Source organism: Rattus norvegicus, chromosome 9 (genome assembly GCF_021556685.1).
Source record: "Rattus norvegicus strain SHRSP/BbbUtx chromosome 9, alternate assembly SHRSP_T2T, whole genome shotgun sequence".
Lineage (NCBI taxonomy): Eukaryota > Metazoa > Chordata > Mammalia > Rodentia > Muridae > Rattus > Rattus norvegicus.
The window spans coordinates 19,119,911-19,244,597 of NC_141542.1; the positions used below are offsets into that span (position 1 = coordinate 19,119,911).

The window sequence follows — 124,687 nt, forward strand, 5'->3', positions numbered from 1 at the left end:
TTATTTGGGACTATTGTGAAGGGTGTCATTTCCCTAATTTCTTTCTCAGCCTGTTTACCCTTTGAGTAGAGGAAGACTACTGAATTGTTTGGGTTAATTTGATACTCGGACAGTTTGCTGAAGTTGTTAATCAGGTTAAGTAGTTCTCTGGTAGAATTTTGGTGTTGTTTAAGTAGACTATCATATCATCTTCAAATATTAGTGTTTTGACTTCATCCCTTCTAATTTTTCCCCTTTGACCTACTTTCATTGTTTGATTGCTATGGCTAGGACGTTAAGTACCATATTGTACTTAAGTAGGGAAAGAGTGGGCAGCCTTGTCTAGTCCCTGATTTTAGTGGGATTCCTTCAATACTCTAAGTTTAGTTTGATGTTAGGTACAGGTTTGATGTATTTTGCATTTTCCTATATTTAGATTCAGGCCTTCAATTCCTGATCTTTCCAGGACTTTATTAATGAAAGAGTAATGAATTTTGTCAAATGATTTCTCAGCATCTAATGAAATGATCATGTGGTTTTGACTTTGTTTATATGATGAATTTCGTTGATGGACTTCCGTATATTAAACCATGCCTGCATCCTTGCCATGAGGCCTACTTGACCATGATGGATGATTGTTTGGATGTGTTCTTGGATTCAGTTTGCAAGAATTTTATTGAGCATTTTGATCAATATTCATAAATAAAATAGGTCTGAATTTCTCTATCTTTGTTGTATCTTTGTGTGGTTTAGGTATAAGAGTAATTGTGGCTTCATAGAAGGAGTTTGGTAGTGCTCTGTCTGTTTCTATTTTGCGGAATAGTTTGGACAGTATTGGTATGAAGTCTTCTATGAAGGTCTGATAGAATTCTGCACTAAATCCATCTGGTCCTGGGCTCTTTTTGGATGGGAGATGTTTAATAACAGTTTCTATCTCTTTATGAGTATGGGGTTGTTTCGATGGTTTATTTGTTCCTGATTTAACTGTGGTACCTGGTATCTATATAGAAAATTGTCCATTTCCTCCACATTTTCCAGTTTTGTTGAATATATGTTTTTGTAGTAGGATCGGATGATCTTTTTAATTTCTTCAGATTTTGTTGTTATGTCTCCCTTTTATTTCTGATTTTATTAATTTGGATATACTCTCTGTGACCTCTGGTTAATATGGCTAAGCGTTTATGTATCTTGTTGATTTTCTCAAAGAACCAGCTCGTGGGTTTGCTGATTCTTTTGATGCTCGGTTTTGTTTCTTCTTGTTTGATTTCAGCCCTGAATTTGATTATTTCCTGCCTTCTACACATCTAGGGCTTATTTAATTTTTTCTAGAGCTTTTAGGTGTGCTGTCAAGCTGCTGACATTTGCTCTCTCTTGTTTCTTTTTGCAGGCATACAGAGCTAGGCGTTTTCCTCTTAGCGCTTCTTTTATTGTGTCCCATAAGTTTGGGTATGTTGTATCTTAATTTTCATTAAATTCTAAGAAGTCTTTAATTTCTTTCTTATGTCTCCAATGACCAAGTTGTCATTGACTTCAACTTCCATGTATATGTGGGCTTTCTGTCCTATTTGTTGTTATTGATCAGCAGCCTTAGTCCGTGGTTTTTTGATACGAGGCATGGGATTATTTCTATCTTCCTGTACCTGTTGAGGCTTGTTTTGTGACCGATTATATGGTCAATTTTGGAGAAGGTACCATGAGATGCTGATAAGAAGGTATATCCTTTGGTTTTAGGGTGGTGGGTTCTATAAATATATGTTAAATCCATTTGTTTCATAACCTGTTAGTCTTTCTGTGTCTCTGTTTAATTTCTGTTTCCCTGATCTGTCCATTGATGAAAGTGGCGTGTTTAAATCTACTACTATTATTGTTCGTGGTGCAATGTATGATTTTTTTGAGCTTTAGAAAGGTTTCTTATTGTTTAGGGACACAACTGCTATATACTTGACAAATATAGCAATCAACCAGAATATCCGTAGAAAGCATGTGACTGTTGGCCACATGAGGATGAGTTTCTTTCAAAGATCATCATGATTTTTGGTAAGATCTTCCCTGTAATTGGTGGCATGGCTTCCCACAAACATGGTCCAGTTGTCTACAATCTCCTCCTTGGTCAGCATCTCATCCTTGTTCTTATCTGACTCATACACCAGATGCTGGGCCTCAGCCTGTGCATGGTCATAGTCCTGAGGGAGGATCCAGTGGTGAATCTCATCCTAATCCAGTTTCCCATCCTTGTTCAGATCTGGGAAATCATTGAACTGCTCCCCAGACAAAACCCAGTCTGTCTTAGGGCAATTGTCCTCGTGAGAAAAAGATGTCCACAATGTACTCATCCTGGTCCACAAAACCATCCCTGTTCTTGTTGATATTCTCCAGTGTTTCCAGAACTACAAACTCCTTCATATGTTCTAAATCCTCTTAGTGCACAAAAGCAATGAACCAGTCCTGAGTAGCTGTCAGGTGACCGTCAAGGCCTTAAACCTCCTCTCATCTCGTGGAGGCAACTTTTTAAACTTGTGATGATCAGAGCTATCTTAGAATTCAGCAAGGTTTCCCAGGTAGTAGCCATAGGTAGCCTGCTTGTATTCTTCCCAGGAGATTTTTCATCTATGTCCCTATCATAATCCTTCCAGAGTTTAGCCACATTTTAGTTGATGTATCTTTTCTGTACCTGTTTGATCCAAACTTTCAGGTCCTCAGTAGTAACAAGGCTGCCTTCATCACTGTCGATTGGATCAACAATTTTCCCCAGCCTCTCCTGCTCTCGTTCAGGATTAGCTATCAAAGGTCTTGGAGTCCTCCTTGCCCAGGAAGACCTCAGGATCGTACAGGAAGCTGTGCTTATTCTCTGGTGGCCATTCGCCCTGCTCTGAATCAGGACAAACCATGTGCTCCTTGCTCATCATGCTCTTGGCCATGAACGCCAGGACCAGTGCCAGCAGCAGCCCATGGAGAGTCCCAGGCTGACACCATGTACCACAGTCTCGATCAAAGGGAGGCAGCAGGGAAGTAGGGGCTCAGAGCAGCTTATCCGCTGTCCCTTCCCCAGAGAGGGCTTTTGTTATATTTCAAATGTTATCCGTTTTCCTGGTTTCCACAAAACCCCTTATAAAACCCCCTCCCCCTTCTACTGTGAGGGTGTTACCACACCCACCCAAACACCCAGGCCTATCTGCCTCCCTGTTCTGGTTTCCCCTACACTGGGGCATCAAGCCTTGACAAGACCAAGGGCTTCTCCTCCCATTTGTGCCCAAGAAGGCCATCCTCTTCTACATATGCAGCTGTAGCCATGGGTCCATCCATGTGTACTCTTTGGATGGTGCTTTAAGTCCTGGGAGCTCTGGGTGTTTCTTAGTGTTGTTCTTATGGGGCTGTAAACCCCTTCAGCTCCCTCAATCCTTTCTCTTACTCCTCCATTGTGGACCCTGCTCTCAGCTGAATGGTTGGCTGCAAGTATCTGCCTCTGTATTTGTCATGCTCTTTACCCCACTCTTTTGAGCAGATCACCACAGAGCAACGAAGATGTATTGTCTTGGCGTGATGATGTACAGACAAATAGATGATTTCTTAATTCTTATGATGATTCTATAAGAGTTCCTAAAATTAGATTAGTAATTTTAAGCTCCTTTATAATGGGACAGCTATTATGTTTTCTCTGGTAATCAAAATTGCATTGAGAACTCTTCCTTCTTAAAGTTTCATGAGTGAATTGCTTCTGCAATACCAAGCAGGCATCTACAAATTAGAACCCATGCTAAGAGGGTATAAACCAATTAACCAAAGTTCATAAATAGAGAACTAATGATTTACTATAGGTGCAAGGACTTTACATTAATAATTGACTGGATTTGCCTATAGGCAATTTCACTTATTCTTTTCTCATAAAAATTACAGCTTTTAACTCTCCATGAACATGCAGAGCCAGTGACAGATGGTGACGGTTTATCCTGATGATTACTCTTGATGGATATGAATGTAAACATTCTCTGTCGTAAACTCATTATCCAACTTATGATTTGAATTCCTGTGCAAACTTGTGGTGAACTTTTCACCATGTGATGCTGTGTTCAGAAAGATATACAAATATTGAGGACAAAGAGAGAGAAAGCTTTTTAGACAGAACTGAACTGAAGAGAACAGAACTCAAGAAGAACTTAGAAGTAAAGGCCTAGCGTTGAGAGTAAGGCATTGAGAGTAAGGAAATTATTGTGTCATAAGAGCAAGAGGAAAGGAGATAAGAAGAGAGCAAGGAGAACCTTATAAGTCAACCTTTATGGAGGCAAACCTTTGTAGAAATTTTAGGAAAACGGAAGAACTTATAAATAAAGGTTAAAATCACTGCTCTTCAGTCTTCAGCCTGGCTCACTGGCTAGCCTGTGCTCTTCAGTCAGGCTCACTGGCTAGCCTCTGCTCTTCAGCCTGGCTCACTGGCTAGCCTCTGCTCTTTAGTCAGGCTCACTGGCTAGCCTGTGCTCTTCAGCCTGGCTCACTGGCTAGCCTGTGCTCTTCAGTCAGGCTCACTGGCTAGCCTCTGCTCTTCAGTCAGGCTCACTGTCTACCATGTGCTCTTCAGTCAGGTTCCCTGGCTAGCCTCTGCTCTTCAGTCAGGCTCACTGGCTAGCCTCTGCTCTTCAGTCAGGCTCACTGGCTAGCCTCTGCTCTTCAGTTAGGCTCACTGACTAGCTCTGCTCTTCAGTCAGGCTCACTGGTTAGCCTCTGCTCTTCAGCCTGGCTCACTGGCTAGCCTCTGCTCTTCAGTCAGACTCACTGGCTAGCCTGTGCTCTTCAGCCTGGCTCACTGACTAGACTCTGCTTTTCAGCTGGGCTCACTGGCTAGCATCTGCTCTTCAGTCAGGCTCACTGGCTAGCCTCTGCTCTTCAGTCAGACTCACTGGCTAGCCTCTGCTCTTCAGCTAGGCTCACTGGCTAGCCTCTGCTCTTCAGCTAGGCTCACTGGCTGGCCTCTCCTCTTCAGCTAGGCTCACTGGCTAGCCTCTGCTCTTCAGCTAGGCTCACTGGCTAGCCTCTGCTCTTCAGCTAGGCTCACTGGCCAGACTCTGCTTCTCAGCTGGGCTCACTGGCCTATGGGGCCCTAGCACATCGCTTAACCATCTGCTCATGACTGCCTGACCACACTGACCACCTGACCGGTCGCCCTGACTTCTTAAAGTCATTCCCTAGAAAGAGCACAAGAAACCAAAGAGAAACACCACAGCAAACTTTTCCCATGGGCTCTTCTTTAACCTTCAGTGCTTTCATTACTTTCTTTAAAAGAGTGAAATATAATTTCGGCTATTCATATGGCCAAGAGAGCTGTGCAGTAGTCATTGCTTTAGGGAATTTGGTGCTAAATCAAAAGATTCCTTTATTCTATCACGATGTTATCTGAATGCTGTAAGATGTATGTTTAGAAAACACAACACCAAATTCCTAAAATCTAGATGTTTTAAGACATCAGCTCATGGAGAAACATAACTGCTTCCTATCTAGACTGGGCTTTTTTGCTATACTGCAGGTACAATCAATTTTCCACACTACTTCCATGATTTTCAAGAATGATTAAGAGAAAAATAAGTTGAACATAATGGCCAGAAAGGGGGTTCTGTCAAGTTGTCTTATGTGGGACAAGATACCAAAGTATGATGGTAAACCTAAAACCACCTGTTCCCAAAACTAACAGAACTTACAGAAAATACATACTTTCTTATCATTTCTCCTCCCCAATGATCAGTGATTTAATGAGCACCTACTACGATCCTAGCACTGTGCATCTAAGTGTGTAATGGTGAATAAAAAACTTAATAAAAAGCCTCATTAAGGAATAAAGAAAAATGAAACATAACTTTGAAACTCAGAATTCAATATAAGCAAAACCACCATTTCTTCAACTGGTGATTTCTGAAAACTTCATCATTTTTTCCATGGGCTTCTATAGTAATGATACTGAGTCTTGATTTGGTAAATCACAAAAAGCAAGTCACACTTCTTTCTTGGCTCCCACAACTGTCAAAGGGAACAACACTGTTGCTGTCCATTGTGCTTCCCTATCAATCCTGCTATGGATGGTAATGAATTCCAGTCTTTTCAATGTGAAAACAGGCCACCACTTGAGGGCAAAGGTTATTAAAATTACCCAAACCGGTATATTCTCTAAAATTTTCACATAGCATTTTACTGATATCACAATGTAAATTCACCACAAATGTTTAACCAATGAAAATATTGAATAGCTCTGCAAATAGGAGCGATAATCATATATACTTGAAAACAACTATCATGGAAACAAACGACGTAATAGGAGAAAAGATACATCACGAAAAGCTACACAAGCAGCAAAAAAGACACTACATTTCTTGGTTTAAAAGTTAGGAGATACACTTGATCTTTAAAGACAGACAATGTACTTGATCTTTAATCCCTTTAACTGTGCCCTGTCCACATAGAAACTGCAGTAGATGACAATCTTTTGTAAGATTTATTTATTTATATGTGAGACAATGCATCTGTCTTCAGACACACCAGAAGAGGGCATCAGTACTCCTTACAGACGGTTGTGAGCCACCATGTGGTTGCTGGCATTTGAATTCAGGACCTCTGGAAGAACACTTGGTGCTCTTACCCACTGAGCCATCTCTCCAGCCCTCACAACGGCCTCTTACACAGCATCACAGTGGTCTATTTCACTAGATGGCTCCAGGGTGATAACAGAGAAACTTTCACAGTTCCTGAGCACTGCTGAGTTCAAACACCACCAGTGCCCACTCTGTGCTGTTGGCACATTCTGACCTTCTCCTAAGGGTTGTCAGCCACAAAAGGGACGGGTTAGCCCCAGACAGCATTCACTGCCCAATCCTAAAAACCCCCTCGATTCTGAAAAAGCCACATTCCATGCTTGCTCCATATTTGAGGAAGCCAAATGGTTGATCTGGCTCAAGGCTCTACTTTTCTTAGCTCATCAACTTTCTTTTTCCACTTCTTGTCACAAGAAGTACGTTTTTATGCTGCAACTACACTGCAATGTGTGAAGGAAACCACCATAAACTCTGGGTGCCACCTCTTGAAATTTAAAATTCACAAAACAATTCATGGCTTTCTAATCAGCACCATGGACAATAAACAAAAACAAGCAAAACCATTCCAAAGGAACTTGCTGATCTGGGGGCCTGCTCATAGCAGGCAGGAAAGAATTAAATTAGGCAGAACTGTAATCTGCATAAATTGCCTGAGGTTTCAAGAAAATATATTCCCATGATCCCCATCCTTTAACATACAATAGAAACATTACAGGGAGTGTGCCACCAGGATAAGCTGCCTCTGAAAAGCCTGTCCTGCCCTGGCAGGTACAGGTCATTTAATTCTAAGTCAATCTGGAGAGAGGTGACAGCCCCAAGTTGCTCTGGGGATGTCAGAGCACAGCTCTCATGCACACTCCAGAGCACCTCTACACTCTTTCCCAATGCCATAGGCTTTCCAATCCCTGCTTCAGCTCTCCATACATCCCTGAACCCTCCCTCCCCCTACCCAATGGGCTCACTTTGCATTGCCTCCTTCTGCCACTGCTTTCCCAGGACAGGGGGACCAGGTGGGGGGGGGGGGGGGAGGCAGAACCAGTCCAAAGAGGGACGCGGGTCTCCTACCTACCTTGATTCTGCTGCTCTGGGGCTGCAGCCCGCCCTGCTTGCTGCTTGCTGCTTGCTGTTCCTGGGGACCAGACCGGAGGTTGGGCTAGGGGTCCCCGCGAGCTCCATGCCTCAAGGTCCCCTGGCAGGGCTGGCCTGGGCTTCTTCCTTGGACACTGCGAGGCTGTAGTCTCTGTTGGAAACCCCGCCGCTGTCATAGGGCGCCCTCCCGTGGCCGAGATGATGCCCAACGCCGCTAAGGCCCCCTTCCTTGGCCGCTTCTTCTGCTTTTTCTTTTCTTTTTTTCTTTCTCTTTTTGCTGGCGATGTGGCGCCTGCGAAGAGCTCGTCTCCAGGAAGGAGGACATCGTGCAGGCAGAATCACCTCTGGGGCCTGCCGGGGTCGGAGAGGGAGAGAGAGGAGTCAGCTTGGGCGGAGGCGCCCTGGCTGCCGGCGCCTGCGGAGGGAAAACCTGTCCAGGCACACGCGCTGCTGCGGGCGCCAAATATAACGCTAGCGCCCCGCCCCCTCAGGCCCTGCGCTCACCCACGAGCTCCGCGTGCCCTGAGGCCCGGCTGGGGCGAGGTCGAAGGGCGGGGTGGGAAGGACACGTGTGCCCACTGCAAGGTGCAGGCAACACCGGGAGGCGCGACACCCAGAAGGGCAGGGTGCTGAAATCAGGGATCCAACCAGGCGCGTCAGTCCCCTCTCAAGGCTCTGTGGATGCGAGGGCGGCTTCTTCAGGCCTCCAGGTCCACCACGAAAAACCCGCGGGCATCACAGCTGGAGCTTCCAGGTGCCCCAGGCTGGAGGCTTGGACATGGCGATTGTGGTTGCCACTCTCCTAGGCTGGCTCAGCAGGGCCCAAGCCACCACCTGCTGTCCTCACCTGAAGGCATCCTGATGGGGCTGAGAGCCCACATCCAGCAGGCGAGCCTCAGTGCTCAGGGCCATGGTCTTGGGTCTGCACCTTGTTGCCAGCCCCTCACACATATGGCAGCATCACACATATGGCTCCTTCTACCAACCGCCACTAATTACCATTTGGACATTCCATTACAGTGTTCTCAAGAAGAAAGATTGCAAACAAACACGAAAAGAATGAAATTTACAATCTTTTTTATCAGGCTGGACAGATGGCTTGGTGGTTAAGAGCGCTGCTTCTCCATTGCTCCCAAGTTCAATTCCCAGCAACCACATGGTGACCCACAACTATCTGTAGTGGGATCCAATGCCCTCTTCTGTCTGAAGCTCTCTTCAGACATGCAGGCACACTCGCAAACAGAGTGCTCATGTACATAAATAAATAAATCTTTAAAAATAAAACCTTCTAATCAGTTAATGTATCTACATCTAGAAGCTAGAAAAGGGTCACAGCACTATTAAAAATAACTCAGAAATAGTAAAGGGATGTATGAGAGTCACAAAATTCACTGGGCAAGATGGTGTATACCTGCAATCCCAACACTCACAAGGCTGAGGTAGGTGGATTGCCTTGAGTTCAAGGCTAGACTAAAGTGTGTGACCTTGTATTAGAAAACAAAACAATTGGGGAGGGGATGGAGAGAGAGACAGAGAGACAGAGAGACAGAAGAGACAGAGAGACAGAGAGACAGAGAAACATGGAGAGGGAGACAGAGACAGAGAGCCAGCGCCAGAGAGAGACAGAGACAGAGAGAGACAGAGAGAGAGAGAGACAGAGAGAGAGCTTGATGTCATTTCCTGCACTGATGACAAGCTACTGAAGAATGTGAATGTCTCCTATCAAGCACAGAGAGTGCTAATGACAGAATGGGTTTCTTATTAAGATATCATAAAATGTAGATGGAAAAGTAAAGGAATGTATAATAAATAAAAGAGAAATCCTAAATTTGGAAAGCCTAAATTTAGAAGACTGTATAAGTTTAAGTCATAGGGGAGGGGATGAGACGATGTGGGGGGAGAGAATAATCACAATAAATTATATATGTGTATGAAAATGTTAACTAAGAGCAACCAATGAAAAGAGAAAAGCAGGTTTGTTTACGATGAAATTGAGTTCCCATATGACACTATATAACATATTGTGAATGGATTATATGGATTATCTGCAATAAAAAAATCAATTGTTATTAAAGATGTGGTTGTGTTCATATTAATTTCAAGTGTTTTAAATTCTTTTTTTATTTGCTTATTTATTGATTGATTTTTTTTAAGATAGGGTTTTCTTAAGTAGACCAGGTTGACTCAAAAAAGAGATCAACCTGCCTAAGCCTCCAAAGAGTTAGGATCAAAAGTGTATACACACACATGAAATTTACATTCTTAAAGTCATAAAAAATAACAGCTATCAACTTGGTACAATTTTTGAACAGTGATCAAGTGAATAGAAATATCAGAAACACATGTAAGGCATTAGGTTACTGTTGTTAAAAGGATCTTGAGCAGCATATATAATTCAAATCATCCAGGAGATACATTGTGAAAAAAAACATGAAACTGGGTAAAGATGATTTAAATTTTTTAATCTATTAAAAATTTTAAAGTGCATTCGATATGAAAGCTCTAAGTGATATACTTCACACTTTTGCTTATATACCATCTTCAATTTTATGTGCATTCTGCAAATATTGTCCATGTTTATTCAGGCTCTTAATATTTCCCCATGACTGATAACATTCACAGAACTCATATTGAGTACACTGTATATGTTGAGGTATAATAGAATTGTATTCTACACAGTATAGCATAGAAATATGTATACATAACTTCCCATATGTGTGTATATACATATGTAAATGGCTCAAGAAAATGAGTATCCCTTTATCATTGTGGTATTATTGTCATCAAAATCCTGAGAACATTGAAATGGCATCAAATAGTGACCAGATCGGCAAAAAAATCCACAAAATAAAACTCATATTAAGAATCTAACAATATTAGCAAAAGATGCAAAAATATTAAAGTATCAATGAAATAAAAAGCCCAGATGAAATATTGTAAAATATTTTCTCAACTCTAGGATAATGTATTTTTGTAAAACTATCAATAAAAGGCCTGAATTTTGAAGAAATCAAAAGTAGTACAGTATAATTATGCAGTGGTCAATATTGATGCATACCATTTTTACATAACTGCATAAACTGTCTTTCTTTTATTCCGTGGTCTACCATCGAACTCGGATAATTTATGGGGAACCATTATATTGTAGACTTAAACTGGATTAATTTCGGAGTGAGTAAGTCATATTTTGGTAAAGTTGCTTTAAAAATAAACCATTTGATATTAGTACGGCAAATAATTCTCCCTGAAGGAAAAACCAGACACCAAGAACCTAGACCACTGCTGTCCAGGAGAAATTTCTAGATGATAGAAATATTCTATATCTGCGGTGTTTCTGGCTATGGATTCTGGCTGGCTGTTTGCCTCCTGGTTTGCCTGCTGTGACTAAAGAGGCAGATTTTAGTTCTAAGTTTAGTTCATCTCAAATAGCCATGTGTGACCAGTGGGTGCCATTTGGACAGTGTAGCCACAGAAAACTGAAGCAGTGTAACCAAAGACTCACCTAGGAGTCAGTTGACCTCCTAGAAGTGACTTGGGAAAACGCTGGCAGTGATAGCCTCTTGGGGAGCTCAGCTTCACCAAAAGCAAACTGTGAATCCTTTACTCTTCTACAATACTCATAATGCAACTGGTCTCACACCCACCCCAACTCTCACCAAAGACACTTGAGAGGGAGCTGAACCCACTGTGTGCTTTAGATTTCAGTTTAGAAAGTACTTCCTTCAAAGTGGAGCAGACTGAGATTGCCAAGTCCTTTGTGTGGCTCCAGGGAATTGGGCCTGACCAGGGATGAGGAGGAAATGAAGAATGACATTGGACACACATACATGGGGAAGGCTGGGTCCGTGGGCTGGAGAAAATGCAGCATCCCAGAAGCTCAGCATGTTTATTGTATAGAGCTGGCCAGGAAGCAGGGCTGTTGCACAGGGCAGCAAGGAGGTGGGCATTACATGCAGATAAACAAGTAGGGGAGGACTATGCATATGCAACTGACAAGGGGCAGATTTAGCTAATCTCAGTAGGAGCAGTCTGTGCAGGGAGCAGTCTTCAGGCTGTAAATATCCAGATGGGGCCAGGGAGGAAGGTAGAGTAGACTTTTTCTGCACACACTATCAACACCATCCTGAGAAGGCTTTGTCATGTCCCTGAGCCTCAAGGGGCATGGGGGCCTTTGCATTTTCCCCATGGATAAATGGCTTTGGGTCCAAGGCATGGTCATATCATGTTTACAGCACACATCCACTTAGGGCTGTACTTCCTCAGGGCTTCCTCTGCTCCCACAGTGAGATCTCAAAAGAAAAACAGAAACCAAACAAAGAAAAAATGTGCTCAGTGAACTGGTTAATTCCCTTAACTGTACAGATCCAGTGTCCTAAGTCTAGGACTTCCTCCAAGGCTACAGAAAATCCTGTGGACCTAAAATAAGCAAAAAACAAAAAAACAAACAAAAAGAAAACCAAAAAACAAAACAAAAACAAAAAACGAACAAAGACCCTTGCGCCCCCCCCCAAAAAAAAATGAATGGGAGAAAAAATTATTAAAGGTTTTCATAGAAAAATGTTTAAGAAAAACAAACGGGAATTTACTTAATATAGTTAGTGTGCTGAGATGTGAGGCCCACTCACATCATGCAGCATTTGGAAGTCTCAGACAACTTAACAGAAGAGGACTTCTAATTATTCTTTGTGACCACTCTCCACATACTACTCACAGCTTAATACTAACCTTCATAATTGAGTTGGGGACAATATTCACCATAGCAGATAATTGAAGCATTAGTGCACACAGACACAGACACAGACACACACACACACTCATACATACACTCACACACGCACACACACACAAAACACACACACTCACACGCATACACACACACTCACACCTGCATACACACTCACACACATACACACACAGACACACAGACACTCACACACACAAGTACACACACATACACACACACTCACACATACACATAATACACACACAAAACACATACAAAACACACACACTCAGGAGCACACACAAGAGAAATGTATATTCTATGAAGTTTCTTGGCATATTTTTATTTGTAATCCTCAATGCTTTAGTATTCTTGGTTTTGCTTAAAGGGGGGGAAAGTCAGGCTTCATTTTCCCCCTTTTGAAATGACAGATATCTGTGTGTTAAACATACTCTCATGGCTGTCCAGGCTGCCTCGGCCTATTTGACAGCATCCAGGTCACTGTGGTCAGGACCACAGTGCTCTTCTTATTGGCAACTGGTTTGCATCACAAGAGTTTTCCACATCCTTACCAATATTAGAAGTTTTGTGACACAAGCAGCTTGAGAAACAGTAAAATTATTGTGGTTTTGCCTTTCTGGAGGACATTAAAATTTACATGTTTTGCATATTGCTTTTTTTCTTAGCATTTAGTCCTGCTTTAGTGCTGTTCAAATGTGGCCATGCAGCCAGCATCCCTTTGCTCCAGGCTCTCAGCACCCCATTCCCATCACTGATCTGATGCATACTTGGTCCCAGAGATGGGCAGCAGAGGGACTTGACACACAGCATCCACTCTGCTCCACTGCTTTGCTTTTTGTAAATTCTTTACAATGGCTATTTCTTGATTTATTATTAAATAATAATAAATCTTGACTTTTCTTGACATTTTGACATAGGATCTTATTAGGCAGCCCAGGCTGGCCTTGATTTCCCAATTCTCTGGCCTTAGTCTTCCATCATTCCCTGATTCTCAGTTTGTTACTAGAGGTAGTTATACAGCCCCATTTCCAAATCAAATGTTCTTCTGGCTTTATTACTTTGCCCTTTCCACAGACTTTTATTAATTATGCAAAGTAGATGATGTTTAATGTTTAAATACTAGATATATTAACTCGTCAGTCCCCAAGACAACTCTGTGAATTAACACTCGTTATCATCCTCACTGTGCAGATAAGGGAATTGAGTCACACAAAGGTAAAATAACTTCTCCAGGTTGAACATCCAATGGATGTGAGAGCCAAGCTTTGAGTCCAACTACAAAGTAGATCGGCCTATAATGTGTCTGCTGCTGCTGTATATTCAAATGGTAAATTCTGTACCCTATGGTCTGGTTGCTCCAAGACAAGGAGATCCTCATGTATACCAGATTTTCTTTTTTTTTTTTTTTTGCCTCCTAAGTTACCCCTGATTGGTTAATAAAATCCCTACAACATGGGCTGGGCAGAAGAGAGGGGACAGAGCAAAGTTTCCCTGGGCCTGGGGGCTCAGGCAGGGTCCACGAGGAGAAGGAAAGGACATGGAGGAGAAAGAAGGAGACACCACCCCATACGGTAGGTGGATCGTGAGTGTATTGCCATGAGGGGCAGCCTGTCAGAACAGGAGTGGCCCAGGTAGAGCATGGCAAGCAATACCTCAGGGTTATTGAGAGGGAAGCAGAAAAAATAGCACAGAGGGTTGATGTCTGCCCAGTTCTAGTATTTTAAAGCTTATTATAAATCTAAAAGTTTTGTGTCTTTTATTTGGGAACTAAATGATCTACGGTGGGGTAGAAACCCCCTTATAATATTTACTGTAGCAACGGCCACTCAATTATTGTGGTATTTTAAATATAACACACATTGAATTTTACAATTCAGATGCGAGGCTTTGTATATTTCCAATGTGACTGTACACCTGAGGTCATGTCTAGGTATAGAGACATAACATGGCAGAAATACCTAGAACATTTTAAGGTCACCACACCGAACAAATGAAAGCCACAGGCTATACAGAATAGGATGGATGAGGAGAAGGCTTAGTGCTCTCTGGAGTCCCCTTCCCTAGTCTTGGGATAAGACTTCCAGTAAGCCAAGACCATATTCCTCTTTCATTTCTCAAGGATCCAGGGGAAGACCCAGATATATGATTTATTGCCTGCAGGGTTTTTTTTTTCTGCAAGCGCTGCCCTGTTTGAGGACTTGTCAAGGGTAAGCACTGTCAGAGGAAGGCCAGCATATGAATTCTGTATAACTCTGCTCTGACAGCATGTAGCACAATCCTATCAAGTACTGGAAGCCTTGCTGGAAAGATTAATCAAACTCTAGGATCAAAAGGAAGCAACCCGAGGGCCACATGGCTGTAAATCAAGTCTGAAACCATAGCCCATTATGGAAGTTCATCCTTGGATTTTATGTCAAACAGCGTTAGCATCCAAAAGAAACACAAAATTGAAATTGCAAGGTGACGGGTAATGACCCCATGGCAAGAATATCTAAGTCATGTGGAAAGATCCCAGTGCAAAGACATGTAGCAAAGATACTGAAAGAGTGTACCCCAAAACGGGGAGCCCCGTCTCTTGCTCTGATCGCGGGCTGTGGTGCCCCCAGGAATCACGAGTAGCCATTCTTGATGTAACAGCAAGAGGTAGCTTTTATTAAGGAGATCCCGGGTCTTAGCGGGATCCCGGGTCGATACTTATCTCACACAGGAGACAGAGGAATCGACCCCGAGCCTCCAACCTGGGGGGTTTATATAGGGAGGTTAGGGACATTTGCCCGGTTACACATGATTGGTCAATTCAAGTGGTGCACAGTTACTTTCGGCGCGAAATTACATCAGCAAGGAGTACGTGCTCCCTAGCAGCTCGGCAGGCAGGTAGGGTGGCTCATCTCACTCAGGGGGGTGAAGGAAGGGGAGGGAGTGGCTACTGATGGTCAATGTCCTTGGGGCTGGTAGCGGGTCCGGCAAGTTCTATCTCTGGCTCTCCCTCAGGCACGTCCGGCCCTGCACATCCGGACTCTGACAATGAGTAACCTTTTAAAAACTCTAGTTCTACATTCCCCACTTCTTTTTTTTGTTAATAGTTCTAATCTTAGAACTTCATGGAGAACTCAGCTTCATCTAGCATAACAGCTTGGTATTGTTGTCTTAACATGAGGATTCTAATCTGGACACTATCTAAGCCTATACACCAAGGTCATGACTAGCTTTTAGAACTTCTAAGCTTATACAGACTGTGATCCCTGAGGCACGGTCCCAAGAAGTATTAAGAGTAGTAACATATGCAATGTTACATCATTTGTAATGGAAATCAAGCCTATCCCACACCTATCTTGATAGAACCCGGGACAAACATGACTGAATTTCCCTCTAGGTCCCAGCTCTCAGCCCCAACAGCTAGTACACGACTGGTGAGGGCTGAGAATTGACAGCTGTCAGGGTGGTCAGCAGCACCAGGTATGGTCCTTTCCAGCGAGGCTCGAGTGTCTGGGCTCAGTGTAGCTGCAGTCTCCGACCTGGAACTGATGGGATGTCTCAGGGGTCTCCGGGGCATAGGCTGCTGTCAGCTGTGAGCAGATTTCTTTCTGTATCACCTGTAGGTCTTTTAGCCTGGCACACAAATCATTATTACTATGGCACTATGACGTGTTGGTTCAGTAACATCATCTAATACAGTCAGGGGGGCTGAGGCCCCATATAAGATCTCAAAGGGGGTAAGGCTGAATCTGGAAGGGGTATTTCTTGCTCTGAAGAGAGCAAGAGGGAAGGAGTGTCACCCAGTCTGCGCCAGTCTCCATGGTTAATTTAATTTGGACAGGGTCTCTTTTAGAGTTTTATTTATTTACTCTACCTGTCCTGAACTTTGAGGTCTGTAGATACAATGTAATTTCCAATCGACCTCTAAATACTTGGCCACACCCTGTCTTACCTTGGCAATGAAAATAGGGCTGTTGTCTGACCAGATTACCTTGGGTACTCCAGACTGGGGGAAGATTTCTTCCAGTATCTTCTTGATGACTATCGAGGCCGTCTCTTGCAGTTGTTGGCTTCACCAGGGCATGCAAGAGATGGTAAAGGCATCTGAAGTGCTGATGTGCTGGGGGGTAGAAGTTCAGCCCTCCCAGATGACATCGTGTTGTCCACCATGGCAGCACCCACTTGTCTCTGACCTTCATTCATGAAGAGAACTGTTCCCGTCTGTGGACAAGGTCCTCGGCTTTCAGCAGGGGTCAATCAGCCAGTTGCAGAGGTCTTTCCTCCACCCATGGGCTTCTGTCAGTGCTTGACACTCGTTCTGTGGTGGCTCCAGGTCTGGATTGGGCAGCAAGGTGACCAGATTGTCCCCAACCGGTGGAGAATCTAGTCCATGGCAGCTGACCAGTGGTTCCATCTTTTGGGACACTCTATTTAAAGGCAAAACATCAGCCACTCTATCACAGTTTAAGTCCTGGATTGGGTGATATTTGCCAGTGCCCGGCTGGCAGGAACGGTGTGTTCCAAGCAGAACAGGACTAAGTCACACATCTCCCAGCATCAGGTACTGGTGCACTGAGACAGGTCTTAAGCTCCACATTCACAGTCTGTAGATATGCATACACATGGCCTCACCCAGCGATTTCAGCCCACGCAAGCCAATTTGGAGAGCAATTTTCTCATGAGCAAGGGATAGGGGCAGTCAGGGATGACCATGAATTAGTGGGTGGGTTACCCGGCCCACGCCAAGGTCCACTGTTCTTCGGGCAGTCCATAAGTATTGTTCGTTGCCAGTAGCCCCTTGTACTCAAGGTCTTTGGATATTGGCCCACTGTGGGGCACAGGAGCACAGAGCATTGGGTCCCTGTCCAGCACTCTAGGACCAAGAAGCTCTCCAGTGGCCCCTCTTGTTCTTTCTTGGGCAGTCCCTGCCCCAGTGTCCTTTTTCTTTGCATTAGGCACACTGATCTTTAGCCAGGAATTCTCTTCTGTTGCCAGGTACTATCTTCCTAGGTTCCCTAACTACTGTGGCCAGTATATGTTCCTCTCTCATCTTTTATCTCTCTTTAGCTCTCTAACTTCTTCTTCTTTTTGTCTCTTTTCTTCCCTAGCTTCCTGCTCTTTTTATACTCTTTCTTTCTTTCTTTCTTTTTTTCAATCTCTCTGTCTGCACCTTCTTCTACAGCTATTTTTCTCTGCAACTTACAATAACTCTCTCAGTGACTTAGCTTAACCCTTCAAGTTTCTGTAACTTTCTCTTCATATCCTTTCCTTATCTTAGCCAGATTGGTGGGGCATTTTCCAGCCCTTCAGAGACCACCCTTGGAGCCTGGCGGCAGACCTGGAGCACTCCCTACCTTCAGGCGTCTGAAGAGAGCAGGCAGAAGTGAGGGCCTTCTATCCGTGTCTGGAACATTTTTTCTGGCCTCTAGTAGGATCCCGTCTTTCCTCAGTGGTAAAGAAAACCTGTAACAGTTACTAACAAGCATGAAGAGGGCAAACAGCATTTAGTCACACAGCTAAACCAGGAGGCCTTCTTGGACAAAAAGCCATTGTACAAATAAGCACAAGCTTTGTCTATGAAACGGAAAGGTGAGCAGAGAGGTAGCAGATCTGTTATCGACTATCTCTCTAGACTTAGATTTTTCCCTCAAGGTGTATAACCAAAGGATGGAGAGATGGTTAGAACCTGGGTGCTAGATGCCAGGTTGCTGACAAAAGAATCGTAACCAATTCAACTGGGGCTATCAGGACCTCAGTAGCAGCCCTTTACCAAACTGTCTCACTGGGTTTAAAGGCCCATGGAAAAGAAAACATTAATCCTGACCTTGGCCACTGCCTGATAAGGCAGGCTCCCTTAAAGAACTTCTCTAAATGAGTGCTCTCCTACTGTGAGCAAATGTCAGAAATTCCTTTCTTGTTCTTGTTTTCCTTATAGTCCTCTCCCACCTCGCTCTCAGCCTTTTCAGATAGTTCCTCCTGTAGCATTTCTAACACAGCCTGTCTCTCTCTCTCTCTCTCTCTCTCTCTCTCTCTCTCTCTCTCTCTCTCTCTCTCTTTTTGATAGCCTGTTGACAGCATTTCTGATCTTTTAGGCAGCTACTCACTAAGTGTCAAAACGGCTGAAACTCTGCCTTTAAGATTCCTTACTCACAAGCAAAATTTAAATCTTTCTCTAGCTTATCTCAGCTGGCTGCGAGCACAAGCACAGATAAAACTGAAAAGCTCTCAGGGAGAACTTTCCCTCGGGATGGAGATCCTCTAACTCCAAAGACCAGACCGAGACACCACAGGATGCAATCAGCAAGAGGATTTGGTTTATTGTCAGGATACACAGGCACAGGCACCTGCGGGCGCTTCAGTCACTCGGGGGACTGGCGCGCCCCACGGAACCAAGGATGGGCTTTTTATAGGATTTTGGGGAGCAGAAGCAAGCATACAGAAGCAGATGCATGGTTACAGGGATATAATTGGTGGATTCTAATATGGCAAAGGTTTAGCCCGGGGGCAAGTTTCCTAGCTACCTTCCTGAAACATAACGGCTGACTCGGCCCCCCAAGGGTTCAGCCCGGGGACAAGTTTCTTAGCTACCTTCTTGGAACATAATGACTGACTCGGCCCCCCACCAGGGTGTGGGACCTCTCCCGGGGCTTTTTTTTTCATTGTCAGGTGCTCAACCGAAGTCGTCCTGTTGCCAGGCCTTCAACCAAACACATCCTGCTTGGCAGCCGCTTTGTACTCAGTGTTTTAACCTTTCTCTGAACCAGTCATCTTAAGTACAGCCTTGCAAAATGGTGTTACTGCTGCTAAGCTGGGGTCTTTCATTCCCCCCCCTTTTTTTTTTTTTGCTAACTTTGAGTGAAATCTTTCACTCGACTTGGTCAAGAAATTTCTGTCTGGTGGGGGCTTATTCCCCCACTGACTCTAGGCCACAAAAGGGCTAGGAGGAGCTACGTAGGAGTTTCAACTTTAAGGGGTTTGGAGTGCGCTGAACTCTCCATGTCTGGGGTGTAGTGTTGTGATTAGTCAATTCCTCAGACCGGACTGCCTTGACGTGTGGTGTGTGGATCTAAGCCGAGACTCCGTCTACCTTTAGGGCGGTCGGGGTAGTCAGGAGGACAGTGTAGGGTCCTTTCTACCGTGGCTCAAGATTCTTGGTCTGGTGTCTGTGCACCCACATGGTGTCTCCAATCTGGAACGGGTGTGGCACCACCGGATGCTCAAGCTTGTCCTGGTAAGCAGCGGCCAAAGGTCTCCAGATGTCTCTCTGCACAATCTGTAGGGCCTGTAAATGGGCCCTCAGAGAAGGGCTGTCAGCAAAATCAGCAATGTTTGAATAGACCATGGGGGCCCGGGGTATTCCGGGCCCGATATAGAACTAGGGGAAGGAGGGCCACCCAATCCTTTGAGCCAGTTGCAAGCGTAAGTTTGGATAAAGTCTCCTTAATTGTTCTATTCATGCGTTCTACCTGACCTGAACTCTGGGTCTATAGGCACAATGTAATTTCCAATCAATCCCCAGCAATTTGGCCACCAACTGACTTACTTGGGAGACGAAAGCGGGCCCATTGTCCGACCCCAACGCTTGAGGCATGTCATACCTGGGAAAGATTTCCTCGAGGAGCTTCTTGGTGACCATTTTTGTAGTCTCGTGCTTCGTGGGGAAGGCTTCGACCCATCCTGAGAAGGTGTCTACAAACACTAGGAGATACTTGTATCTATATATACCTGGTTTAATTTCAGTAAAATCAATTTCCCAATGGATGTCGGGACGGTGTCCCCTAGGACGAACTCCTTGTCCAATCATGGTCCTTCCCGGGTTAACCTGAGCGCACGCTTTGCAACTCTCAGTCACCTTTTGTATTGCTTTGTCCCGATTCAAAAAACACAGATTTATCTCTTCCTGATCTAGTAAGGTTTTCATCTTCTTAAACCCCAAATGGGTTAATTTATGTAAAAAGGAGATCAATTCAAAAGTCCTTTGTAGACCCACTGTTTTAGTTGAGGGTGGTAGATGGCCCCCATTTTTTTAGGAGCTCTATGTCCTCATGGGCATAAACCCAACTGGTTTGTCCCACTGGTGGGGGCGTGGGTTGGTCTGGGCTATTTAAGGGCAAGATTTGTTTGCTTATGGCCACTTCTCGCGCCGTGGCATCGGCCAGCCGGTTTCTTCATGCCTCTGGGTTGTGCCCTTTCTGGTGTCCTGGACAATGTATAATACTCAGTCTTTTGGGCAAGAATAGGGCTTCTAAGAGGGCCAGAATTTTAGCCTTATTTTTAATATCTTTACCCTCAGATGTGAGCAGCCCCCGCCTCCGATAGATCTCCCCGTGGATGTGTGCCATGGCAAAGGCATAACGGCTGTCTGTATATACATTTAGCCTCTTACCTTTTGCCATCTTGAGCGCCTGAGTCAAGGCGATGAGTTCAGCCCGTTGTGCGGAGGTACCAGCAGGCAGGGCTTTCGCCCAAATCACTTTGTCCTCCATAGTGACCGCAGCTCCAGCCTTTCGCTCTCCCTCTGCCAAGAAGCTGTTGTCATCCGTGTACCATGTGTGGTCAGCATTCTGAAGAGGCTGGTCCGATAGGTCCGGCCTGGTTCCATGTACTTCTGCGAGGATTTGTAGGCAGTCATGCTGTTCTGCCTCCTCTGGTAGAGGAAGCAAGGTGGCAGGATTGAGGGCGACTATGGGCCCAAACTGAACCCGTTCTGCATCCAGTAACAAGGCTTGGTAGTGGGTCATGCGAGAATTAGAGAGCCAGCAGTCTGGGGGCTGCTTTATCAAGGCCTCCACTGCGTGGGGTGCTAGGATGGTGAGTGGCTGTCCCAAAGTCAATTTTCCAGCGTCCTTGATCAGGACAGCAATAGCAGCCACCATCCTTAGGCACGGTGGCCAGCCGGAGGCCACAGGGTCCAATTTCTTAGACAGGTAGGCCACAGGGCGTTTCCAGGGTCCCAACCTTTGTGTTAGGACCCCTTTAGCATACCCCTGTTTCTCATCGATGAACAGTTACTGAGCAAATTGTAAGGGTTTGGAACAGTCGGATGAATATCTTCTATCCTCTTGTTGACCTTTTTCAAGTCTTGTACTGGCCTATAATCTCCAGTGCCGGGTTTCTTAACAGGCAGAAGAGGCGTATTCCAAGGCGACCGGCAGGGGATTAGGATGCCTTGATCTAGAAGCCTCGTAATGTGAGGCCTTATACCTTGATAAGCTTCATGTGACAGAGGGTATTTTTTTATGGAGACTGGAGTTGTAGTGGCCTTTAACTGTATAATTAAGGGGGGCTGTTGGAGCATCAACCCCAACCCACCAGTCTCTGCCCAAGCCAGTGGAAAATTCGTGACCCAAGTGTCTATTTCTAGGGATTGTGGCTTGTCCTGTCCCAGTTCATATAGTCTATATTCATAGAACTTGAAGGGGAGTTCCGTGGGGGCCAGTTATTCGGGCCCCTCTTTCCTCAAAATGAATTTGTGCTTTTAGTTTGGTGAGCAGGTCACGGCCCAGCAGAGGGTACCGGCAGTCCGGAACATGTAAGAAGGAATGGGTCACCTTACCGGTAGCCAGCTGAACCCGGCGGTCTGTAGTCCATCGGTATTGTTTCTCACCAGTAGCTCTTTGTACCCAGGCCGTCCGGTCGCTGAGTTGTCCTGAAGCTCGGGTGAGGACTGAATGCTGGGCTCCTGTGTCTACCAGGAAAGTAACCGGCTGCCCCCCAACTTTAAGCGTTACCCTGGGCTCGGGGGGGGGGTGCTCCTGGCCCTGACCTCCCTAATCTTTATCTAGAGCCAAGAGGGAGGTTCGTGGTCGAGGCTTTCGGGGTCCACCAGGCTTCTTGGGGCACTCTCTGGCCCAGTGTCCTTTCTCTTTGTAATAGGCACATTGATCTTTATCCAGCTTTAGCCCCTTTCGAGCTCCCCCCTATCTCCCTTCCTTTCTTGGCCCTGTACTACAGCGGCCAAGATTCGACTCAATTCTTTGTTTTTTTTGTTTTTTTTTTTTTATCTCTCTCTTATTAAAAATCCTTTCAGCTTCTTTAAGTAAATCCTGTAATGTATAGCCCTGCAAATTTTCTAACCTCTGTAACTTAGTCCTGATATCTGGAGCCGCCTGCCAGATGAAGGACATAGAGACACTTGTCATTTGTCCTGGGTCATCTGGGTCATAGGGAGTTTACATACGGTAGGCCTCCTTAAGTCTCTCTAGAAAGGCGGAGGGAGTTTCCCCTGCTTCCTGTAATACCTGTTTTACCTGAGCCAAATTAGTAGGGCGTCGTATAGCCCCTCAGAGACCCGCTAGAAGCAACTGGCGACAAAGGCGTAGGTGTCCCTTACCTTCAGCTGTATTAAAATCCCAGTTTGGTCTCTTAAGTGGGAATGCAGCATCAATTTTCTCAGGCAGCTGGGTGGGACGCCCATCATCTCCCAGAACATGCTTTCTGGCCTCTAGGAACACTCTTTGTTTTTTTTCTGAGGTTAAGAGGGCCTGTAAGAGCTGTTGGCAGTCATCCCAAGTAGGCTGGTGGGTAAGTAAAACAGATTCTATTAGGTCGGTGAGTGCCACCGGATCTTTGGAGAAAGAAGGGTTGTGTTGTTTCCAATTGTAAATGTCAGCTGCTGAAAACGGCCAGTATTGGGTCTGGCCACCGGTTCCCTGTCTAAGTGGGAAAGCCTGGGAGGTTGAATCTGGCATCACCTCGCGCTTATTGCGCAATCTCCCTGCGACAGGGGAGAAACCCTTATCAGACTGTGGCCCGGCAACTGATCTGGCCGGCGGCTCTGCCTCCTCCGTTTTAGCCGGGCCTGTCAGAGAGAAGATCTATGAGAGGGGAGTTTGGGTCTGCCGGGAGGACAGGTTTCTTAGAAGGCTCTGATTTCACAAAGGTAGAGAGAGGAAGACATGGCCGTCGGACCGGGCGGGGCCGAGGGGACAGGCTGGGGGTTGAGGGGAGGCCAATTCGGGTCCACGAAGGGTTCCGCCCAGGGGGGGCGTTTAAGTCGAGACTCTCTCAAGTGATAATATAAGGAACCTGGTCAGGATGTCCGTGGACGACCCGATCTTTAACCTGTAAAATAATGATCTTATTAAATGTGCCATTCACTGGCCATCCCGCTCCGAAAGTGGGCCACTCGGATGTGCAGAGAGTCTGCCATTTTCCTTTTTTAACCTCGACGGACTGGTTGTGTGCCCGGTCGTGGACGTCTTCCCAATGATCAAGAGTGAGACTTAGGGGCATTGTTAGGGACTGTCCCATGTTAGTTCTAAGGAAGATTAGAACACAGAGAAAACAAACAACACCAACAGTCAAACAAACAACAGACAGGCGTGCTGCACGGCTTTGGTACCAAACTGAAAGCAAAAAGTCAGATGGAGGTGGCAAAGGTCCGGGGCCCTCTGAAAGCCAAAAATACAGACAGAGGTGCCGTTAGTCCGGATCTTTCTCTTCTAACCAGAGTCCCAGATTGGGCCCCGAAAAGTCATCTTCCAGGGCTGCAGGGCGAGAAGTCCGCGCTCGTCAGCTCCTTCTTCGTCCCGCCCAAATTCCAAACAACCTGGCTGAGCGCTCACAGAACAGACCTGGCTGAGCGCTCACAGAACAGACCTGGCTGAGCGCTCACAGAACAGACCTGGCCGAGCGCTCACAGAACCTGGCTGAGCGCTCACAGAACAGACCTGGCTGAGCGCTCACAGAACCTGGCTGAGCGCTCACAGAACAGACCTGACTGAGCGCCACAGAACAGACCTGGCTGAGCGCTCACAGAACAGACAGAATAAGGCAGAACGAGACAGAATCAGACAGACGCCGGCCGGCTTACCTCCCAGTGGGTGGTCGGTGGTCCCTGGGTGGAGGATCTCCTTTCCCGGCCAATGCACCAAATGAAAAGCTCTCAGGGAGAACTTTCCCTCGGGATGGAGATCCTCTAACTCCAAAGACCAGACCGAGACACCACAGGATGCAATCAGCAAGAGGACTTGGTTTATTGTCAGGATACACAGGCACAGGCACCTGCGGGCGCTTCAGTTACTCGGGGGACTGGCGCGCCCCACGGAACCAAGGATGGGCTTTTTATAGGATTTTGGGGAGCAGAAGCAAGCATACAGAAGCAGATGCATGGTTACAGGGATATAATTGGTGGATTCTAATATGGCAAAGGTTTAGCCCGGGGGCAAGTTTCCTAGCTACCTTCCTGAAACATAACGGCTGACTCGGCCCCCCACCAGGGTGTGGGACCTCTCCCGGGGCTTTTTTTTTTTCATTGTCAGGTGCTCAACCGAAGTCGTCCTGTTGCCAGGCCTTCAACCAAACACATCCTGCTTGGCAGCCGCTTTGTACTCAGTGTTTTAACCTTTCTCTGAACCAGTCATCTTAAGTACAGCCTTGCAAAATGGCGTTACTGCTGCTAAGCTGGGGTCTTTCAAAACACTGTTTTAAAAATTAACTTTGGCTATCAACAAACACACCGCCACTAGAGCAGGGTCCATAAGATTAAGTTTCTTACTCACTAAGCATTAAGGGGACCAAGTAAAACTCTTCGACGAACAAAGCAAAACATGATTTCAAACACAGTCGTCGGTCCAAGATTTTAAACACAGTCAGATCTTTTTGACTGTCAGTTGCCGGGTCCTCCCTGCAAAATTCAGCTCGTGGAACGTTCTCATGCGTCTCAGATCCTGCCCAATTGGGGCGTCCCCCTGTGCGCTTTCTAAAGAGGAAAAAGAAAAAAAAAAGACTATTCAGAGTAGGAATCCTTCATCTACTCACAGGCGCCTATTCGGGGTGGGGAACCTTCTTCCACCCGTGCACAGGGCAGGAATCCTCCTTCTGCCCAGACAGTGCACTCTCAAGCTAGCTTTCTACGGGGTGGGAATCCTTCTTCCACCCGTGCACAGGGCAGGAATCCTTCATCTGCCCAGACAGTGCACTCTCAAGGTAGCTTTCTACTGGGTGGGAATCCTTCTTCCACCCGTGCACAGGGCAGGAATCCTTCATCTGCCCAGACAGTGCACTCTCAAGCTAGCTTTCTACGGGGTGGGAATCCTTCTTCCACCCGTGCACAGGGCAGGAATCCTTCTTCTGCCCAGACAGTGCACTCTCAAGCTAGCTTTCTACTGGGTGGGAATCCTTCTTCCACCCGTGCACAGGGCAGGAATCCTCCTTCTGCCCAGACAGTGCACTCTCAAGCTAGCTTTCTACGGGGTGGGAATCCTTCTTCCACCCGTGCACAGGGCAGGAATCCTTCTTCTGCCCAGACAGTGCACTCTCAAGCTAGCTTTCTACAGGGTGGGAATCCTTCTTCCACCCGTGCACAGGGCAGGAATCCTTCATCTGCCCAGACAGTGCACCAAGACCTTAAACCGGTACTGAAAAACACAGACTACAAGACTTAATTCACACACACTCACACACAGCGGCCGCTTTCCAGCACTCACACTAACGTACCTCCAAGTGACATTCGGGGTTCCGGGGGGGTCACGCTCAGATCCCGGATGAGCCCCCAAATGAAAGAGCGTACCCCAAAACGGGGAGCCCCGTCTCTCGCTCCGATCTCGGGCTGGGGTGCCCCCAGGAATCACGAGTAGCCATTCTTGATGTAACAGCAAGAGGTAGCTTTATTAAACGAGATCCCGAGTCTTAGCGGGACCCCGGGTCGACACGTATCTCACACAGGAGACAGAGGAATCGACTCCGAGCCTCCAAACTCGGGGGTTTATATAGGGGAGGTTAGGGGCATTCGCGCGGTTACACATGATTGGTCAATTCAAATGGTGCACAGTTACTTTCAGCGCGAAATTACATCAGCAAGGAGTACGTGCTCTCTAGCAGCTCGGCAGGCAGGTAGGGTAGCTCATCTCACTCAGGGGGGTGAAGGAAGGGGAGGGGGTGGCTATAGATGGTCAATGTCCTTGGGGCTGATAGCTGGTTTGGCAAGTCCTATCTCTGGCTCTCCCTAAGGCACGTCCGGCCCTGCACATCCGGACTCTGACAATGAGTAACCTTTTTAAAACTCTAGTTCTGCAATACATGTCCATGAAGCTTTCACCAAGAATCCCCATTCTGTGTTCTAAAATACTATATATATACACACACACACAGTGAATCCTCATTTATGGTCAGCTATGGGGATTGATTCTCTGGGAACCTGACTTTGAGATAGAGATAGATGTATAAATGTGTTTGACAAGTACTCTTGGGGACCATGGCTGTGATAAAGAGGAGAGAAGAGGATAGGGTGGAGAGCACTCTGGCTCTAATGCAGTCACAAGAGTATGCAGGCAGCCCTGTGTGGGGCTCAGGAGCTGGCCTGACCCTGAAGTCTTAGCCTGCACTGGAACAAGCAGGAGGCCCGGCCTTAAATTCCCCAATGGCTAAGGACGAGGTTCCTGGTCAGAAACTAGTTACCACATTGTAACCACATAGCCATCCCTTCTCCAATATCATTCTTCCTGAATTTCCAAGTCCAATCATGAGGTTATTTGGGGGTCCACTCTGATCTTTTACTCATAGCAAACATAAAAATCAGGTGGATGGGCAGGGAGTGGAATGGCCTAAGGTTAGGCTAAACCTCAATTTTAATGGGTCCATAAGTTCAGGAGGGAGTCCATTTGGCATTGTCATCTGTGGCTTCTGTGTCCTTATCCCGGGTGTGCTGACTCTGTGATACGATGCCACCTCAACTCACATATGTCAGGGTGAAAATCATGTATGACTTTTCTGGGAAGAACTCTGCCTTTTCCTACCATCTGGAGTTATACAACATCACTATGCAAAGCTCAGAAGAGAGGGGTGGAGATTGTGGAGGCCTTAGAAGTTGAGGATCTTTTCTGATTAAGGCACATATTTTTTCCTATATAATTGTTCCCTTGCTCTTTCACTAATGATGGTTGACTTCATTCCTGGCCGGAAGTAAACTGGATTCTAAGGTTTGAATTAGGGAAGCCCCTCTTTTTGAGATGATAGGCCCAGCAAGGAATCCCACTGCATACAGGTTCCTATTCCCAAGGAAGTTGTTGCTGCAGAATCACAGCCTGGGGGTAGCAGCACAGCATGTCTCCCAGCTTTCTCTCCTGCACTTGCTGCAACTGTAATAAGGCAGTTTGTTTGTTTGTTTGTTTGTTTGTTTGTTTGCTTTTTATTGGAAATACATAAAAGCTGGTCAGAGTTAATACATGCCTTTAATACCAGCACCCACAAGGTATTTTTGTTTTTGTTTTATTTCATTTCATTATTTCTGTAATTGTTGCTAGGATTCTTATTGTTTTCTTTGGTAATTCCCTCTAGCTCTTCACTCTATACCTAGAATGTGAAGGCCATGCTCTGCATGGTCCTGTTATTCATGTTAAGAATTTTATTCTTACCACCAACACCACAGATGATCACATTATTTACTTTCAAATCAGGAAAACAGGCATAAAGAAGAGAGCTATGTTGTTTGGTCTCAGGTAACCAGCCAATCAGGAGTGTAGGATGGCTTCCCATTGTTTTGGGTTAGGTAAGCTTCTGTTATTGAGATGAAAAGCCTCTGCTGAAACCTTCAGTTGAGTAACAGAGAGCCTGGAAAGACTGAAAGCGTGGTTGCACCTTGAAGGTGAAGGCTGGCCCTTCAGTGCCTCTGCAGCCTGAGGCAGAGTTCTGTTGTGAACACAAGAGCACTTGGCCAGAGATCATAGGGGACTGCATTTTGGTTGAGCCCTGAGACCTGGATGAGCAGAGGCCTCCACAGTCCTGATAAAGGGAAGCAGAGCCACATAGATATGAGGGAACAATGGATCTTTGAACTGCATGTTCTCCACCTCATTTATCTTGTATACATAATATATGTAAATGACAAGGGCATCCTACTTTATCACATCTAGTCTCTCTATCTGTTAAAGCATGTGCAAATGTAAATACAGTAGAGTTAGTTCAGCAATACATTGTATCCCATTTTGTTAAAGAACTTTGTTTTATTTCTATTTATATATTTTTTCTTTTTCACTTTACGTTCTGCTCACTGACTACTGATACCTAATTACTCTCCCACAATCCTTCCCCAATTCTCCTGGCACAGTCTTCTCTGAGTGTATGAGGGCCAACTGTCTCACTACCTCCCTTCTTTAACCAAAGCCTTTCTTGGGGGCATTGGTGAGGATGCTGGTTTTGAATGCCTTGGACTTGGCTTTCTTCATGCTCCAATTTGCTGGCTTTGGGAAGCTTGTGAAGAACTGTCTGTGAACTTGGTCCTTCATCCAGATGGTACACAAGAGGCAATGGTTTTGTTAATATTTTTGAGAGTGTATTTCAATCAAACCTATCCTACTAATATCCTAACAATAACAAAGGTAATGGGAGGCTACACATCTATTCCCTTAGTTTTCAGTTCTTCTCAGAGCAGCAGTGTAGAAGCCCACAAAGCTGGCAAAGTGAAGTGAGGTCAGGCAGCGGTCTTAAGAGCACAGTCCTACATTCTTAGAGTAACTCCTAGGGATTTACCATATCCATACACCCGTAGCTCCATATGCACTGGACCCCAGGGAAGTGCTCAACATTCATTGCTTTTGCCACGCAGTTTGCCACAAATGTTAGAAATCTGAAAAGTTCAGGAAACTTGAAGGTGTGAATAAGTCCCAGTGACTGGAGTAAGCTCAAACAGTCTGTGACAACAAAGAACGGATTGAGCATCCAAGAGAAAAGACGCTCACCAGGACCATAGTTGTATCCCAGTAAGAAAATTTGAATAAGAAGTCTTCAGGTGAAAAAATAAATTAGGAGGTCATAGACCTAAAAGTTTTATCCTTTGCCCTCAGGGGAGCAGCCATTCTGTCAGCCTTTCCTGGCCCTCGGTCACAGGATCAGAGTTCTCACCTGGAAGCAGGAATATCTGGAAGGCACATAATACATATCCACAGACTCCTCTTTGGGTACAAACTGATAGGCAACTTCAAGGCTTAAAGTCATTTTCTCTCTCTCTCTCTCTCTCTCTCTCTCTCTCTCTCTCTCTCTCTCTCTCTCAGCTTGAGGCTGCACACACGCTGCATTTTTTGTGCACTCCGGTTTTTTTATTGCAGTTTTCTTTTCTCAAACTCCCACAATCATGTACACGTCTGTTCATTACCCTTTCATTCTCACACACACTCTTCATACACACCTCGTACATATCTCACACACACCACATGCACTCTCCTGTCACGTACACACACATAATCTTCATACACACCTCACACATATCTCACACACAGCACATGCACTCTCCTGTCACTCACACACACAGTCTTCATACACACCTCATACATATCTCACACACAGCACATGCACTCTCCTGTCATGCACACACACAATCTTCACACACACCTCACACATATCTCACACACACCACATGCACTCTCCTGTCACGTACACACACATAATCTTCATACACACCTCACACATATCTCACACACACCACATGCACTCTCCTGTCACGCACACACACAATCTTCATACACACCTCATACATATCTCACACATACCACATGCACTCTCCTGTCATGCACACACAATCTTCACACACACCTCACACATATCTCACACACACCACATGCACTCTCCTGTCACGCACACACACAATCTTCATACAAAACTCATACATATCTCACACATACCACATGCACTCTCCTGTCATGCACACACTATCTTCACACACACCTCACACATATCTCACACACAGCACATGCACTCTCCTGTCACGCACACACACAGTCTTCACACACACCTCACACATATCTCACACACAGCACATGCACTCTCCTGTCACGCACACACACAGTCTTCACACACACCTCACATTCTCCCCTCACTCATTCTCAAATGCTCTCCTCATGCTCTCTCCCTGGCTCTCACATTTGTTCTCAGACTCGCTCCCTCATTAGCTCCCTCATTCACTCTTCACATTCTCTTTCCATTCACTCTTCACATGCTCTTGTCATGCTCTCTCATTCACTCTCACATTTGTTCTTACATTAGCTCTGTCATTTACTCTCTCATTCACTCCCTCATGCTCTCTCTCATTTAGTCTTCACATGTTCTGTAGCCTTTCTCTTGCCCCAGTCCTTTATTAATAATCCAAAAGCGGGTAGAAAAAAGAGATTTATAATCATTGCCAAATCAAATGCAAAGAATGACTACATCTCACCAAGAACTAAGAATTACAACTGTTCTCCAAAGTTTCAGGCTTGCCCTATACCCAGGCCTGTGGCCAATATAATAATAATAATTGTAAACTTATCATGATTTAAACTTTAAACATTTACTTTTATACTTCAGAGTCCAAAGCTCCGAGATCAGCTAATTGCATTTTCCTGTGACACTCTAATGATAAATGACATAGGCAAAACTGCCAGGCAGTGGCCAGAAAGAATCAAGGTAACCCTTAGCACACTAATTCCACTAGCGTTCTGTTCCTTGCACACAATGACTCTCATAAGGGTTCCAGTAGTTAGACTTAGTTTACTAGTATATTATTTTATATATTCTATACTTCCTTAACCAGTCTATAATATTATGTAAAACTTACTTCCTAACTTCAATAACTTTTTCCTTTCTTAGGGTCCCAATGTTGGCTCTAATTCATTTTCTCTTATTTTCTTCAAGCTGTCTTTGCAATCAAACCCTAATCTAGAACAACAATTCTGCAGTTATTACATTTTTTCCAAGATGAGAATACACAGTATCCACCTGGGCCACTAGGGCTGTGCTGTGCTGTGCCCCTATGCATCAATTTCCAATTGTCTCAGAATCATAACATCAAGGAACATCTAGTTTCACAGAATTCACCAGAGCAGAAGGAGAAAGAAGTAGAAAAGTCAGATATAATACAATAATTGTGCACACCAAGGCCAACTGATAGGCAGTCACACACTAATGAAATCTATACAGCCGTTGTCCAGGGCTAAGGTTTGGAGAAATGGAAACAACCAGTTTTTACAAAAAGCTACTGCGGGCTACTGCGATGTCTCCATTGTATGTTGTCCCCAGCATTAGCCAGAACTCAGACAACAAATGGAGGTCAAAGGGATTCAGATTGGAAAGGAAGAAGTCAAAATATCACTGTTGCAGAGGATAGGGTAGTATACATGGGACACCCCAAAAGTTACAACAGAGAACTCCTAAGCCTGATAAACAACTTCAGCAAAGTGGCTGGGTATAAAATTAACTCAAACAAATCAGTAGCCTTCCTCTACACAAAAGATAAACAAGCTGAGAAAGAAATTAGGGAAATGACACCTTTCATAGTAGTCCCAAATCATATAAAAATACCTCAGTGTGACTTTTATCAAACAAGTGTAAGATCTGTGTGACAAGAATTTCATGATCTGAAGAAAGAAATTGAAGAAGATCTCAGAAAATGCAAAGATCTCCCATGTTCATGGCTTGGCAGTTGGAAGATAGTAAAAATGGCCATTTTCCCAAAGTGACCTACAGTTGCAATGCACTCTCCATCAAAATTCGATTCCAATTCTTCATAGGGTTAGACAGAACAATTTGCAAATTCATTTGGAATAACAAGTAACGCAGGATAGCTAAAACTATCCTCAACAATAAAAGGACTTCCCTGGGAATCACCATCCCTGAACTCAAGCAGTTTACAGAGCATGGTATGGTATTGGTACAGAGACAGGAAGATAGACCAGTGGAATAGAACTGCAGACCCAGAAATGAACCAGCACACCTATGGGCACTTGATTTTTGACAAAGGAGACAAAAGCATCCAGTGGAAAAAGGATAGCATTTTTAGCAAAGGGTGCTGGTTCAAATGGAGGTCAGCATATGCAGGAGTACAAATCATCGTCTTCTTATTGCCCTGTGTAAAGCTTAAGTCCAGGTGGATCAAGGACCTCTACATTAAACCAGATCACTCAAACTAATAGAAGCAAAAGCGGGGAAGAATCTTGAACACAAGGACACTGGAAAAAATTTCCTGAACAAAACACGAATGGCTTATGCTCTATGATCAAGAATAGACAAATGGGACCTCATAAAGGTACAAAGCTTCTGTAAGGCAAAGGACACTGTGGTTAGGACAAAACAGCAACCAACAGATTGGGAAAAGACCTTTACTAATCCTACAACTGATAGAGGGCTAATATCCAAAATATACAAGAACTCATGAAGTTGGACTGCAGGGAGACTAATAACCCTATTAAAAATTGCAGTTCAGAGCTAAACAAAGAATTCATAGCTGAGGAATATGGAGTGGCTGAGAAGCACCAAAAGAAATGTTCAACGTCTTTAGTTATGTGGGAAATGCAAATCAAAACAACCCTGAGATTCCACCTCACACCACTCTGAATGGCTAAGATCAAACACTCAGGCTATAGAAGACGCTTGCATGGATGTGAGAAAGAGGAACAATCCTCCATTGTTGGTGAGATTGCAGACTGGTACAACCATTCTGGATATCAGTCTAGAGGTTCCTCAGAAAATTAGACATTGCACTAGCGGAGGACCCAGCTATACCTCTCTTGCACATATACCCAAAAGATGCTCCAACATACAACAGGGCACATGTTCCACCATGTTCATAGCAGCCTTATTTATAATAGTCAGAAAATGAAAAGACCCCAGATGCCCTTCAACAGAGGAATGGAAACAGAAAGTGTGATACATCTACACAATGGAGTACTACAGAGGTATCAAAAACAATGACTTCATGAAATTCATAGGCAAAGAGAATGAACTAAAACATATCATCCTGAATGAGTTAATCCAATCACAGAAACACACACATGGTATGCACTCATTGATAAGTGGATATTAGCCCAAATGCTCAAATTCTCCAAGATTCACAGACCAAATGAAACTCAGGAAGGATGACCAAAATACTGATTCTTCACTCCTTCCTTTAAAGGAGAAGAAGAATCCCTATTGAAGGGATAGGGATGCAAAGTTTAAAACAGAGCCTAGAGGAATGTCCATTCAGAGTCTACCCCACATGTGGCCTATACATATACAGCCTTCAAACTAGATAAGGTGGATGAAGCTAAGAAGTGCAGGCTGATAGGAACTGGATATAGATGTCTCCTGAGAGGCACAGCCAGATCATGTCAAATACAGCGGTGAATGCTAGCAGCAAACCATTGAACTGAGAACTGGACCTCATTTGGAGGAATTACAGAAAGATTGAAAGAGCTGAAGGGACTTGCAACCCCATAAGAACAACCATGGCTGCCAAGCAGAGTTCCCAGAGACTAAACCAGTACCCAACCACTATACAGGGACTGTGCCATGGCCTCATCTGCATGTGTATCAGAGGATGGTCTTCTTGGGCACAAATGGAATGAGCAGCCCTTGGTCCTGCCTAGGCTGGGAAAGTGGATGGCTGGTGAAGGGAATACTTTTATAGCAGAGGTGGAGGGTGATGGTATTCGGACTTATTTCTGGAAAACAAGGAAGGAATAACATTTGAATTCGAAATGAGAAATATCCAACTAAAAATCAACAACAGCAAAATGGTATTTTGAGCTTCGAATCAAAAAAAGCCACAGTCAGGAAACAGAGAATTGTATGCCTATGGTTTTCTTCAAATATGCTCGGGGCCCAGGTAGGTTCTGGGCCTAGGCTGAACCAAGCAGGTTCCTGCCACTGACTGCTCCTCTATTCCTGTTTCCAGAGGCACCATGCAGATTAATATTGGGCCAGAGATGTGGGAAGAGCTGGTCAGAAGTAGCTTCCTTTCCTGTGGTCTCAGGATTATCTGCATTCCTGGGTGTTCAGCATTTTCTGCCCCAGGATTTGGGTGCAGGATTCCCGATGGCTTTAAACTCCCTTATACCATATTTATATGTCCTGGGAGGTATTACAGAAATATTAATGTTTATCCTATTAATTTGGTCAAAACTCTCATCGACAGAGTATAATTTAGAGGTAACTATATATTTGACAGCAAGCATACACAGTGGGTAATGTATGCATGATGAAGTTGAAATTCAGAGTTGGAAACACAGTGAACAGTGACTGTATAAATGCCTGTGAATCTCAGTCTGACTGGGAAGTGATTTGATGCCCAGTCCCCATGAGAAAGCAGAGATCCATCCCTCCCTGATAGCTGTGGGACTTCAGATGTTGACACTAATGATCAATAAAGAAGGTTCTTAAGAGTGAAGAGTTTGAGATTACTACTTTATTGACCGGAATACATCCAATTTACTTGATAGTAACCAGATGCAGGTAGTCAATATATACAGTCTATATCCTTATCAAAATAGAAAAGCAAATGAACAAAACAACAACAGATAAATAATAAATCTTCAAATGAATAGAAGGAAAACCAAATAACCAAAACAATTAAAAATTAACCAAACTTTAAATAGAAGAATTGCGCTAAGTATTCTTTTGCTGCTCCTTTTGCAGAATAGACTTATAGCCTGTGGCTTGCCTTGGAGACATAGTAGACAAGCAGTTAGTGATGGTAACAATCTTTTCGAGAGGAGTGGAAGTAGGTCTGTTTTGTTGGAGTGGGGGTATTAAGGAAAAAGCCTACCAATACTGAGTATAAATGATATTACAGACTTTGTCACAAAGTCTTTCCAATGTTGTGAACTGATCTCCATGAAACTCTTCTGGATGACCCATCAGGACAAGTACAAATTTACCCATGCACAGTCTTTCTGGATGACCTGCAGCTCTTGATTGATGTGCATCAGCACTTCTCTGAGTCCCTCAAAAAGTACACACTTGTTGGAGAGGCTGAGGTGAAAGTACAGCCTATTCAATCCAAAGAAGTTAAACCAAAGGAGGAAAATGCAGTCCACAATTGCTATGGACACTACAGATGAGACGCAATAGTGGTGTATTTGCTGTGCACACTTAGTTCTCCTCCTGTAGCTCTTCTCTCCAAGGGAGATCTTGTCCTGGTCCGTGTCATGTTCGAGTTTCTGCTGGAGAATTTCAGACCTAGCAGAGCAAGGGAATAAAGATTTATTGAGTGGTTGTCAATTCAGCTCTCCCTCTTACATCAGCTCTATTCAGTTGGACAATCCAGCATGACCTGTCAGCTGAGGTCAGTCCCTGCATCCCCAAGTGACATAGAGTACCTGCGCTTGGATTTATATCTCAGCTTTTAACACTGCTAGAATTTGAACTGTGGACTATGCACTGTGCTGGGATTAAGAGAAAAATGAGCATTTTTCCCCACTGGTCCAGGTATATGACATTGAATAATAACATTGTAGCTATGTCTGAATCTGAGTTCAAGAGAGGTATGAGCAAACTAGAATACCATGTGGATTCCTTCTGGAGAACATGCCCAGAATTGAGGTGAAATTTCTGATTATGTTAGCACTGAAGGAACCCGTCTAGTTTCCATTTGTAACCACTGTATCTGCAAATACACAGAGAAGCCATCTCACTTCAAATTCATGCTCACCGCACAGATCCTGTAATCACTGAGAATGTGCTCCATGCAAATCTTCCCAGCGTACACGTGGACATTAGAGGTGATTGTCATGTAGAAACAGAACAGCACCCCTGCAAGTCTATGGCTAGTGTAAGGCAATTTGTTAGAGGACAGAAGAGAAAATGTCCTCAGATCTTTCCGGAGAGATCACAGGAAGAAAGGAGTAGAACATAGCAAGAAATGCAGAGGATCATATATATTGTTTCATGGGCAAAATTCTCATGAACTGTACCAGAACAATACTCTGAGTAGCTCCTTAGCTGCCTGAGGCTGAAATCCAGGTGGGGTGGTCATCCACCCAAAAAGGGTATTTATATAGGGAAAGGATATTCAAATGGCTTCTTCCAGCCTATGTTCCTACCTGAACATTAATGCTTAATGTAAAGATTCCCCAGGATTCGCTGGAGGCATAAAAACAAATGTTGAGTGGGATATGTACATAGTGGCCAGACCTATAGACAGCTCAGTCAGTGATGTGCTGTCCTCCCATAAACCGTCATAGACTCAGGGTTCTTTCCCCATTAACAATCTGGCTTAGCAAGTTCCAAAGGCCGTGTAGAGCTGTCTTGTTGCTCAGCAAAGGATCATATGTTGGTGGTGGACTAGACTCTTGTTCTTGTTCACTCTTTCAGACTTTCCCCAAAGTGTGCAACTTCTTCTAATCGCAGCTGTCTTTACCATAGCCTGAGTGACTTCATGCCCAAAGCTAGAATCATAGGAAATCTCCATAACCAGGATCCAAATCAACAAATTTTCTCCCCGTAATGTGATTGTTCCACAGATAATTTGAATAAGTAAGTAAAAGCTTGCATGGATTATCTCACACTGAATCAGAATCTATGGAAGGGCTCCATCGTATGGTACACTTTTACCTCTTGGCTGATGGACGTCTGGATAGATTCTCCTTCAAGGTTACTCTGGGACCACTACAACATTGATGCTCCCTAGTTGCAATGGCAATACCTACTCCTTGTTGTGGAATCACTGGGTTAACTAAAACTTCTGTTCCACTTTCTGAACATGGCTTCTCATAGGGCTACCTGTTCTTACACTGTCAGACCCATTTGAAGCTCATCATTTCTCCTAACCCATTGAGGCTGAAATTAACTGAGAGAAAATGATGTTGATCGACAGCACTTGCAGAATGCTACACAGATAACATAGAGGAGCGCTTTGGATTATCTGTGCACCTGAAGGGGTTCCTGAAACTGCCCTGTTCTTGCACCACAGCATAGCTATGGGACTGTTTCTGGATGACGATACAATTCCAAGCAACTCAAATTCTCAATGAATAAAATCCAAGCCAAACTCCCAGGGGAAGTTGTAGTGTGCCAAGGTAGCTCGAAAGAAATGGTAGCAGGCAATGTGGAAAGCAACCTTGGAGAAGACACAGTGAGTGACATAACCTTCCAGTGGGCTTTCACAATTCACAAAGAACAGAGAAGCAACATAAACTCATGGATTTTATAGAGAAGCCTTGCCTTTACCTCCCAGTACTCCATTCCTTTGATGTGCTCCAAAGGATTTCAATGCAGATCAGTAGTTTTGCCCCTAATCACTTGAAAATCTAACTTTACAGGTGTTTTTGTGTCCTCTTTTTGGGGGTTGCATTTCTAAAGGATTGTATTGTCCTGCTTCTACACCATAACAAAAAGGGACCTGCAAGCTCTAGGCCTGTACCATTTGTCACCCCTGTTAAACACGACTCACTTGAACATATTTCCACTCCTCCCCCAGACTTCACAAGATAATTCTGTTCTGAAATTTTTGGAAATAGAATAAATTAGTAATTTAAGTGTCCTTTTGCTGTACAGAGCTAGATGGAGATGCCAAATGACTGGGCAGCTCTATTTCATGTTCCATGGATGTAAAGTGAACGCTTAGAGTACTTTTCTCATGAAACTTGGAAATAGAGGGAAACACACGTTCACTACTGCAAACACACACACACACACACACACACACACACACACATATATACCCACACACACACCACACACACACACACACACACACACAAACACACACACAAACACAGACACAGAGATACACACTTGCATGCACAAATGAAAACTTTGCTCTTATGCAGCACATTTCCTGTTGAGTGAGGAATTAGTGGGAACAATGCTGTGTACAAGTCTCTTAGACACAAGCAAGATGTGCTGCCCTGGCCTGTACTCATTTCCACTTCAGGAAACCTTTCTATGCAGATACTTGCTGGTGCGACAAGTAAGTTACATGTTCTGCACAGATAGCCTAAACAACACAACATCAAATCCCCGAGAGAGAGATTTCTAGGAAAAGACTCCATCAAGCTCTATGCTGACTCATCATAGGCCCCTCACTAAAGCTACCCTGTTTCCTTCATAGAAGACTTTGGAAGCATCAGAGAAGACAGTGACTCACGGTCAGTTACCAGGAACATTTGACCACATTAGAGTTCCTGTAATATTAAAACAACCTCAATGTCAGTCAGAAAAAGGCTAAATAAATAACATACAGTGAATTTTCTGAAATGCAGCACTGTGTACAATATTGAGAGGGAATCTATCCTGAAAGAATGCAGTGCCCATGATATAGTCAGCAAAGCAATGTCAGCAGAGGGTTGCACTCTAGGATTCCATGCAATATCATGGGGAAGCCAATAAGACAATCCAGAACCTTCCCGGGGGATAACTCTGTTCAGGTAAAGTGAAGAAATCTAATCCTTATTTTTAAAATAGGTGAATGGTTTAAGAATGTGTTGAGACAAATAAGAGAGGGGGCTCATCTTGGAACTGGACGAATGATGCAAAGACTGCTGGCCAGCACAAAACAGGAAGCTTCATGTTTGTTGAGAGACCTAGGCTTAAAGGACTAAGTTAGATAATGACTGGACAAAACTGCATGTCATGAACTGGCCTCCCCGCATGCTCCCTAAGATGCAGGTCAGCACAGCAATGCACCTTTCTTGGTGAGAATTGGGGGTACATATGGATAACTTTGTTCTTGAAGTCTCAAATCTCTCATGCCAGCCCTCAGCCTTTGAGAAACCTTTTCCACATCCTTGCTCTTCTAACCAGCTTCAGGTTGTAAGGCCCAGTTATGAACTCTCCAGGAGCACTCAAATAAGACAGGACTGACATGCTGATACACAGGCTCTGTAGTTACCCAAGATCTAAGAAGCATGAAGTCACCATCTTCATATACAGGGACATGAGGGGAGGAAGAACAAAAGCCACCACAAATGACAATGAGAACCATTTCTTTGGCATTTCCACCAGGCTCTCCTCCTTGAAAACTACTTACTTCCTGAGTCTTACACGATCCCTGTAAAGAAAATGGGCTCTGGGCTTTTGCTTCATCCCTCAAAGCCCTGCTCTAGTCTAAAGAGGGGCTCCCACATAACACCCTCCATACATAATGACATGTAGTTCTCTGCTGTGTGATCAACCTATTTCCCTTAATGAAGTGCAGATTCTCGAAGAGCAGGAGCATTTGCTTTCCAAACATGCAGTTTCTTGAAAAGGGGCTATCTCCACAGAAAGCTTTGTAAACCATCACATGAATGAACACTTGGATGAGACCTAGGTCAGGACATGGATCAGTCAATAGACAGTTACATTGGTTTGTCTATGGTTATGGTAAGACCTGAGGACAACCCGACCCTGAGCCCTAACCCTACCTGCTGTGGCTTGGCTCTGGGGTCACAGATGTTCATTCCGGCCTCTTCACAGAGCCTCTTTGCCTCCACAGAGGATGCTGGCAGTGCAGTCTGCTCCACCAGCAGTTCTCTCTTCTCATTCAGCAAAATCTGTATATTGTTCTTCAATTGAGCTTGTTCACGCAGGAGGTGGTATTGCCTGATGCTGAACCACAAACAAAAAATGGTAATCCCAGCTAGCTTCTATTTGCCTGTCACTCCTGCAAGTCCAATCATCCCTTCAAGGGTCCTCATCCTCAGAAATCCCCAGAATAGAGCCACACTATACAAGTTAGCACCAATTAGAGGAGGTCAAATCCAGAGCACACATTAAACATGAATCAAAGTACTTCTGAAAATCCTGACACTAAGACGGTTTATATAAATCAAGGTAGAAGAGATGGTCCATAAGCGAGCTCGTATGTCCATGGTATGGTGAAACCATCTTCACGTTGTGGGGAAAGCCCGTCTGAGGGGGAGTTGAAGACCCAATAGCTATAGATTCTTTCCATGTGTTTCTCATGGATCACAGATCTTTAAATCTCCTGTCAGAGTCCTAGAGATTCAGAGTTGATTGATATTCCCATCATGGTGCAAACCTTTTCTATCTAGAGGAACTTTAACGGGGAAAATAACAATTGGAGGGTCTTCTACACCCTTCTCATGTAGGACAACTGAGTCCAAGAGCTAAAAATCCGAGACCCTTGCCAGGAGGCAGGCTTCTTGTTAAGAGTCAGACACTACAGAACCAGAGCCCTGACTTTGGTTCAAAGTCATACAGGACAGAAGCATTCCCTGCCTAGTGCTGGGTTCTCATCTCTGTCTGCGACTCACCGGTAGGAACTGTTCACTTGTATGAGCTCCTTGTACCTCTCCATGGCATCACTTATTGAGTTGGTCATCATTTGCATAGCCATCATTCTCATCTCATGTTCAGATTGAAGGACTGGCAATTCGACATGCAGCCTGGGTTAGGTCATGGCCAAAGGAACAAATAATGTTTTGAACTCACGATTTCAGAATTAGGTGAAATGTAAACAAAAATATATAATAAAAAATTTAAAATTCAAGGAATGGTGGAAGGGAAGAAAATGGCAAACTCAAAAACCAGACCAAAACCCAACAGTGAGACTCAATCCACAGAAAATATTTCTGTGTAAATAAGCAAACATTTGTTTTGAAATAAGGACTCCTTGGAATCCTGAGAGATATGGTTCTGCAAAGACTCACTATATAGGAGGGGGCAGAGCCTGAGAGCTGCCTGTTTGGGAATAACAACTGTCAAGACCACAGTGACCATTTCTAAGTCACAATAAACAATCCCTGGATAGTTAAAAAAATAAAAAAACTAAAGATCAAAGCAGGTGAAACAAATTAGGTGAAATCAGACTGTTCTCTCGATTACTTAAACTCAGTATGTACCACATACTTGCTCCTTCAAAGTATTTGTACTGGTTAAGTTTATTATCCCGGGCACAGGACAACAGAGCCACGGTACCAGTTGGAGGGACCTGACCTTCACGAGCTGGCCAGGTGAGCATGATGGAATTGACTAGTTCAGGAAGAAGATTCCTCCAGTCTGTGCCACAGCTTTGGGCCCAAGAGAAAGCTGTGATGACATTTCTCTTGTTTTGAAAGCAGGTATACTCAATCCTTGGTTTCTATCGTTACATGAATTCCCAGAGGGCATAACTAAGTTTGACAGGGAAGAGGATTTATAGCACCTCCTCCCCTCGGGAGAGTCCTGGGTGCCACCAAGGTATACAGAAGGAGCAAAGTGCTCTTTTGATCAGGGTGGGCCTCCACGTACTCATCACTATCATGACCTGCAAAGTCTTGATCAAACAAATCCTCAGACCCCATCAAAGGTCCCAGACGTCCTGATCCTGAGTAAACACCACATATACTTCCACATACATACATAGCAACCCATATCCAAACACATTTAGAATGCCAACTACATGCATGGAGGTGCCATAGAATCAGTGTATAATGAACAAATTCAGAGGAAAGAGTGATGACGTGCAGGCATTTCATTCACACACACAGTTGCAGCAAGTGTGAAAAGGTCCTTCTAGCTGTTGACAGAACCAATGCTAATCCAAGAGGCTCAGGGTCAAGTACAAAAGAGGTTGACCCTAAACACACAGCACCTAGCTTATCTCACAAGCAAATGCCTGCCAAAGCTCCTTAAAATCCAGAATGAGAGGTGAAACTTTCTCGTGCTATGAGTAAATCTTGAGGTAGCAGAGAGAAAGCGCAAGACAGTGAACAGGTTACTGGGCATAATGACTACCTGTGGTCCCACTCATCATAGATATAAAGATCCAGGATTTGATAAAGTTCATCCCTCTCGAATTGACACTTCTGGATTTCAAATTTGAGTTCCTCCAGTTCCTTTAGACACTCCTCTTGCTTACTGATGACATTTTGGGATGATGCCTTCCTACCAAAACCTGTAGACAGATAAACCCAAGTGAATTTGCATATTTGATGGACCATGGGCAGAATAGATCATTCTGAATCCGAAAAGGAGGTTGAGGAAGGGGAAATGGTAGAGACTGGGTGAATCCCTGAAAGAGCAGAAAAGCTTTCTTAAAGGTTGATTCTTAAGCTATGTCCCTCTTCCCAACCTCTAATGCCATACACGTGCCACACTCACTATTACACAACTCCCGGCACTGAAAGTTATAATCTGACTGAGACATAAACATCTGCGACATTGTTATCTCATATCAGATGTGGTGCAGATAATCCTGGAGTTCATAATGACTTCATAATGCTTAGCACCATCAAGCTCTAACCAAGTGTGGTCCAGCCCAAAGTGTCTGAGAACTCAATTCATGACTAGGGGTGCATCCTTCCTTGTTCTCGCCATCAGAGACTTCTGTAACATACAGTAATCTAGAGGATAAAGTGCTTCAACTCCCAACCATGGATGGTCACATTGTTAATCTCACAGTGCCTACTCCTGCCAATCATTGACACTCACAGTTAAAAAGCTTCAAGAAAAGACACTGAAGTCTTACAACTTTATGGCTTTCTCTCAAATTAAAGATCAGGAACTCCTGACTCTTGGTTTGCCTTTGAAAATCCCAAGGCTCCTGTTTGTAAGGCCTAGTCTTAGAAGGCACATCTCAAACCTACCTCCTTGAGGATGTTCCCCAACTCTGCCCACGACTCACCAAGCCTTCCCCAGAATGATTTCCTCCTTCTTGTTTCACTAGAGACGGGGTCAGCTTCCCTCTGACCTGGTGCGGTCTCTCCTTGATCAACACTTTCCTTCCGAAATAGCCTGAGCAGCTGGCGAAACATGCCTGCTTGTGAACCCAAAGGGAACTGAAGTAATATCCCAAAGGCAGTTGGTGTCACCACAACACTGGTGACATCACAAAAGATTCTAGGGATCTCTTAGATACAATAGACTGTCCAGTGAACATCTTACTGATGATGTCACTGGAAAATTCTATGGCCTACCTACTAACCAGCTTTCCCCACACTGATGAATTTCTGTGGGGAACCTTTCCTCCTGTCTCCCATGTGTCACTGGGAATACCATTTGGCAACCTCTATTTCAAAGCTAGATATGTCTCTCTGCTTCATTAGAAGGCAACAATGCTTTTGCTGGGGAGGGTTGCTTACAACCCTGATTTGGAGAACAGATTTTTCTTAGCACCCAAATCTCTAGGGGCCAAGGAGGGGGCAGTTTTTTCTTAAAAGTAAATCTACTACCCGAGACAATGCATGTGACATACATTTCGATTCTTAAGCTTTTCCCTTTTTGTGGAGGCCAATATGTTTCTTCTATACCTCTGAGTGTATAAAACCGAGAAATAGTTGATTAGTGTGCAGTCCTTGACAGCTGACATTGTTTCCAATTACATATCCATGTATTTCACAAAATCAATGGTCTATAATCCTATTTTTTTGCAATAAAAACTCCTTTTTCTTGGGAACATAGGGACCAACTACAGGGCATATATAAAATAATAAATTTCTTTCCCTTTTATATATTAAGTAGGGCATCCTCCCTTTCTCAAACATAACAAGAAAATTAAATTGGACGTCAGTGAGCAAATGTCAACTTGGAGCTTGTGTTACTACATTGTAACTATATAGCCATCACTTCTCCAATATCATTCTTCCTGAATAGGCAAGTCTAGGCATGAGAATATTGGGGGCTGCACCATGATCATTTACTCCTACCAAACATAAGAATCAGGAGGATGGGAAGGGAGTGGAATGGCCTCAGTTCAGGTTGAACCTCAATTTTAATGGGTCCATAAGTTCAGGAGGGAGTCCATTTGGCATTGTGATATATGGATTCTGTCTTCTTATCCTTGGTGTTATAATTCCACCTGAATGTGTGCTATAATGCCACTCCACCTCACAGATGTAAGAGTGAAAATCATGTCTGACCTTTCTGGGAAGAGCTCTGCCTTTTACTACCATCTAGAGTTATACAATATCACTTTACAAAGCTCAGAAGAGAGGGGTGCAGATGTGCACCCCTTAGAAGTTGAGGATCTTTTCTTCTAATTAAGGCACTTGTTTTTCCTATGTAATTTTTCCCTTCCTCTTTTACTAATGGTGGCTGACTTCTTTCCTGGCCTGAGGTAAACTGGAGTCCAATCTTTTGGATTACTGAACCTTCTATTTTTGAGATGACCAGCCCACCAAGGGTCCTACTGCATACAGAAGGTATGAATAAGTCTCATGGGCTGGAGTAAGTTAAAAACGTCTGTGACAACAAAGAACTGATTAAGAAAACAAGAGACCAGCTGCTCATCAAGATCACAGTTGTATGATAGTAAGAAAATGTGAATAGGGAATCAGGTGAAAAGATAAATTAATTAGGAGGTCATAGGCCTAGAAGGGTTAACCTTTGCTCTCAGTGGAGCTGCCATTCTTTCTGCCATTCCTCGCCCTCTGCCACAGGACCAGAGACTTCCCCAAAAAACTGGCTGGCCTTGCCAAAGACCTGGCAGGGCTTCTCCCTGTAGAATAGGAAATGCAGAGTCCATGAGGACTCACCAAGAGGTCTCCTCCACACAGGTTCCTTGTTGTCAAAGGGAAATGTTCCTGCAGAATCCTGCCATGGCAGCAGGAATTTCAACCTGGCTGCTCTTGGTTCAGCTCACTGGGTGCAGGCCTGAGGCCCAGGGGTATCTGGGGAAAGAAGTAGCAGGCACTACCTCACAGCTCTCTCTTTGTTGGATGCAACCGCTAGGATTGTGATGGGATTTTTTTTCTTTGTGTGTTTATTATAAATACCTACAAAGCTGATTAAAGTTGCAACATGCCTTCATACCCAGCGTGCAGAATGTTTTTAAATCATTGTTGTTCCTGTTGTATGTTTGGATTTTGTTTTTTCATCCCCTCAGGAAATTTCCCTGTGCTTAGAATGTTAAGCACGTGCTCGGGAGGGATTGATTATTCAAGTTAGCCAAAGTTTTTGTTCTCAGTATACACTCCACAGATGATGCCATTTCTTACTTTCAAATAAGAAAACAGTCATAGAGAAGTAAATTAACCTGTAAGCTATCACAGAAGAAACACATCACGATTGTGGAATGGCACCCCAGTATTTTGTATTTCCTAAGTTATTTTTATTTTAAACTTCTTTTTTCTTTTTCTTTTTTTTTCCTCATCATAGGTTTGTTTATTTTTTAAGAAGATTTAAAGCAGTGAGGTAACACAATGGAATTCTGTAATAGTCTACAACTACCATTGCATTCTGTGAGACCTTCCTGTAGAAAGAGATCCTACTGTCATTTTGGAATATGAGAAGTCATAGTAATGGGCAGACCAGTCTTGATAATAATACAATCTAGAATTAGTTTGGAAGCTTCTTTTGCCACCAGCATGCTTTCAAGCAGAAGCGCTTGAAAGAGCCTGGCAGAAGGAGGTTCATGTCCTCCATTTCTCAGAGCAAGTACCATCATGTTGCTGTAAACTTCATCCTCACAGCAAAAACAGTGATGCATGGTCATGCACTGTTCCAAAGAAATGTCCTGGAGATCCTGAGTTCTATACAGAAGGTGTGTATTTCTAACACTGTCCTGTGTATGGTGTATATATAGTGAGAGACACAGATGTATACAGAGAAAAGAAGAGATGAGAGTCCAGGAAAGATCATTGTTCTGTCATAGCCCTTTGCTAAAATCCCTGCCCTGTGGTAAACCAGGTCTGCCCCTTTACCTGTTTTTTTTTTTTTTTTTCTTTTTTTTCCAGAGCTGGGGACCGAACCCAGGGCCTTGCGCTCTACGGCTGAGCTAAATCCCCAACCCCTATTTTAAAATTTTTTATTGGGTTTTTTGGGTACATTTCATTTTTTTTAAATCCTTAAATGTATATTTTTATTCCTCTCGTCCCATTTACAAGGTGGAATTTCACCTGTGATTGTTAGTCCAGATGGTTTGGTCAATGGCTTAGATATCACCTTGGCCTAGTTTCCTTGGCATAAGCTGAGTTAGAAGCAGACTCAAAGATTCAGGACCAACAAATAATGAATTCCACTACATCTGGATACCTAGCCTCACAGCCAGGAAGGGACTGGATTTCCATTCACTATTTAAAAAAAATGCAGTTCATTAACATGTAAAAAAATTTCTCACGTATATTAAAGTGTTTACCATGGTCATACAGTTTTCAAATACCTGGCATTCATCTTTTTCCAAATCCTAAATTTCTTTCTTATTCACATTTTCTTTTTTTGATTATTTCTTAGTATTATTATCATTTTTTAAAATTTTAGTTTTTTTAATAGATGTATACTTTTTATTCAAACGTTATTCCGTTTCCCAGCTTTTGGTCCATAACCCCCCTGCCTTGCCCTCTCCCATAGGTATGGTCCCCCAATCCATGCCACTTAGAAACCCCTTCCCGGACAATCCCCTGCACTGAGGGTCCAACCTTGTTAAGAACAAGGGCTTCCACTTCCACAGGTGCCCCAACAAGGCTATTCTCTCCTACATATGCAGTTGGACCCCTGGATCAGTCCATGTATAGTCTTTAGCTAGTGGTTTATTTGGTTGGCATTGCTGTTCTTATGGGGTTGCAAGCGCTTCAGCTCTTTGAATCCTTCCTCTAATTCCCATAAATGGCGTCCTGTTCTCAGTTCAGTAGTTTACTGCTAGCACTAACCTCTTTATTTGACATGCTCTGGATGTGTCTCTCAGGGGAGATGTATATCTGGTCCCTTTCAGTAAGCACTTTTTAGCTTCATCAATCTTACCTAGTTTTGGTGGATGTATATATATTGGCCACATGTGGGGCAGGCTCTGAATGGCTGTTCCTTCGGTCTCTGTTTAGATTTGGCCTCCATATCCCCTCCTATGGATATTTTTGTTCCCCATTTTAAGAAGGAGTGAGAGCATCTGCACTTTGGTTATCCTTCTTCTTGAGTTTCCTGAGATCTGTAGATTGCATCTTGGGTAATTCTAGGTTTTGGTCAATATCCACTTATCATGAATGCATACTGTCAGTGAGGGGTGCTGAGAATCTGGAATAGAATGAGGGAGAAGAGATGTGAAGAAGGACTCCAAGACAAGAGTCTGATCAAGGCGACAATTTTATTTTTCCCCAAGGCTGAATTTGTACCATAAAAAGGGTAACAGAGAGAGGGGGGGAAGTAAGAAACATTTACCCACTCCAAGGACACAATATTCATGTGGTCAGGGAATCGGCTGATGTTGACAGGTTGTCAGAAAGGTCACAGGTTTGTCATATCTATTAGTCAGCAGGATGTTGGTTTTTCAGAAAGGTTACAGGTCATGACATTGGGTATCTTAATGTCACACGTTATCATATGATTATTCATCTTGACCACCACATTTGTATTAGTCTTCTGCAGCTGGCTGGGGATTTTCCATGAACCCAGTCATACTTAATGCTAACCATAATAATAACATCAATAATGGAGGGCTTCAAGGCCATCGCTCCCAACAGCATACCAAGTGTGTTTTTCTGTGATTGGATTACCTCACTGTGGATGATATTTTCTAGTTCTTTCCATTTGCCTATGCATTGAACGTAGTCATTGTTTTTGATAGCTTAGTGGTACTCCATTGTGTAGATGTACCACATTTTTCGAATCCATTCCTCTGTTGAAGGGCATCTGAGTTCATTCCAGCTTCTGGCTATTATGAATAAGGCTGCTATGAACTTAGTGGAGCATGTGTGTTGTTGTATGTTGGAGTATCCTTTGGGTATATGCCCAGGAAAGGTATAGCTTGGTCCTCAGGTAGTGGAATATTCAATTTTCTGAGGAACCTTCAGACTGATTTCCAGAGTGCTTGTACCAGTTTGCCATCCCAGCAACAATGGAGGAGTGTTCCTCTTTCTCCACATCCTCGCCAGCATCTGTTGTCACCTGAGTTTTTGATCTTAGCCATCCTGACTGGTGTGAGGTGGATTCTTAGGGTTGTTTTGATTTGCATTTCCGTGATGACTAAGGATGTTGAGCATTTCTTTAGGTGCTTTTCACGTATTTGATATTCCTCAGCAGAGAATGTTTTCTTTAGTCAGAACCCCATTTATTAACAGGGGTGTTTGGCTCTCTGCAATCTAACTTCTTGTGTTTTGTGTATACTTTGGATATTAGCCCTCTATCAGATGCAGGATTGGTAAAGATTCTTTCCCAATCTGTTGGTTGCCTTTTTGTCCTAATGACACTGTCCTTTGCCTTACAGAAGCTTTTCAGTTTTATGAGGTCCCGCCATTTGTCGATTCTTGATCTTAACACATAAGCCATTGGTATTCTGTTCAGGAAATTTTCCTTAGTGCTCATGTCTTTGAGACACTTCCCTACTTTTTAACTATTACTTTTAGTGTATCTGGTTTGATGTGGAGGTCCTTGATCCACTTGGATTTAAGCTTTGTACAGGGTAATAAGAATGGGTCAACTTGCATGCTTCTACATGCTGACCTCCAGTTGATCCAGCACCATTTGTTAAAAATGCTATGTTTCTTCCATTGGATGCTTTAACTCCTTTGTCAAAGATCAAATGACCATAGGTGTGTGGGTTGATTTCTGTGTCTTCAATTATGTTCCCCTGATCTGACTGTCTGTATGCCAATACCATACAAACTATTGCTCTGTAATACTGCTTGAGGTCAGAGATGGTGATTTCCCCCAGAAGTTCTTTTATTGTTGAGTATAGTTTTTGCTATCCTGGGTTTTATATTATACCAAATGTCGGCAAATTGCACTTTTTACCATTTTAAAGAATTGAGTAGGAATATTGTTGGTGATGGCATTGAATCTGTAGATTGCTTTTTGCAAAATGGCCATTTTTTACCATATTCATCCTGCCAATCTATGAGCATGGGAGATCTGGACATCTAAGATCTTCTTCAATTTCTTCAGAGATTTGAAGTTCTTGTCATACAGATTTTTTACTTGCTTGGTTCAAGTAACAGCATGTTATTTTATGTTATTTGGGACTATTGTGAAGGGTGTCATTTCCCTAATTTCTTTCTCAGCCTGTTTACCCTTTGAGTGGAGGAAGGCTACTGAATTTTTTGAGTTAATTTTATACTCGGACAGTTTGCTGAAGTTGTTGATCAGATTAAGTAGTTCTCTGGTGGCATTTTGGTGTTGCTTAAGTAGACTATCATATCATCTTCAAATATTAGTGTTTGATTTCATCCCTTCTAATTTTTATCCCTTTGACCTACTTTCATTGTTTGATTGCTATGTCTAGGACTTTCAGTACCATATTGAAAAAGTAGGGAAAGAGTGGGCAGCCTTGTCTTGATTTTAGTGGGATTCCTTCAATTTTCTCAGTTTAATTTGATGTTACCTAGGGTTTGATGTATTTTGCATTTTCCTATATTTAGATTCAGGCCTTGAATTCCTGATCTTTCCAGGACTTTATTAATGAGAGGGTGTTGAATTTTGTCAAATGATTTCTCAGCATCTAATGAAATGATCATGTGGTTTTTTTTCTTTGAGTTTTTTTATATGGTGAATTTCGTTGATGGACTTCCGTATATTAAACCATCCCTGCATCCTTGCCATGAGGCCTACTTGATCATGATGGATGATTGTTTGGATGTGTTCTTGGATTCAGTTTGCAAGAATTTTATTGAGCATTTTTGCATCAATATTAATAAAGGAAATTGGTCTGAATTTCTCTATCTTTGTTGTATCTTTGTGTGGCTTAGGTATAAGAGTAATTGTGGCTTCATGGAAGGAATTTGGTAGTGCTATGTCTGTTTCTATTTTGCGGAATAGTTTGGGCAGTATTGGTATGAAGTCTTCTATGAAGATCTGATAGAATTCTGCACTAAATCCATCTGGTCCTGGGCTCTTTTTGGAAGGGAGATGTTTAATAACAGTTTCTATTTCTTTATGAGTTATGGGGTTGTTTAGACGGTTCATTTGTTCCTGATTTAACTGTGGTACCTGGTATCTGTATAGAAAATTGTCCATTTCTTTCACATTTTACAGTTTTGTTGAATATATGTTTTTGTAGTAGGATCTGATGATCTTTTTAATTTCTTCAGATTTTGTTGTTATGTCTCCCTTTTATTTCTGATTTTATTAATTTGTATACACTCTCCGTGATCTCTGGTTAGTATGGCTAAGTGTTTATTTATCTTGTTGATTTTTTCAAAGAACCGGCTCCTGGGTTTGCTGATTCTTTTGATACTCGATTTTGTTTCTTCTTGTTTGATTTCAGCCCTGAGTTTGATTATTTCCTGCCTTCTACTCCTCTAGGGTTTATTTAATTTTTTTTCTAGAGCTTATAGGTGTGCTGTCAAGCTGCTGAAATATGCTCTCTCCTGTTTCTTTTTGCAGGCACTCAGCTGTGTGTTTTCCTCTTAGCGTTGCTTTTATTGTGTCCTATAAGTTCGGGTATGTTGTATCTTCATTTTCATTAAATTCTAAGAAGTCTTTAATTTCTTTCTTATGTCTCCAATGACCAAGTTGTCATTGACTTCAACCTCCATGTATATGTGGACTTTCTGTACTTTTTTTTGTTATTGATCAGCAGCCTTAGTCCGTGGTTTTTTGATAGGATGCATGGGATTATTTCTATCTTCCTGTATCTGTTGAGGCCTGTTTTGTGACCGATTATATGGTCAATTTTGGAGAAGGTACAATGGGATGCTGAGAAGAAGGTATATCCTTTGGTTTTAGGGTGGAATTTTCTATAAATATATGTTAAATCCATTTGTTTCATAACTTCTGGTAGTCTTTCTATGTCTCTGTTTAATTTCTGTTTCCCTGATCTGTCCATTGATGAAAGTGGCGTGTTTAAATCTCCTACTATTATTGTTTGGTGCAATGTATGATTTTTTTGAGCTTTAGAAAGGTTTCTCATTGTTTAGGGACACAACTGCTATATACTTGACAAATATAGCAATAACCCAGAACATCCGCAGGAAGCCTGTGACCGTTGGCCACATGAGGATGATTGTCTTTCAAAGTTCATCATGATTTTTGGTAAGATCTTCCGCGTAATTGGTGGCTTGGCTTCCCACAAACATGTTCCAGTTGTCTACAATCTACTCCTTGGACAGCATCTCATGCTTGTTTTTGTCTGACTCATACACCAGATGCCGGGCCTCAGCCTGTGCATGGTCATAGTCCTGAGGGAGGATCCAGTGGTGAATCTCATTCTAGTCCAGCTTCCCATCCTTGTTCAGATCTGGGAAATCATTGAACTGCTCCCCAGACAAAACCCAGTCTGTCTTAGGGCAATTGTCCTCATGGGAAAAAGATGGCCACAATGTACTCATCCTGGTCCACAAAACCATTCCCGTTCTTGTCGATATCCTCCAGGGTTCCAGAACTACAATCTCCTTCATATGTTCTAAATCCTCTTAGTGCAGAAAAGAAATGAACCCATCCTGAGTAGCTGTCAGGTCACCGTCAAGGCCTTAAACCTCCTCTCATCTCGAGGAGGCAACTTTTTAAAGTTGTGAAGAACAGAGCTATCTTGGAATTCAGCAAGGTTTCCCAGGTAGTAGCCATAGGTGGCCTGCTTGTATTCTTCCCAGGAGATATTTTCATCTATGTCCCTATCATAATCCTTCCAGAGTTTAGCCACATTATGGTTGATGGATATTTTCTGTACCTGTTTGATCCAAACTTTCAGGTCTTCAGTAGTAACAAGGCCGCCTCCATCACTGTCAATTGGATCAACAATTTTCCCCAGCCTCTCCTGCTCTCGTCCAGGCTTAGCTATCAAAGTCTTGGAGTCCTCCTTGCCCAGGAAGACCTCATGATCGTACAGGGAGCTGTGCTTGTTCTCTGGTGGCCACTCGCCCAGCTCTGAATCGGGACAAACCATGTGCTCCTTGCTCATCATGCTCTTGGCCCTGAACGCCAGGATCAGTGCCAGCAGCAGCCCATGGAGTGTCCCAGGCTGACACCATGCACCACAGTCACGATCAAAGGGAGGCAGCAGGGAAGTAGGGGCTCAGAGCAGCTTAGCCACTGTCCATCCCCAGAGAGGGCTTTTGTTACATGCCAAATGTTATCCCTTTTCCTGGTTTCCCATCCACAAAATCCCTTATAGCACAGCTCCCCCTTCTACTATGAGGGTGTTACCACATCCAACCAAACACCCAGGCCTACCTGCCTCCCTGTTCTGGTTTCCCCTACGCTGGGGCATCAAGCCTTGACAAGACAAAGGGCTTCATCTCCCATTTGTGCCCAAGAAGGCCATCTTCCTCTACATATGCAGCTGTAGCCATGGGTCTGTCCATGTGTACTCTGTGGATGGTGGTTTCGGCCCTGGGAGCTCTGGTTGTTTCTTACTGTTGTTCTTACGGGGCTGTAAACCCCTTCAGCTCCCTCAATCCTTTCTCTTACTCCTCCATTGGGGACCCTGATCTCAGCTAAATAGTTGGCTGCAAGCATCTGCCTCTGTATTTGTCATGCTCTTTACCCCACTCTTTTGAGCAGATAACAACAGTGCAACGAAGATTTATTGTCTTGGAGTGATGATCTGTAGACAAATAGATGATTTCTTAATTCTTAATGATGGTTCTATAAGAATTCCTAAAATTAGATTAGTAATTTTAAGCTTTTATAATAGGACTGCTATCATGTTTTCTCTGGTAATCAAAATTGCATTGAGAACCCTGCCTTTCTTAAAGTGTCATGAGTTAATTGCTTCTGCAATACCAAGCAGGTATCTACAAATTAGAGCCCATCCTAAGAGGGTATAAACCAATTAACTAAGGGTCATAAAAAGAGAACTAATGATTTACTATAGGTGCAAGGACGGAACATACATAATTGACTGGATTTGCCTATAGGTAATTTCACTTATTCTTTTCTCATAAAAATTACAGCTTTTAACTCTCCATGAATGTGTAGAGCCAGTGACAGATGGTGACGGTTTATCCTGATGATTACTCTTCATGGATATGCATGTAAACATTCCCTGTCCTAAACTGATTATCCAACTTATGATTTGAATTCCTGTGCAAACTTGTGGTGAACTTTTCACCATGTGATGCTGTGTTCAGAAAGATATACAAATGCTGAGGACAAAGAGAGAGAAAGCTTTTTAGACAGAATTGAACAGAACAGAACAGAACTCAAGAAGAACTTAGAAGTAAAGGCCTAGCGTTGAGAGTAAGGCATTGAGAGTAAGGAAATTATTGTGTCATAAGAGCAAGATGAAAGGAGATAAGAAGAAGAGAGCAAGGAGAACCTTTTAAACCAAACTTTTTGGAGGCAAACTTTTGTAGAAATTTTAGGAAAACTGAACAACATAGAAATAAAAGTTAAAATCACTGCTCTTCAGTCAGGCTCACTTTCTAGCCTCTGCTCTTCAGTCAGGCTCACTGGCTAGCCTCTGCTCTTCAGTCAGGTTCACTGGCTAACCTCTGCTCTTCAGTCAGGCTCACTGGCTAGCCTGTCCTCTTCAGCTGGGCTCACTGGCCTATGGGGCCCTAGCACATTGCTTAACCATCTGCTCATGACTGCCTGACCACACTGATCACCTGACCGCCCTGACTTCTTAAAGTCATTCTCTAGAAAGAGCACAAGAAACCAAAGAGAAACACCACAGGGACCTTTTACAATGGGCTTTTTTCAACCTTAAGTACTTTCGTTATTTCTTTAGAAAAGTGAAATATAATTTCTGTAATTCATATGGCCAAGAGAGCTGTGCAGTAGTCATAGCTTTATGGAATTTGGTGCTAAATCAAAAGATTCCTTTATTCCATTACAATGTTATCTGTATGTTGTAAGATGTATCTTTGGAAAACACAACACCAAATTCCTAAAATCTAGATGTTTTAGGACATCAGCTCATGGAGAAACATAACTGCTTCCTATCTAGAGTTGCCTTTTTTGCTATACTGCAGGTACAATCAATTTTCCACACTACTTCCATGATATTCAAGAATGATTAAGAGAAAAATAAGATGAACATAATGGCCAGAAAGGGGGTTCTGTCAAGTTGTCTTATGTGGGACAAGATACCAAGCTATGACTGCTAAGCCTAAAACCATCTGTTCCCGAAACTGACAGAACTTACAGAAAATACATACTTTCTTATCATTCCTCTTCCCCGATGGTCAGAGATTTATTGAGCACCTACTACTGAAAGAGCGTACCCCAAAACGGGGTGGGGCGCCCCCAGGAATCACGAGAAGCCATTCTTGACGTAACAGCAAGAGGTAGCTTTATTAACGAGATCCCAGGTCTTAGCGGGATCCCGGGTCGACACGTATCTCACACAGGAGACAGAGGAATCAACCCCGAGCTTCTAAACTCGGGGGTTTATATAGGGGAGGTAAGGGGCATTCGCGAGGTTACACATGATTGGTCAATTCAAATGGTGCACGGTTAATTTTGGCGCGAAATGACATCAGCAAGGAGTATGTGTTATCTAGCAGCTCAGCAGGCAGGTAGGGTGGCTCATCTCACTCAGGGGGGTGAAGGAAGAAGGGGAGGGTGTCCTTGGGGAAGGAAGGATGGTCAGTGTCCTTGGGGCTGATAGCTGGTTTGGCAAGTCCTATCTCTGGCTCTCTCTCAGGCACATCCGGTCCTGCACATCCGGACTCTGACAATGAGCAACCTTTATGAAACTCTAGTTCTGCACATTCGGGCTCTGACAATGAGTAACCTTTATGAAACTCTAGTTCTACATTCCCCACTTCTTTTTTTGTTAATAGTTCTAATCCTAGAACTTCATGGAGAACTCAGCTTCATCTAGCATAACAGCTTGGTATTGTTGTCTTAACATGAGGATTCTAACCTGGACACTATCCAAGCCTATCCACCAAGGTCATGACTAGCTTTTAGAACTTCTAAGCTTATACAGACTGTGATCCCTGAGGCACAGTCCCAAGAAGTGTTAAGAGTACTAACATAGGCAATGTTACATCATTTGTAATGGAAATCAAGCCTATCCCACACCTATCTTGATAGAACCCAGGACAAACATGACTGAATTTCCCTCTAGGTCCCAGCTCTCAGCCCCAACAGCTAGTACACGGCTGGTGAGGGCTGAGAATTGACAGCTCTCAGGGTGGTCAGCAGCACCAGGTACGGTCCTTTCCAGCGAGGCTCGAGTGTCTGGGCTCAGTGTAGCTGCAACCTAGAACTGATGGGATGTCTCAGGGGTCTCCGGGGCATAGGCTGCTGTCAGCTGTGAGCAGATTTCTTTCTGTATCACCTGTAGGTCTTTTAGCCTGGCACAAAAATCGTTATTACTATGGCACTATGACATGTTGGTTCAGTAACATCATCTAATACAGTTGGGGGGGGGGGGCTGAGGCCCCATATCAAAGGGGGTAAGGCTGAATCTGGAAAGGGTATTTCTTGCTCTGAAGAGAGCAAGAGGAAGGAGTGTCACCCAGTCTGCGCCAGTCTCCATGGTTAATTTAATTTGGTCAGGGTCTCTTTTAAAATTTTATTTATTTACTCTACCTGTCCTGAACTTTGAGGTCTGTAGATACAATGTAATTTCCAATTGACCTCTAAATACTTGTCCACACCCTGGCTTACCTTGGCAACGAAAGTAGGGCCTTTGTCAGACCAGATTACCTTGGGCATTCCAAATCCGGGGAAGATTTCTTCCAGAATCTTCTTGATGATTGCAGAGGCCGTCTCTCATTTGGTGAGGAAAGCTTCTATCTATTCCTGAAAAAGTATCTACAAGCACTAGGAGATACTTGTGATTATATTTTTCCTGTTTTATCTCAGTGAAGTTCACTTCGACTTTTCACTAAACTCTCTAGGTCTCTTTGCCCTGTTTGCTTGCTAAGCATTCACTTATTGACATACCATATACTTTCTACTGTCTCTCTGGCTAAAATCTTAAAGTCTATTACATACACTTAACTACTTGGATAAACTTTTTATCTCCTAAATGAGTCCATTTCTGTATTTGGCAAAGTGAGTCTTTTCTTTGTTCTCTGGGGAGTATAGCTTTCCCCTCAAGTGTGCCATTGTCCTTTATCTTTTAAGCAATTTGGGCCTTTTCTAAGTGAGGCCATCCCTTAGTCCGATCCTAGTTCTCAGTGGCTGTCTCTTGCAGGCCTGCAACCAGGATAGGCTCCTGCATAGCCATTTCCCCAGCCACTTTATCTGCTTTGTTACTGCCCAGTGCCACTGAATCTCTTCCCTCCTGATATCCTGAGCAATGAATAGTACTCACAGTTGTTGGCTTCACCAGGGCATCCAAGAGATGGTAAAGGCATCTGCGGCACTGATGTACTGGGGGGTTGAGGTTCAGCCATCCCAGATGACGTCGTGTTGTCCACCACGGCAGCACCCACTTATCTCTGACCTTCATGTTCCCGTCTGTAGACAAGGTAGCCTCGGCCTTCAGCAGGGGTCAATCAACCAGTCGCAGAGGTCTTTTCTCCACCCATGGGCTTCTGCCAGTGCTTGACACTCGTGCTGTGGTGGCTCCAGGTCCAGATTGGGCAGCAAGGTGACCAGATTGTCCCCAACCAGTGGAGAATCTAGTCCATGGCAGCTGACCAGTGGTCCCATCTTTTGGGACGTTCTATTCAAAGGCAAAACATCAGCCACTCTATCACAGTTTAAGTCCTGGATTGGGTGATAATTGTTAGTGCCCGGCTGGCAGGAATGATGTGTTCCAGGCAGAACAGGACTAAGTCACACATCTCCCAGCATCAGGTACTGGTGCACTGAGACAGGTCTTAAGCTCCACATACACAGTCTGTAGATATGCATACACATGGCCTCACCCAGCCATTTCAGCCCACGCAAGCCATTTTGGAGAGCAATTTTCTCATGAGCAAGGGATAGGGGCAGTCAGGGATGACCATGAATTAGTGGGTGGGTTACCCGGCCCACGCCAAGGTCCACTGTTCTTCGGGCAGTCCATAAGTATTGTTCGTTGCCAGTAGCCCCTTGCACTCAAGGTCTTTGGATATTGGCCCACTGGGGGGCATAGGAGCACAGAGCATTGGGTCCCTGTATCCACACTTCCCTTCTTTCTCTATACATAGCCAGCACTCTAGGACCAAGAGGCTCTCCAGTGGCCCCTCTTGTTCTTCTTGGGCAGTCCCTGACCCAGTGTCCTTTTTTCTTTGCATTAGGCACACTGATCTTTAGCCAGGAATTCTCTTCTGTTGCCAGGTACTATCTTCCTAGGTTCCCTAACTACTGTGGCCAGTATATGTTCCTCTCTCATCTTTTATCTCTCTTTAGCTCTCTAATTTCCTCTTCTTTTTTGTCTCTTTTCTTCCCTAGCTTCCTGCTCTTTTTACCTCTTTCATTCTTTCTTTCTTTTTTTTCAGTCTCTCTGCATCTTCTTCTACAGCTATTAGGTGCTGTCCACTTTTCTGCACAGACCCTGAACCACGCATCAACTTATTTTCTCTGCAACTTACAGTAACTCTCTCAGTGACTTAGCTTAACCCTTCAAATTTCTGTAACTTTCTCTTCATATCCTTTCCTTATCTTAGCCAGATTGGTGGGGCATTTTCCAGCCCCTCAGAGACCCACCCTTGGAGCCTGGCGGCAGACCTGGCACTCCCTACCTTCAGGCATCTGAAGAGAGCAGGCAGAAGTGAGGGCCTTCTATCCGTGTTGGAACCTTTTTTCTGGCCTCCAGTAGGATTCTGTCTTTCCTCAGTGGTAAAGAAAACCTGTAACAGTTACTATCAAGCATCTCAAATGGGATGGTGAGAAAACAAGAGAATCTTGTGAAGAGGGCAAACAGCATTTATCTCTCTTCAGTGTCAGCTCCGTGGCTTTGCCTCTCAAGAGAACCAGCCTCCAAATGACACTAGGCTTTTAGTAACAACTAATAACAAAAGGATGGAGAAATGGTTAGAACCTGGTTGCTAGATGCCAGGTGGCTGACAAAAGAATCATAACCAGTTCACCTGGGGCTATCAGGACCTCAGTAGTAGCCCTTTACCAAACTGTCTCACTGGGTTTAAAGGCCCTTGGAAAAGAAAACATTAATCCTGACCTTGGCCACTGCCAAAGCCTGATTTCTAAATCTTGACTGGCAAAACAAAACAAAGTTCTTTACAGCTTGTTGAATATTCTTTGAAACTATTTTAGGGGCTCTTTTTTTGTCCCCCAACCTGGGGCATTTTAACCATAGGGGCAGGAACTGGCTGCTGTGGGGATAGGACCAAAGGCACTCTTCATGTTAATGATGACCAGCGAGAAAATTAATTTAGTGCTGGAGACTGACTCCTCCCTTGGAATAAGGCCTGTAGATAAGGCAGGCTTCCCTAAAGAACTTCTCTTAATGAGCGCTCTCCTTCTGTGAGCAAATGTCAGAAATTCCTTTCTTGTTCTTGTTTACCTTATAGCCCCACCTAGCTCTCAGCCTTTTTACATCATTCTTCCTGTAGCATTTCTAACACAGCCTGTCCCTTTTTTTTTTTTTTATTGCCTGTTGACAGCATTTCTGATCTTTTAGGCAGCTATGCACTAAGTGTCAAACCGGCTGAAACTCCGCCTTTAAGATTCCTTACTCCCAGGCAAAATTTAAATCTTCCCCAACTCATCACCGCTGGCTGCGAGCACAAGCACAGATAAAACACTGTTTTACAATACCACAGAAATCAATCCAGACAAACAAGACCAAGACAAAGCATCCTATAACCAATTTCCACAGATGCCTGGTACCTTCAGTAGCTGGCCCAAACTGCAGCTTAACCTTAGCTGCTTCTGGGATACCAAACACAGGAATAGAATACAGACAACAGACACTAACACATCTAAGCACACTTGTCTGTGCCTATACTCAAATAGGCAGCCGAACTCGACCTCCGAAGTCAAGTCACAGTCAGATCTTTTTGACTGTCCGTTGCCGGGTCCTCCCGACAAAATTCGGCTCGTGGAACGTCTCTCACGCGTCCCAGATCCAGGACCTGACAAAGGCTGGCTCGTGGAACGTCTCTCACGCGTCCCAGAGCCTGCGCGATTGGGGTGTCCCCCGGTGCGCTTTCTAAAAAGGAAAAAAAGAAAGAAAAAGACTATTCGGAGTAGGAAACCCTTCTACTCACAGGCGCCTGTCCGGAGCGGGAAACCCTTCCACTCAAGTACACTCAAATACGGGGCAGGGAACCCATCTGCCCAAGTGTACTGTCTGTCCCGGGCAGGAAACCCTTCCGCCCGAGTGCACTCAAATACGGGGCAGGAAACCCATCTGCCCAGATGTACTTGAAAACGGGGTGCACTCAAATTCCGGGTGGGAAGCCCTTCCACCGGAGCACACCCAACTTAAACCTTAGACCATGGCACAATACACAGTACGAGAAGCACAACGTACACACACACACATACATACACATACACAGCAGCCGCTTTCAACACTCACACCAACGTACCTCCAAGTGGCATTTGGGATTCCAGGGGGTCACGCTCCGATCCCAGACGAGCCCCCAAATGAAAGAGCATACCCCAAAACGGGGAACTGCGTCTCTCGCTCCGATCGCGGGGTGGGGCGCCCCCAGGAATCACGAGAAGCCATTCTTGATGTAACAGCAAGAGGTAGCTTTATTAACGAGATCCCAGGTCTTAGTGGGATCCCGGGTCGACACGTATCTCACACAGGAGACAGAGAAATCGACCCCGAGCCTCCAAACTCGGGGGTTTATATAGGGGAGGTTAGGGGCATTCACGAGGTTACACATGATTGGTCAATTCAAATGGTGCACGGTTAATTTTGGCGCGAAATGACATCAGCAAGGAGTATGTGTTATCTAGCAGCTCAGCAGGCAGGTAGGGTGGCTCATCTCACTCAGGGGGGTGAAGGAAGGGGAGGGTGTCCTTGGGGAAGGAAGAATGGTCAGTGTCCTTGGGGCTGATATCTGGTTTGGCAAGTCCTATCTCTGGCTCTCCCTCAGGCACGTCCCGCCCTGCACATCCGGACTCTGACAATGAGCAACCTTTATGAAACTCTAGTTCTGCACATTCGGGCTCTGACAATGAGTAACCTTTATGAAACTCTAGTTCTACACTACGATCCTAGCACTGTGCATCTAAGGGTGTAATGGCAAATCAAAAACTCAATAAAAAGCTTAATTAAGCAATAAAGAAAACTGAACCATAATTTTGAAACTCAGAATTCAATATAAGCAATACCACCATTTCTTTAACTGGTGATTTCTGAAAACTTCATCATTTTTTCCATGGGCTTCTACAGTAATGATACTCAGTCTCGATTTTGTAAGTCACAAATAGGCAACTCACACTTCTTTCTTGGCTCCCACAACTGTCAAAGGGAACAACATTGTCGCTGTCCTTTGTGCTTCCCTATCAATACTGCTATGGATGGTAATAAATTCCAGTCTTTTAAATGTGTAAACAGGCCACCACTTGACGGCAAAGGTTATTATAATTACCCAAACCGGTCTATTCTCTAAAATTTTCACATACATTTTACTGATACCACAATGCAAATTCACCACAAACATTTAACCAATGAAAACAGAAATATTGAATAGCTCTGCAAATAGGATCAATAATCACATACACTTGAAAACAACTATCATGGAAACAAACGACGTAATAGGAGAAAAGATACATCACTAAAAGGTACAGAAGCAGCAAAAAAGACACTACATTTCATGGTTTAAAAGTAAGGTGATACACTTGATCTTTAAAGACAGGCAATGTACTTGATCTTTAAGCCCTTCAACTGTGCCCTCTCTACATAGAAACTGCAGTAAATGACAATCTTTTGTAAGATTTATTTATTTATATGTGAGACCATGCAGCTGTCTTCAGACACACCAGAAGAGGGCATCAGTACTCCTTACAGATGGTTGTGAGCCACCACGTGATTGCTGGCATTTGAACTCAAGACCTCTGATAGAACACTTGGTGCTCTTACCCACTGAGCCATCTCTCCAGCCTCACAATGGCCTCTTACACAGCATCACAGTGGTCTATTTCACTAGATGGCTCCAGGGTGATATCAGAGAAACTTTCACAGTTCCTGAGCACTTCTGAGTTCAAATACCACCAGTGCCCACTCTGTGCTGTTGGCACATTCTGACCTGTCTCCTAAGGGTTGTCAGCCACAAAACGGACACGTTAGCACCAGACAGTATTCACTGCCCTATCCTAAAAACCCCCTCGATTCTGAAAAAGCGACAATCCATGCTTGCTCCATATTTGAGGAAGCCAAATGGTTGATCTGGCTCAAGGCTCTACTTTTCTTAGCTCATCAACTTTCTTTTTCCACTTCTTGTCACAAGAAGTATTTTTTTATGCTGCAACTACACTGCAATGTGTGAAGGAAACCACCATAAACTCTGGGTGCCACCTCTTGAAATTTAAAATTCACAAAACAATTCATGGGTTTCTAATCAGCACCATGGAAAATAAACAAAAACAAGCAAAACCATTCCAAAGGAACTTGCTGGTCTGGAGGCCTGCTCATAGCAGGTAGGAAAGAATTAAATTATGCAGAACTGTAATCTCTCAGAGCTTTGGAGGCTAAAAAAGAGGAAATCTCTGTTTATGTTTCCTTTCTCTGAGTAATTGAAGGAGGGTATTTTACATCCTCCAAATACAATCTCTTGCAAGGGGCAACCAATTACAAAGTAGATCAGAAGAAATCTATTAAATGATACATTCATTGCCTGAGGTTTTAAGAAAATATATTCCCACGATCCCTGTCCATTAACATACAATAGAAACATTACAGGGAGTGTGCCAGCAGGCTAAGCTGCCTCTGAAAAGCCTGTCCTGCCCTGGCAGGTACAGGTCATTTAATTCTAAGTCAATCTGGAGAGAGGTGACAGCCCCAAGTTGCTCTGGGGATGTCAGAGCACAGCTCTCATGCACACTCCTATTACCTCTCCATTCTTTCCCAATGCCATGAGCTTTCCAATCCCTGCTTCAGCTCTCCATACATCCCTGAACCCTCCCTTCCCCTACCCAATGGGCTCACTTTGCATTGCCTCCTTCTGCCACTGCTTTCCCAGGACAGGGGAACGGGGGGGGGGGGGGGGGCAGAAGGAGCCTAAGTAGGGGCGCGGGTCTCCTACCTACCTTGTGTCTGCTGCTCTGGTGGTGCAGCCGGCCCTGCTTGCTGCTTGCTGTCCCTGGGAACCAGACCGGAGGTCGGGCTAGGGGTCCGCGCGAGCTCCACGCCTCGAGGTCCCCTGCCAGGGCTTGCCTGGGCTTCCTCCCTGGACACTGCCAGGCTGCAGACTCCATTGGAAACCCCGCCGCTGTCATAGCGCGCCCTCTTGTGGCCGATGTGACCCCCAACGCCGTTACCGCCCCCTTCCCTGGCTGCTTCTTCTGCTTTTTCTTTTCTTTTTTTCTTTCTCTTTTTGTTTTCAAAGTGGCGCCTGCGAAGAGCTCGCCTCCAGCAAGGAGGACATCGTGCAGGCAGAATCACCTCTGGGCCCTGCCGGGGTCGGAGAGGGAGAGAGAGGAGTCAGCTTGGGCGGCGGCGCCCCGGCTGCCGGCACCTGCGGAAGGAAAACTCGCCCAGGCACACGCGCTGCTGCCAGCGCCAAATATAACGTGCGCGCCCCGTCCCCTCATTTCAGGCGCTCACCCACCAGCTCCGCGTGCCCTGAGGCCGGGCTCCGGCGCGGTCGAGCGGCGGGGTGGGAAGGACACGTGTGCCCACCCCGCGGTTCAGGCAGTACCTGGAGGCGGGGCATGGCGAGGCGTGTGGTGTGGAGCTCCGGGCTCCGCCCAGGCCCTTCAGTCCCCCCTTAGGGCTCTGCGGAGGCCCAGGGAGGCTTTTGTGGTCCCCAGGACCACTGTGACCTACCCGTGGCCATTGCCTCCGGAGCTTCGCGCTGCCCCAGGCTCCTGGCTTGGACAATGTGATTGTGGTTGCCACTCTCCTTGGCTGGCTCAGCAGGGCGCAAGCCACCACCACCTTTCCTCACCTGAAGGCATCTTGGATGGGGCTGAGAGCCCACATCCAGCAGGGGAGCCTCAGGGCACGGGGCCCTGGTCTTGTGTCTGCACCTTGTTGCCAGCCCCTCACACATATGGCAGCATCACACATATGGCTCCTTCTACCAACTGCCACTAATTACCATTTGGACATTCCATCACAATGTTCTCAAGAAGAAAAATGCAAACAAACACGAAAAGAATGAAATTTAGAATCTTTTTTATCAGGCTGGAGAGATGGCTTGGTGGTTAAGAGGGCTGCTTCTCCAGTGCTCCCAAGTTCAATTCCCAGCAACCACATTGTGACCAACAATTATCTGTAGTGGGATCCAATGCCCTCTTCTGTCTGAAGTTCTCTTCTGAGATGCAGGCACACTCGCAAACAGAGTGCTCATGTACATAAATAAATAAATCTTTAAAAATAAAACCTTCTAATCAGTTAATGTATCTACATCTAGAAGCTAGAAAAGGGTCACAGCAATATTAAAAATAATTCAGAAATGGTAAAGGGATGTACGAGAGTCACAAAATTCACTGGGCAAGATGTTGTATGCCTGGAATCCCAACACTCACAAGGCTGAGGTAGGTGGATTGCCTTGAGTTCAAGGCTAGACTAAAGTGTGAGACCTTGTATTAGAAAACAAAACAATTGGGGAGGGGATGGAGAGAGAGACAGAGAGACAGAGAGAGACAGAGAGAGACAGAGAGGAAGACAGAGACAGAGAGCCAGAGCCAGAGAGAGATGGAGACAGAGACAGAGAGAGAGAGAGCGAGAGAGAGAGAGAGAGAGAGAGAGAGAGAGAGAGAGGGAGACAGAGAGAGAGAGAGAGAGAGAGAGAGAGAGAGAGAGAGAGAGAGAGACCTCGAGGTCATTTCTTGTACTGATGACAAGCTACTGAAGAATGTGAATGTCTCCTACCAAGCACTGAGATAATGTGAATGACAGAATGGGTTAAAATGTAGATGGAAAAGTAAAGGAATATACATTTATAATAAATAAAAGAGAAATCCTAAATTTGGAAAGCCTAAATTTAGAAGACTGTATAAGTTTAAGTCATAGGGGGGGGGGAGGGGATGAGACGATGTGGGGGAGAGAATAATCAGAATAAATTATATATGTGTATGAAAATGTTAACTAACAGCAACCAATGAAAAGAGAAAAGCAGGTTTATTTTACGATGAAATTGTGTTCCCATATGACACTATATAGCATTTTGTAAATGGATTATATGAATTATCTGCAATAAAAAATCAATTGTTATTAAAGATGTGATTATGTTCATCTTAATTTCAAGTGTTTTAAATTCTTTTTATTTATTTGCTTATTTATTGATTAATTTTTTTTGGTTCTATTTTTCGGAGCTGGGAATCGAACCCAGGGCCTTGTGCTTCCTAGGCAAGTGCTCTACCACTGAGCTAAATCCCCAACCCCCTATTAATTGCTTTTTTAAGATAGAGTTTTCCTATGTAGACCAGGTTGACCTCAAAAAGAGATCCACCCGCCTATGCCTCCAAAGAGTTAGGATCAAAATGTATACACACACATGAAATTTACATTCTTAAAATGATAAAAAATTACAGCTATCAACTTGGTACAATTATTAAACAGTGATCAAGTGAATAGAAGTATCAGAAACACATTTAAGGCATTAGGTTACTGTTGTTAAAAGGATCTTGAGCAGCATATATAATTATAATTCAAATCATCCAGGAGATACATTGTGAAAAAAAAACATGAAATTGGGTAAAGATGATTTAAATTTTTTTAATCTATTAAAATTTTAAAGTGCATTCGATATGAAAACTGTAAGTGATATACTTCACATTTTTGCTTATATACCATCTTCAATTTTATGTGCATTCTGCAAATATTGTACATGTTTATTCAGTCTCTTAATATTTCCCCATGAGTGATAACATTCACAGAAATCATATTGAGTAAACTGTATATGTTGACGTATAATAGAATTGTATTCTACACAGTATAGCATAGAAATATGTATACATAACTTCCCATATGTGTGTATATACATATGTAAATGGCTCAAGAAAATGAATATCACTTTATCATTGTGGTATTATTTTCCTCAAAATCCTGAGATCATTGAAATGGCATCAAATACTGACCAGATTGGCAAAAAAAAAAAAAAAAAAAAAAAAAAAAAAACAACTCCACAAAGTAAAACTCTTATAAAGAATCTAACGATACTAGCAAAAGTGGCAAAAATATTAAAGTCTCAATGAAATATAAAGTCCAGGTGAAATACTGTATAATATTTTCTCAACTCTAGGATAATGTATTTTTGTACAACTATCAATAAAAGACCTGAATTTTGAAGAATTCAAAAGTAGTGCAGTATAGTTATGCAGTGGTCAATACTGTTGCATACCATTTTACATAACTGCATACACTCTCGTTCTTTTGTTCTGTGGTGTAGCGATAAACTCGGGTAGATTTATGGGGAACCATTGCACTGTAGACTTAAACTGAATTAATTTGGGGATGAGTAAGTCATATTTTGTTAAAGTCGCTTTAAAAATAAACCTTTGGATATTAGTACAGCAAGTAATTCTCCCTGAAGGAAAAACCAGACACCAAGAACCTAGACCACTGCTGTCCAGGAGAAATTTCTAGATGATAGAAATATTCTATATCTGCTGTGTTTCTGGCTATGGATTCTGGATGGCTGTTTGCCTCTTGGGTTGCCTGCTGTGACTAAAGAGGCAGATTTTAGTTCTAAGTTTAGTTCATCTCAAATAGCCATGTGTGACCAGTGGTTGCCATTTGGACAGTGTAGCCGCAGAAAACTGAAGCAGTGTAACCAAAGACTCACCTAGGAGTCAGTTGACCTCCTAGAAGGTGACTTGGGAAAACGTTGGCAATGATAGCCTCTTGGGGAGCTCAACTTCACCAAAATCAAACTGTGAATCCTTTACTCTTCTGCAATAGTCATAATGCAACTGGTCTCACACCCACCCCAACCCTCACCAAAGACACTTGAGAGGGAGCTGAACCCACCGTGTGCTTTAGATTTCAGTGTAGAAAGCACTTCCTTCAAAGTGGAGCAGACTGAGATTGCCAAGTCCTTTGTGTGGCTCCAGGGACTTGGGCCTGACCAGGGGTGAGGAGGAAATGAAGAATGACATTGGACACACATACATGGGGAAGGCTGGGTCCATGAGCTAGAGAAAATGCAGCATCCCAGAAGCTCAGCATGTTTATTATATAGAGTTGGCCAGGAAGCAGGGCTGTTGCACAGGGCAGCAAGGAGGTGGGCATTACATGCAGATAAACAAGGAGGGGAGGACTATGCATATGTAACTGACAAGGGGCAGATTTAGCTAATCTCAGTAGGAGCAGTCTCTGCAGGGAGCAGTCTTCAGGCTGTAAATATCCAGATGTGGCCAGGGAGAAAGGTTGAGTAGACTTTTTCTGCACACACTATCAACAGCATCCTGAGAAGGCTTTGTCATGTCTCTGAGCCTCAAGGGGCATGGGGGCCTTTGTCTTTTCCCCAAGGATAAATGGCTTTGGGTCCATGGCATGGTCGTATCATATTTACAACACACATCCACTTAGGGCTGCACTTCCTCAGGTCTTCCTCTGTTCCCACAGTGAGATCTCAAAAGAAAAACAGAAACCAACCAAAGAAAAAATGTGCTCAGTGAACTGGTTAATTCCCTAACGTATATGGATCCAGTGTCCTAAGTCTAGGACTTCCTCAAAGGCTACAGAAAATCCAGTGGACCTAAAATAAGCAAGGAAAAAACAAAGAAAAAAGGAAAAAACAAAACAAAGACCCTTGTCCCCTCCAAAAAAATGAATGGGAGAAAAAATTATTAAAGGTTTTCATAGAAAATTGTTTAAGAAAATCACACGGGAATTGTACTTAATAGAGTTAGTGTGCTGAGATGTGAGGCCCACTCACAGCATGCAGCATTTGGAAGTCTCAGACAACTTAACAGAAGAGGACTCCTAATTATTCTTTGTGACCACTTTCCACATACTACTCCCAGCTTAATACTAACCTTCATAATTGAGTTGGGGACAGTATTCACCATAGCAGATAATTGAAGCATTAGTGCACACAGACACACACACACACACACACTCACACACACACACACGCACACAAGACACACACTCTCACACACACTCACACACATACACACACACACTCACACATACACACACACAACACACACACAAAACACATACAAAACACACACACTCAGTAGCACACACAAGAGAAATGCATATTCTATGAAGTTTCTTGGCATATTTTTATTTGTAAGCCTCAATGCTGGAGTATTCTTGGTTTTACATAAAGTGGGGGGAAAAGTCAGGCTTCATTTTCCCCCTTTTGAAATGACAGATATCTGTGTGTTAAACATACTCTGATGGCTGTTCAGGCTGCCTCGGCCTATTTGACAGCATCCAGGTCACCTTGGTCAGGACAGTGGTTGCTCTTCTTATTGGTAACTGGTTTGCATCACAAGAGTTTTCCACATCCTTACCAATATTGGAAGATTGGTGACACAAACAGCTTGACAAACAGTAAAATTATTGTGGTTTTGCCTTTCTGGAGGACATTAAAATTTACATGTTTTGCATATGGCTTTTTTTTCTTAGCATTTAGTCCTGCTTTAGTGCTGTTCAAATGTGGCCATGCAGCCAGCATCCCTTTGCTCCGAGCTCTCAGCACCCCATTCCTGTCACTGATCTGATGCATACTTGGTCCCAGAGATGGACAGCAGAGGGATTTGACACACAGCATCCACTCTGCTCCACTGCTTTGCTTTTTGTAAATTCTTTTCAATGGCTATTTCTTGATTTATTATTACTACGACCATAACTTGTCTTGATATTTTGATATAATCTTATTACACAGCCCAGGGTGGCCTTGATTTCCCAATTCTCTGGCCTTAGTCTTCCACCATTCCCTGATTCTCAGTTTGTTATTAGATGTAGTTGTATGGCCCCATTTCCAAATAAAATGTTCTGGCTTTATTACTTTGCCCTTTCCACAGACTTTTATTAATTATGCAAAGTAGATGGTGTTAAATGTTTAAATACTAGATATATTAACTCGTCAGTCCCCAAGACAATCCTGTGAATTAAACACACATTATCATCCTCACTGTGCAGATAAGGGAATTGAGTCACACACAGGTAAAATAACTTCTCCACGATTGAACATCCAATGGGTGTGAGAGCCAAGCTTTGAGTTCAACTACAAAGTAGATCGGCCTATAATGGCTTGGCCTGTGCTGCTGTATATTCAAATGCTAAATTCTGTACCCTAAGGTCTGGTTGCTCCAAGACAAGGAGATCCTCATGTATACCAGATTTTTTTTTTGCCTCCTAAGTTATCCCTGATTGGTTAATAAAATCCCTACAACATGGGCTGGGCAGAAGAGAGGGGACAGAGCAAAGTTTTCCTGGGCCTGGGGACTCAGGCCAGGTCCACGAGGAGAGGGAAAGGACATGGAGGAGAAGGAAGGAGACACCACCCCATAGGGTAGGTGGATCGTGAGTGTATTACCATGAGGGGCAGCCTGTCAGAACAGGAGTGGCCCAGGCAGAGCATGGCAAGCAATACCTTGGGGTTATGGACAGGGAAGCAGAAAAAATAGCACAGAGGGTTGATGTCTGCCCAGCTCTAGTACTTTAAGGCTTATTATAAATCTAAAAGTTTTGTGTCTTTTATTTGGGAACTAAATGATCTACGGTGGGGTAGAAACCCCCTAATAATATTTACTGTAGCAATGGCACTCAATTATTGTGGTATTTTAAATATAACACACGTTGAATTTCACAATTCAGATGCAAGGCTTTTTATATTTCCAATGTGACTGTACACCTGAGGTCATGTCTAGGTATAGATTGAACAGGGCAGAAATGCCTAGAACATTTTAAGGTCATCACACTGACCACATGAAAGCCACAGGCTATACAGACTATGATGGATGAGGAGAAGGCTTAGTGCTCTCTGGGAGTCTCCTTCCCTAGTCTTGGGATAAGACTTCCAGTAAGCCAAGACCATATTCCTCTTCCATTTCTCAAGGAGCCAGGGGTAGACCCACATATATGATTTCTTTCCCTGCAGTGTTTTTTTTCCAAGAGCTGCCCTGTTTGAGGACTTGTCAAGGGTAAGCACCATCAGAGGAAGGCCAGCATATGAATTCTGTATAACTCTGCTCTGACAGCAGGTAGCACAATCCTATCAAGTACTGGAAGCCTTGCTGGAAATATTAATCAACCTCTAGGATCAAAAGGAAACAACCCGAGGGCCATATGGCTGTAAAGCAAGTCTGAAACCATAGCCCAGTATGGAAGTTCAGCCTTGGATCTTACATCAAACAGCGATAGCATCCAAAAGAAAAACGAAACTGAAATGGCAAGGTGACTGGTAATGACCTCATGGCAAGCATATCTAAATCATGTGGAAAGATCCCAGTGCAAAGACATCTAGCAAAGACACATGTCCACGAAGCTTTCACCAAGAATCCCTATTCTGTGTTCTACAACATTATATATACACACACACAAAGAATAATCATTTATGGTCAGCTATGGGGATTGATTCTCTAGGAACCTGACTTTGAGATTGACATAGATGTATAAAGGTGTTTGACAAGTGTTCTTGGGGACCATGGCTGTGGCAAAGAGGAGAGAAGGGGATTGGGCAGAGAGCATTCTGGCTCTAATGCAGTCACAAGGGTATGCAGGCAGCCCTGTGTGGGGCTCAGGAGCTGGCCTGACCCTGAAGTCTTAGCCTGCACTGGAACAAGCAGGAGACCCGGCCTTAAAATCCCCATTGGCTAAGGACGAGGTTCCTGGTCAGAACCCAGTTACCACATTGTAACCACAAAGCCATCCCTTCTCCAATATCGTTCTTCCTGAATTTCCAAGTCCAATCATGAGGATATTTGGGGCTACAATCTGATCTTTTACTCACAGCAAACATAAAAATCAGGTGGATGGGCAGGGAGTGGAATGGCCTAAGTTTAGGCTAAACCACAATTTTAATGGGTCCATAAGTTCAGGAGGGAGTCCATTTGGCATTGTCATCTGTGGCTTCTGTGTTCTTATCCCGGGTGTGCTGACTCTGTGAAACAATGCCACCTGACCTCACATATGTCGGGGTGAAAATCATGTATGACTTTTCTGGGAAGAACTCTGCCTTTTCCTATCATCTGGAGTTATACAACATCTCTATGCAAAGCTCAGAAGAGAGGGGTGGAGATTGTGGAGGCCTTAGAAGTTGAGGATCTTTTCTGATTAAGGCACATATTTTTTCCTATGTAATTTTTCCTTTGCTCTTTCCCTAATGATGTTTGACTTCATTCCTGGCCTGAAGTTAATTGGATTCCAAGGTTTTGGATTACAGAAGCCCCTAATTTTGAGATGACAGGCCCAGCAAGGGATCCCACTGCATACAGGTTCCTATTCCCAAGGAAGTTGTTGATGCAGAATCACAGCATGGGGGCAGCAACACAGGATTTCTCCCAGCTTTCTCTCCTGCACCTGTTGCAACTGTAATAAGGCTGTTTGTTTGTTTGTTTGTTGGTTTGTTTGTTTGCTTGCTTTTTACTGGAAATACCTAAAAGCTGGTGAGAGTTAATACATGCCTTTAATACCAGCACCCACAAGGTATTTTTGTTTTTGCTTTTGTTTTTGTTTTATTTCATTTCATTATTTCTGTAATTGTTGTTAGGATTCTTACTGTTTTCTTTGGTAATTCCCTCTAGCTCTTCACTCTGTACCTAGAATGTGAAGCCCATGCTCTGCATGGTCCTGTTATTCATGTTAAGGATTTTATTCTTACCACCAAAACCACAGATGATCACATTATTTACTTTCAAATCAGGAAAACAGGCATAAAGAAGAGAGCTACGTTGTTTGGTCTCAGGTAACTAGCCAATCAGAAGTGTAGGAATGCTTCCCTATGCTTTGGATCAGGTAAGCTTCTGTTATTGAGATGAAAGGACTCTGCTGAAGCCTCCAGTTGAGTCACAGAGAGCCTGGAAAGACTGAAAGAGTGGTTGCACCTTGAAGGTGAAGGCTGGCCCTTCAGTGCCTCTGCAGCCTGAGGCAGAGTTCTGTTGGGAATAAAATAGCACTTGGCCAGAGATCATAGGGGACTGCAATTTGGTTGAGCCCTGAGACCTGGATGAGCAGACACCTCCACAGTCCTGATAAAGGGAAGAAGGGCCACATACATGTGAGGGAACAATGGATCTTTGAACTGCATGTTCTCCACTTCATTTATCTTTGCTGTGTACATAGTATATGTAAATGACAAGGGCATCCTACTTTATCACATCTAATCTCTCTAGATGTTAAAGCATGTGCAAGTGTAAACACAGTAGAGTTAGTTCAGCAATACATTGTGTCCCATTTTGTTAAAGACCTTTATTTTATTTCTATTTATATATTTTTTTCTTTTTCACTTTACGTTCTGCTCATTGACTACTTATACCTAATTACTCTCTCCCACAATCCTTCCCCAATCTTCCTGGCACAGTCTTCTCTGAGTGTATGAGGGCCAACTGTCTCAGTACCTCCCGTCTTTTACGAAAGCCTTTCTTGGAGGCATTGGTGAGGATGCTGGTTTTGAATGCGTTGGACTTGGCTTTCTTCATGCTCCAATTTGCTGGCTTTGAGAGGTTTTTGAAGTACTGTCTAGGAACTTGGTCCTTCCGTCCAGATGGTACACAAGAGGCAATGGTTTTGTTAATATTTTTGAGAGTATATTTCAATCAAACCGCTCCTACTAATATCCTAACAATGACAAAGGTAATGGGAGGCTACACATCTATTCCATTAGTTTTCAGTTCTTCTCAGACCAGCAGTGTAGAAGCCCACAAAGCTGGCAAAGTGAAGTGAGGTCACGAAGGGGTCCTAAGAGCACAGTCCTACTTTCTTAGAGTAACTCCTAGGTATTTACCATATCCATACACCCGTAGCTCCATATGCACTGGACCCCAGGGAAGTGCTCAACATTCATTGCTTTTGTCACTCAGTTTGCCACAAATGTTAGAAATCTGAAAAGTTCAGGAAACTGGAAGGTGTGAATAAGTCCCAGTGACTGGAGTAAGCTCAAACAGTCTGTGACAACAAAGAACTGATTGAGCATCCAAGAGACAAGACGCTCACCAGGACCATAGTTGTATCCCAGTAAGAAAATTTCAATAATAAGGTTTCAGGTAAAAGGACGAATTAGGAGGTCATAGGCCTAAAAGTTTGATCCTCTGGCCTCAGGGTTGCAGCCATTCTGTCACCCTTTCCTGGCCCTCGGTCACAGGATCAGAGTTCTCACCTGGAAGCAGGGTTATCTGGAAGGTGCATAATACATATCCACAGACTCCTCTTTGGGTACAAACTGACGGCAATTTCAAGGCTTATAGTCTCTCTCTCTCTCTCTCTCTCTCTCTCTCTCTCTCTCTCTCTCTCTCTCTCTCTCTCTCTCTCTCTCTCACTATGTGCCTGCACACCCGCTGCATTCTTTTGTGCACTCTGCCTTTTTTATTGCAGTTTTCTTTTCTTAAACGCCCACTGTCATGCACACGTCTGTTCATTACCCTTTCATTCTCACACACACTCTTCACACACACCTCATACATATCTCACACACACCACATGCACTCTCCTGTCATGCACACACACAGTCTTCACACACACCTCATACATCTCTCACACACACCACATGCACTCTCCTGTCACTCACACACACAGTCTTCATACACACCTCATACATATCTCACACACACCACATGCACTCTCCTGTCAAGCACACACACAATTTTCACACACACCTCATACGTATCTCACACACACCACATGCTCTCTCCTTTCACTCACACACACAGTCTTCATACACACCTCATACATGTCTCACACACACCACATGCACTCTCCTGTCACACACACAGACAGTCTTCACACACACCTCACGTTCTCTCCTCACTCATTCTCACATGCTCTCCTCATGCTCTCTCCCTGGCCCTCACATTTGTTCTCAGACTTGCTCTCTCATTCGCTCCCTCATTCACTATCACATTCTCTCTCCACTCATTATTCACATGCTCTTCTCATGCTCTCTCATTCCCCTCACATTTGTTCTTACATTAGCTCTGTCATGTACTCTCTCATTCACTCCCTCATGCTCTCTCTCATTTACTCTTCACATGTTCTGTAGCCTTTCTCTTGCCCCAGACCTTTATTCATGATCCAAAAGCAGGTAGAAAAAAGACATTTTATAATCATTGCCAAATCAAATGCAAAGAATGACTACATCTCACCATGAACTAAGAATTACAACTGTTCCCCAAAGTCAGGCTTCCCCTATACCCAGGCCTGTGGCCAATATAATGATAATTGTCAACTTATCATTATTTAAACTTTAACTCTTTACTTTTATACTTCAGAGACCAAAGCTCTGAGGTCAGCTAATTGCATTTTCCTGTGAAGCTCTAATGATAAATGACATAGGCAAAACTGCCAGGCAGTGGCCAGAAAGAATCAAGGTAACCCTTAGCATGGTAATTCCACTAGCTTTCTGTTCCTTGCACACAATGACTCTCATAAGAGTTCCAGTAGTTTGACTTAGTTTACTAGTATATTATTTTATATATTCTATACGTCCTTATCTAGTAACCAGTCTGAAATATTATGTAAAACTTATATACTAACTTCAATAACTTTTTCCTTTCTTAGGGTCCCAATGTTGGCTCTAATTCATTTTCTCTTATTTTCTTCAAGCTGTCTTTGCAAGTCAAACCTTAATCTGGAACTACAATTGTGCAGTTATTATATTTTTCCAAGATGAGAACACACAGTATGCACCTGGGCCTCTAGGGCTCTGCTGTGCTGTGCCCCTATGCATCAATTTTCAATTGTCTAAGAATCATAACCTCAAGGAGCATCTAGTTTCACAGAATTCACCAGAGCAGAAGGAGAAAGAAGTAGGAAAGTCAGATATAATACAATAATTGTGCACACCAAGGCCAACTGATAGGCAGTCACACACAAATGAAATCTATACAGCCCTTGTCCAGGGATAAGGTTAGGGAAATGGAAACAACCAGTTTTTACAAAGAGCTACAGGGGGCTATTGAGATGTCTCCCTCCCGGACTGCTGCAGGCAGCCTCTTATTTCAGATGGTGGGTCCCGCGGAGAGATGTGTCTCCTGCTTCTCAGGGTTCCAGAAGCCACCCTACTTTACAAGGAGCTGCTGCAGGCTTCTGAGATGTCTCCATCCCAGCCTACTGCTGACAGCCCCTGTCATTGTATGTTGTCCCCAGCATTAGCCAGAGCAATCAGACAACAAGAGGAGGTCAAAGGGATACAGATTGGAAAGGAAGAAGAAAATTATCACTATTGAGAACGATAGGACAGTATAATTGAGACACCCTAAAAGTTACACCAGAGAACTCCTAAGACTTATAAACAACTTTGGCAATGTGGCTGGGTATAAAATTAACTCAAACAAATCAGTAGCCTTCCTCTACACAAAAGATAAAAAAGTTGAGAAAGAAATTAGGGAAATGACACCTTTCATAATAGTCCCAAATAACATAAAAATACCTCAGTGTGACTTTTATCAAACAAGTGAAAGATCTGTGTGAAAAGAACTTCATGTGTATGAAGAAAGAAATTGAAGAAGATCTCAGAAAATGGAAAGATCTCCCATGCTCGTGGGTTGGCAGGATGAAGAGAGTAATAATGGCCATTTTTCCCAAAGTGACCTACAGATTCAATGCAATCCCCATCAAAATTCCAATTCAATTATTTATAGGGTTAGACAGAACAATTTGTAAATTAATTTGGAATAACAAAAAAGCTAAAACTATCCTCAACAATAAAAGGACTTCCCTGGGAATCACCATCCCTGAACTCAAGCAGTTTACAGGGCATTAGTGATAAAAACTGTATGGTGTTGGTACAGAGACAGGAAGATAGACCAGTGGAATAGAACTTCCGACCCAGAAATGAACCAGCACACCTATGGGCACTTGATTTTTGACAAAGGAGACATAACCATCCCGTGAAAAAAGATAGCATTTTCAGCAAATGGTGCTTGTTCAACTGGACGTCAGCATATGGAGGAGTACAAATCATCCCCTTCTTATTGCCCTGGACAAAGCTTAAGTCCAGGTGGATCAAGGACCTCTACATCAAACCAGATACACTCAAACTAATAGAAGCAAAAGTGGGGAAGCATCTTGAACACAAGGACACTGGAAAAAATTTCCTGAACAAAACAGGAATGGCTTATGCTCTACGATCAAGAGTAGACAAATGGGACCTCATAAAGGTACAAATCTACTGTAAGGCAAAGGACACTGTGGTTAGGACGAAACACCAATCAACAGATTGGGAAAAGACCTTTACGAATCCTACAACTGATAGAGGGCTAATATCCAAAATATACAAAGAACTCATGAAGTTGGACTGTAGGGAGACTAATAATCCTATTAAAAATTGAGGTTCAGAGCTGAACAAGAATTCATAGCTGAGGAATAGGGAATGGCTGAGAAGCACCAAAAGAAATGTTCAACATCTTTAGTTATAAGGGAAATGCAAATCAAAACAACCCTGAGATTTCACCTCACACCAGTCTGAATGCCTAAGATCAAACACTCAGTTGACAGAAGATGCTTGTGCAGATGTGAGAAAGAGGAACACTCCTCCATTGTTGGTGAGATTGCAGACTGGTACAACCATTCTGGATATCAGTCTGGAGGTTCTTCAGAAAATTAGACATTGCACTAGCTGAGGACCCAGCTATACCTCTCTTGCACATATACCCAAAAGATGCTCCAACATACAACAAGGCACATGCTCCAGTATGTTCATAGCCGCCTTATTAATAATAGTCATAAAATGAAAAGATCCCAGATGCCCTTCAACAGAGGAATGGATACAGAAAGTGTGGTACATCTACACAATGGAGTACTACAGAGATATCAAAAACAATGACTTCATGAAATTCATAGGCAAACAGAATGAACTAGAAAATATCATCCTGAGTGAGTTAACCCAATGACAAAAACACACACATGGTATGCACTCATTGACAAGTGGATATTAGCCCAAATGCGCAAATTCCCCAAGATTCACAGACCAAATCAAATTCAGGAAGGATGACCAAAGTGTCAATACTTCACTCCTTCCTATAAAGGAAAAGAAGAATCACTATTGAAGGGATAGGGAGGCAAAGTTTACAACAGAGTCTGTAGGAATGGCCATTCAGAGTCTACCCCACATGTGGCCTATACATATACAGCCTTCAAACTAGATAAGGTGGATGAAGCTAAGAAGTGCAGGCTGATAGGAACTGGATATAGATGTCTCCTGAGAGGCACAGCCAGAGCATGTCAAATACAGTGGCGAATGCTAGCAGCAAACCATTGAACTGAGAACTGGACCTCAGTTGGAGGAATTAGAGAAAGATTGAAAGAGCTGAAGGGACTTGCAACCCCATAAGAACAACCATGGCTGCCAAGCAGAGTCCCCAGTGACTAAACCACTACCCAATCACTATACAGGGACTGTGCCATGGCCCCATCTGCATGTGTATCAGAGGATGGTCTTCTTGGGCACAAATGGAATGAGCAGCCCTTGGTCCTGCCTAGGCTGGGACAGTGGATGGATGGTGAAGGGAATACCTTATAGAAGAGGGGGAGGGTGATGGTATTCAGACTTATTTCTGGAAAACAAGGAAGGAATAACATTTGAATTGGAAATGAAAAATATCCAAATAAAATTCAACAACAACAATATGGTGTTTAGAGCTTCAAATAAAAAAAAAAAAACCACAATCAGGAACAGAGAATTGTATGCCTCTGGTTTTCGTCAAATATGCTCAGGGCCCAGATAGGTTCTGGGCCCAGGCTGAACCAAGCAGGTTCCTGCCGCTGACTGCTCCTCTATTCCTGTTTCCAGAGGCAGCATGCAGATTAATATTGGGCCAGAGATGTAGGAAGAGCTGGGTAGAAGTGGCTTTCTGTCCTGTGGTCTCAGGATTATCTGCATTCCTGGGTGTTCAGCAATTTCTGAACTGGGATTTGGGTGCAGGCTTCCTGATTGCTTTAAACTCCCTTATACCATGTTTATATGTCCTGGGAGGTATTACAGAAAAATTAATGTTTGTCCCATTAATTTGTTCAACACTCTCATCCACAGAGTATAATTTAGAGGTAACTATATATTTGACAGCAAGCATACACAGTGGGTAATGTATGCATGATGAAGTTGCAATACACAGAGTTGGAAATACAGTGAACAGTGACTGTATGACTGCCTTTGAATCTCAGTCTGACTGGGAAGTGATTTGATGCCCAGTCCCCATGAGAATGCAGAGATCCATCCCTCCCTGATCCCTGTGGGACTTCAGATGTTGGCACTAGTGATCAATAAAGAAGGTTCTTAAGAGTGAAGTGTTTGAGATTACTCCTTTATTGACCAGAATACATCCAGTTTACTTGATAGTAACCAGATGCAGTTAGTCAATATATACAGTCTATATCCTTATCAAAATAGAAAACAAAATGAACAAAACAACAACAACAGATTAATAACAAATCTTCAAATGAATAGAAGGAAAACCAAAAAACCAAAATAACCAAAACCGAAGCAAACTTTAAATAGAGGAATTGCGCTAAGCATTCTTTTGCTGCTCCTTTTGCAGAATAGACTTACAGCCTGTGGCTTGCCTTGGAGACATAGTAGACAAGCAGTTACTGATGGTAATAATCTTTTCAAGAGGAGTGGAAGTAGGTCTGTTATGTTGGAGTGGGGTATTAAGGAAAAAGCCTACCAATACTGAGTATAAATGATATTACAGACTTTGTTTCATAGTCTTTCCAATGTTGTGAACTGATCTCCATGAAAATCTTCTAGATGACCCATCAGGACAAGTACAAATTTACACGTGCACAGTCTTTCTGGATGACCAGCAGCTCTTGATAATGTGCATCAACACTTCGCTGGGTCCCTCCAAAAGTGCACACTTGTTGGAGAGAGCTGAGGTGAAAGTAAGGCCTATTCAATCCAAAGAAGTTAAACTAAAGGAGGAAAATGCAGTCCACAATTGCTATGGACATTACAGATGAAATGCAATAGTGGTGTATTTGCTGTGCACAATTAGTTCTCCTCCTGTAGCTCTTCTCTCCAAGGGAGATCTTGTCCTGGTCTGTGTCATGTTTGAGTTTCTGCTGGAGAACCTCAGACCTAGCAAAGCAAGGGAATAAAGATTTAGTAAGTGGTTGTCAATTCAGCTCTTCCTCTTACATCAGCTCTATTCAGTTGGACAATCCAGCATGACCTGTCAGCTGAGGTCAGTCCCTACAGCCCCAAGTGTCAGAGAGTACCTGGGCTTGGATTTATATCTCACCTTTTGAAACTGCTAGCATTTGAACTGTGGACTATGCACTGTGCTGGAATTTAGAAAAAAATGAGCATATTTTGTCACTGGTCCAGGTTTATTATATTGAATAATAACATTGTAGCTGGGTCTGAATCTGAGTTCAAGAATGGTATGAGCAACCTAGAATACCATGTGGTTTCCATCTGGAGAATATGCTCAGAATTGTGGTGAAAGTTCTGATTATGTTAGCACTGAAGGAACCTGCGTAGGTTCAATTTGTAACCACTGAATCTGCAAATACACAGAGAAGCCATCTCACTTCAAATCTATGCTCACTGCATAGATCCTGTAATCACTGAGAATGTGCTCACAGCATACACAAGGAACATTAAAGTTTATTGTGATGGAGATACATAACAGCACCCCTGTAAGACTATGGTTATTGTAATGCAATTTGTGAGATGAGAGAAGAGAAAATGTCCTCAGATCTTATGAGAGAGTTAACAGGAAGAATGAAGTACAAAATACAAAGAAATCCTGAGGATTATACATATTGTGTCATGGACAAAATTCACATAAACTGTACCAGAACAATACTCTGGGTAGTTCTTTAGGTGACTGATGGTGAAAACCTTGTCAGTGGTCAGTCATCCAAAAAGGATAGTTATATAGGGAAAGGAAATCCAATAGGCTTCTGCCAGTCTGTGTTCCTACCTGATCTCAAAAATATCAGAATGCTTCTACAATGTTCCTCCCAAGCCACTTTCCTGGTTGATCGGTTCTTTCTGTTTCAGAATGTCCTGCATTCTTTCCTCTAATCCTTCCTTATTCTGGTCATCAAATGAGTGTACTGTCAATGGAAGCATGCATGCATGTGTGCACACACAAACACACACACAGACACACAGACACACTAATACTAACTCGCAAACACACAAGCCATTTGTGTTTATAAAATATAAACATAGTACATTGCAGTGTTGACTTTCCCTTTTAATGCTTAATATAATGATTCCCCAGGATACTCTGGAGGCATAAAAACAAATGTTGAGTGGGTTATGAACATAGTGGCCATAGCCTATAGACAGCTGAGTCAGTGATGTACTGTCCTCCCATAAACCGACATAGAATCAGGGTTCCTTCCCTATCACCAATCTGGCTTAGCAGGTTCCCAAGGCTGTGTAGAGAAGTCTTGTTTCCCAGCAAAGGATCATATGTTGGTGGTGGACTAGACTCCTGTTCTTGATCACTGTTTCAGACTTTCCCAATAGAGTGCAGCTTCTTCTAATAGGAGCTCTCTTTACCATACCCTGAGTGACTTCATGCCCAAAGCTATGCCCCCAGAATCATAGGAAATCTCCATAACCAGGATCCCTATGAACAATGTTTCTACCTCTAATGTGATTGTGTCACAGATATTTGGAGTAAATAAATAAATGCTTACATGGATTATCTCACACTGAGTCATAGTCCATTGAAGGGCTCCAACCTCTCCTACAGGTTCCCTCCTTGGACCACTACAACCCAGATGTGCTCTAGTTGCTCTAGTTGGACACCTATTCTTTTCTCTGGGATCACTGGGTCAACTAAAACTTCTGTTCCACTTAAAGAACATGGCTTCTCACAGGCCTTTCTGATGGTCCACTAACAGACCCGTCTGAATTTCATCATTTCTCCTGACTCCATTGAGGCTGAAATTAAGTGAGAGAAAATGATGTTGGTGACAGCACTTGCAGAATGCTACACAGATAACATAGGGGAGTGCTTTAGATTATCTGCGCACCTAAAGGGTCTCCTGCAACTGCCCTGTTCTTGCACCACAGCATAGCTATGGGGCATTTTCTGGATGACGATACAACTCCAAGCAACTCAAATTCTCAATGAATAAAATCCAAGCCAAACTCCCAGGGGAAGCTGTAGTGTGCCAAGGTAGCTGGAAAGAAATGGTAGCAGGCAATGTGGAAAGCAACCTTGGAGAAGACACAGTGAGTGACACAACATTCCAGTGGGCTTTCACCATTCACAAAGAACAGAGAAGGACCATAAATCAATGGATTTTATAAAGCAGCCCCCCCTTACCTCCATGTACTCCATTCCTTTGATGTGCTCCAAAGGATTTCCATGCAGACCAGTCATTTTTCCCTAATCACTTGAAAATCTAACTTTACAAGTGTGTTGGGTTCTTTTGCTGTACAGAGCTAGGTGGAGATTCCAAGTGATTGTGGTGCTATATTTGATATTCATGGAGGCAAAGTGAACTCTTAGATTCTTTTTCTCATGGAACATGGCAATAGAGACTCACCTGTGCAATTATGCACAGGGAAACACACACGCACACACACATACAAACACACACACACACACACACACACACACACACACACACACACACACACACAAAAGAACCCATACTAGAAACACTTGAAGAATCATCCAGAATTAAACCCACAACATGAGAATAAAAATGCTGAGCCACAGCTGGTACACACACACAGGCACACACACACACACAGTCACATATACACACACTCACTAACACACACTCACGCACACAAACACACACATACTCTATCACACACACATACAGACACACACACAAACAAGCACAAACAGACACACACACACAAACAAGCACAGACACACACACACACACACACACACACACACACACACCCCAAAAATCGCAAGTCGACAGAAAACAATGAAGATCCGATCATACTGGAGGAACAACATAATATAGACTATTCAAAGCAAGTATTTTAAGAGAGAATCACTACTCAGCCATTTTTCCCAAGAGGAACAAAAAGGCCTAGATAGCACTCTTCTTGATGAGAATGGGGGTAGATAACTCTGTTCTTGAAGTCTCAAATCTCTCATGCCAATTGTCAGGTTTTGAGAACACCTTTCCACATCCCTGCTTTTCCAAGCATCTACCGAGTATGAGGTGAAGATATGAACTCTCCAGGAACACTCGAACAAAACAGGCTGATATGCTGCTACTCATTCTCTGTCAGGTACCCATGATTTAGGAAGCATGAAGAGATGGTCTTGATATACAGGGAAAATGGTGGAGAAAGAACAAATCCACCAAAAGATGACAATGACAACCATTTCTTTGGCATTTCCACCAGGCTCTCCTCCTTCTAAACTATTTAGTTCCTGGAATCTCACAGGACCCCTGCAAAGAAAGTGGGCTCTGGGCTTTTGCTTCATCCCTCAAAGCCCTGCTCTAGTCTAAAGAGGGGCTCCCACATAGCACCCTCCACACACATGGCATGTAGTGCTGTGATATGTGATCAACCCATGTCCCTTAATAAACTGCAGATTCTCGAAGAGCAGGAGCATTTGCTTTCCAAACATGCAGTTCCTTGAAGAGGGGCTATCTCCACAGAAAGCCTTGTAAACCATCACATAAATGAACACTTGGATGAGACCTAGGTCAGGACATAGATCCGTCAATAGACAGTTACATTGGTTGTCTAGGTTTATGGTAAGACATGAGGACAGCCTGACCCTGAGTCCTAACCCTACCTGCTGTTGCTTGGCACTGGGGTCACAGATGTTCATTCCGGCCTCTTCACAGAGCCTCTTTGCCTCCACAGAGGATGCTGGCAGTTCAGTCTGCTCCACCAGCAGTTTTCTCTTCTCATTCAGCAAAATCTGTATATTGTTCTTCAATTGAGCTTGTTCACGCAGGAGCTGGGAGTGCCTCACGCTGAACCACAAACAAAAAATGGTAAATCCCAGCCAGCTTCTATTTGCCTGTCACTCTTGCAAGTACAATCATCCCTTCAAGGGTCCTCATCCCCAGAAATCCCCAGACTAGAGCCACACTATACAAGTTAGCACCAATTAGAGGAGGTCAAATCCAGAGGACACATTCCCTGTGAATGAAAGTACTTCTGAAAATCCTGACACTAAGACGGTTTATATAAATCAAGGTAGAATAAATGGTCCATAAGGGAGCTCATATGTCCATAGTATGCTGAAATCATCTGCAAGTAGAGGTCAAAGCCCCTCTGAGGGAGGATAGAAGACCCAATAGCTATACAGTCTTTCCATGTGTTTCTCATGGATCACAGATCTTTAAATCTCCTGTCAGAGTCCTAGAGATTCAGAGTTGATTGATATTCCCATCATGGTGCAAAGGATCCTTAATGGGGAAAATAACAATTGGAGGGTCTTCTACACCCTTCACATGTAGGACAACTGAGTCCAAGAGCTACAAATCTAAGACCCTTGCCAGGAGGCAGGCTTCTTGTTAAGAGTCAGACACCATGGAACCAGAGCCCTGACTTTGGTTCAAAGTCATACAGGACAGAAGCACTCCCAGCCTAGTGCTGGGTTCTCATCTCTGTCAGCGACTCACCGGTAGGAACTGTTCACTTGTATGAGCTCCTTGTACCTCTCCATGGCATCACTTATTGAGTTGGTCATCATTTGCATAGCCATCATTCTCATCTCATGTTCAGATTGAAGGACTGGCAATTCGACCTCCAGCCTGGGTTAGGTCATGGCCAAAGGAACAAATAATGTTTTGAACTCACGATTTCAGAATTAGGAGAAATGTAAATAAAAAATATATAATAAAAAAGTTCAAATTCAAGGAATGGTGGAAGGGAAGAAAGTGGCAAAGTCAAAAACCAGACCAAAACCCAACAGTGAGACTCAATCCACAGAAAATATTTCCTTGTAAATAAGCAAATTTTGTTTTGAAATAAGGACTCCTTAAAAGCCTGGGGAGATATGGTTCTGCAAAGACTCACTATATAGGAGGGGGCAGAGCCTGAGACCTGCCTGTTTGGAATAACAACTGTCAAGAATTTATTCCCACAGTGACCATTTCTAGGTCACAATAAACCATCACTGGAGAGTTAAAAAAATAAAACACTAAAGATCAAAGCAGGTAAAAAAAATTAGGTGAAATCAGACGGTTCTCTTAATTACTTAAACCCAGTATATAGCACATACTTGCTCCTTTGAAGTAGTTGTACTGGTTAAGTTTATTATCCTGGGCACAGGGCAACAGAGTCACGGTACCAACTGGAGGGACCTGACCTTCAAGAGCTGGCCAGGTGAGCATGATGGAATTGACTAGTTCAGGAAGAAGATTCCTCCAGTCTGTGCCACAGCTTTGGGCCGAAGAGAAAGCTGTGATGACATTTCTCTTGTTTTGAAAGCAGGTATACTCAATCCTTGGTTTCTATTGTTACATGAATTCCCAGAGGGCATAACTAAGTTTGACAGGGAAGAGGATTTATAGCACCTCCTCCCCTCGGGAGAGTCCTGGGTGCCACCAAGGTATACAGAAGGAGCAAAGTGCTCTTTTGATCAGTGTGGGCCTCCACATACTCATCACTATCATGACCTGCAAGCTGTTGGTCAAACAAATCCTCAGACCCCATCAAAGGTCCCAGACGTCCTGATCCTGAGTAAAACACCACATATACTTCCACATACATACATACCAACCCATATCCAAACACACTTAGAATGCCAACTACATCCATGGAGGTGCCATAGAATCAGTGTATAATGAACAAATCCAGAGGAAAGAGTGATGACGTGCAGGCATTTCATTCACTCCCACAGTTGCAGCAAGTGTGACAAGGTCCTTCTAGCTGCTGACAGAACCAATGCCTCTCCAACCACCTCAGGCTAAACTACAAAAAAGGTTAACCCTAAACACACACAGCACCTAGCTTATCTCACAAGCAAATGCCTGCCAAATCTCCTTAAATTCCAGGATGAGAGGTGAAACTCTCACATGCTACGAGGAAATCTCGGGTTAGCAGAGAGAGAGCACAGAATGTGAACAGGTTACTGGGCATAATGACTACCTGTGGTCCCAATCATCATAGATATAAAGGTCCAGGATTTGATAAAGTTCATCCCTCTCGAATTGACACTTCTGGATTTCAAATTTGAGTTCCTCCAGTTCCTCTAGAAGCTCCTCTTGCTTACTGATGACATTTTGGGATGATGCCTTCCTACCAAAATCTGTAGAATTCAACCCAAGTGAATTTGCATATTTGATGGCCCACGGGCAGAAAAGATCATTCTGAATCCCAAAAGGAGGTTGAGGAAGGGGAAATAGTAGATACTGGGAGAATCCCTGAAAGAGCAGAAAAGCTTTCTTAAAGGTGGATTTTTAAGCTATGTCCCTCTTCCCAACCTCTAATGCCATACACGTGCCACACTCACTATTACAGGACCCCTCACCCTGAACAGTATAACCTGACTGATACATGAACATCTGGGACGTTGTTATCTCATATCAGATGTGGTGCAGTTAATCCTGGAGTTCATAATGACTTCATAATGCTTAGCACCATCAAGCTCTAATCATCTGTGTTGCAGCCCAAAGTGTCTGAGCACTCAATTCATGACTAGGGGTGCGTCCTTCCTTGTTCTCGCCATCAGAGACTTATGTAACCTACAGTAATCTAGAGGATGAAGTGCTTCAACTCCCAACCATGGATCGTCACATTGTTAATCTCACAGTGCCTCCTCCTGCCATTCATTGACACTCACATTTAAAAAGCTTCAAGAAAAGACACTGAAGGCTTACCACTTTCTGGCTTTCTCTCAAATTAAAGATTAGAAACTCCTGAGTCTTGGTTTGCCTTAGAGAAATCCCAAGGCTCCTGCTTGTAAGGCCTAGTCTTAGAAGGCACATCTCAAACCTACCTCCTTGAGGATGTTCCCCAACTCTGCCCTGGACTCACCAAGCCTTCCCCAGAATGATTTCCTCCTTCCTGTTTCACTAGAGAGGGGGTCAGCTTCCCTCTGACCTAGTGTGGTCTCTCCTTGATCTCCCCTTTCCTTCTGAAATAGCCTGAGCAGCTGGCGAAACATGCCTGTTTGTGAACCCAAAGGGAACTGAAGAAATATCCCAAAGGCAGTTGGTGTCACCACAACACTGGTGACATCACAGAAGATTCTAGGGATCTCTTAGATACAAAAGATTGTCCAGTGAAGGGCTTACTGATGATGTCACTGGAAACTTCTATGGCCTACCTACTAACCAACTCTCTCCAAAGTGATGAATTTCTGTGGAGACCCTTTCCTCCAGTCTCTCATGTGTCACTGGGAATACCATTTGGCAACCTCTGTTTCAAAGCTAGATGTTTCTCTCTGCTTCATTAGAAGTCAACAATGCTTTTGCTGGGTAGAGTTGCTTACAACCCTGAATTGGAGAACAGATTTTTCTTAGCACCCAAATCTCTAGGGGCCAAGGAGGGGGCAGTTTTTTCTTAAAAGTAAATCTACTACCCGAGACAATGCATCTGACATACATTTCAATTCCTAAGCTTTTCCCTTTTTGTGGAGGCCAATATGTTTCTTCAATACCTCTGAATATATAAAACCGAGAAATAGTTGATTAGTGTGCAGTCCTTGACAGCTGACATTATTTCCAATTACATATCCATGTATTTCACAAAATCAATGGTCTATAATCCTAATTTTTTTTGCAATAAAAACTCCTTTTTCTTGGGAACATAGGGACCAACTACAGGGCATATATAAAATAATAAATTTCTTTCCCTTTTATATATTAAGTAGGGCATCCTCCCTTTCTCAAACATAACAAGACAATTAAAGTGGACGTCAGTGAGCAAATGTCAACTTGGAGCTTGTGTTACTATATTGTAACCACATAGCCATCACTTCTCCAATATCATTCCTCCTGAATAGGCAAGTCTAGGCATGAGAATATTGGGGGCTGCACCATGATCCTTTACTGCTACCAAACATAAGAGTCAGGAGGATGGGAAGGGAGTGGAATGGCCTGAGTTCAGGTTGAAGCTCAATTTTAATGGGTCCATAAGTTCAGGAGGGAGTCCATTTGGCATTGTGATAATATAGATTCTGTCTTCTTATCCTTGGTGTTATAATTCCACCTGAATGTGTGCTATAATGCCACCCCACCTCACAGATGTAAGAGTGAAAATCATGTCTGACCTTTCTGGGAAGAACTCTGCCTTTTACTACCATCTAGAGTTATACAACATCACTTTACAAAGCTCAGAAAAGAGGGGTGCAGATGTGCATCCCTTAGAAGTTGAGGATCTTTACTTCTAATTAAGGCACATGTTTTTCCTATGTAATTTTTCCCTTGCTCTTTTACTAATGGTGGCTGACTTCTTTCCTGGCCTGAGGTAAACTGGAGTCCAATCTTTTGGATTACCGAACCTTCTATTTTTGAGATGACAGGCCCACCAAGGGTCCTACTGCAGACAGAAGGTATGAATAAGTCTCATGGGCTGGAGTAAGTTAAAAACGTCTGTGACAACAAAGAACTGATAAAGAAAACAAGAGCCCAGCTGCTCATCAAGATCACAGTTGTATGATACTAAGAAAAGGTGAATAGGGCATCAGGTGAAAAGATAAATTAATTAGGAGGTCATAGGCCTAGAAGGGTTATCCTTTGCTCTCAGTGGAGCTGCCCTTCTTTCTGCCATTCCTAGCCCTCTGCCACAGGACCAGAGACTTACCCAAACAATTGGCTGGCCTTGCTCAAACACCTGGCAGGGCTTCTCCCTGTAGAATAGGAAATGCAGAGTCCATGAGGATTCACCAAGAGGTCTCCTCCACACAGGTTCCTTGTTGTCAAAGGGAAATGTTCCTGCAGAATCCTGCCATGGCAGCAGGAATTTCAACCTGGCTGCTCTTGGTTCAGCTCACTGGGTGCAGGCCTGAGGCCCAGGGGTATCTGGGGAAAGAAGTAGCAGGCACTACCTCACAGCTCTCTCTTTGTTGGATGCAACTGCTAGGACTGTGATAGGACTTTTGTTTCTTTGTGTGTTTATTATAAATACCTACAAAGCTGATTAAAGTTGTAACATGCCTTCATACCCAGAGTGCAGAATGTTTTTAAATCGTTGTTGTTCCTGTTTTAGGTTTGGATTTTGTTTTTTCATCCCCTCAGGAAATTTCCCTGTACTTAGAATGTTAAGCACAGGCTTGGGAGGCATCAATTATTCAAGTTAGCCAAAGCTTTTGTTCTCACCATCACTCCACAGATGATGCCATTAAGTACTTTGAAATAAGAAAACAGTTATAGAGAAGTAAATTAACCTGTAAGCTATCACAGAAGAAACACATCATGATTGTGGAATGGCACCCCAGTATTTTGTATTTCCTAAGTTATTTTTATTTTAAACTTTTTTTCTATTTCTTTTTTTTTTCTTTGTTTTTTTCCTTTTTTTTCCGGAGCTGGGGACCGAACCAAGGGACTTGTGCTCGCTAGGCAATCGCACTACCGCTGAGCTAAATCCCCAACCCCTATTTTAAACTTTTTTATTGGATTTTTTGGGTACATTTCATTTTTTTTAAATCCTTAAAGGTATCTTTTATTCCTCTCCTCCCATTTACACGGTGGAATTTCACCTGTGATTGTTAGTCCAGATAGTTAGGTCAATGGCTTAGATATCACCTTGGCCTAGTTTCCTTGGCATAAGCTGAGTTAGAAGCAGACTCAAAGATTCAGGACTCAACAAATAATGAATTCCACTACATCTGGATCCCTAGACTCACAGCCAGGAAGGGACTGTATTTCCATTCACTATTAAAAAAAAAGATGCAGTTCATTAACATGTAAAAAATTTCTCACGTATATTAAAGTGTTTACCATGATCATACAGTTTTTCAAATACCTGGCATTCATCTTTTTCCAAGTCCTAAAATTTCTTTTTTATTCACATTTTCTTTTTTTGATTATCTATGTATTATTATCATTTTTTAAAATTTTAGTTTTTTTAATAGATATATATTTTTTATTCATACGTTATTCCCTTTCCCAGCTTTTGGTCCATAAGCTGCCCTGCCGTGCCCTCTCCCATATCTATGGTCCCCCAATCCACGCCACTTAGAAACACCTTCCTGGACATTCCCCTGCACTGAGGGTCCCACCTTGTTAAGAACAAGGTCTTCCCCTTCCACAGGTGCCCCAACAAGCCTATTCTCTCCTACATATGCAGTTGGACCCCTGGGTCAGTCCATGAATAGTCTTTTGCTAGTGGTTTATTTGGTTGGCATTGCTGTTCTTATGGGGTTGCAAGTCCTTCAGCTCTTTGAATCCTTCTTTTAATTCCCATAAAGGGCGTCGTGTTCTCAGTTCAGTAGTTTACTGCCAGCACTGACCTCTTTATTTGACATGCTCTGGATGTGTCTCTCAGGGGAGATGTATATCAGGTCCCTTTCAGTAAGCACTTTTTAGCTTCATCAATCTTACCTAGTTTTGGTGGTTGTATATATATGGGCCACTTGTGGGGCAGGCTCTCAATGACTGTTCCTTCAGTCTCTGCTTTAGATTTGGCCTCCATATCCCCTCCTATGGATATTTTTGTTCCCCATTTTAAGAACGAGTGGGAGCATCTGCACTTTGGTCATCCTTCTTCTTGAGCTTCCTGAGATCTGTAGATTGCATCTTGGGTAATTCGAGGTTTTGGTCAATATCTACTTATCAATGAGTGCATATTGTCAATGAGGGGTGCTGAGAATCTGGAAGAGAATGGGGGACAATGACGTGACAAAGGACTCCAAGACAAGAGTCTGATCAAGGCGACAATTTTATTTTTCCCAAGGCTGAATTTGTACCATAAAATGGGTAACAGAGAGGGGGGGAATTAAGAAACATTTACGCAAGCCAAGGACACAATATTCATGTGGTCAGAGAATCGGCTGATGTTGACAGGTTGTCAGAAAGGTCACAGGTTTGTAATATCTATTAGACAGCAGGATGTTGTTTTTCAGAAAGGTTACAGGTCATGACATTGGGTATCTTAACGTCACACGTTATCATATGATTATTCATCTTGACCACCACATTTGTATTAGTCTTCTGCAGCTGGCTGGGGATTTTCCATCAACCCCGTCATACTTAATGCTAACCATAATAATAACATCAATAATGGAGGGCTTCAAGGCCATTGCTCCCAACAGCATACCAAGTGTGTTTTTCTGTGATTGGATTACCTCACTGTGTATGATATTTTCTAGTTCTTTCCATTTGCCTATGAATTGAACGTAGTCATTATTTTTGATAGCTGAGTGGTGCTTCATTGTGTAGATGTACCACATTTTTCGAATCCATTCCTCTGTTGAAGGGCATCTGGGTTCATTCCAGCTTCTGGCTATTATGAATAAGGCTGCTATGAACTTAGTGGAGCATGTACGTTGTTGTATGTTCGAGCATCTTTTGGGTACATGCCCAGGACAGGTATAGCTGTGTGCTCAGGTAGTGCAATGTCCAATTTTCTGAGGAACCTTCAGACTGATTTCCAGAGTGCTTGTACCAGTTTGCAATCCCAGCAACAATGGACGAGTGTTCCTCTTTCTCCACGTCCTCCCCAGCCTCTGTTGTCACCTGAGTTTTTGATCTTAGCCATCCTGACTGGTGTGAGGTGGATTCTTAGGGTTGTTTTGATTTGCATTTCCGTGATGACTAAGGATGTTGAGCATTTCTTTAGGTGCTTTTCAGCTATTTGATATTCCTCAGCTGAGAATGTTTTCTTTAGCTCCGTACCCCATTTATTAACAGGGTTGTTTGGCTCTCTGTAATCTAACTTCTTATGTTTTGTGTATACTTTGGATATTAGCCCTCCTTCAGATGCAGGATTGGTAAAGATTCTTTCCCAATCTGTTGGTTGCCTTTTTGTCTGAATGACACTGTCCTTTGCCTTACACAAGCTTTTCAGTTTTATGAGGTTCCCCCATTTGTCGATTCTTGATCTTAAAGCATAAGCCATTGGTATTTTGTTTAGGAAATTTTCCTTAGTGCTCATGTCTTCGAGACTCTTCCCTACTTTTTTTCTATTAATTTTAGTGTATCTGGTTTGATGTGGAGGCCCTTGATCCACTTGGACTTAGGCTTTGTACAGGGTAATAAGAATGGGTCAACTTGCATGCTTCTCTACCTGTTGACCTCCAGTTGAACTATTTGTTAAAACTGCTATCTTTCTTCCATTGGATGCTTTAACTCCTTTGTCAAAGATCAAATGACCATAGGGGTGTGTGTTCATTTCTGTGTCAATTAGGTTCCACTGATCTGCCTGTCTGCATGCCAATACCATACAAACTATTGCTTTGTAATACTGCTTGAGATCAGAGATGGTGATTCCCCCAGAAGTTCTTTTATTGCTGAGTATAGTTTTTGCTATCCTGGGTTTCATGTTATACCAAATGACGGCAAATTGCACTTTATAAAGAATTGAGTAGGAATACTGATGGTGATGGCATTGAATCTGTAGATTGCTTTTTGCAAAATGGCCATTTTTTACCATATTCATCCTGCCAATCTATGAGCATGGGAGATCTTTCAATCTTCTGAGATCTTCTTCAATTTCTTCAGAGATTTGAAGTTCTTGGCATACAGATTTTTTACTTGCTTGGTTCAAGTAACAGCAAGTTATTTTATATTATTTGGGACTGTTGTGAAGGGTGTCATTTCCTTAATTTCTTTCTCAGCCTGTTTACCCTTTGAGTAGAGGAAGGCTACTGAATTGTTTGAGTTAATTTTATACTCGGCCAGTTTGCTGAAGTTGTTGATCAGGTTAAGTAGTTCTCTGGTGGAATTTTGGTGTTGCTTAAGTAGACTATCATATCATCTTCAAATATTACTATTTTGACTTCATCCCTTCTAATTTTTATCCCTTTGACCTACTTTCATTGTTTGATTGCTATGGCTAGGACCTTAAGTACCATATTGAAAATGTAGGGAAAGGGTGGGCAGCCTTGTTTAGTCCCTGATTTTAGTGGGATTCCTTCAATTTTCTCAGTTTAGTTTGATGTTAGCTACTGGTTTGATGTATTTTGCATTTTCCTATATTTAGATATGGGCCTTGAATTCCTGATATTTCCAGGACTTTATTAATGAAAGGGTATTGAATTTTGTTAAATGATTTCTCAGCATGTAATGAAGTGATCATGTGTTTTTTTTTCCTTTGAGTTTGTTTATATGGTGAATTTCGTTGACGGATTTCTGTATATTAAACCATCCCTGCATCCTTGCCATGAATCCTACTTGATCATGATGGATGATTGTTTGGATGTGTTCTTGGATTCAGTTTGCAAGAATTTTATTGAGCATTTTTGCATCAATATTCATAAATCAAATAGGTCTGAATTACTCTATCTTTGTGTGGTTTAGGTATAAGAGTAATTGTGCCTTCAGAGAAGGAATTTGGTAGTGCTCTCTCTGTTTCTATAACTGGTAAGCCTAAAACCCCCTGTTCCTGAAACTAACAGAACTTACAGAAAATACATACTTTCTTATCATTCCTCCTCCCCGATGGTCAGTGATTTATTGAGCACCTACTACGATCCTAGCACTGTGCATCTAAGGGTGTAATGGTGAATAAAAAACTTTAAGAAAAAGCTTCATTAAGGAATAAAGAAAAATGAAACATAATTTTGAAACTCAGAGTTAAATATAAGCAATACCACCATTTCTTTAACTGGTGATTTCTGAAAAACTCATCATTTTTTCCATGGGCTCCTACAGTAATGACACTAAGCCTTGATTTTGTAAGACACAAATAGGCAACTCACACTTCATTCTTGGCTCTCAAAACTGTCAAAGGGAACAACACTGTTGCTGTCCATTGTGCTTCCCTATCAATCCTGCTATGGATGGTAATACATTCCAGTCTTTTTAATGTGTAAACAGGCCACCACTTGAGGGGAAAGGTTATTACAATTACCCAAACCGGTATATTCTCTAAAATTTTCACATAGCATTTTACTGATATCACAATGCAAATTCACCACAGATATTTAACCAATGAAAACAGAAATATTGAATAGCTCTGCAAATAGGATCAATGATTATATACACTTGAAAAGAACTATCATGGAAACAAATGATGTTATAGGAGAAAAGATACATCATTAAAAGGTACAGAAGCAGCAAAAAAGACACTACATTTCTTGGTTTAAAAGTTAGGTGATACACTTGATCTTTAAAGACAGGCAATGTATTTGATCTTAAAGCCCTTAAACTGTGCCCTGTCCACATAGAAACTGCAGTAGATGGCAATATTTTGTAAGATTTATTTATTTATATGTGAGACAATGCATCTTTCTTCAGACACACCAGAAGAGGGCATCGGTACTCCTTACAGATGGTTGTGAGCCAACATGTGGTTGCTGGCATTTGAACTCAGGAACTCTGGAAGAACACTTGGTGCTCTTACCCACTGAACCATCTCTCTAGCCCTCACAATGGCCTCTTACACAGCATCACTTGGTCTATTTCACTAGATGGCTCCAGGGTGATAACAGAGAAACTTTCACAGTTCCTGAGCACTTCTGAGTTCAAACACCACCAGTGCCCACTCTGTGCTGTTGGCACATTCTGACCTTCTGCTAAGGGTTGTCAGCCACAAAAGGGACGGGTTAGCCCCAGACAGCATTCACTGCCCAATCCTAAAAACCCCCTCGATTCTGAAAAAGCCACATTCCATGCTGGCTCCGTATTTGAGGAAGCCAAATGGTTGATCTGGCTCAAGGCTCTACTTTTCTTAGCTCATCAACTTTCTTTTTCCTGTTCTTGTCACAAATATTTTTTTATGCTGCAACTACACTGCAATGTGTGAAGGAAACCACCATAAACTCTGGGTGTCACCTCTTGAAATTTAAAATTCACAAAACAATTCATGGCTTTCTAATCAGCACCATGGAAAATAAACAAAAACAAGCAAAACCATTCCAAAGGAACTTGCTGATCTGGAGGTCTGCTCATAGCAGGCAGGAAAGAATTAAATCATGGAGAACTGTAATCTCTCAGAGCTTTGGAGGCTAAAAAAGAGGAAATCTCTGTTTATGTTCCCTTTCTCCGAGTAATTGAAGGAGGGTATTTTACATCCTCAAAATACAATCTCTTGCAAGGGGCAACCAGTTACAAAGTAGATCAGAAGAAATCTATTAAATAATACATTCATTGCCTGAGGTTTTTAGAAAATATTTTCCCACGATCCCCATCCTTTAACATACAATTGAAACTGAAAGAGCGTACCCCTAAACGGGGAGCCGCCTCTCTCGCTCCAATCGCGGGGTGGGGTGCCCCCAGAAATCACGAGTAGCCATTCTTGATGTAACAGCAAGAGGTAGCTTTTGTTAACGAGATCTCGGTTCTTAGCGGGATCCTGGGTCGACACGTATCTCACACAGGAGACAGAGGAATCGACCCCGAGCTTCCAAACTCGGGGGTTTATATAGGGGCATTCGCGCGGTTACACATGATTGGTCAATTCAAAAGGTGCACGGTTACTTTCGGCTCGAAATGACATCAGCAAGGAGTATGTGTTATCTAGCAGCTCGGCAGGCAGGTAGGGTGGCTCATCTCACTCAGGGGGGTGAAGGAAGGGGAGGGGGTGGCTACGGATGGTCAATGTCCTTGGGGCTGATAGCTGGTTTGGCAAGTCCTGTCTCTGGCTCTCCCTCAGGCACGTCCGACCCTGCACATCCGGACTCTGACAATGAGCAACCTTTATGAAACTCTAGTTCTGCACATTCGGGCTCTGACAATGAGTAACCTTTATGAAACTCTAGTTCTACAAAACATTACAGGGAGTGTGCCACCAGGATAAGCTGCCTCTGAAAAGCCTGTCCTGCCCTGGCAGGTACAGGTCATTTAATTCTAAGTCAATCTGGAGAGAGGTGACAGCCCCAAAATGCTCTGGGGATGTCAGAGCACAGCTCTCATGCACACTCCAGATGACCTCTCCATTCTTTCCCAATGCCATGGGCTTTCCAATTCCTGCTTCAGCTCTCCATACATCCCTGAACCCTCCCTTCCCCTACCCAATGGGCTCACTTTGCATTGCCTCCTTCTGCCACTGCTTTTCCAGGACAGGGGGATGGGGGGGGGGACGGGGGGGGCAGAACGAGCCTAAGGAGGGAAGCGGGTCTCCTACCTACCTTGTGTCTGCTGCTCTGGTGGTGCAGCCGGCCCTGCTTGCTGCTTGCTGTCCCTGGGGACCAGACCGGAGGTCGGGCTAGGGGTCCGCACGAGCACCACGCCTCGAGGTCCCCCGGCAGGGCTTGCCTGGGCTTCCTTCCTGGACACTGCAAGGCTTCAGTCTCCGTTGGAAACCCCGCCGCTGTCATAGCCCGCCCTCCCGTGGCCGAGGTGACCCCCAACGCCTTTACCGCCCCCTTCCCTGGCCGCTTCTTCTGCTTTTTCTTTTCTTTTTTTCTTTTCTCTTTTTGTTCGCGTTGTGGCGCCTGCGAAGAGCTCGCCTCCAGCAAGGAGGACATCGTGCAGGCAGAATCACCTCTGGGCCCTGCCGGGGTCGGAGAGGGAGAGAGAGGAGTCAGCTTGGGCGGCGGCGCCCCGGCTGCCGGCACCTGCGGAAGGAAAACTCGCCCAGGCACAGGCGCTGCTGCCGGCGCCAAATATAACGCGCCCGCCCCGCCCCCTCAGGCCTCGCGCTCACCCACGAGCTCCGTGTGCCCTGAGGCCGGGCTCGGGCGCGGTCGAGCGGCGGGGTGGGAAGGACACGTGTGCCCACTCCGCGGTGCAGGCAACACCGGGAGGCAGGACACCGGGAGGCGTGTGGTGTGGGGCTCCGGGCTCCGCCCAGGCCCGTCAGTCCCCCCTCAGGGCTCTGCGGTGGCCCAGGGCGGCTTCTGCGGGCCCTGGGACCACCGTGACCTACCCGAGGCCATTGCCTCCGGAGCTTCTCGCTGCCCCAGGCTCCTGGCTTGGACATTGTGATTGTGGTTGCCACTCTCCTAGGCTGGCTCAGCAGGGCGCAAGCCACCACCACCTTTCCTCACCTGAAGGCATCCTGATGGGGCTTCAGAGCCCAGGTCCAGCAGGCGAGCCTCAGGGCACAGGGCCATGGTCTTGGCTCTGCACCTTGTTGCCAGCCCCTCACACATATGGCAGCATCACACATATGGCTCCTTCTACCAACCGCCACCAATTACCATTTGGACATTCCATCACAGTGTTCTCAAGAAGAAAGATTGTAAACAAACACAAAAAGAATGAAATTTAAAATCTTTTTTATCAGGCTGGAGAGATGGCTTGGTGATTAAGAGCGCTGCTTCTCCATTGCTCCCAAGTACAATTCCCAGCAACCACATGGTGACCTACAACTATCTGTAGTGGGATCCAATGCCCTCTTCTGTCTGAAGCTCTCTTCAGACATGCAGGCACACTGGCAAACAGAGTGCTCATGTACATAAATAAATAAATCTTTAAAAATAAAGCCTTCTAATCAGTTAATGTATCTACATCTAGAAGCTAGAAAAGGGTCACAGCAATATTAAAAATAATTCAGAAATGGTAAAGGGATGTACGAGAGTCACAAAATTCACTGGGCAAGATGGTGTATGCCTGGAATCCCAACACTCACATGGCTGAGGTAGGTGGATTGCCTTGAGTTCAAGGCTAGACTAAAGTGTGAGACCTTGTATTAGAAAACAGAACAATTTGGGAGGGGATGGAGAGAGAGACAGAGAGACAGAGAGACAGAGAGAGACAGAGAGGAAGAAAGAGACAGAGAGCCAGAGGCAGAGAGAGACGGAGACAGAAAGAGAGAGAGAGAGAGAGAGAGAGAGAGAGAGAGAGAGCTCGAGGTCCTTTCTTGCACTGATGACAAGCTACTGAAGAATGTGAATGTCTCCTACCAAACACTGAGATAATGCGAATGACAGAATGGGTTTCTTATTAAGATATAATAAAATGTAGATGGAAAAGTAAAGGAATATACATTTATAGTAAATAAAAGAGAAATCCTTAATTTGGAAAGCCTAAATTAAGAAGACTGTATAAGTTTAAGTCATAGGGGAAGGGATGAGACGATGTGGGGGAGAGAATAATCAGAATAAATTATATATGTGTATGAAAATGTTAACTAACAGCAACCAATGAAAAGAGAAAAGCAGGTTTATTTTATGATGAAATTGAGTTCCCATATGACACTATATAACATTTTGTAAATGGATTATATGAATTATCTGCAATAAAAAATCAATTGTTATTAAAGATATGATTATGTTCATATTAATTTCAAGTGTTTTAAATTCTTTTTATTTATTTGCTTATTTATTTATTGATTTTTTTTTTGGTTCTTTTTTTCAGAGCTGGGGACTGAACCCAGGGCTTTGCGCTTCCTAGGCAAGCGCTCTACCACTGAGCTAAATCCCCAACCCCCTATTGATTGATTTTTTAAGATACGGTTTTCCTATGTAGACCAAGTTGACCTCAAAAAGAGATCCACCTGCCTATGCCTCCAGAGAGTTAGGATCAAAAGTGTATATACACACACGTGAAATTTACATTCTTAAAATGATAAAAAATTACAGCTATCAACTTGGTACAATTATTGAACAGTGATCAAGTGAATAGAAATATCAGAAACACATTTAAGGCATTAGGTTACTGTTCTTAAAAGGAGCTTTAGCAGCATATATAATTATAATTCAAATCATCCAGGAGACACATTGTGAAAAAAAAACATGAAATTGGGTAAAGATGATTTAAATTTTTTAATCTATTAAAATTTTAAAGTGCATTCGATATGAAAACTGTAAGTGATACTTCACATTTTTGCTTATATACCATCTTCACTTTTATGTGCATTCTGCAAATATTGTCCATGTTTATTCAGGCTCTTAATATTTCCCCATGACTGATAACATTCACAGAAATCATATTGAGTAAACTGTATATGTTGACGTATAATAGAATTGTATTCTAAACAGTATAGCATAGAAATATGTATACATAACTTCCCATATGTGTGTATATACATATGTAAATGGCTCAAGAAAATGAATATCACTTTATCATTGTGGTATTATTTTCCTCAAAATCCTGAGAACATTGAAATGGCATCAAATACTGACCAGATTGGCAAAAAAAAAAAAAACAAAACAAAAAAAAAAAAAACAAACAAAAAAAAAACCAAAAAACTCCACAAAGTAAAAATCTTATAAAGAATCTAACGATACTAGCAAAAGAGGCAAAAATATTAAAGACTCAATGAAATATAAAGCCCAGATGAAATACTGTGTAATATTTTCTCAACTCTAGGATAATGTATTTTTTTACAACTATCAATAAAAGGCCTGAATTTTGAAGAATTAAAAAGTAATGCAGTATAATTATGCAGTGGTCAATACTATTGCATAACATTTTACTAGCGACGAACTCAGGTAGATTTATGGGGAACCATTACATTGTAGACTTAAACTGGATAATTTGGGGGTGAGTAAGTCATATTTTGGTAAAGTTGCTTTAAAAATAAACCGTTGGATATTAGTATGGCAAGTAATTCTCCCTGAAGGAAAAACCAGACACCAAGAACCTAGACCACTGCTGTCCAGGAGAAATTTCTAGATGATAGAAATATTCTATATCTGCTGTGTTTCTGGCTATGGATTCTGGCTGGCTGTTTGCCTCCTGGTTTGCCTGCTGTGACTAAAGAGGCAGATTTTAGTTCTAAGTTTTGTTCATCTCAAATAGCCATGTGAGACCAGTGGGTGCCATTTGGACAGTGTAGCCACAGAAAACTGAAGCAGTGTAACCAAAGACTCACCTAGGAGTCAGTTGACCTCCTAGAAGGTGACTTGGGAAAACGTTGGCAATGATAGCCTCTGGGGGAGCTCACCTTCACCAAAAGCAAACTGTGAATCCTTTACTCTTCTGCAATAGTCCTAATGCAACTGGTCTCACACCCACCCCAACCCTCACCAAAGACACTTGAGAGGGAGCTGAACCCACTGTGTGCTTTAGATTTCAGTGTAGAAAGCACTTCCTTCAAAGTGGAGCAGACTGAGATTGCCAAGTCCTTTGTGTGGCTCCAGGGACTTGGGCCTGACCTTGGGTGAGGAGGAAATGAAGAATGACATTGGACATACATACATGGGGAAGGCTGGGTCCGTGGGCTGGAGAAAATGCAGCATCCCAGAAGCTCAGCAGGTTTATTACATAGAGCTGGCCAGGAAGCAGGGTTTCTGCACAGGGAAGCAAGGAGGTGGGGATTACATGCAGATAAACAAGGAGGGGAGGACTACACATATGTAACTGACAAGGGGCAGATTTAGCTAATCTCAGTAGGAGCAGTCTCTGCAGGGAGCAGTCTTCAGGCTGTAAATATACAGATGGGGCCAGGGAGAAAGGTAGAGTAGACTTTTTCTGCACACACTATCAATGCCATACTGAGAAGGCTTTGTCATGTCTCTGAGCCTCAAGGGGCATGGGGGCCTTTGCCTTTTCCCCATGGATAAATGGCTTTGGGTCCATGGCATAGTCATATCAGGTTTATAGCACACATCCACTTACGGCTGCACTTCCTCAGGGCTTCCTCTGCTCCCACAGTGAGATCTCAAAAGAAAAACAGAAACCAAACAAACAAAAAATGTGCTCAGTGAACTGGTTAATTCCCGAAACTATATAGATCCAGTGTCCTAACTAGGACTTCCTCAAAGACTACAGAAAATCCTGTGGACCTAAAATAAGCAAGGAAAAAAAACCCCAAATACCCTTGACCCCCCTAAAAATGAATGGGAGAAAAAATTATTAAAGGTTTTCATAGAAAATTGTTTAAGAAAAACACACGGGAATTGTACTTAATGGAGTTAGTGTGCTGAGATGTGAGGCCCACTCACAGCATGCAGCATTTGGGAGTCTCAGACAACTTAACAGAAGAGCACTCCTAATTATTCTTTGTGACCACTCTCCACTTACTACTCACAGCTTATTACTAACCTCCATAATTGAGTTGGGGACAGTATTCACCATAGCAGATAATTGAAGCATAAGTACACACAGACACACACACACACACACACACACACACACACACACACACAAAACACACTCACACACACAAAACACACACAAAACACACTCACACACAGAAAACACACACAAAACACACACTCACACACAGAAAACACACACAAAACACACACTCACACACTCACACAAACACTCACACACATATACACACACTCACACACACAAGCACACACACTCTCACACATACACATACACAAAACATACAAACACACACACTCAGGAGCACACACAAGAGAAATGTATATTCTATGAAATTTCTTGGTATATTTTTATTTGTAAGCCTCAATGCTGGAGTATTCTTGGTTTTGCATAAAGTGGGAGGAAAAGTCAGGCTTCATTTTCCCCCTTTTGAAATGACAGATATCTGTGTGTTAAACATACTCTGATGGCTGTCCAGGCTGCCTCGGCCTATTTGACAGCATCCAGGTCACCTTGGTTAGGACACTGGTTGCTCTTCTTATTGGCAACTGGTTTGCATCAGAAGAGTTTTTCACATCCTTACCAATATTAGAAGTTTGGTGACACAAGCAGCTTGACAAACAGAAACATTATTGTGGTTTTGCCTTTCTGGAGGACATTAAAATTTACATGGTTTGCATATGGCTTTTTTTCTTAGCATTTAGTCCTGCTTTACTGCTGTTCAAATGTGGCCATGCAGCCAGCATCCCTTTGCTCCAGGCTCTCAGCACCCCATTCCTGTCACTGATCTGATGCATACTTGGTCCTAGAGATGGACAGCAGAGGGACTTGACATACAGCGTCCACTCTGCATCACTGCTTTGCTTTTTGTAAATTTTTACAATGGCTATTTCTTTTTTTTTTTAATTATTAACTTGAGTATTTCTTATATACATTTCGAGTGTTATTCCCTTTCCCGGTTTCCTGGCAAACAATCCCCTCCCCCTCCCCTTCTTTATGAGTGTTCCCCTCCCCATCTTCCCCCCATGGCCCCCCTCCCCCCAACAATCTAGTTCACTGGGGGTTCAGTCATAGCAGGACCCAGGGCTTCCCCTTCCACTGGTGCTCTTACTAGGATATTCATTGCTACCTATGAGGTCAGAGTCCACGGTCAGTCCATGTATAGTTTTAGGTAGTGGCTTAGTCCCTGGAAACTCTGGTTGGTTGGCATTGTTGTACATATGGGGTCTCGAGCCCCTTCAAGCTCTTCCAGTTCTTTCTCTGATTCCTTCAACGGGGGTCCTATTCTCAGTTCAGTGGTTTGCTGCTGGCATTCGCCTCTGTATTTGCTGTATTTACCACGGTCATACAGTTTTTCAAATACCTGGCATTCATCTTTTTCCAAATCCTAAAATTTCTTTCTTATTCACATTTGCTTTTTTGATTATTTCTTAGTATTATTATCATTTTTTAAAATTTTAGTTTTTTTCCTAGATATATATTTTTTATTCGAACGTTATTCCCTTTCACAGCTTTTGGTCCATAAGCCACCCTGCCTTGCCCTCTCCCATAGGTATGGTCCCCCAATCCACGCCACTTAGAAACCCCTTCCTGGACATTCCCCTGCACTGAGGTTCCAACTTTGTTAAAAAAAGGGCTTTCCCATCCACAGGTGCCCCAACAAGGCTATTCTCTCCTACATATGCAGTTGGACCCCTGGGACAGTCCATGTATAGTCTTTTGCTAGTGGTTTATTTGGTTGGCATTGCTGTTCTTATGGAGTTGCAAGCCCTTCAGCTCTTTGAATCCTTCCACTAATTCCCATAAACGGCGTCCTGTTCTCAGTTCAGTAGTTTACTGCTAGCAATGACCTCTTTATTTGACATGCTCTGGATGTGTCTCTCAGGGGAGATGTATATCCAGTCCCTTTCAGTAAGCACTTTTTAGCTTCATCAATCTTACCTAGTTTTGGTGGATGTATATATATGGGCCACATGTGGGGCAGGCTCTGAATGGCTGTTCCTTCAGTCTCTGCTTTAGATTTGGCCTCCATATCCCCTCCTATGGATATTTTTGTTCCCCATTTTAAGAAGGAGTGGGAGCATCTGCACTTTGGTCATCCTTCTTCTTGAGTTTCCTGAGATCTGTAGATTGCATCTTGGGTAATTTGAGGTTTTGGTCAATATCCACTTATCAATGAGTGCATACTGTCAATGAGGGGTGCTGAGTACCTGGAAGAGAAAGGGGGACAAGAGATGTGAAGAAGGACTCCAAGACAAGAGTCTGATCAAGGCGACAATTTTATTTTTCCCAAGGCTGAATTTGTACCATAAAATGAGTAACAGAGATGCTTTAACTCCTTTGTCAAAGATCAAATGACCATAGGGGTGTGTGTTCATTTCTGTGTCTTCAATTAAGTTCCACTGATCTGCCTGTGTGTATGCCAATACCATACAAACTATTGCTCTGTAATACTGCTTGAGGTCAGAGATGGTGATTCCCCCAGAAGTTCTTTTATTGTTGAGTATAGTTTTTGCTATCCTGGGATTCATGTTATACCAAATGACGGCAAATTGCACTCACTACCTTTATAAAGAATTGAGTAGGAATACTGATGGTGATGGCATTGAATCTGTAGATTGCTTTTTGCAAAATGTCCATTTTTTACCATATTCATCCTGCTAATCTATGAGCATGGGAGATCTTTCCATCTTCTGAGATCTTCAATTTCTTCAGAGATTTGAAGTTCTTGTCATACAGACTTTTTACCTGCTTGGTTCAAGTAACAGCAAGTTATTTTTATATTATTTGGGACTGTTGTGAAGGGTGTCATTTCCTAAATTTCTTTCTCAGCCTGTTTACCCTTTGAGTAGAGGAAGGCTACTGAATTGTTTCAGTTAATTTTATACTCGGCCAGTTTGCTGAAGTTGTTGATCAGGTTAAGTAGTTCTCTGGTGGAATTTTGGTGTTGCTTAAGTAGACTATCATATCATCTTCCAATATTACTATTTTGACTTCATCCCTTCTAATTTTTATCCCTTTGACCTACTTTCATTGTTTGATTGCTATGGCTAGGACCTTAAGTACCATATTGAAAAAGTAGGGAAAGAGTGGGCATCCTTGTCTAGTCCCTGATTTTAGTGGGATTCCTTCAATTTTCTCAGTTTAGTTTGATGTTAGCTACTGGTTTGATGTATTTTGCATTTTCCTATATTTAGATATGGGCCTTGAATTCCTGATATTTCCAGGACTTTATTAATGAAATGGTGTTGAATTTTGTCAAATGATTTCTCAGCATCTAATGAAGTGATCATGTTTTTTTTTTCCTTTGAGTTTGTTTATATGGTGAATTTCGTTGATGGATTTCTGTATATTAAACCATCCCTGCATCCTTGCCATGAATCCTACTTGATCATGATGGATGATTGTTTGGATGTGTTCTTGGATTCAGTTTGCAAGAATTTTATTGAGCATTTTTGCATCAATATTCATAAATCAAATAGGTCTGAATTACTCTATCTTTGTTGTATCTTTGTGTGGTTTAGGTATAAGAGTAATTGTGGCTTCATAGAAGGAATTTGGTAGTGCTCTCTCTGTTTCTATAACCGGTAAGCCTAAAACCCCCTGTTCCTGAAAGTAACAGAACTTACAGAAAATACATACTTTCTTATCATTCCTCCTCCCCGATGGCCAGTGATTTATTGAGCACCTACTACGATCCTAGCACTGTGCATCTAAGGGTGTAATGGTGAATAAAATACTTAATAAAAAGCTTCATTAAGGAATAAAGAAAAATGAAACATAATTTTGAAACTCAGAGTTAAATATAAGCAATACCACCATTTCTTTAACTGGTGATTTCTGAAAAACTCATCATTTTTTCCATGGGCTCCTACAGTAATGACACTAAGCCTTGATTTTGTAAGACACAAATAGGCAACTCACACTTCATTCTTGGCTCTCAAAACTGTCAAAGGGAACAACACTGTTGCTGTCCATTGTGCTTCCCTATCAATCCTGCTATGGATGGTAATACATTCCAGTCTTTTTAATGTGTAAACAGGCCACCACTTGAGGGGAAAGTTATTATAATTACCCAAACCGGTATACTCTCTAAAATTTTCACATACATTTTACTGATATCACAAAGCAAATTCACCACAAATATTTAACCAATTCAAACAGAAACATTGAATAGCTCTGCAAATAGGATCAATAATCACATTCACTTGAAAACAACTATCATGGAAACAAACGACGTAATAGGAGAAAAGATACATCACTAAAAGCTCCACAAGCAGCAAAAAAGACACTACATTTCTTGGTTTAAAAGTTAGGTGATACACTTGATCTTTAAAGACAGGCAATGTACTTGATCTTAAAGCCCTTTAACTGTGCCCTGTCCACATAGAAACTGCAGTAGATGACAATCTTTTGTAAGATTTATTGATTTATATGTGAGACAATGCAGCTGTCTTCAGACACACCAGAAGAGGGCATCAGTACTCATTACAAATGGTTATGAGCCACCATGTGGTTGCTGGGATTTGAACTCAGGACCACTTGGTGCTCTTATCCACTGAGCCATCTCTCCAGCCCTCACATCGGCCTCTTACACAGCATCACAGTGGTCTATTTCACTAGATGGCTCCAGGGTGATAACAGAGAAACTTTCACAGTTCCTGAGCTCTTCTGAGTTCAAACACCAGCAGTGCCAACTCTGTGCTGTTGGCACATTCTGACCTTCTCCTAAGGGTTGTCAGCCACAAAAGGGACGGGTTAGCCCCAGACAGCATTCACTGCCCAATCCTAAAAACCCCCTCGATTCTGAAAAAGCCACATTCCATGCTTGCTCCATATTTGAGGAAGCCAAATGGTTGATCTGGCTCAAGGTTCTACTTTTCTTAGCTCATCAACTTTCTTTTTCCACTTCTTGTCACAAGAAGTATTTTTTTATGCTGCCACTACACTGCAGTGTGTGAAGGAAACCACCATAAACTCTGGGTGCCACCTCTTGAAATTTAAAATTCACAAAACAATTCATGGCTTTCTAATCAGCACCATGGAAAATAAACAAAAACAAGCAAAACCATTCCAAAGGAACTTGCTGATCTGAAGGCCTGCTCATAGCAGGTAGGAAAGAATGAAATTATGCAGAACTGTAATCTCTCAGAGCTTTGGAGGCTAAAAAAGAAGAAATCCCTGTTTATGTTCCCTTTCTCCAAGTATTTGAAGGAGGGTATTTTACATCCTCCAAATACAATCTCTTGCAAGGGGCAACCAATTACAAAGTAGATCAGAAGAAATCTATTAAATAATAATTCACTGCCTGAGGTTTTAAGGAAATAATTTCCTATGATCCCTGTCCTTTAACATACAATGGAAACATTACAGGGAGTGTGCCACCAGGCTAAGCTGCCTCTGAAAAGCCTGTCCTGCCCTGGCAGGTACAGGCCATTTAATTCCAAGTCATCTGGAGAGGTGTGACAGCCCCAAGTTGCTCTGGGGATGTCAGAGCACAGCTCTCATGCACACTCCAGAGCACCTCTCCACTCTTTCCCAATGCCATAGGCTTTCCAATCCCTGCTTCAGCTCTCCATACATCCCTGAACCCTCCCTTCCCCTACCCAATGGGCTCCCTTTGCATTGCCTCCTTCTGCCACTGCTTTCCCAGGGCGGGGGTGGGGGGGCCCAGAAGGAGCCTAAGGACAGGCGGGCGCGGGTCTCCTACCTACCTTGATAATGCTGCTCTTAAGGTGCAGCCCGCCCTGCTTGAGGCTTGCTGTCCCTGGGGAGCAGACCGGAGGTCGGCCTGGGGTCCGCGCGGGCGCCAGGCCTCCAGGTCCCCTGGCAGGACTAGCCTCGGGTTCTTCCCTGGAAACTGCAGGGTGGAGTCGCCATTGGAAACCCCGCCACTGTCTTAGCGCGCCCTCCCGTGGCCGATGTGACCCCCAACGCCGTTACCGCCCCCTTCTCTGTCAGCTTCTTCTGATTTTTCTTTTCTTTTCTTTTCTTTTCTTTTCTTTTCTTTTCTCTTCTCTTCTCTTCTCTTCTCTTCTCTTCTCTTCTCTTCTCTTCTCTTCTCTTCTCTTCTCTTCTCTTCTCTTCTCTTCTTTTCTTTTCTTTTCTTTTCTTTTCTTTTCTCTTTTTGTTCGCGACGTGGCGCCTGCGAAGAGCTCGTCTCCAGGAAGGAGGACATCGTGCAGGCAGAATCACGTCTGGGCCCTGCCGGGGTCGGAGAGGGAGAGAGAGGAGTCAGCTTGGGCTTCGGCGCCCAGGCTGCCCGCACCTGCGGAAGGAAAACTCGCCCAGGCACACGCGCTGCTGCGGGCGCCAAATATAACGCGAGCGCCCCGCCCCCTCAGGCCCCGCGCTCACCCATGAGCTCCGCGTGCCCTGAGGCCCGGCTCGGGCGCGGTCGAGCTGCGGGGTGGGAAGGACACGTGTGCCCACTCCGTGGCGCAGACAACACCGGGAGGCAGGACACGGGGAGGCGTGTGGTGTGGAGCTCAGGGCTCTGCTCAGGCCCGTCAGTCCCCTCTCAGGGCTTGGCGGAGGCCGGGGCGGCTTCTTTGGGCCTCCAGGCCCACCGTGACCAACCCGCGGCCATCACCTCTGGAGCTTCCAGGTGCCCCAGGCTGGAGGCTTGGGCATGTCGATTGTGGTTGCCACTCTCCTAGGCTGGCTCAGCAGGGCACAAGCCACCACCTGCTGTCCTCACCTGAAGGCATCCTGATGGGGCTGAGAGCCCACATCCAGCAGGCAAGCCTCAGGGCACGGGGCCAAGGTCTTGGCTCTGCACCTTGTTGCCAGCCCCTCACACATATGGCAGCATCACACATATGGCTCCTTCTACCAACCGCCACTAATTACCATTTGGACATTCCATCACAGTGTTCTCAAGAAGAAAGATGCAAACAAACACAAAAAGAATGAAATTTAAAATCTTTTTTATCAGGCTGGAGAGATGGCTTGGTGGTTAAAGCGCTGCTTCTCCATTGCTCCCAAGTTCAATTCCCAGCAACCACATTGTGACCTACAACTATCTGTAGTGGGATCCAATGCCCTCTTCTGTCTGAAGCTCTCTTCTGACATGCAGGCACACTGGCAAACAGAGTGGTCATGCACATAAATAAATAAATCTTTAAAAATAAAACCTTCTAATCAGTTAATGTATCTACATCTAGAAGCTAGAAAAAGGGTCACAGCAATATTAAAAATAATTCAGAAATGGTAAAGGGATGTACGAGAGTCACAAAATTCACTGGGCAACATGGTGTATGCCTGGAATCCCAACACTCACAAGGCTGAGGTAGGTGGATTGCCTTGATTTCAAGACTAAAGTGTGAGACCTTATATTAGAAAACAAAACAGTTGTGGAGGGGATGGAGAGAGAGACAGAGAGACAGAGAGACAGAAGAGACAGAGAGGGAGACAGAGACAGAGAGGGAGACAGAGACAGAGATACAGAGATAGAGAGAGGCAGAAACAGAGAGAGAGAGACCTCGATGTCATTTCCTGCACTGATGACAAGCTACTGAAGAATGTGAATGTCTCCTACCAAGCACAGAGAGTGCTAATGACAGAATGGGTTTCTTATTAAGATATCATAAGGGGGTTGGGGATTTAGCTCAGTGGTAGGGCGCTTGCCTAGCAAGGGCAAGGCCCTGGGTTCAGTCCCCAGGTCCGAAAAAAAAAAAAAAAAAGAAAAAAGAAAAAAAAGATATCATAAACTGTAGATGGAAAAGTAAAGGAATGTATAATAATTAAAAGAGAAATCAGACATTGGAAATCCTAAATTTAGAAGACTGTATATGTTGAAGTCATAGGGGAGGGGATGAGACGATGTGGGGGAGAGAATAATCAGAATAAATTATATATGCGTACAAAAATGTTAACTAAGAGCCACCAATTAAAAGAGAAAAGCAGGTTTATTTTACGATGAAATTGAGTTCCCATATGACACTATGTAACATTTTGTAAATTGATTATATGAATTATCTGCAATAAAAAATCAATTGTTTTTAAAGTTGTGGTTGTGTTCATATTAATTAGAAATGTTTTAAATTCTTTTTATTTATTTGCTTATTTATTGATTTTTTTTAAGATAGGGTTTTCCTATATAGACCAGGTTGACCTCAAAAAACAGATCCACCTTCTTATGCCTTCAAAGAGTTAGAATCAAAAGTGTATACTCCCACATGAAAGTTACATTCTTGAAGTGATAAAAAAGAAAGTACAGTTATCAACTTGGTACAATTATTGAACAGTGATCAAGTGAATGGAAATATCAGAAACACATTTAAGGCATTAGGTCACTGTTGTTAAAAGGATCTTAAGCAGCATATATAATTCAAATCATCCAGGAGACACATTTCGAAAAAAAACCAAGAAACTGGGTAAAGATGATTTAAATTTTTCAATCTATTAAAAATTTTAAAGTGCATTCGATATGAAAGCTGTAAGTGATATACTTCACATTTTTGCTTATATACCATCTTCAATTTTATGTGCATTCTGCAAATATTGTCCATGTTTATTCAGGCTCTTAATATTTCCCCATGACTGATAACATTCACAGAAATCATATTGAGTACACTGTATATGTTGACGTATAATAGAATTGTATTCTACACAGTATAGCATAGAAATATGTATATATAACTTCCCATATATGTGTGTATATACATATGTAAATGGCTCAAGAAAATGAGTATCACTTTATCATTGTAGTATTATTTTCATCAAAATCCTGAGAACATTGAAATGGCATCAAATACTGACCAGATTGGCAAAAAAAAAAAAGAAAAAAAAAAAGAAAAAAAAACTCCAAAAAATAAAACTCTTATAAAGAATCTAATGATACTAGCAAAAGATGCAAAAATATTAAAGTCTCAATGAAAAAAAAAAGCCCAGATGAAATACTGTATATTTTCTCAACTCTAGGATAATGTATTTTTGTACAACTATCAATAAAAGGCCTGAATTTTGAAGAATTCAAAAGTAGTGCAGTATAATTATGCAGTGCTCAATACTGTTGCATACCATTTTACATAACTGCATACACTCTCATTCTTTTGTTCCGTGGTCTAGCAACGAACTCGGGTAGATTTATGGGAAACTCGGGTAGATTTATGGGGAACCATTGCACTGCAGACTTAAACTGGATTAATTTGGGGATGAGTAAGTCATATTTTGTTAAAGTTGCTTTAAAAATAAACCTTTGGATATTAGTACGGCAAGTAATTCTCCCTGAAGGAAAAACCAGACACCAAGAACCTAGACCACTGCTGTCCAGAAGAAATTTCTAGATGATAGAAATATTCTGTATCTGCTGTGTTTCTGGCTATGGATTCTGGTTGGCTGTTTGCCTCCTGGTTTGCCTGCTGTGACTAAAGAGGCAGATTTTAGTTCTAAGTTTAGTTCATCTCAAATAGCCATGTGTGACCAGTGGGTGCTATTTGGACAGTGTAGCCACAGAAAACTGAAGCAGTGTAACCAAAGACTCACCTAGGAGTCAGTTGACCTCCTAGAAGATGACTTGGGAAAACGTTGGCAATGATAGCCTCTTGGGGAGCTCACCTTCACCAAAAGCAAACTGTGAATCCTTACTCTTCTGCAATAGTCATAATGCAACTGGTCTCAAACCCACCCCAACCCTCACCAAAGACACTTGAGAGTGAGCTGAACCCACTGTGTGCTTTAGATTTAGTGTAGAAAGCACTTCCTTCAAAGTGGAGCAGACTGAGATTGCCAAGTCCTTTGTGGGGCTCTAGGGACTTGGGCCTGACCTTGGGTGAGGAGGAAATGAAGAATGACATTGGACATACATACATGGGGAAGGCTGGGTCCGTGGGCTGGAGAAAATGCAGCATCCCAGAAGCTCAGCATGTTTATTATATAGAGTTGGCCAGGAAGCAGGGCTGTTGCACAGGGAAGCAAGGAGGTGGGCATTACATGCAGATAAACAAGGTGGGGAGGACTATGCATATGTAACTGACAAGGGGCAGATTTAGCTAATCTCAGTAGGAGCAGTCTCTGCAGGGAGCAGTCTTCAGGCTGTAAATATACAGATGGGGCCACAGAGAAAGGTCGAGTAGACTTTTTCTGCACACACTATCAATGCCATCCTGAGAAGGCGTTGTCATGTCTCTGAGCCTCAAGGGGTATGGGGGTCTTTGCCTTTTCCCCATGGATAAATAGCTTTGGTTCCATGGCATGGTCATATCATGTTTACAACACACATCCACTTAGGGCTGCACTTCCTCAGGGCTTCCTCTGCTCCCACAGTGAGTTCTCAAAAGAAAAACAGAAACAAAACAAACAAAAAATGTGCTCAGTGAACTGGCTAATTCCCTAAAGTATATGGATCCAGTGTCCTAAGTCTAGGACTTCCTCAAAGGCTACAGAAAATCCTGTGGACCTAAAATAAGCAAGAAAAAAAAAAAAAAGAAAAAAAGAAAAAAAAAAAAACAAAACAAAGACCCTTGTCCCCAACACAAAAAATGAATGGGAGAAAAAATTATTAAAGGTTTTCATAGAAAATTGTTTAAGAAAAACACACGGGAATTGTACTTAATAGAATTAGTGTGCTGAGATGTGAGGCCCACTCACAGCATGCAGGATTTGGAATTCTCAGACAACTTAACAGAAGAGGACTCCTAATTATTCTTTGTGTCCACTCTCCACATACTACTCACAGCTTAATACTAACCTTCATAATTGAGTTGGGGACAGTATTCTCCATAGCAGATAATTGAAGCATTAGTGCACACAGACACAGACACACACACACACACACACACATGCACACAAAACACACACACTCACACACACACTCACACACATACACACAGACACACACATGCACACAAAACACACACACTCACACACACACATTCACACACAGACACACAGACATACACACATGCACACAAAACACACACACTCACACACACACTCACACACATACACACACACTCGCACATACACACACACAAAACATACACAAAACACACACACTCAGGAGCACACACAAGAGAAATGCATATTCTATAAAGTTTCTTTGCATATTTTTATTTGTAAGACTCAATGCTGGAGTATTCTTGGTTTTGCATAAAGTGGGGGGGAAAGTGTAGCTTCATTTTCCCCCTTTTGAAATGACAGGTATCTGTGTGTTAAACATACTCTCATGGCTGTCCAGGCTGCCTCGGCCTATTTGACAGCATCCAGGTCACCTTGATAAGGACAGTGGTTGCTCTTCTTATTGGTAACTGGTGTGCATCACAAGAGTTTTCCACATCCTTACCAATGTTAGAAGTTTGGTGACACAAGCAGCTTGAGAAACAGTAAAATTATAGTGGTTTTGCCTTTCTGGAGGACATTAAAATTTACATGTTTTGCATATGGCTTTTTTTCTTAGCATTTAGTCCTGCTTTAGTGCTGTTCAAATGTGGCCAGGCAGCCAGCATCCCTTTGCTCCAGGCAGTCAGAAGCCCATTCCTGTCACTGATCTGATGCATACTTGGTCCCAGAGATGGATAGCAGAGGGATTTGACACACAGCGTCCACTCTGCTCCACTGCTTTGCTTTTTGTAAATTCTTTACAATGGCTATTTCTTGATTTAGTATTACTATGACCAAGACTTGTCTTGATATTTTGAGATAGGATCTTATTACGCAGCCCAGCTTGGGCTTGATTTCCCAATTCTCTGGCCTTAGTCTTCCACCATTCCCTGATTCTCAGTTTGTTATTAGATGTAGTTGTATGGCCCCATTTCCAAATCAAATGTTCTTCTGGCTTTATTACTTTGCCCTTTCCACAGACTTTTATTAATTATGCAAAGTAGATGGTGTTTAATGTTTAAATAGTAGATATATTAACTCATCAGTCCCCAAGACAACCCTGTGAATTAAACACTCGTTATCATCCTCATTGTGCATATAAGGGAATTGAGTCACACAAAGGTACAATAACTTCTCCAGGGTTGAACATCCAATGGGTGTGAGAGCCAAGCTTTGAGTCCAACTACAAAGTAGATCGGCCTATAATGTGTCTGGTGCTGCTGTATATTCAAATGCTAAATTCTGTACCCTATGGTCTGGTTGCTCCAAGACAAGGAGATCCTCATGTATACCAGATTTTTTTGCCTCCTAAGTTATCCCTGATTGGTTAATAAAATCCCTACAACATGGGCTGGGCAGAAGAGAGGGGACAGAGCAAAGTTTCCCTGGGACTGGGGGCTCAGGCAGGGTCCATGAGGAGAGGGAAAGGACATGGGAGGAGAAGGAAGGAGACACCACCCCATAGGATAGGTGGATCGTGAGTGAATTGCCATGAGGGCGAGCCTGTCAGAACAGGAGTGACCCAGGCAGAGCATGGCAAGCAAAACCTCGTGGTTATTGACAGGGAAGCAGAAAAAATAGCACAGAGGGTTGATGTCTGCCCAGCTCTAGTACTTTAAGCCTTAATATAAATCTAAAAGTTTTGTGTCCTTTATTTGGGAACTAAATGGTCTAATGGTGGGGTAGAAACCCCCTAATAATATTTACTGTAGCAATGGCCACTCATTTATTGTGGTATTTTAAATATAACACACATTGAATTTCACAATTCAGATGCAAGGCTTTTTATATTTCCAATGTGACTGTACACCTGAGGGCATGTCTAGGTATAGAGACATAACATGGCAGAAATACCTAAAATATTTTAAGGTCATCACACTGACCACATGAAAGCCACAGGCTATACAGACTATGATGGATGAGGAGAAGGCTTAGTGCTCTCTGGGAGTCCCCTTCCCTAGTCTTGGGATAAGACTTCCAGTAAGTCAAGACCATATTCCTCTTTCATTTCTCAAGGAGCCAGGGGTAGACCCACATATATGATTTCTTTGCTTGCAGTGTTTTTTTATCCAAACGCTGCCCTGTTTGAGGACTAGTCAAGGGTAAGCACCATCAGAGGAAGGCCAGCATATGAATTCTGTGTAACTCTGCTCTGACAGCATGTAGCACATTCCTATCAAGTACTGGAAGGCTTGCTGGAAAGATTAATCAACCTCTAGGATCAAAAGGAAGCAACCCGAGGGCCACACGGCTGTAAATCAAGTCTGAAACCATAGCCCATTATGGAAGTTCATCCTTGGATCTTATGTCAAACAGCAGTAGCATCCAAAAAAAAAAACCAAAACTGAAATGGCAAGGTGACAGGTAATGACACCATGGCAAGGATATCTAAGTCATGTGGAAAGATCCCAGTGCAAAGACATCTAGCAAACATACATGTCCATGAAGCTTTCACCAAGAATCCCCATTCTGTGTTCTAAAACATTATACACACACACACACACACACACACACACACACAAACACACACACACACACACACACACACAGTGAATCCTCATTTATGGTCAGTTATAGGGATTGATTCTCTGGGAACCTGACTTTGAGATTGACATAGATGTATAAAAGTGTTTGACAAGTGCCCTTGGGGACAATGGCTGTGACTAAGAGGAGAGAAGGGGATTGGGCAGAGAGCACTCTGGCTCTAATGCAGTCACAAGGGTATGCAGGCAGCCCTGTGCGGGGCTCAGGAGCTGGCCTGACCCTGAAGTCTTAGCCTGCACTGGAACAAGCAGGAGGCCTGGCCTTGAAGTCCCCGTTGGCTAAGGACGAGGTTCCTGGTCAGAAACAAGTTACCACATTGTAACCACATGGCCATCCCTTCTCCAATATCATTCTTCCTGAATTTCCACTTCCAATCATGAGGATATTTGGGGCTACACTCTGATCTTTTACTCAGAGCAAACATAAAACTCAGGCGGATGGGCAGGGAGTGGAATGGCCTAAGGTTAGGCTAAACCTCAATTTTAATGGGTCCATACGTTCAGGAGGGAGTCCATTTGGCATTGTCATCTGTGGCTTCTGTGTTCTTATCTTGGGTGTGGTGACTCTCTCCCGCGCTGTCTCTCGCCAGCAAGAATACACAGGAACCCTTCATGATAAAAGTCCTGGAAAGAATAGGAATTCAAGGCCCATACCTAAGCATAGTAAAAGCCATATACAGCAAACCAGTTGCTAACATTAAACTAAATGGAGAGAAACTTGAAGCAATCCCACTAAAATCAGGGACTAGACAAGGCTGCCTACTCTCTCCCTACTTATTCAATATAGTTCTTGAAGTTCTAGCCTGAGCAATCAGAAAACAAAAGGAGGTCAAAGGGATACAGATCGGAAAAGAAGAAGTCAAAATATCACTATTTGCAGATGATATGATAGTATATTTAAGTGATCCCAAAAGTTCCACCAGAGAACTACTAAAGCTGATAAACAACTTCAGCAAAGTGGCTGGGTATAAAATTAACTCAAATAAATCAGTAGCCTTCCTCTACACAAAAGAGAAACAAGCCGAGAAAGAAATCAGGGAAACGACACCCTTCATAATAGACCCAAATAATATAAAGTACCTCGCTGTGACTTTAACCAAACAAGTAAAAGATCTGTACAATAAGAACTTCAAGACTCTGAAGAAAGAAATTGAAGAAGACCTCAGAAGATGGAAAGATCTCCCATGCTCATGGATTGGGAGGATTAATATAGTAAAAATGGCCATTTTACCAAAAGCGATCTACAGATTCAATGCAATCCCCATCAAAATACCAATCCAATTCTTCAAAGAGTTAGACAGAACAATTTGCAAATTCATCTGGAATAACAAAAAACCCAGGATAGCTAAAACTATCCTCAGCAATAAAAGGACTTCAGGGGGAATCACTATCCCTGAACTTAAGCGGTATTACAGAGCAATAGTGATAAAAACTGCATTGTATTGGTACACAGACAGACAGACAGACCAATGGAACAGAATTGGACACCCAGAAATGAACCCACACACCTATGGGCACTTGATTTTTGACAAAGAAGCCAAAACCATCCAATGGAAAAAAGATAGCATTTTCAGCAAATGGTGCTGGTTCAACAGGAGGTCAACATGTAGAAGAATGCAGATCGATTCATGCTTATCACCCTGTACAAAGCTTAAGTCCAAGTGGATCAAGCATCTCCACATCAAACCAGACACACTCAAACTAATAGAAGAAAAACTAGGGAAGCATCTGGAACACATGGGCTCTGGAAAAAATTTCCTGAACAAAACACCAATGGCTTATGCTCTAAGATCAAGAATCGACAAATGGGATCTCATAAAACTGCAAAGCTTCTGTAAGGCAAAGGACACTGTGGTTAGGACAAAACGGCAACCAACAGATTCGGAAAAGGTCTTTACCAATCCTACAACAGATAGAGGGCTAATATCCAAAATATACAAAGAACTCATGAAGTTAGACCGCAGGGAGACAAGTAACCCTATTAAAAAATGGGGTTCGGAACTAAACAAAGAATTCACAGCTGAGGAATGCTGAATGGCTGAGAAACACCTAAAGAAATGTTCAACATCTTAGGCATAATGGAATTGCAAATCAAAACAACCCTGAGATTTCACCTCACACCAGTGAGAGTGGCTAAGATCAAAAACTCAGGTCACAGCAGATGCTGGTGAGGATGCGGAGAAAGAGGTACACTCCTCCATTGTTGGTGGGATTGCAGACTGGAAATCAGTCTGGAGGTTCCTCAGAAAATTGGACATTGAACTGCCTGAGGATCCAGCTATACCTCTCTTGGGCATATACCCAAAAGATGCCCCAACACATAAAAAAGACACGTGCTCCACTATGTTCATCGCAGTCTTATTTATAATAGCCAGAAGCTGGAAAGAACCCAGATGCCCTTCAACAGAGGAATGGATACAGAAAATGTGGTACATCTACACAATGGAATATTACTCAGCTATCAAACACAATGACTTTATGAAATTCGTAGGCAAATGGTCGGAACTGGAAAATATCATCCTGAGTGAGGTAACCCAATCACAGAAAAACACACATGGTATGTACTCATTGATAAGTGGCTATTAGCCCAAATGCTTGAATTACCCTAGATGCCTAGAACAAATGAAACTCAAGACGGTGATCAAAATGTGAATGCTTCACTCCTTCTTTAAAGGGGAACAAGAATACCCTTGGCAGGAAATAGAGAGGCAAAGATTAAAACAGACACAGAAGGAACACCCATTCAGAGCCTGCCCCACATGTGGCCCATACATATACAGCCATCCAATTAGACAAGATGGATGAAGCAAAGAAGTGCAGGCCGACAGGAGCAGGGTGTAGATCTCTCCCGAGAGACACAGCCAGAATACAGCAAACACAGAGGCGTATGCCAGCAGCAAACCCCTGAATTGAGAATAGGACCCCCGTTGAAGGAATCAGAGAAAGAACTGGAAGAGCTTGAAGGGGCTCGAGACCCCATATGTACAACAATGCCAAGCAACCAGAGCTTCCAGGGACTAAGCCACTACCTAAAGACTATACATGGACTGACCCTGGACTCTGACCTCATAGGTAGCAATGAATATCCTTGTAAGAGCACCAGTGGAAGGAGAAGCTCTGGGTCCTGCTAAGACTGAACCCCCAGTGAACTAGATTGTTGGGGGGAGGTCGGCAAGGGGGGGAGGATGGGGAGGGCCACACACGTAAAGAAGGGGAGGGAGGAGGGGGATGTTTGCCCGGAAACCGGGAAAGGGAGTAACACTCGAAATGTATATAAGAAATACTCAAGTTAATAAAAGAAAAAAAAAAAAGAATATGCAGGAACACACAAATCCTTCTGTAGCCAAAATGCTTATATTTATTAATAATAGAGGGCGGCGGGGTGCCAGCATGGCGCGGCTTATATATACCGTAGCGCGGCGCATCCACATCTGATTGGTTGCTTACCCATGATCTCACTAGGCACGCCCCAGAGTGGGCAAAGACCTGGCACAAAGGTACTCTTGCACATGAGCACACAGGTAACTTCCTGAAAGGAAGTCGGCTGGCGCCATCTTGTAATGGCGAAACTATCTCGGCCTTCCACATGGGGCACAGTGGAAGCCAACGCCATCTTGTGGTGGGGAATGTTATTGCGGCCCTCTACATCTACCCCTTATTATTTTATTAATTAATAATTAATTATTTTCTAGGCTGGTCTAGGTCTCTGCAGTTATGTCCATCTGCTGTGGCTCCTGTCTTAGGTTGTTCCTCTATGTCACAGCCTTATCTGTCGAAGGGTAACCCTATCGCCACCGGGCCCCGTGTACTGTGCATGAGGAACGTTGACCGTCTCTGGATACCATAGTGCTGTGTGACAGTAACTGTTAAGTGACCTAGGGCAAACTCTAAAAAGAGGCCAGCCAGAAAATGAGTTAGTGGGGAAGTCATGATCACCCTATCGCGTGCAATGAGGAAACCTCAGCGATGTGGAAGGGCTGATCAAAGAATCAATGAGTGTCTTTCATCCCAGTGCAATGGATCCACAGATCCATGGGGTGCAAGAGCAGAGAACTCAGATACCAACTAATTTTTGAAGATAGATAACCAAATTTCAGGTGGGGGGCCCTTGTTCAATGGCCACAAGTGCTTGAGTCGCAACGACCTTGTCACATTTCTGTTGAGATCTGAGTTTGCAAACCAACCATAGCATGAACACTAATCCACAGCATAGGGCTGCACCAAACAGAGCCACTTCAGATAAGTAGTGGGCACCTCATCTGGTTCACCTCAGCTGTTACCACCAAGGGCCGTAGTCAAGCCGCTCCTATAATAAAATTTAGAATTCCCAATTGTTAACAACTACTCCAGAAAGTTCACCCACTGTGCTTGTCTAACCATAGATTGGGGGAGGGTAACTCCAGACACTGTAGACACAATGGCTATAGCAATACATGGCTGCTACAATAGCAGCGAAAGTAACAAGGTCTTTCCTAGGACAGTTCAGGATCAGTCATTCTTCTCTGGAACAACCAGCAGGCAATGGAACCATGTCTGAGATCTGCAGAACCAGGACAGAGTTCCCCAGTCCACAGCAGCTTTACGCAGGTGGCATTCCTGTGAAGCTATAGACTGCAAGATGACAACACCAGTTAAGGCAGCAAGAGTCACCAGGGGAATGAGGGGGGCAGCAACGGCTGGAGTCCAGTCTTCTCCAGCAAGCAGCAGTGCACAGAGGGTCAGAGAGCAGGCCACAGTGGGACGGGACACACGCAGCGGTAACACTAACTGCAGCAACGCCAAAATCTCTGTGATGACAAATGATGAGGGGGAATCGTCCATCTTCTTCTCAGGGCAGAGGAATGACTCCAGGGACCCAAACCAGGAGAGCTGAATCTTTATGCAACCAGGATCAGCAAGTCTCACCAACCACCTCTGGCAGCTGGCACACTCTTGTAGCATCCTGTAGAAAAAACACAAACATTCCCTCTTCCCCATATAAAATATCTGGACAGGATCATGTCAATATGTGAATCTTCCTATTTCACCTAGGCAGAAGAATGCCTAGTTGTAGGGTGCCATAAAGTTTGGCATCCAAATTTTAAAATTGAAATAAAAGGAGCATTATTTAGCATACAGGGATAACTCCCCCTTTTTATTTATTAAGTTATAGTTAAGATATTATTTATTAAGGTAAGTCCTCGAGGATTGAATTGAGGACACTGAGCACTTGTATTTATAAATTGACTTGTATACCAAATTATTGTTTCTAGCATTTTTGTTTTGGATATATAAAGAATGAGATTTTTTGACTAATTGTTCCTATGTAAGGCCTATAATCTGTCTGGTATCATTGTCCTCCCTTGTTAAGGAGTCTAGGCAATCTAGTTTGAGTTCTTAAATGGTCTATTAAGGAACAGTACTTAGTGCTCTTAACCACTAAGCCATCTCTCCAGCCCCTCACCAGCTTTATTTACCTAAACATAAGCATTAATTAGAAATGTCAAAACCTGTAAATATTGTCTAGATTTAGTCGTACTAGTAATCCCTGAGCTGGCAGGGTGAGGCTGGAAATTGAAAGTAAGCAAATGGAGTCTTCTTCTTTTCATATTAACTCCATTACCATTTTCAAAGAGCTGGGTCTATGGTTTTGTTTAGTTGTCTGAGCCAGAGCACTGAAAGGACAGTGAGTTGTCAGACAATCACACTGAAATCACTCATTGATTTTATATAGAAAACCTGTCTCTAGTAAAGTATTAAGTAATTGAAATCAATTGTAAACCACAAGCCATACATTGGCTATCAGTATGTGAATTGAAAGCTTGATTTAAAAACAGTGGCTAAACCACGGAAATTAATAATCTGTGTTGAAGCAGCAGAAACTCAAGAGAATAAACAAGTGATCCAATCATACATGTAGCCTTTTCATTAGATGAACCACCTATAAACACAGTAAGCGCATTTCCTATGGGTTGTATGCACAAATATACATGAAGTACAAAAGCATGTAAAGAGTAAAATTATCAATTTTGCCTGAAAAATTTGTATATGTAATAGGCCAAATATCAGTATTTTGTAATAACCAATTTAACTGTTGTTTGGAATAAGATGTTTTACCAGGTTTCTTTTTAAAATACTTCCTTGACTCTAGCCTACAATTTTGTATTAACACAACTGAAGCTTTATCTCCAATGTGGATAACAAAGACCTAAGTCCTCTGGCAAGGTAAGGTACTTATCCAATTAACATATCCTTAGAAGCTTAAAATTAGTTTCAAATATTCTTTTCTGGAGGAGTGCAACAGCTACTCCCCAAATATTAAAGCTCATTTTGAGAGCAAAAGTTTGTAGTAAAAATTTCCATATACACTGAAAGATTTAAAGTTCTAACTTCTTACATTGAAGAAGCAACAAAATTACATAATATAAGGCTATTAGCCATTCTTTTGTAAAAATTTTTAATGATATCACTTTATGGGCTCTCTAAAATTATAAGCAAGCTCACGAAATGGAAACTCACAATCGCCAGGACGTAAATAAATTGCATAAAAACAATCCTCTGAATCAATCTTGAAATGGCAGTTGGAGTAAACAAACTGGCTGTAATGCTCTCACAAGTTTCAAAACCTCATCAATCCTTCGTAAATCTTGTAACAAGCTCTACCTGTTTGATTTTTTTCTTAATTACAAATAATTTTGAGTTAGTCAATGTAACACTGGCAATCCTTAATCACAATCTTTAAGTTCTCCTTGTAACACCAGAACACAGCCACAACTTTGGAAAGTCACCTGAGTCCTGAGTATGTGACTAGGCAGCTGTTCTTGGGGCAGTGGAATTAGCATCAAAATACAGATAACTTCAGGGCAAACCACAACTTTGGAAAGCAAAACTCAACTTCTAACAAACTAGCCTCTAAAATCCAGTCTCCAAAACACCGTTACAAAGTTTGACTGTCAATTCCTACAAATGAATGCACGATGGTGTGGTCTCCAATACCTGAACAAAGAGACATTGCCCTAAAATCTTTTAGAAGCCTGGTTTCTAGAATAAGAATTCCATAAAAATATTATCTCAATTTAGACCTGTTTCCCTAGGTTGGCCCATGTCACATGTGGTCTAGAATGACTTTATCCAAATTAGTTTTAAGCCAACTTTCTGTTACCAATGTTATACCTTTTTAACCATATCTAATAACTTGAAAGCCAATAGCCCATAACCAAGGCATGTAGAGCATATTTATACATTTAAAACCAATGAGAAACAAAATTGAAGTGGCTACACATATCTTAATATTTAGACCAAACACCATTTTTACCTTTTTAGCTATGATTTTAAGAGAAGCACCTTGTCACCTGTTGAGTCAAATAAGAAGTCAGGGATTTTTCTAAGAGAAACAGCTATCAGCTCTTGCACCAAAGAAGCTGAGGAGCTGCTGGCGCCTTTAAGATCAGCTAGTGCAGATGCTTAGCCCCTGGGCAGCTTCTCCAGCTGACCTAGACTCCTGGCTACAGGTGCAGGGCTTCAAAGGCCGATAGAAGCTGCTTTTTATTCATTTGTTCCTTTTTGAAACGAGTTAAAACCAAATCAAGATGTGAACGATTGACAGATAAAGTTTTCACCATTTTTTCCTTTGAACATGAAACATAAAACATTTAAGCAACAAGAAACAAAAACCACAGACATAAACTGACATACAGGGACAGCTTGGTGCACCAAGGACAGACAATACACAAAGAGGGAAAAAACCAGATGGTGTCAGCAGAGAGGTAGGATTTTCCCTTTCCCGCCACTTCCACGGTGACTATCCACTCGAGTGGAGTTGATATGGATGATGGATTGTCTCAATTCCTGGACTAGTCCATCAACGTGTTGAAACCAAATTCCGGTAAGATACTGAGATATATTACAGGATATCTAAGCAGCACGACTGACATTCACAAATGGTATGGAAGTGAAACACAGTCCTGAATATTTTTACTCACAACCCAATTACATTAACTCCATCAGGCTGTGCATGGGCGTTGAGATGTCCTTTTGTTTGATTCTCCTGAATAAATTTTCAGGCGGTCTACCTCTATCAAGTGTGATCAGTATGACTCTGTGAAGCTTCCAGAGCCTAATCACACTTTTTACAAGCACAAAGACAAAATTTTTCTCCCAAAATACTGTGTTCCTTTTATCTCCTCCTTTTTTCTCTCCCAGGGCGTTTTTTTCCCCAATCTCTCGCCTCCGCAGATCTGAAGTCTTCAGAGGGGACTGTCTGCTTATTATCTTTTTTCCTTGAGCTCTTTAAATTTTTTACCCAACCCTGTTTCTGACATGCCGCCTTGCACCTCCTCCAGCGCTCTCTGCTTTGCTATTACAGCTGGGCGGCTCCCATGCGACCTCTGACGCCATCTGGCAGTAGCTAGAAACTCAAAGGCCAATAAAGAAAGCCCGAGGGCTGCCAAAACGATAATAAAAACTTCCGCCCCATCTAGCAGGGGAGTGAAGTGGAACAAATCAAGACGCATGTCTCTCAGGGACTACCTTTTAAACACTACAGTTCTGGATTCCTTCCGCAGGCGGAAGACCCCCTCTTGGCGCCTGGCGATGGCGTGGCGTCCCGGGTTCTCGGCACCAAATGTCCCACGCTGTCTCTCACCAGCAAGAATACGCGGGAACACACGAATCCTTCTGTAGCCAAAATGCTTATATTTATTAATAATAGAGGGCGGCGGTGTGCCAGCATGGCGCGGCTTATATACACCCGAGCGCGGCGCATCCACACCTGATTGGTTGCTTACCCATGATCTCATTTGGCATGCCCTGGAGTGGGCAAAGAGCTGGCACGAAGGCACTCTTGCACATGCGCACACAGTTAACTTCCTGAAAGGAAGTCGGTTGGCGGGGCGGAGGCCAGCGCCATCTTATAATGGCGAAACTATCTCGGCCTTCCACGTGGGGCACAGTGGAAGCCAGCGCCATCTTGTGGTGGCGAATGTTATTGCGGCGCTCTACACTGACTCTGTGAAACGATGCCAACTAACCTCACATATGTCAGGGTGAAAATCATGTATGACTTTTCTGGGAAGAAATCTGCCTTTTCCTACCATCTGGAGTTATACAACATCACTATGTCAAGCTCAGAAGAGAGGGGTGGAGATTGTGGAGGCCATAGAAGTTGAGGATCTTTTCTGATTAAGGCACATATTTTTTCCTATGTAATTATTACTTTGCTCTTTCCCTAATGATGGTTGACTTCATTCCTGGCCTGAAGTAAACTGGATTCCAAGGTTTTGGATTAGGGAATCCCCTCTTTTTGAGATGACAGGCCCAGCAAGGGATCCCACTGCATACAGGTTCCTATTCCCAAGGAAGTTGTTGCTGCAGAATCACAGCCTGGGGGCAGCAGCACAGGATATCTCCCAGCTTTCTCTCCTGCAACTGCTGCAACTGTAATAAGGCTGTTTGTTTGTTTGTTTGTTTGTTTGCTTTTTATTGGAAATATCTACAAAGCTGAGCAGAGTCAATACATGCCTTTAATTTCAGGACCCACAAGGTATTTTTGTTATTGCTTTTGTTTTTGTTTTATTTCATTTGATTATCTGTAATTGTTTTTAGGATTCTTATTGTTTTCTTTGGTAATTCCCTCTAGCTCTTCACTCTGTACCTAGAATGTGAAGCCCATGCTCTGCATGGGCCTATTATTCATGTTAAGCATTTTATTCTTACCACCAACACCACAGATGATCACATTATTTACTTTCAAATCAGGAAAACAGGCAGAAAGAAGAGAACTATGTTGTTTGGTCTCAGGTAACCAGCCAATCAGGAGTGTAGGATGGCTTCCCAATGCTTTGGATTAGGTAAGCTTCTGTTATTGAGATGAAAGGCCTCTGCTGAAGCCTCCAGTTGAGTAACAGAGAGCCTGGAAAGACTGAAAGAGTGGTTGTGCCCTGAAGGTGAAGGCTGGCCCTTCAGTGCCTCTGCAGCCTGAGGCAGAGTTCTATTAAGAAAAGAAGAGCACTTGGCCAGAGATCATAGGGGACTGCATTTTGGTTGAGCCCTGAAACCTGGATGAGCAGAGGCCTCCACAGTCCTGATAAAGGGAAGCAGATCCACATAGATGTGAGGGAACAATGGATCTTTGAACTGCATGTTATCTACTTCATTTATCTTTGCTGTGTACATAGTATATGTAAATGACAAGGGCATCCTACTTTATCACATCTAGTCTCTCTAGATTTTCAAATGTGTGCAAGTTGAAACACAGTAGAGTTAGTTCAGCAATACATTGTGTCCCATTTTTTAAAGACTTTATTTTATTTCTATTTATATATTTTTTTCTTTTTCAATTTACATCTTGCTCACTGACTACTGATACCTAATTACTCTCTCCCACAATCCTTCCCCAATTCTCCTGGCACAGTCTTCTCTGACTGTATGTGGGCCAACTGTCTCAGTACCTCCCTTCTTTTAACAAAGCCTTTCCTGGGGGCATTGGTGAGGATGCTGGTTTTGAATGCCTTGGACTTGGCTTTCTTCATGCTCCAATTTGCTAGCTTTGGGAAATTTGTGAAGAACTGTCTGTGAACTTGGTACTTCATCCAGATGGTACACAGAGACAATGGTTTTGTTAATATTTCTGAGAGTATATTTCAATCAAACCTATCCTACTAATATCCTAACAATGACAAAGGTAATGGGAGGCTACACATCTATTCCATTAGTTTTCAGTTCTTCTCAGAGCAGCAGTGTAGAAGCCCACAAATCTGGCAAAGTAAAGTGAGGCCACGCAGGGGTCCTAAGAGCACAGTCCTACTATCTTAGAGTAACTCCTAGGAACTTACCAGATCCACACACCCAAAGCTCCATATTCACTGGACCCCAGGGAAGTGCTCAACATTCATTGCTTTTGTCACTCAGTTTGCCACAAATGTTAGAAATCTGAAAAGTTCAGGAAACTTGAAGGTGTGAATAAGTCCCAGTGACTGGAGTAGGCTCAAACAGTCTGTGACAACAAAGAAGTGATTGAGCATCCAAGAGACAAGATGCTCACCAGGATCATAGTTTTATTCCAGTAAGAAAAATTTAATATTAAGGCTTCAGGTGAAAAGATAAATTAGGAGGTCTAGGCCAAAAAGTTTTATCCTCTGGCCTCAGGGTTGCAGCCATTCTTTCAGCCTTTCCTGGCCCTCTGTCACAGGCTCAGATCCCAAATGGAAGCAGGAATATCTGGAAGGCGCATAATACATATCCACAGACTACTCTTTAGGTACAATCTGATAGGCAATTTCAAGGCTTAACGTCATTCTCTCTGTCTCTCTCTCTCTCTCTCTCTCTCTCTCTCTCTCTCTGAATCTCTCTCTCTGAATCTCTCTCTGTCTCCCTCACTCTGTCTCTCTGTCTCTGTCTCTTTCTCTCTCTCTCTCTCTCACACACACACACACACACACACACACACACATTTTGTGGCTACACACACTCTGCATTCTTTTGTGCACTCTGCCTTTTTTATTGCAGTTTTCTTTTCTCAAACTCCCACAATCATGCACACGTCTGTTCATTACCCTTTCATTCTCACACACACTCTTCATACACACCTCATACATATCTCACACACACCACATGCACTCTCTTGTCACGCACACACACAGTCTTCATACACACCTCATACATATCTCACACACACCACATGCACTCTCCTGTCACGCACACACACAGTCTTCATACACACCTCACACATATCTCACACACACCACATGCACTCTCCTGTCACTCACACACACAATCTTCACACACCTCATACATATCTCACACACACCACATGCACTCTCCTGTCACGCACACACACAATCTTCATACACAACTCACATTCTCTCCTCACTCATTCTCACATGCTCTTCTCATGCTCTCTCCCTGGCTCTCACATTTGTTCTCACACTCGCTCTCTCATTAGCTCCCTCATTCACTCTTCACATTCTCTCTCCACTCACTCTTCACATGCTCTTCTCATGCTCTCTCATTCGCTCTCACATTTGTTCTTACATTAGCTCTGTCATTTACTCTCTCATTCACTCCCTCATGCTCTCTCTCATTTACTCTTCACATGTTCTGTAGCCTTTCTCTTGCCCCAGTCCTTTATTCATGATCCAAAAGCGGGTATAAAAAAACATTTCATAATCATTGCCAAATCAAATGCAAAGAATGACTACATCCTACAAGGAACTAAGAATTACAACTGTTCCCCAAAGTTTCAGGCTTCCCCTATACTCAGGCCTGTAGCCAATATAATAATAATTGTAAACTTATCATTATTTAAACTTTAATTCCTTACTTTTATACTTCAGAGTCCAAAGCTCCGAGGTCAGCTAATTGCATTTTCCTGTGAAGCTCTAATGATAAATGACATAGGCAAAAGTGCCAGGCAGTGGCCAGA

The 124,687-nt window shown here is 43.1% G+C and overlaps 4 protein-coding genes across 9 annotated transcripts in view; all 4 read right to left on the reverse strand.

The window, feature by feature from the left end:
* LOC134480512 (uncharacterized) overlaps positions 1 to 8,080 on the reverse strand; it is a 23,468-nt gene extending 15,388 nt beyond the window's left edge. For 2 of the 4 annotated variants that reach the window (XM_087568605.1, XM_087568603.1), the window contains exon 1: positions 7,621 to 8,080. In XM_087568605.1, the coding sequence (XP_087424731.1) occupies positions 7,621 to 7,727 (107 nt within the window). In that variant the 5' untranslated portion in view covers positions 7,728 to 8,080. The remainder of the gene's footprint in view (positions 1 to 7,620) is intronic. The other 2 variants (XM_087568601.1, XM_087568602.1) reach the window with 1 other exon arrangement.
* A 26,400-nt stretch (positions 8,081 to 34,480) lies between these two features.
* LOC148003405 (uncharacterized) lies at positions 34,481 to 71,451 on the reverse strand. The gene is made up of 7 exons (XM_087569133.1): positions 71,371 to 71,451; positions 62,672 to 62,782; positions 61,933 to 62,296; positions 41,749 to 41,908; positions 40,287 to 40,418; positions 39,435 to 39,618; positions 34,481 to 35,268 (listed from the first exon to the last, which is right to left on the reverse strand). The coding sequence occupies exons 1-7, from the start codon at positions 71,449 to 71,451 to the stop codon at positions 35,263 to 35,265; spliced, it is 1,038 nt and encodes a 345-aa protein (XP_087425259.1). The 3' UTR covers positions 34,481 to 35,262.
* LOC148003406 (uncharacterized) lies at positions 71,257 to 94,520 on the reverse strand. 2 transcript variants are annotated; one of them, XM_087568643.1, is made up of 5 exons: positions 94,105 to 94,520; positions 86,679 to 86,724; positions 82,550 to 82,681; positions 81,712 to 81,895; positions 71,257 to 78,044 (listed from the first exon to the last, which is right to left on the reverse strand). In XM_087568643.1, the coding sequence occupies exons 1-2, from the start codon at positions 94,441 to 94,443 to the stop codon at positions 86,701 to 86,703; spliced, it is 363 nt and encodes a 120-aa protein (XP_087424769.1). In that variant the 5' UTR covers positions 94,444 to 94,520; the 3' UTR covers positions 71,257 to 78,044; positions 81,712 to 81,895; positions 82,550 to 82,681; positions 86,679 to 86,700. The 2 variants fall into 2 exon arrangements, with proteins under 2 accessions (XP_087424769.1, XP_087424767.1); XM_087568641.1 differs by having other exon boundaries at positions 77,251 to 78,044; positions 86,679 to 86,896.
* On the reverse strand, positions 77,253 to 86,718 carry LOC148003407 (disks large homolog 5-like). Of its 2 annotated transcripts, none has more exons than XM_087568645.1 (4): positions 86,679 to 86,718; positions 82,550 to 82,681; positions 81,712 to 81,895; positions 77,253 to 78,044 (listed from the first exon to the last, which is right to left on the reverse strand). In XM_087568645.1, the coding sequence occupies exons 2-4, from the start codon at positions 82,639 to 82,641 to the stop codon at positions 78,039 to 78,041; spliced, it is 282 nt and encodes a 93-aa protein (XP_087424771.1). In that variant the 5' UTR covers positions 82,642 to 82,681; positions 86,679 to 86,718; the 3' UTR covers positions 77,253 to 78,038. The 2 variants fall into 2 exon arrangements, with proteins under 2 accessions (XP_087424771.1, XP_087424770.1); XM_087568644.1 differs by lacking the exon at positions 86,679 to 86,718 and adding an exon at positions 84,021 to 84,289.
* Positions 94,521 to 124,687: the final 30,167 nt, after the last annotated feature.

What these genes read in the sequence shown, in the direction of transcription:
- LOC148003406 (XM_087568641.1), bottom strand. Translation starts at nt 94,443, where the DNA reads ATGTCCTCCTTGCTGGAGGCGAGCTCTTCGCAGGCGCCACAACGCGAA. An exon ending in ACCAGAGCAGCAGACACAAG is followed by an intron (nt 86,897 to 94,104) that starts GTAGGTAGGAGA and finishes TTCTTTCCCCAG; the next exon opens with ATACCCCTGGGCCTCAGGCC.
- LOC148003405 (XM_087569133.1), bottom strand. Translation starts at nt 71,451, where the DNA reads ATGAAGAAAGCCAAGTCCAACGCATTCAAAACCAGCATCCTCACCAAT. An exon ending in GCTTTCGTAAAAGACGGGAG is followed by an intron (nt 62,783 to 71,370) that starts GTACTGAGACAG and finishes AGGTGAGGAAAG; the next exon opens with GTGGTGGTGGCTTGCGCCCT. An exon ending in ACCAGAGCAGCAGACACAAG is followed by an intron (nt 41,909 to 61,932) that starts GTAGGTAGGAGA and finishes ATCTGTCTACAG; the next exon opens with GTTTTGGTAGGAAGGCATCA.
- LOC148003407 (XM_087568645.1), bottom strand. Translation starts at nt 82,641, where the DNA reads ATGAGAATGATGGCTATGCAAATGATGACCAACTCAATAAGTGATGCC. An exon ending in CAAGTGAACAGTTCCTACCG is followed by an intron (nt 81,896 to 82,549) that starts GTGAGTCGCTGA and finishes TTTGTGGTTCAG; the next exon opens with CGTGAGGCACTCCCAGCTCC.